General features: G+C 37.4%; 2 long non-coding RNA genes across 4 annotated transcripts; one reads left to right on the top strand and one right to left on the bottom strand.

The window, feature by feature from the left end:
• Positions 1–55,634: 55,634 nt before the first annotated feature.
• On the bottom strand, positions 55,635–104,631 carry LOC122239587. The gene is made up of 3 exons (XR_006218802.1): positions 104,563–104,631; positions 71,236–71,330; positions 55,635–56,056 (listed from the first exon to the last, which is right to left on the bottom strand). It is a non-coding gene; the product is annotated as an uncharacterized LOC122239587 (long non-coding RNA).
• Positions 104,632–104,770: 139 nt separating this feature from the next.
• On the top strand, positions 104,771–117,706 carry LOC122239256. Of its 3 annotated transcripts, XR_006218206.1 has the most exons (5): positions 104,771–104,855; positions 108,616–108,864; positions 113,304–113,402; positions 115,709–115,863; positions 117,065–117,706. It is a non-coding gene; the product is annotated as an uncharacterized LOC122239256 (long non-coding RNA). The 3 variants fall into 3 exon arrangements; XR_006218204.1 differs by lacking the exon at positions 108,616–108,864; XR_006218205.1 differs by lacking the exon at positions 108,616–108,864 and having other exon boundaries at positions 115,688–115,863.
• The last annotated feature ends 26,473 nt before the right edge of the window (positions 117,707–144,179 follow it).

The raw sequence follows: 144,179 nt of genomic DNA, 5'->3' as shown, positions 1-144,179 counted from the left end.
TTTATCGATCATTTAAACTTAATTCTTTAATCCGTCAAATGTTTACTGCTGTTAGTCCTTTCATGGCACAATTTCTATTTTAAAGCTATTTTTAACTCACATTTTGTTAGCTGGAGTTCATTTTCATGTTAACTATTCAAAAAGGATGGTATGTGTCTAGATAATTTGCTATGCAACACAACAAGGAGTCTCTAAGTTAGGGAGCTCCAGGGCTGTAGTAAGTTGGGGTCTTAAAATCACAAGGCTCTATCTTACCAAAGGGTAACAACTATCCAGTGAGGTTTTGAAGGGTATGCAAAGCAGGCAGGTTCTAAATGGTTTAAAATTTTGATTTTGGGGGCTATTTTTAAAATAAATGAATGTGTAAAAACTTAAGTTTGGTGCCAGTGGGCTTTGAGCTAACAAATCTCAGCCTGCGGTGAAGAAATAAACAACCTAAGGGCCAATGTACAGAGGCCATCATTGGCTCACTTATATAACATTTTTTAGTGATTTCCCTGAAATTTTGTAAAGTCTGAAATCTTTGTCACATGTGGCCACTGAAGTCTCTGTTCAGTTGTCTAGTGGTCAGCTAATGACTGGATAAAATTTCCTTAAGTGTCTGAAACCAATAAATCTCTAGCTTGTGCTTTATTTACATTCTCCTGCTTTTGTTGTTGTTCACTATTGTGTTTTTTCTTCTACTTCACTGTCCACTCCTTTGTCTCTTTTGGTGATTATTTTTCATGCCTCCAACCTCTAAATACCCAAAGGTGGGAGGGCTCCATCCTTGGACTTCTTCTCTATCCACACTCACTTTGTTAGTGGTATCCAGTTTTATGGCTTCCAGTAGCATCTACATGCTGCCAGCTTCCAAATTTATATCTCCAGCCTAGATATCCCCTTAATTTATCACTTGTATAGCCACTTGGTTATTTGACATGTCCATCTGGATATCTAATAAGCAATACACATTTAACATATATGCTCAAAACCAAATCCTCACCCTCACCCTCACCCATATTTGTTTTCACACAGTCTTGCTTATTGCAGTGAATGCCAACTCTATATTCTTTCAGTTACTCAGGCCAAAAATCTGAAGTTGTCCTTGACTCCTTTCTTTCTCTTGCATCATATTCAATCTGTTGGCAATCATGTTGGCTCTATCTTCAGGATTTATTCAGAATCCCGTCACTCTTCACTACCTCCATTGCACTTCCCTGGTCCAAGCCATTAGTATTTTTTGTCTTGACTTTTTTTAAAATTTTTTTTAACATTTATTTATTTTTGAGACAGAGAGAGAGAGAGCACGAATAGGGGAGGGTCAGAGAAAGAGGGAGACACAGAATCTGAAACAGGCTCCAGGCTCTGAGCTGTCAGCACAGAGCCCAAAGCAGGGCTTGAACCCACGGACCGCGAGATCATGACCTGAGCAGAAGTCGGATGCTTAACTGACTGAGCCACCCAGGAGCCCCTTGTCTTGACTATTTCAAAAGTCTTCTAACTGATTTCCCTGCCTCTACCCTTGTTTTCTCCCTCCAAAGTCTTTTCTCACTAAAACTGCCAGAGTGATCCTTTAAAAACCATAGTAAGTCACTCCTCTGTCCCAAACCCTTCAATGGTTTTTCATCCTTCTCAGTAAAAGCCAAAATTCTTTGAATGGTCTACAAGGCCTAAGTGGTCTAGTCATTCATTACACCACTAACTTCATTTCCCAAACCCCCCCCTCTTCACACTCTGCTCCAGTCACACCTGCCTCCTGCTAATTCTGGGACACACCAGGCATGCTTGAACTTGGTTCCTCTGCCTAGAATTCTTGCACCAGATATCATCATGGCTATTTCAGGTCTTAGGTTAATATCACCTTATCAGTGACATTTCCCTGGCCATCTTTTTAAAAAGTGACCTCCCTCTTCCCTTTCCAGGCTATCTCCCTTCTTTATTTGTCTTTGTTGTTCTTGACACCATCTAAAATACCACAGTTTTTCTCACATGTTTATTCTTTGTCTCCCCAGTCTAAAATGTGAGCTCCCAGAGAGCAAGGATATCTATTTTGTTTACTGCTTTAACTATACTGTAGAGAACAGTGTTGCTGTTTACTGCTTTAACTATATTGCATATAGTAGGCACTTAATAAGTATCTGTTTTAAACTGGATTTAACACATGTCTGAAGGAAATTTGTATTTTAGAAAATAAAACATCTAATCCAACCCTAACCCATGCCAGTCAGCCGTCTTCTCTCTTCAGCTTGCCGGGCAACAAAATTTTATCAGCACGTGCAAGTTAGTCCTTGATTTCAGCTAAGAGGAGATACTCAGTCTCCGTATTGCCTTGTCTCTGTGACAAGGATGCATTTAGATAGCTTTAAGATAGTACTATTTACTTTATATATATCTACACACATCATCTTCCTTTCAGTTCACTAGCACTAATTTCCTACCTTTCAAATAACACTTTAAGAAAGTCATCTTTTAAAGTAAATTAATAAACATTTATTTCAGAAAACTTTGAAAACCAAAGACAACAGGAGAAAAAAACAAGAATCACTGTTTCCCTATGCAAGTACAACCATTAGTATTTTATATTTCCTTATAGTCTTTTGTTTAGTCAAAAAAATTATATTGTTCACATAATCAGAACTATACTGATTCTTACATTTTTCATTTGAATATATCACAAGTGAATAAAGTTTTCAAGTACCCCAAGTAGCTACAATGATTTTGGGAGACTTAAGTGCTGAATTGGTAAACATTCAGCTAACCATTCTTTTGGAGGAAATCTGGATTGAACAAATTGCTTTCCCAGAGTCAGTCTCTCTAGGACAGCTGCTTAAACCAAAGAGGCTAATAATTACATTGAAACCTGTACTGGATGGTCTTGTAAAAGAGTATCTGGTTTGCCATTAAAAACTATAATTGCATTAACCTAATGCTTCCGGGACTTGAAGCACTAAGGCTGACCTTTTCACATTCCTTACTCATATCTACCTGTAACTGTGACTGTACAGGGAGGGGGCCTACTTCTTGGAGGGGAGTTAGGAGGGGACTCTCCAGCTGTCATGAGTGGAATTACCACTTTAATTTAATTACAGGTATTCTTCAATGGGCCGGATGTTTTTAAAGTGATTTTGTCTGTCATTTCTCCTGAAAGTTTGTGATCAGTTTGGTTAGTCCTTAGAATATTAATATCTTTTTCTTGATTCTAATTAAGTTACTAGTACCTAAGCAAAATAGCCATTAAGAGCTATGGAAATGTAATTGCTCCACCAACTGGTCAGCTATAACATTTTATTACAGCAATAGAAATGAAAACATTACTGTTTACCTATAGGAGAATTTATTAAAAATTAATTACATGTAAAAATAGGAACAGGCTTTTGAGAAAAGGTTAATCTTTGAAACCCATAATTGTGAAGTCAATTGCTTTTTTTCCTCCATGCTGAATATAGTTTTTTAAAGTGTTTATTTATTTTTGAGAGAGAGAAAAAGCAGGAGGGAAGAGGCAGAGAGAGAGAATGGATCCCAAGTGGGCTCTGTGCTGCTAGCGTAGAGCCCAATGCGAGGCTCAATCTCACAAACTGGGAGATCATGACCTAAGTTGAAATAAAGAGTCAGACACTTAACTGACTGAGCCAATCAGGTGCCCCATGCTAAATATACTTTTTAAAACTTATTTTCCTTTCTAAGTTATATTCCAAATTCCAATATGTTTATTAAATTCATGTCCTTGTTCCCTGTGTGAGCTAATGACTGAAGAAGACTGAAGGTGGCACATTTCCCAACAGTATTCAATATTAAAAGGGAACCCTTAGTTAACCTCAAAGCATACCAATTTAGTTAATCTAAAAAACAAAACAAAACATCACCTGTTTAGATATATGTATTCTTCACAGATATTGCTCATGGCAATTTAAAACAAAGAATTATTTCTGACAACTGGTTGTTTTAATCTTTTAATTTATTTTTACCAACCCATTAAGTCATTAAACTCTCTTGTGTGAAAAGAAAATAGTCCATTATGTTTTTGCTTCTTGGAGCTTTTCCCAATACAGACTGCTTTTAGCACTGTGACAATCCTCCATAAGGAATAAGCTGCTCAGATATAGCTGGACAGGAGGTGGGAAACTCCTTTGCCAGCAGCCTCCTGTGTGGATCTGGGAGCCCTTCTGGGCCTGAGTTTCCTTATCTATAACCTGAAGCCCTCCTATAGACCACCCTACTTCCAGCATTAAATACTCCATGACTTTATCTTGTGCATGAGTTACAATTACACTTATGAATAAAAAGGCATTCAATTCTTCATAAAATGTGGAACTTTAGAGCCATGTTGATTATAAAAGAATTTCTGTCAAATAGCACATGAGGGATATGAGGAATGGTTAGATTTATGTGTGTGTGTATGGTGGGATACACATACACACATTTACATACAGCATCCTTCTTACCCAACTCACCTCATACGATGTGAACACTGGACTGTAGTATCACTTTTTTCACTCCAAGTTCTGTGAAAGCATGTCTTTAAATGTTCAAGGCCTACCAACTAAAAGGGACTTCAGAAAATCACCTGTCTCCAGGCCTCTAGAAAGCATGGTGGTTAAACCACCTCATAAAGATTTGTGTTATCAAGTGACCATTCATTTATTCATTCATTATATATTTACTGAGCACTTAGCATCTGCCAGCTTCTGTGCAAGGAACAATATCCTTAGAAAAAAAAGAGGGAGAGAGGGGCACCTGGGTGATACGGTCAGTTAAACGTCTAACTCTTGATCTTGGTTCAGGTCATGATGTCACAGTTTGTGAGTTTGAACCCTGTATTGGTTTCTGCTCTGATGGTGTGGAGCCTACTTGAGATTCTGTGTCTCCTCTCTGTCCCTCCCCTACTTGTGCATATGCTCTCTCTCTCTCTCTCTCACAAAATAAATAAATAAACTCAAACAAAATTTTTTTGAAAGGAGGGAAAGAATGAAGAAGAGATTACTCAGGAAATGGTGACAGAATTAAGGCAAATTATTTGGGAGTTTATCCACTAAAATTCTGGTGTTTTAAAATGACTGACTTTAGGGGCACCTGGGTGGCTCAGTCAGTTGAGTGTCCAACTCTTGATTTTAGCTCAGGTCATGAACCCAGAGCTGTGGAATGGAGCCCTTGTGTTGGGCTCTGCACTGAGCATGGAGCCTGCTTATTCTCGCTCTCTCTCTCTCTCTCTCTCTCTCTCTCTCTTCTCTCTCTCTCCCTCTCCTTCTATCCCTCTCTCCCACTCATTCTCTCTCTTTCAGTCATAAAATGACTGACTTTAAATGCTCATCCTGCAAAAAAAAAAAAAAAGCATGAGAATGCCTTTTGCAAATTTTTGGTTACAAGAGGGTGTGGTGGTAAATAGGAGGTCATGATGGTGTTTCAAGGTATCAAGGACATCATATTTGTCTAGAAAATAGAAGCTGGTAAGATGTCACTTAAACATGAGGCACTAAATAAACTGCTATGTCTCAGGAATCAGATGGGAAGCAGTCACTAAAGGAGAAGAATAAATCTGGATAAACCAAAAGTCAGAATAAATGTAAGTGCACTAGCACACAGCAATTAGAGTCTGAAAAATGTTATTTCACAACAATGGAGTGTCTTAGACAGCAAGGGAGAATTCACGAAGGCTCAAGGCCCCTGATTTCCTCCTATTCTTTTGTTACCTGCCTTAGTACCCACCAACACGAATTCCGCCTCCCCCCAACCACACTATCCCTCACACCCTCTTGTATTTTCAATGTGCTGGCCGTGACTCATCCCACACCTCATCTTGCTCTCAAGCCTCCCGGCACAATACACTCTCACCACTACTTCAGGGTTCAGTTTAGCACACAAGATTCAGGCTGCTTCCATTTCCCACATTTATTTTTCACCACCTGAGGACCATCGCCTGCCTGCTCTTCTGAGGCAGCTGGATCTGGGTGAATACCAGGGTCTGGGGTGAATGATTGCTTTTTCATTCTTGATAAATTTGGGGGCATTTCTGAGGTTCCCACAGGGCTCAGCTTGCCTCCCCTCAGTGATTTTCCACAAGGCTAAATGTTAAGCAGCCACATTTAAAGAACTGCTTTTGCAGAATCAGGCACGAAGGAGGGCATGGAACTCCCTGCAAACGACCTCAGAAGCTGGTGCTTTTCAGGATCAGATGCCGCGGTAGGTGTGGTTACCACCTTTCCCTCTGAGCCCGAGCTGGTCAGTGGGGAAGTGTGCATATGCTTCCTATGCTTCTGGGTGTGACCACATTTTTTTTTCTAAGCTTCACCTTTCTAAGTAGTCACTGCAGGAGAGTATGCATGTATTCTGATGATGCTGAGCATATTTTTGAAATCCTTCTTTAGTAATCTGAAGAACAAATTTGTATCAAGAAAATTGGGATCAATTTACAGCTTCACCCTTTTCCAAAACCAGTCCCACTCCATGTGGCTGGCCGGCGCATGAATTTCTTGCTTTAGAAATCAATTCTATTTTCTCTGACAATATTCAAAAGAAAGTGCTGTATGCTTCGAATACCACTCCAAGAAGGGGCTTCCAAAAGTTTGCCGAGAATTTTAACACCTAGGTCTCCCAGGAATACCATTTTTATTTATTTGGATGGATTAAATCTGGAATATTTATTTTAAGAAAATCAACCAAACCACAGTATTTGGCTTCCTGGTAGAGGATCTCATTTCTCCAAGAAGGGTCACACATCTTGGCAAAACCTCCAAGTTTCTCATTGTCTCAGAATTCCTTACACTGAAATTTGATCACCAAGTAAAATGACAGTTTATTTTTAATCAGGTTGGTTCATTTCCAATATGTTTAGGAACTTGACCTTTGAACTTTTGTAATTTGGACTGAACATTCATCTAGTGTTTACTCTGCTAGGTACTATGGAAGATATATAAGTGAAACTGGCCATTCATTCTCCTTCCCTCTTTCTGATGCTTAGTGAACTTCTGTTTATCCTCCCAGACCCAGTTTGACATCCTCTAAGACATCTGAACTGACATCTGACACCAAAATTTTACATATTACTTCATGTATAATCTCCACATGAACTATGCAAGTAGATTGTTCAACTGAGGTGTCACTGAGAGACAATGCAGTATAATATGTTTTGACTTTTAAAATCCCTATTTTTTATATTATATTATATTATATTTAATACATATACATATATATGTATTAATATATATGTATGTACATACATTATATTATATATACATATTATATATATTATGCATCTGATTTCTAGAAAGGATTCTCTTTCTTCTTCTAAACAAGATAAACAAAATGCAAACATGAAAAGACGAAGCAAAACTACAAAATCCTATACTGTCATCTCCTTTGATTTTTCCTATTATATATATAGGAGAAAAAAATCATAGAAATCGCTTAAACAGATAAAATTAATGTATGATTAATGTATCAGGGATTATAGAAAAATATATGTCAGTATTGTGGATGATTAAATGTTGCTTCCTCCCACCTCAAAACTAGTGTTATAGTTCTCTATCAATGTAAGTACCATGGAAGAAAGGTATCATTTCCATAAAGAATTTTTTATCCAGAGGCAACACAGGGCCAGGTGCTATTTCTTAAACATAACATTTAAAATGTTTCTTAAATAAAACATTAATGAGCTGTATAGTAATGTTAGTTTTGTTCATTAGCCAGAATAACTGGAATATTCCCAAATGACAGCACTTGGCTGATGGATGATATTAAATTACCTCAACAATTTTTTCCAACATTACTAAAATTTTCAAACATAAATCAAAGTTCTAAAAGTTTTACAATTTGCACTCATTTATCCATCTAGATTTTACCACTAACATATTTCTCTACTTGCCTTACCACATACTATTACCCATTCCTCAGTCTATCTTATCTTTTTGAAGCTTTTCAAAGTAAACTGTAGTACACATTTTTCTAAATACTTCAGCATGCGTATCATTAACTGGTGTTCAATATTTATTTTTTTTCTTTTAAGTAAAATTCATACACGATGAAATGCACAAATCTTAAATGTCCATGCGCTGAGTTTTGACAAATGTAGACACCTGTGTAACCCAAACCCCTATCAAAATATAAAACATTACTTTTACTGCAGAAAGTTCCCTCCTGTTCCTTCCTAATTAATCCCTGCCCCAATCCCCACAGATTATTTTTCAACATGAAGGTTTCAAAAAAATTGATGAAATTTTAATATATTCCTCTCCTCTTCATAATAATGTACCTAAAATATTTACATCAAACATGATGGGGCATGCTTGGAATTTATAGAAGCAAGAGATTTAAGTTTTATTTTGTATTGTTGGTGATGTACAGCAAGGAAGAACAAGGTTAGCTTAGTGGTTAGTATCATTTCCTTTGCAAGATTACGAAGTACAATGTATTGTCCCCATACTGCAGCATGCCTATAATCCTATAGTAAGAACAACTGACCCTGGGTCTTTGTGGAATGGGCTGTTTGGGAAACCTCACACAGCTGCCTTCCCCATTGCTTGGGGGCTACAAAGGGGGTCACATCCATTAGCCCATTCCTCCCTCAGGTGGCCTATCTTGCCCCTGTCAGCATGAGGCTTTTTGCCTTCTTCCCTCAGTTTGGAAGGGGAGTAGAGGACAACTCAAGGAGAACTGCTTTTCAGTTGGGTTAATAAAGAGTTCTAGGAAAGGGAAGTGTTAATGTTGAGAAAGCTCCTCTAGCTGAAATGGAATGAGGAAAGGAGCCATGAGTGTGTGTTTTGGCATGGTTTGGGGCCAGTGAAACAAAAGTGAAAAAGGTGAAGTTGACAGCAAAGAAAAAGATGAACACTGAGAAAATATTTGGGGCAGATTTTCGAATTCTCTTTATAAAGTCATCTTCCAGCAGCTGGTAATGTTCAGCCCTGAGGGCTCCCGACTACTAGGCTCTGACTCCTAATACATCTCCCAGTGATCTCTGTGTTCATCCCCTTCCTGCAGGACAAACCCATCAAAGCGTAGGGACTCTGGCCACCTCTCTCAGGGGGATTGGGTGACCTGACTGCTCTGATCATAGAGCAAGACAGGATAACAAAGGAGCTGAACTTGTCTGGCAGTGCCTGGCACTCTAATACTGGAATGGTTGCCTTTATGGTTGCCAAAAAAAAAAAAAAAAATTGCTTAGAATGAGCTTAGAATGAGCAAAAAATTAGAATTTTGTTATATCCCCCTTTTCTAGATCTTAGCTTTAACACATATATTAGCTCTGAAGTACATAACCAATTTCTTTTTTAAAAATTTTATTTACTTATTTTAAGATTTCATGTTTAAGTAATCTCTATACCCAATGTGGGGTTCAAACCTTCAACCTTGCGATCAAGGGTCACATGTTCCACTGACTGAGCCAGCCAGGTGTCCCTACAGAAATTGGTCCCTACCAATTTCTGAGCTTTGAATTGTTTGCCTTTGTAACAATTCTGTATAGACAATGTTACATATATAGACTTGCATAGACAATGTCAATGCCTATATATACAATGTTATAATCATTCAAGAAATTACTTTTAATGTATGAATTGCTTGGCTTCATTGATCTGCCGATTCTTTTTTTTTTTTTTAAGTAAGCTCTATACCCAACATGAGGCTTAAACTCATGACACTGAGATCAAGAGTCACGTGCTTTACCAACTGAGTCAGCCAAGAACCCAATGTGCCAATTCTAGTATCTACTTTTTAAAAGATGAGAGAGACTCAGCAACAGAGATACTATTAGAAGTCATCAAACTCCCAAGTCAGATGAATTCAGAAAGCCACTCTCTTTGGATTTTCATTATTTAGCTTCTGCTTATTGAAAACATAATGTATCTGCCCCTCTTTAGTCAAAGCTATTGACAATGAACATTTTCTTTCATTTAATATTTGCCAAAAGGATCCGTGATAGGAAATATTACACAGATCTCAACTGAACTTCCTCAAAAGATCCTCCAAAAATAAATATTAAAAAAAAAAAAATGAAGGCGCACCTGTGTGGTTCAGTTGGGTAAGCATCCTACTTGGGCTCAGGTCATGATCTCACGGTTCGTGAGTTTGAGCCCCGCATCAGGCTCGGTGCTGACAGCTCAGAGTCTAGAGCCTGCTCCAGTTTCTGTGTGTCATTCTCTCTCTGCCCCTTCCCCACTCATGCTCTCTCTCTCTCTCAAAAATAAATAAAACATTAAAAAAAAAAAAAAGACTCCTCTTACCACACCCTCTCCAACTTAGTCCCCCATCACAAAAACACTCTGATTTTCCAGCAAGCCTCCTCCCTATCTCTTTTGGTTTCCTGTATTTCAGACCTCCCCCAAAAGTAAATGAAAGGAATTCACAACTACTCACCCATATCCAAGTCTAAAACTCTAGATTAGAGAACTCCTGGGCTGTACAGGGTTTATAAAAGCAACCAAGCCTCTCCTGAAAGCAAAAGGGTGGGCCTGAAATATATGAAGTGTCTGAAATATATGAAGTGCTTGATGAAAAATATGAAGAATGAATGAATGAATGAGGTCTAGTGGGGACTTAATAAAAGAAATAAAGACAATCCCTGGTCTCAAAGGGCCTACAGTCTGTTTGGAGAGATTGAAAACACTAACTGAATGGCTGAGGGGTACTTATTGAAATAACATTTCAACACTCATAAACTAATATTGTACCAACTTAACTTATTAAGACCAATGAACAATACCAGAGTTAGAAGAAGTCAATCATGAGGGGTGCCAGTGTAGCTCAGTCAGTTAAGTGTCTAACTTCAGCTCAAGTCATAATCTTGTGGGCCGTGAGTTCAAGCCCCGTGTCGGGCTCTGTGCTGACAGCTCAGAGCCTGGAGCCTGCATCAGATTCTGTGTCTCCCTTTCTCTCTGCCCTCCCCCACTCACACTCTGTCTCTCTCTCAAAAAATAAATAAGCATTAAAAAATTAAAAAGGAAGAAGTCAATCATGAAAGAAAGCCTAAAGGAAAGGGATTTTTGAGTTGGGTTTGAGGGTAATGAATTATAGTAATTGGTGAGCAGAAAGTGGTGTGGGAAGGAAGCAGGAGTAAAATGTGTAAAGGTTTAGGAAGAGCAGATTTGATTAGAACAAAAATTTCATTAAGAAATAATGAAAAGTCAGGTTGGTGAGATGAAGGACAGAAAGAAAAAGGGATATGTCTTGATAAATCTTGGATATGTTGGCTCTGTAAACTCGCAAATTGGGAAGAATCATGTAAAAAACATGGTTTAAAGAAAGATAAAGTTGTTACTCTGTTATTATTACAGAGGCAAGCCCAGGGCTGGAAAATCAGCCTGAGGCCTTTGGGATAAAGTTAGCACCAGGGGTGAAGTCCAGAGGAAAGAAACGGGAGATGGGAATGGAAAGAAGATTCCACTTCGACTAAGTGAATATGGACAGCACAGGCCAGGTCATATTTAAGCAAGACATGAAAATTACCTAACCTCTAACATCTATCACTTCAAAACTTTAGCTTCCAGGTATAGGATTGCATAGAGAATGAACATAATGTTATGTTTTGCTCTCTGCTTGCTAGCTTTTCTCATACCCATTAACAAAAGAACTTACCTAGACTTGTATCTGATCTTAGCCAATCTACTTTCATCCTCCATGAGAAGTGAATGAGGAATGAGGAATTTTCTTCTGGAGTCAACCTATTCAAATTATTTTTGAATTCCTCTATGTTTCTTGATTAGTTTCAAGCTTTCAGAGCACCTGGGTGGCTCAGGTGGTTAAGCATCTGACTCTTGATTTGGGGCGAGGTCCTGATCCCAGGGTCATGGGATCAAGCCTCATGTTAGTTTGGGGGTGCGGGGGAACTGCTTAAGATATTCTCTCTCTCTCTCTCTCTCTCTCTCTCTCTCTCTCTCTCTCTCTCTCTCTTTCAGGGCACCTGAGTGGCTCGGTTAAGTGTCAGACTCTTGATTTCCGCTCAGGTCATGATCTCATGATTCATGAGATTGGGCCCTACATCAGGCTCTGCACCGACAGTGTGGAGCCTGCTTGGGATTCTCTCTCCCTCTCTCTTTGCCCCTTCCCTGCTCACATTTTTTTTTCTCTCTCTCTCTCAAAATAAATAAACTTAAATTTATTTTCCAAACTTTCATTTTTAACAACCATTTAAGACTATATGAGTGGTTACTTGAACCAAACAAATGTGATCTAGAATGTTTGAATTTATCTGAAGACTGATTTATCCCAACATTTCTGGGCCTTTAGTTAAGAGTTTAGAAGAATGTTTGATTCTGGCAGTGTTACCTAGTCGTTTTGGGCCACCCAACGTGGATCTGAATCCTGGCTGCACAACTTACTGGCCATGTAACCTTATTTACCTCTCTTAGCTTCAGTTTCTTTATCAGTAAAATGGGGAATGGTAACAGCTCATAGAGCAATAGGTCTTAAAATGTGGTCCGCAGATCAGCAGCATCATACCTACATCAAACAACTTGTTAAAAATGCAAATTCTCAGGCTCCACAGGCTCCACATCAAATTTACTGAATCAGAAACTACAGGCAGGGTCCAGAAATCTGTATGTGAGCCATCCTCCAGGTGATTCTGATGCCAATTACAATTTGAGAACCAATATTACAGGGGTGCCTGGGTGGCTCAATTGGTTGAGGATCCAACTCTTGATTTCGGCTTGGGTCATGATCCCAGAGCCATGGGATGGAGCCCAGTGTCAGGCTCCATGCTGAGTGTGGAGCCTGCCTGAGATTCTCTCTCTCTCCCTCTGCCCCTCTCCCCTACTCACACTTGCTCTCTTTCTCTCTCAAGTAAAAAAAAAAAAAATAAGATAGGCATTACATACTTACAGGGATTGTAATAAGTAAACAAGACAACACACCTATATTTGGTGTAGACTTGGCACAAATTAATTGCTCCATAACTGCCAGAAATGATTATGGAGATGGTGGTCATAACCACCTTCACAAGGCAAGTTAGGAAAATCCTACAGTACTGGGCCACCAACAGGAACACTATTCTCAGAAAAGGGAAAATTCATTCAGGTACTTCACAGGTAACCAAGCAAATGTCTGTTTTCTAAAACTGCTCAAACATGAGTCTGGCTGTAATTCCCATATCAGCCTATATCTGTCAATGGCTTAGCAAAATCCCCTAAACACATGCTAATCTGAAATCCCAGAAGACAAGGTAAAAATAAATCAATTACAATAACTTGTATTGGTGATTCCAGGTTACCACTCTTTCCCTGACTTCCTCTAACATTTATTGTCAATTTGGGATGCTTATTGTGGTTACAATTTTTAAAAACCATGATTTTTCTGTTTTTATCATGGTAGATAAAAGCTTAGTTTCCTTCCCTTCCACCTCCTACCCCCTTTTCAGTAAAACTTCCACTGATCCATTACAGACATAATTCTTACAGCCAGAGTGGGAAGTAACCCATTAAGTAAGCAGCCTAGAATATCCTCCCCTTTAGTATGAACAGGACCTGATATTTGCTTCTAACCAATATAATATGGCAAAATGATGAGAAGTTTCTCGTGTCAAGTTGTAACATATATTACAGAGGAGACAGTGGAAATGAAGGGAAACAGATGAACTTGAGAAAAATCCAGAAGGTAAAACTGACAGGACTCTGTGATGGTTTAGAGATAGGGGTATGGAAGAGGGAAGTATCAAAGCTAACTCTTGGTTTCTGTCGTGGTCATTCTCTGGCATGGCAAACACTGAAAAATGGTCAGGTCTGAGAGAAGCGTCAACAACAGTGAGTTTTGTTTGGGCATGTTGAGTGTGAGGTACCCTTGAGACATACAACAGATATGTGAGGTAAGCTCTCTGGACAGAAGATATATATTTGAGGATCTTGGTAGCAACTGAAGTGTTAGTGGGTATGGGCTTTCTTGCCTAGAGAGAGATAAGAGAGAAGAAAAGGGACCTCTATTCAAATCATGTAGGACTCCTCCAATTAATGGCTGGTAGGGAAAGTAGAGGTCTAGAAATAAACCAAGAAGGAGCTGCCTGAGAAAAAGAAAATCAGCAGTGCAGTGACGCTTGCATGCCTCTCCGGGTATCTCTATTAGATAGCGCAGGTGTCTTTGACACAAGGATTACTTCATTCTCCCTCCTTGATTAGCATGGAAGCACTTGTAGTCTTTGCCTTTCATGTTTATTATAACTCACCAGTTCTGATAGTGTCCAGGGCACATAGCAGGCACTGGCTAAATATTTCTTAACTTGAATCATTTCCTTGTTCAAGAAAGGGTGGAATGAATAGATATAGAAGCCCAGTTCCTTCAAGCACATAAACAAATGAGCAGAGTACAGGATATTGTTTCATTATGCAGATGGTAAATATACAGCTATGTGACTAAAATGGTTCAAAAGCCATTTCAGTAGTTTCTGTTGCTGAAATATGTTTAATCAAATGTTTAATCTCTTAGAGATTCAGAGAACTGATAACAACACGGGACGTTTTTGGCTGTACGCTGCAATCAAAAGTTAATTATTGTTCACACCTTTGGTGTTCCTCAGGTTCTTCAAGAAGGCAAACTCCCAGTGGAAAATGTGTTAGGAACTATTTGTTTACTTACTCAAAAAATGCATAAAGAACTTATTACATCCATAATCAGTCCTTTACCAAAACCCACCAGCTAGTGTAGTGGATTTGGAGTCTTTTCCAGAATGACTTAAAACATGCTGATGTCTCATCAGATGTCAACAGATTATAACTCTGACCAACCAATTAAATCCAGGACCCTCAGAAAATGGTGCTGAGTAGTACACACTCCCAAACCATTCTGCCACCCTAGGAGCACTTATGGTCATGAATGTGAAAGAATGTGCTTGTATTTGTTTTCTTGGGCTACCAAAACAAATGACTGCAGACTGCTTGTCTTAAAACAACAAAAATTCATTTACTCAGTGATGCTGGAGACCAGAAGTCTGAAATCGAGATATATGTAGGACTGAGCTCCCTCTGAGGGAACTAGCACAGAATCCTTCCTTACCTCTTCCAATTTCTAGTGGCTCTAGGCATTTCTTGGCTTGTGACAGCAAAACTCCATCTCTGTCTCTGTCTTCATATGGCATTCTCCTCTATGTTTCCATATCCTCTCCTTTTCTGTCTTTTATAAGGACATTTATCATTGGATTAGGGCCAAGCTGGGTAATCCAGGATGATCTCATTTTGAGATCCCTACCTTAATTACATCTGCAAGTAAGGTCACATTCCAAGTAAGGTCATATTCTGAGGTTCTGGGTGGAAATAATTTTTGAGGGGTTACCATTCAACTTGCTATACCACTAAAACTTCCTAAGAGCCAATGAAGTAATAAGCAAGCTCAATTATTCCCCTACAAAAAAGAAAAAAAATAGACTTTCCAAAATGTATTTTAAAATTATCCAAAGTTAACAGAGGGCTTGACTCTGAACTTTTTGAAAAGCATGAAAAGATGATTTTCTGGATTTAGGTAAGAAGTTCCTTCGAGAGGAGGGCATTTGGTGCCTCTCAAAGTGCCTTCTGACAAAGATATCTTCAGGAACTTGGAAGCCCACCATTAGCACCATTCCTTGAGAGCCTCTTAGAAACAGGGGCAAGCTAACTAAGCAAGAGCATGTGTCAGGGAAAGATGATACATTAGTTGGCTAAAGCATTAGCAGAGATTAAGTTATCTGATTAACTTATCTCTCCAAATTGCCTAAGTTACTACCAAGAAATAAACTATATGTTTGGGAGAATCTTGTTTATCCTTTCACTAATAAATAATAATTTTTTAAAAGAGATATAAAATCTAGTCAAGACTAACTCAGTTTACAAATTCCTCATGGCTGTGAGACCCATTCACCTCTTTCTAATCTGGGGTGTTGTATTCCCAACAATTAGTTCTCACCAGAGAAAGAGACTTACAATGGCCTGAAAAGGATGAGCCTGTGCCTATGATCCCCAAGAAATCAAATCCACCAGCCTGCCACTGACCCTGTACTAGGAGACACAGCTGTCGTCCTGTGTAGACCCAAATGACAGTATGATGATCTAGTATGCGTTTTTCAAAATAACCTGTGAAGTCACAGTAGCAAATGATTGGCTTGAACTTGTTCCTCAGTTACTCCTAACCTTTATAGCAACATCACAGCCCAGTTTGGAACGAACAGTGTTCAGAGTCTATAAAACACACCTTCATGTCCCATCTAATTGTGAAGAGGTATGAGCATGTAGATCATTGCTGAAAACAACCAGTTATGAGAAAGTCGGTTGCAGCAGAGGAAAAGAGAAAATGAAACTTTCTCAAGCTATTAAGAAATGACATTGCTTATAAACTAAATATAATCAGGCATCCTGGCTCCTGCCGATTGCTCATATCAGTAAGCATTTGCACTGGGGAGAGGGGAGTAAGTCACTAGTCTGAGTCATGGTATGGAAGTTTAGATTAATTATAGGACAGCAGAGAGCGGGACCTTAACATTGGGGCAAAGGCATAATCTTTCTGATCCCTGTCCAATGAGCTTGGTCATTCTGGTCCCTAACTAGAAGGCTGAACGCAATAATGGCTTCAAAGAGCCAAAAGCTCCGTAAAAGAGGAACATAATTTGAACGGCAAAGGCATATGTTTTTTAAATTTTTTCTAATGTGTATTTATTTCTGAAGGAGAGAAAGACAGAGTGTGAGCGGGGGAGGGGCAGAGAGAGAAGGAGACACAGAATCCAAAGCAGGCTCCAGGCTCTGAGCTGTCAGCACACAGCCTGACACAGGACTCAAACTCAGGAGCAGTGAGATCATGACCTGAGCTGAAGTCAGACTCTTAACCGACTGAGCCACCCAGGTGTCCCAACACAGAGGCATATTAACTGTGGTCTGCTCAGGCCTGGTGAGAGGGCAAGGACAATGCTGCACTCCACGATCACCTTGAATTTCTGGAGGCTCCAGCTCTCATCATGTCACTCTTTGGTCTAGAAATACCAAGCTCTTCCATCTCATAAGTAAAGCCCAAAGATCTTTTCTTGATAATATCGATTGCTATTAATATCATTAATCCACAAAATTCTAAAAGCACAAAGAAAAAAGATCACTTCCAAATCCCAGCACATGGAGGAAACCAGAGTTCCACATAACATTTGGTATGTTTCTCTGGTCTTGTTGAAATGCAGAAATGTATCCATTTCAAAGGAACAAACAAATAAACAGAATGTTTAGAGTCAGTTTTCATTCACTCCACAATATTTAATAAGCACTTACTGTATTCTAAGCACCATGACAAACACTTCTAAGAAGGCAAAGATGAGGAAGATCATATCATTTCTTTGATGTATTCCCCAGTCAAAAGAGAAAGACAGACATATGGACAAAAGGTCATAATCACTCCTGTGTGAGTCTCAAGAATGAGAGACGCTAAAACTCAAGTCTTCTGAGTTCTTTTCTTGGGGCTTCTCTTCCTGGTAATACTAAATAAAGTCACAAACATACTCCTCAGCACAAAGACATTTCTCCATCTTTGCTCCTGTAGACCCCTAGTGTGAACAGCAAAATCATTACAAGTGCCCCCTTAGGTCAGAGCAAAAACTCTGACAGGCCATAAGGCAAAGCCAGCCAGGGAAGGAAGGGAACAGACCTTAATTCTATGTGAAAGCAAACAGGCCCAGAGGTCCCTCAGTGTAAGAGAAAGCCATAATGAAGATGATGATAATCATATTTTACATTTACTGAGCGTTTTATGTCCTCAACACAGTGCTAAGCTTTATACCAGAATCTCATTTAAGTCTCAGAATGAAAATATGGGATTGGTATTAGAATTCTTGTTTTACAGATAAAATCACTAAGGCTAGAGAGGTCGTCCGTCTAAAATGTGGCAAACTTTGCCTTGAGCCCTGAATCGGTGTTCTTAACCTCAGAAAATCACAAATCAGGAGACAGGAGCTAGTCAAGAGAAGCAGCAGTGTGGAGGAGGAACTGGCATGAGCTTCAGAATTATATAAATGGCTTCATATTCAGATTCCATACCTTCCTCGATGAGGTGCCTTAATTTTTTGCTAGTTTTTCCATTCCTGTGCAGGGAGCCAGATCTTATTTATCACTGGGTCCTCAACATCTACAACTAGGTCTACTGGCCTGTAGCATAGGTTCTCCAAAACTGTGTTAAATGAGTGCCAGATTAATACATGAATTCAGGCAGGACAAGAATACTTATTTCTAAAGGGCTGCAGCAAGGGTTGGCGATGGTGTGAGCAAAATGACTCACCTGGTGTCTGCATAGTGTAGACACCCCGTAAGTGTTGACCTCATTATCCTACAATGAAAACACAGTGTTCAGGGAGATGAACTGAACCAGTGGGGTGCTTCTTGCCTTAGTTTGAAACCTCACCTTAAGACATATTCCAGAATGTGTAAGGCCACTAAAGGGAAATAAAAGAGGGAGAAGCAGACAGGAGTGAAATCCATGTGGGATCCCCACACAAACTGTCATACTGTAATGAATTTCCTAGAATATAAAGTCTCTTGCCTTGATCCACATGCACACCACCACTGGTTCCCTAAAGCATTTTCAAGGGAGGGGAGGGTAGGTAATGGGTATTGAAGAGGGCACCTGTTGGGATGAGAACTGGGTGTTGTATGGAAACCAATTTGACAATAAATTTCATATTAAAAAAATAAATAAATAAAGCATTTTCAGAGCTCAATGCAATGCCAGGTTTGCATGCCTGTATTGTTCTCTTGAGGCAGAGCAAAAGTCCTTTTGATTCCTGCTTCATCCATAGGGAAAACAAAAAACAAAAAACAAAAAAAACAAAAAACATACTAGAGAAGTCCTGAGTGGAAACGGCATTGTCACCAAGCATAATAGAAACATTTTAAAGATAAATTTCTTCCGATTGCTGTGGCCTTTTATCTGGCAACTCCAAGAAGGGTGTTAAAACTGATAAGCAGATTTTCTTTGCAGTACAGTAAAATATCAGGGGCTGTGTAGAAAGAATGATCACGCTTATGTTGTCTAAAATAAGATCTGGCTTTTGTAAAGTATGGTCTACTCAAGATATCACTGTTTATCTCCTACAAAGCCCATTTAGTTGTTTTCTCACCTTTTCACAATAATCTCATAAAAAACCCTCGTTTTTATTCGAATGTGGCATGAAATCTAGCAGTAGCTCCACTGGCCTTCTTCAGGGCAGCAGGCCCACTGCAGCTGATGAGCCCCTTCCAAATATCCAGTCATCAGCTGCTTCACCTTTAAAGTAAGAAGCCCTTTGACAAAAACAAACAAACAAACAAAACCACTTTGGCCAAATTCAAGTCCTCCTGTGCTTGTGGGTTTCCAAATAAGCTGTTCTAACTCCCTTCCAGGGGATGTGGATCTCTTCTTTATGCCCAGAAGGGTTTGTTCTCTTTCTCTTTCCTCGTCTCTCCCTCATCACAGAGGGGAAAAGAATGACTCTACTTTGCTCCTGGCTCAGAATGCACATCAGCCAAAGTCCGAAGGACAAAGCCTCCTCCAGGGGGGCTGTTGAAAGCCAACTTCTTTGAAAATTCATTGGCTGCCTCCCACACACCACTTCCCAGGACGAATTCCAGCTGGAGGAGTTCAGAGACAGAAAAGGGTGGTTTCTCTTGAAGAACTAACTTGATTTTTCTGATGAGCTGAGGAGGGCTCTGTAATTCATAGAGTTCCCTTCTTTGCCTGAGTGCTGGAAAGCTCAGAGCTGGAAACTATACTCTTTTCTGGCCAGGATTCCCTGATACAAATTTTTCTTCAGCTATCACTTCATGTTTGTTTGCTGTCTTTTAGCTTCTACTAATGAGTCTCTGTTTAATTAGAACTCCATTTCTTGTGTAATTTGCTTCAATCTCTTTTTGAAAAGTAGATGAGTAAAGAAACATTTTTAAAGCAGCCATCGTCATTCTAACCATTCTGTTCTTCCTACCTGAGCAATAGGAGAATTAACCCAGGAGAAACAACCTAAAATCATCTTCCCAGTGAGTGACTTCTTTTTTTAAAAAAAAAAAAATTTTTTTTACATTTATTTATTTCTGAGAGACAGAGCATAAGTGGGGGAGGGGTAGAGAGAGGAGACACAGAATCTGAAGCAGGCTCCAGGCTCTGAATTGTCAGCACAGAGCCAGATGCGGGACTCGAACTCACAAACTGTGAGATCATGATGTGAACTGAGGTCATATGCTTAACCACTGAGCCACCCAGGCACCCCCCCACCCACCTTTGAGTGATTTCCAACTGGAAGCTTTGGTCTAACCAAAACCAAAATGAGGACAATAATTAATTCATTCATATATAAACGTTCTCATCATTAATAAACATTTGCTTATAGGCTCAAGGTAAACTCACAAAGCTGCCTCTTTTCCTTTCCTGCTGGCCATTTAAAAAAAATAGCATAAAATAAAAAAGCAGCCCATTTTAGATAGGTATACTGAGTCCCAGAAGTCAGTAAGATGAAGAAAATGTGCCAAGTTATAGAACAGGTAACAACTGAAGATGTTATGGTCTATGAAGTCTATGAAGACAGAACTGGCTCAAAACCTGCAGACTGGAGCCTTACAACCCCACCACAATGCAAATAATTTAAATGGGGAATTATAAAAGGTTAGGTCCCATTCTTCTCACCACCAATTTCTCTGGGAAAATGACAGTATTTAAACTAACTTTACTTTTTTTGAGAGAGAGAGAATTATCAGTTTCTGCTTATGACTTACTGAAATAATCCTAATTAGAATTTTTCTGCTTAGGGGAAGGGAAGACAAATTTGTGTTTGATAAATCAAAACCAGATAATGTGATTCATTAAAAATATCCACCAAATTAATTTCGCACATAGAAAGGTACAAAAAATTGCAGGAAAATTTTAATCAGAAAAATGGAGGCAGAGATCAGGGTATGCAAAATTTATTTACCACCCAACAATACATCTGCAATCAGGAAGTCATGCCAATATAAATGTCATTTAAAAGAAACAGACACATATATTATGTTAATCTCCTCAGGGATGGCAATAAATGTGTAAGAAGTAAACCAAGACAGTTGTGGAGGCAGAAGACGAGCAGGACACGTAGCTATACTCCTGCTCCCTGACCCACAAAACTGTCATGCTCCTTTAGGCTTCTTTCTCCAGACATCAGAACTGACACTGCTAAAATCATGGTGCTTGATTTTGTCAAAAGGAATCGAAATATCCCAGAAACATGTTAAGAGAAGTGAATCATGTATGTTCCTGACATGAAGGTGGGTTTAAGACAGTGTCGGCCACTAACCCAACAGCATTCTCCCTTTATTTGTGCCTACATGTTTGAAAAAAGGGTGTGTATGGGGGGAAACATACCCAAGTTTACTTTTTTAAAACTAAATAACACTGCCTTGTGGCACTCATATTGTATCTATTACACATTTCACTTCAAAACCTCATCTCCCCTAAACCCTCTTCAATGCGCTTGAAGTAGCACAGCCAAAGGAAAGGAATTTTCTATTTAACTAGAGCACTGACATTCTGTTACACAATTCGATCTTGTCTATTTACCTGCTCTCAAAAACACAAGACACTAAACACAAAATGCTGAATGCGTTGAGTCTGCAGTGCCATAGGTGTCTGAATGCATCTGCAGCTTCCCTCTCACTCATCAGTGTAATTGTTGCCATGTTATTCCATTTTTTGATTAGTCTAGTCCCTCAAGCTCAATGCTTTTTTCTGGCCTAACGTTCTTCTGCTGGTTGTCATGGTGATTGAATTGTTAGAGAGGAGAAAGGCTCTGTTGTCTGTCATTGTTCTGTTGTGGTTTAGGTAACGCAGGAGGCAACACAAGTGAAGTGGATGGACCTTTTTTGCTCTGCATCATTTCATAGTATTGAAAAATCTCACATAAAAAAGGAGCAAATAGGCCCAACCAAAGAAATAACCAAGCTCTTTCTAAAGGAAAGTGCACATTATTATAAAGAGGCAAATGGCACTAATGATGAACTGAGTAATCTATGAAAAATGCTGCTGAATATTACATTTATTACTAGAACAATTGCTGCAACTTAAACATCGCATACAATACCTACCATTTTGCAATTTAGAGTAAATATAGTTTTTAACTATACAATTGCAGCATCAACTCTTTGATTCTCGAGGCTCTGCTACTTTAACCTGATGTTCTGTTTAACCCAAAGATAGCAAGTTGAAAGTTAGGACTGAAGCAAAATTAAGACTTGGGCAAATTGTCTTTCGGTGGTAAGATGGTGGGTTAGGGTCAATTTCTACTTTGAGAAGATGGAAATGATTTTTTAAAGATTAGAGCTGACTACAAAGAACTTCTTATTCAAAAGGTCCGAAAGGTTTTTTGAAGCCAACTGAAATAAATATAATCATTCCTCAATTTAATTTTCAATTTTCCAGATTTTTTAACCAGAAAATGGAGACACAGAATAGACATACAATACATAAAGGGATATATCATAGACAAGAACCAAATGAATAGTAGTTTCTGTGAAAAACTGCTTGTAATCTTCTTCCATCATTGCATTGGTAGACATATGCCCTAATCAGCGATTAGTTTTCATTAGTATTGGTATCATTTTTGTCACTAAAAACTATTTCATTTGCTTATTTGATTTTGGAATGATTTAATTTCATTTTTTATGTTTATTTATTTATCTTGATAGAGAATCCCAACCAGGCTCTGCACTGGCAGCAGAGCCTGACGCAGGGCTCAATCTCATGAACTGTGAGATCGTGACCTGACCCGAAACCAAAAGTCAGACACTTAACCAACTGAGCCACCCAGGCACCCCTAATTTAATTTTATTTAACTGTTTCATTTAATTATTTTAATGATACAACATTTTAAGTAAGTAACATTTGGTAAAATATGATTTAAAAATTTAAAAAGATTACAAGGTTTACTTCTCATCCCCTGAAATCTATCTTGTTCTCTCTTAATCTTCCACACACAGCCATTGTTGTTAGATTTTTCTGTAGTTTTCCAGAATTTCTTTATGCAAATATTAGAAAATACTGACAGAGATTCTTATTCAACCTCCTGCATATTACAAGTGGGAGTATGCTATTCAGTGTTCTACACTTTTCACTAAACCGTATATTAGGTTGTCTTTCCATATCAGAACACAGAGATCTTCCCCCTTCTTGTTCTTTTTCTCCCTTTTTACAATTGCATAGTATTCCATTGTATGGATATACTATAACTTAATCAGCCTCTATTGATGGACAGTTAGGTTGTTCTCAATACTTTGTTTTTATAACAAATAATCTTGTATATTTGTTATTTTTTATGCGTGCAAATATATATGTAAAAGATAGAGTCCCAGAAGTGAAATTTCTAGGTGAAAGGATATATTTGCATTTGTAAATTTGATGAAAATTGTCAAAATGCATTCTGTAATAGTTCCAATCTACACTCCCTCCATAGTGTACAAAAGTACCTGTTTCTGCATGCCTTGCCAACAAAGGGTATTATTAAACTTTTGAAATTCTGCCAATCCAAAAGGTAAAAAATAGTACCATTCTACAGTTTCAATTTCAATTTCTGTTATAAGTGAGGTCAAATACTTCTTCATATATTTTAGAGCCTGTTGTATTTCCTTTCCTGTTAATCCTCTCTTCAGATGCTTTGCACATATTTCTTTTAGGGTGCTGATATTTTTCTTATTGATTTCTAGGAGCTCTTTATGTTTTTGGAAATGTGCCCTCTGCTATGTTATGAGTTGGCAGATATTTTTCCCAATTTGTCATTTGTCTTTTGACTTTGCATATGAAGTTTTTTTCCACAGAGAAATTCTGATGTTTATGCAGTCATACAAATCTTTTATGGTTGTCTTTTTTCTCCATCCCCACTCCAAGGCTATAAAGAAATCCTCCCATGCATTTTTTGTAGTACTTGTATGGTTTATTTTTATATTTTTTCCTTTCTTAAAATATTTAATATTAATATTTAAACTTTATCCTTGTGGAGGGTATAAGATACAGATTCAGCTTTCGATTTTTCCAGATGGCTACCCAGTTATCCTATCTCCAGTTCTGGAATAAGCCATCTTTTCTCCCCACTGATTTGATATACTCCCTTTACCAGATGCTAAAGTCTATGTTTTTGATCTATTTCTGGACTCCCTATCCAGTTACCTTGACCTGTGTGTTCATACATGGAGTACATCTATCGTAACAAATACAAACACAATCAATAGTGTATTATAAGAACTGTACTTAGTCTTAAATGCATTTAATCATATCTGTATTTTCATACTGCAAGTATTTTGCTGTATTTAGCCACTGCGCACTCTAACTCACCATCCAAACATATTCCCTCCTGGATTGCCCCAGGGAGTGTATCCATTGTTATGTTGAAGCAGACATTGATTGTCACTCAAGTTCTGGGAAAATGCGGCTGAGACATCACCAGTTTTTCAATTAAAACTACAAACTCAAGAATATATATGGCACAGATGTTTTCTCTTTCTGAATATGCCTTTAAGGGTACAGAGTGTGGGGTGTTCGTAAATCTCAGCGTGCTTTCATTCAGCATCTCAGAGTGGTGTACAGCCACAGAAATCTGTGAAACACACTGCTCTCCCTTCCTGAGGGCACTCCACAGTGACTTTGAAGCCTAGCCATTAAAGGCATTTGAAAGGGCACTTACTATTTAGTACCCCGTAAACATATATTTTGATTTTCTTTCATACTGTTTAATGGCATAATATTCGGCAAGGATCTGTGGAGACCAGCTAGCAATCACAACAGACACACTCCAAGAGGAGTAGCAGCACTTCCTAGATTGTGTTTCTCCCCCTTCCCCCAGCAGAAGGGCTGCAGCCCATTTCTTCACCGTGCCAAATATTCACAAGCTTGTTGTCTGTTACTGGTTTAATGTAGTACATTCACACAGATTGAAGCTGATTTTCAGTAAAGGTCTATAAATAACACTCTTCGGCTGTGATCTTGAGGCTTTTGAGATCAGTTTTCCCGCTTCCACCCCTCCTTCTTACCAAGCATTTCAACACTGGGGAGAAGATTAATGTCCTCACAACAAAAGATGACTTTTGGAGCAGAACCTACCCAATAATCAGAAGTGGCAAGTAAAAGAGAGAAGGTGGTGACCTCTCTCAGTGACAGGAACAAGAAACTGGAGGAGCCTTTCCTTTTGCTTAGAAAGTGCCCAAACCACTCATTGCAGGAAGCGTTTGGCTACCAATCACTTCTCTGAGACCCATTACAAAAGGTGAGCAAATTTGAAAGCTCGCCCCCTCCTTCCCCAATTAGTTCAGATTGCAGTCGACCTTCAAAGATATCCATTGCAAGGGTGTTTTTCTGGTGATGATGCTTTGAAAATAATTTTCTTTCTGAAGGGCTTTCTTTCTATTCTCTCCCAATGGCAACTTTTGAAAATTTGTTAAAACGCACATACACACGAGCCTCTTGGGCTATCTACAAGCTCTCTAGGTGAGTGGGAACAAACGGCAGCCTGACAAAGAAGTGCGCCCAGCACAACTTCGCAGTTCTGATCCTTTGGGGAATCTCACACAGATTCCCCTGCAGCCCCCAGTGCAGCATGGGGAATTTTTTTTAAGTACACCATGTGATAAATTAGGCTGAAACCAAGTTGTTCCTTTGCTTGTTGAAGTACAAAGTAGTTTGGTTGAACTGCTTTTCCAAACTGACAGGAGACATTTCTTACTGTACCAATATCTACATAGCAATGGAAGAAAGAAAGCTAGAGCACTTATAACTTCAGGGCATGCTGACACTAGAAACTGGTAAGAGGGAATTTGTAGAAAAGAGAGTATACCAAAGGTTTAAGGGAACCATGGGTGATTCAGAACTGTTGGCACATTCTGGCATTAATCCTAGCACCCAAGTCATGGGAAGATTCATTATTACATCAGCAGAAACCTCCTCCAAATAGATGAACATCTCATTGACTCCACATGGTGAAAAAAATCACACCTCACAGTTTTTGGTAAGTACTTGCCTCATTTCAAGCATCATAACTTTCCATGGATGTCCCTAGGGACCCTTATTTAAAAATGCTCTTTAAATCAGGTATAAAGAGAGAAGAAAGCAAAACCTACTGTACACTTCAGTGTGGTATAATTTCTAGGAGCGGGGGGGGGGTGGTGGGAAATGGCTGTTTTCTATTTTATCTTTTCTGCCTCAACACAGAGTGTCATGCCGAGAATTATGCTGGGGCTAGGATTTAATGGCCATGCCAGGAATTGGAAGCAGCACCTGTGGACCAGAATTTAAATCCCATGGACGATTTTTCCTGATGCTTTTATAGAGCATGAATGAGGATGTAATTTAAAAATAAGCCCTGCATCCTATTTAAAAAGATAAGAAGGAGCTGGATGTGTGTAAATGTTTGGATTAAACATGACCAAAGACTGCACCGTATTTAAATGGCTTGGCACTTTAAACATGATGGAATCAGGCTTCATAATGGTGCAAGCATCTACCTAATGGAACTAAATTTGCAATACAGGTGCATAGTGGAAAAGAAGGACAGACAAGTGGCACTGAGAATCTAAGTGAGACGGCATCAAAGAATGAAACATATTGAGTTTAATGATTGACCTTATTGGAGGCTTTCTGCTCTGACAATGAAGATGTGAATTATCCTATTATTATAAGCAGATGGATCATCTTATTAATGCACCCTAGCCTTTCACATTTTTATTTAACTTTAAATTAAATCGAACAATTTCAGTACCATCCCTTAAAGGAAACAGAAGACGATTCTAGAAATATTTTCTGTGGAACTTTAATATATTTTTGTCTTTCCAGAGACACACTTTCAGCTCTGCTACACTATAATGCTTTGGCTTTCATTTGGATATAGCCGAGGTGTCTTGAAAGTTTCTCTGTAAATTCCTTCAAATCCAGAAGAGCTGAAAGAGATTCTAGGAGCCTGTGCTTCTCTTAATGATTCCACATGGAACAGCATCTTTGGAATTCTGATTCTGACATCGTCAGCCACTTGATAGCCCGTGCTACAAGGAGTAGCAGATGAGCCATAATCAAATGTTTTCTGAATTCATCCTCAGTACAACTCTCCCCTGAAACCCAAATTAGGCAGCAAAGTAATATTTGTTTAGAAACACTTAACAGGCACCTACTTAATACTATAAATGCTATCCTGGCAAAATCTTCACACACAAAGGAAATATCTCACTGGAAGGCCAATATCTGCAACTACTGAAAAGAACAGAGCTGTTTCAAACTCACCGACAAAGGCTTCTGTCTTAGCCCCTATTCCACTCTCATTTTTTTTTTCTTTTTGGTTTTGTTTCCTTTCAGCATATTTTAGGAACTAATCAGCTTTATAAAAGGTACCACTGTTAATCTACTGTTTGTCTTGGTCTTCACTGAAGCTCCTTAAAAGATAGAGTGCAAACAAAGCAAGAATTAAGGTCATTCCATTTAAATCCTTCAGAGAGGAAGACAAGGGCTAAATTATTGCTGAGGGCTACAGAGAGGACTGGAGGAATCCAGGATAAAAAAAAAAAAACCCTCATTGTTTATTATTTGCCAGACTCAGAGCAGCCCCCATTCCCATATTTGTGAAGGGATTACCCTTTAATGGGAAGCCCAGACAAGTCCCTGGCCCACAGTCCACCCTGCTCCAAAGCGCATTCTACAAGAAGGTGGACCTCAGAGTGAATTCCCTGGGGGGATCCAGAGTGGGACACGGCTCACACCCTGCAGCCTGATGTGATTCTTCCTCCAGTTGCTAGAGGTACACAAGCAAACATGACTGTCAAGGGGATTCCATGCTTGCACAGAGGCAAAACCACATCTTAGCAGGTGGTAGCTACATATGTGAAAATCTTAGCACGTAGCAGATTTAAAGAGGGGAGCGGAGCAACATGAAAGCATTGCAGCGGCATGTAATACTGACCCATTTCTTCTACAATTCTAATTGCAACCCTACTGCCAATATTTTATTTGAGACAGAAGTTGGTTAAATGTACTTGAATTTCCTCATTTGTTGCTACTATAATTGTTCATTAAGCATCACTAAAATACATTAGTCTTCAATTTTGTTTTAGTGTGGCAATGGGTTAATCTGTTTAAGTGAATGATTCACTGTCTTTAAAGTTTTAAGTTTTGTCTTTAAAGAATTAAGGTCAGGAAGCAGAAAGCACTGTCTATAACCAACAGAGATGCAGATTCTTAACTCCCAGTATTTAGTAAGGCTTACACATAGTAAATGCACAGTAAGAATTTGTTACATGAAGTTGGGGTGGTTTTGACTGCTTTAATAATAATAGCTATGTTAATAATAATTGTTAATGTTCACTGAATATCTACAAGTATGTGCTAAGCGCTCAACTTATATTACGTCACTTAATTCTAATAATCAACATCAAGTGGTTATTATCCTCATTTTACATATAAAAAAAAACCAAAGCTTAGTGAAGTTAAAGTCACTTGCCCAAGGCTAATTACATAAGTAATCAATAGCAAAGCCAGTCTTCAGGGCCATAAGCTCTTGCTCAGGACCCTCTGTTCTTTTTCTTTCTTTCTTTCTTTCTTTCTTTCTTTCTTTCTTTCTTTCTTTCTTCCTTCCTTCCTTCCTTCCTTCCTTCCTTCCTTCCTTCCTTCCTTCCAGTCTTCAGGGCCATAAGCTCTTGCTCAGGACCCTCTGTTCTTTTTCTTTCTTTCTTTCTTTCTTTCTTTCTTTCTTTCTTTCTTTCTTTCTTTCTTTCTTCCTTCCTTCCTTCCTTCCTTCCTTCCTTTCTTTCTTTTTTTTAAGTTAAGTAGGTTCCACGCCCAATTGTGGGGCTTGAACTCACAAGCCTGAGATCAAGAGTCGCATGCGCTACTGACTAAGCCAGCCAGGCACCCCAGGACCCTCTGTTCTTAATGCTATACTGCTATACCTTCAAAGCAGCATTTCTTAGCTTGAATTTAGAAAATATTCATCCAATGACATTTCATTAGACAAAAATTATCCTTAGAGAGAACAAGGATTCCACCTTTAGCCAAGATATGAGAACCCGTAAGAGATGAGAAGAAATTTCCTTTATAGTGGCTTCCAATTTTGTCCTCAGGTCCCAAAAGAATTTAATTATTCACAAAATACAGGGACAATTTTGGTGCTGCTTTGTTGAATGTCATATGAACAGATCTTCTGAGAGTGGTAATACTCCTTCCTTACGAGATAACTTACCTCCCCCCAGTTACCACAGACACACACACACACACACACACACACACACACACACACACACAGTGTGTCAAGTTTTCCCAGGCAGAAGGAGATCCGTTTGCAAAACCCTTGGCATATGGTAGATCTGCCTGGCTTTCTACAGTGTTTGATTATGACTGGCCTAGCTAATTCATTTCATTGTATGTTCACCCCTCTTTGGAAACTGAACGGGATTAAAGTGCATTTTTGAAGCTTTAGCAAATCACCGTGTGATTTAAATTAGAATAAAGACAAACACTGAGATCATTTTTTTCTTGAGGAAATTCTGACAGCATTTCTGGCCCAGCAGGAATGTTTGTCCAGAGACTCTTAAAAGTCCCTCTTGGCCATTGGGATACCCAGTTAGTTCTAAGTATATTAACCACTCAGTAAAAAATGTAGAATCTATAATCAAAGACAAGCAGAATGAAAAGCCATCCATGAAATAAATGCTTCCTCTTGAAAAATCCTAAAACCCTATTTTTAACAATAGCCCTATTTATTCTCCCTCCAAACTTTATTAGCTTACAGACTAGGCCAAAGAGGACTGAGTTATATCCATGTACTTAATAACTTCTCCTCTTCCAAGAAAAGTGCTTAGAAATATGGTATTTCTAAGTCACTAATGAGAAACAAATAGTTCATGGAACTAAAAGCTGAGGGACACTTGCTATTATTTTTAAGTATATTTTACTGAGCTATTCAATAATTTCTAGCATGATTACTTACTCAGTCTCATCTGCACCATAGGTTGTAATACCATTGTCCCTCCCAATAAAATGAGTAGATAAAATAAATAGCAAAAATTAAGAATGTGTTCTCATTTGTGGAATCTCTAGCAGTTCTATTAAAAAAAAAAAGCTTTAAATTACAGGGGCCATTTAACTTTCCTAATTTTAGGACATGGTGTTTTTAAGAACCTTTGGATGCTTGTCCCATGTGGCACAATTTTTGTAGCATTTTAACATGATGAGCCTCAAGCTTTTGAGGTTGAAAAACCAGAGCCCACCGTTGAACAAGCATGTTTCGTCCCTTTTCATTTTCAAGTATAAGTCTACAGATTCTGCCATGAGTTTATGGTGATGGTGACTTGGTCCTATATTCCATAGGCAGCATGGAAGTTGATCTTCATTTTGCAGTGAAGTTTATCAGGCTAGTCATTAGATGAGCTGCCAGGGTTTTCCTGTTGGACAGGTAGTTACGCCTTAAGCTGAACTGAATATAAAATAAAATATGTTGCTATGGTAATCTAATAGCTTCCTTTAATGGACATTTCATTTTAAAGAAAACAGAAAAGATTCTACTCTCTTCTACCATCCAAAATAAAGGAAAAGAAAAGGACAAAGGAAATTGAGCTTCTGCTTATAATTCATAAGCGTCAGTGTTATCTAAACATCCCATTTAGGAAATTTTGTATTGCCAGAAAAAATCTAATTAAAAAGAAAATTTGTTTTTAAAGAAATTGTCCCTAGGTGAGACAAGCACACAGAATGCAAACAAACACCAATTTGGGGGGAAAACATTTATGAGATATATTGTACTTCAGGATATCAACATTCACTTCTTCAAAATAAGGCCTACCAAATAAATTAGGATATATCAAAGTGATGGTGTTTTTACTAGTGAAAGATTTCCAGAGTACAGAATGGTTACTTGACAATTCATCAACCCACAGCTGTATTTTGTTTGCTTTGTGAAGGACAACCAAATGGCCACATGTAAATGATTTTATAAGCATCCCTCTTAGGGAGGTGTGGACCAAGCTGGCAGACCAAACACTTGCATGTACTCCTGGCCACGACCCCTGAAAGCACAGGTATTTTAACAGCATAGATTCATGAGGATACTAAACAATAAAGGAAGTTTTCATCAGCAGACAAAAAAATTCTAAAGAATCCTAGAATACAGAAAAGCAAGATGGATGATATTGATTGAGAACAAAACCAGAGAGAAAGAAACATGGCCCAAACCAGGAGCAGGAGAGAAGTAGATTCAGGGAAGTTTTACTCTTTTTTAAAAAATGTTTAAATGTTTATTTACTTTTGAGAGAGACAGAGATAGAGAGAGAGAGACAGAGCATGAGTGGGGGAGGGGCAGAGAGAGAAAGAGACACAGAATCTGAAGCCAGCTCCAGGCTCTGAGCTGTCAGCACAGAGCCTGACAAGGGGCTCGAACTCACGAACTGCAAGAGCATGACCTGAGCTGAAGTTGGACACCAAGCCAACTAGGCACCCCTCCAGAAATTTTACTCTTAAGAGTAGGCCCTAGAGGGGTCCTGAAGGTTCACTGAAGAACTGCCCTTGGAACAACAGAGGCTAGTAGGTGTGCACTTTCCTCTTGTTTATACAGAGCTGCTGGCAGGAGCTGCTTTTAATCCCTGGCTAACCCCTCCGAACACTCTCTCAAGAAATATCGTGCCTGTGGACTTCCCGTGTGAGTGCAAGGCCCTAAAAGAGGAGGAAGGTAGAACATAAGTAACTCTATACCTTCAGAACAGACAAGGAAGGAGGTGTGCCAAGGAAACACCTCTGCCCAGGAGGGCAATGTGCTACCTACCTTAGTAACAAAATTAAGCCCTCCTTACTTTGGCGGTGGGGAAATGTGGAAAGGACTAGTCAGTAACTTGCTGTGCCAAGTGCAGGCACCACAAAAGAAGCCTCAGCTCAGTCAGTCTCAGTCAGCCCTCTTGGTCAAAGGAGAGGCTTATTTTCAGGAGAAACCAATAAATATTGCTTCAGAGGAGACCTACATTGGCTGCCTATATTAATGAACCTAGTCTTTCATCATTAATTATGTTAAATGAACAACTGAAGTTTGCCAGATATTGAAGGAAAACTAACAGCTTTTAACAACAACAGAAATAATGATGAAAAGCATCCTTGAGGATTAAAGATAATTAAAGGAATAAAAGAAGAGTGAGAAAATAAATTCTAATATCTTCAAAAAGACATGAGGCTATTGCATCCATTACACAAAAACAGAATATTATCTAGTGCAATAAGACCAAAAAAGAAAAATATTTTAAAAAGAGAGAGAGAGAGAAAGAAATGAAGAGACAGGCTGTCCTTATTTGTAGACACACAATCTCCTACCTAGATAATACAAGGGAATCAACTGAAACACTACTAAAATTAATAAGAGAGTTTAGTAAGCCAGCTGCTAGAAGATCCATAAACACAAATCAATAGCTTTACTACAAGCCAAGTGGGCAGACAGCGTGGCTTGGCTAACCTAACTCATTCTTCTCCTTTCCCCTTGCTGCCTCCCTTGCCTCTTGAAGATAGTGATGTGACACAGTTCTGGCTAGTTGAGAAGTGGGCCAGCTCTCCTGAGGAGCTTTTCTGCATTCCTGATACAGGAATCACAACTTCCTTGTCTCTTTCTCCTTCTTGTTCAAATGCCTACTTGGCGCTAGATCTGCACTGAGCATCTTTTGAAGATAAGGCCACAAGAAACAAAAGAAGAGACATTTCTCCTGCTATAACCATGCTGCTAAACCCACACCGGCAGCTGCTTACATTTGGACTTTTTTGTTGTGTGAGTAAAATAAGCTGTTTCTTTAAGCCACATTTGGGTTTTCTGTTTTTTGTGGCCAAATATATCCCTAACTGATAGATATGTAATAACCAACACAATGGGAAAATATTTCATGCACAAAGGAAGCAAACTATAACATCAGAAATAAATGCAACAAGGGGCGCCTGGGTGGCTCAGTCGGTTAAGCGGCCGACTTCAGCTCAGGTCATGATCTCGTGGTCCATGAGTTCAAGTCCCGCGTCAGGCTCTGTGCTGACAGCTCAGAGCCTGGAGCCTGTTTCAGATTCTGTGTCTCCCTCTCTCTGACCCTCCCCCATTCATGCTCTGTCTCTATCTGTCTCAAAAATAAACGTTAAAAAAAATTTCTTTAAAAAAAAAAAAAAAGAGAAATAAATGCAACAAGAAATGTGCAAGATCCATACAAAGTAAATTATAACAAAAACAGGCCTCAAGAAAATGGATGGACCAGTTTCTCATTGGGAAGACTTCCTATGATAAACATTTTAATTTAAAAGCTAATGTCCTATCAATCGAAATTCTAATAGGATCTTTAATGGAACTTGACGAGCTGATTGTAAAATTTACCTGAAAAAGAAAGTGAGCACATAAAATAAACCTATAAAAATTTTGGAAAGAAAGGAAAAATGAAGACTATTTATTCTATCAGCTATCAAACATGCTATGAAATTTCATTATTTAAAACAATGTAATCTTAGTGCAGAAATATGCAAATATACTAACGAAATAAATAGAAAATCTGAAAACGGGTGTGTGGGTGGCTCAGTGGTTGAGCATCCTACTCTTGGTTTTGGCTGAGGTCATGATCTCAAGGTTCAGTTCCTAGGTTCAAGCCCTGGGTTTGGGCTACATGCTAACAGCACTGTGGGGTAGCGAGTGCTGCTTGGGATTCTCTCTCCCTCCCTTCTCTCTCTGCCTCTCCCCGGCTTGTGTGTTCACACTCTCTCTCTCAAAATATAATTAATTAATTAGTTAATTAATTAACTTAAAAAAAGAAAATCTGAAAACAGACGCTTGAATGTGTGGAATTTTGTATATAATAAACGTGGCATTTCAAACCATCAGGAAAGAATGGATATTTAATATGGTGTTGGGAAAGTAAAGTATCCATTTCATACGAATCAAGTTTGTTCATTATGACACACACATAAATAAATTCTAGATATAATAAAGGCCCATATGTAATAAACAAAATTTAAAGCACTGGAATAAAATAAGTGAGATTTTTAATTTAATTTTATAAAGGCAAAGACTGACACGTATGATTGTCACAAAGGCACCATAAATAAAGTTAAAACACAAACTAAAGCTTGAAAGAAATGCTTTCAAATGTTTTCAACATGTACAACAGAAAAAAATATCAATATTAGTAATCATAAATAATTCTTACACATCAATAAAATGACAAATTCAATAGGAAAATGGACAAATGTTTAAACTAACAAGACAATCCTGAGAAACTTAACAGAAACCCATGGAGGAGGGGAAGGAAAAAAAAAAAAAAAGAGGTTAGAGTGGGAGAGAGCCAAAGCATAAGAGACTCTTAAAAACTGAGAACAAACTAAGGGTTGATGGGGGGTGGGAGGGAGGGGCGGGTGGGTGATGGGTATTGAGGAGGGCACCTTTTGGGATGAGCACTGGGTGTTGTATGGAAACCAATTTGACAATAAATTTCATATATTGAAAAAATAAATAAATAAACTAACAAGACAAAGGTGAATAAATACAAATAGCTAAAAATATGCAAAAAGATGATTAACCTCATTAATAAAGAGAAAATTGCAAATTAAAAAGTTCTTGTCATCAGACTAGCAAAAGTTGGAAAGTATGTTAATATACAGTTGTCAGGGGTAGAACATTGTATACTCTCATATACAACTGTAGAAATGAATAGATATAACCATTTTGGGGGAAGGCAATCAGATATCTTTACCCATGTTGAAAATGCATGTGCATTTTGACTCAGCAATACCATAAATTCTCTTTCAGCTCTGTCACTCATCTTACTATCACAGTCAATGTCCCTGAAGGAATATTCTATAGTCACTTTCTCATCTCCCAGTCACTGTGACTTTCAATAGTGTAGCTTATTACCTTTACAAGCCCCCAATTCCATTGGTGGGAGGTGGGAGTTGTAAACAATTACCTGTCATACACAATGACATCTTTTAAGTACTTGTCCTATTTGTCTTTGAAATATTTGATGCTGTAGACCATTCTTTCCTTGATATTATTTCTTCCTTTGGCTTCTAATACTCTTCACTCTTGTTTTTTTTCCCCCTGCTTCTAATTCTCAGTCTCCTTTGCTCACTCTTTCTTTGATCCTTCAAAGTGTTCCCCAAGGAACTTCTTTTTCTTACTTTACCTCCTTGGATGAGCTCAAACTATGGGTTTAATTTCTATTTACAGGTTTGAGATTCTAAAATAACCACTATCTTCAGTCCAACCCCCCTTACTGAACTATAGATCCTTATTTATACCTCCTTTCTAACATCTCCACCAGGCTATTCCACAGGTATCCCAACAATTTCAGTAAGATGTTTCTCTCTCTCTCTCTCTCTCTGTCTATATATATATATATATATATATACACACACACACACACACACACACACACACACATATATATACACACACATGCGCGCGCGCACACACACACACACACACACACACACATATTCTTTTTTTTGATTGAAGCTCTACTGTCCACCCAGTTACCATAGCTAGAATCCTGGGAGTCATCTAAGACAATTTGCCATCCCTCACTCTCATATTCAATCTGCCAAACAAGTCTTATAGCATCTAAGTTATGATTCTCATGTCCACCTGTTTCTCTTCATCCTCACTGCTACTGCATTAGTCTATTCCTTCATCATCTATTCAAGTTCTTAACCTGGAATTCATGGGCTCACATGAATCCATGAATGGGCTTCAAGATATCTGTGAGCCACTTATAGCATTATATGCCACTTTAGCATTATATGTAAAGTATGTACATATGCATATATAATTCTAAAAAGGGATCTGAGGCCCCCAAAAGGTTAAGAACAATTCGCTTAGTCTAATCATTGTTATAATCTTCTAGTTCCTCCTCCTGCTTCTAGTCTCACCCTTCGAACCTATCCTCCACCCTGCTGCTGTTATGTTTTTTCAAAATATAAATCCAACCATGGCCCTGCTATTCAAAACTGCTGCAATATCTTACCATTTTAAAATTAAAACCCAAACCCACTTGTACAGTCCTCCATGATCTGGCTTCTGTAGATTTCTAGAGACTTTTGCATCTCAATTTTCTCTCCTCCTTACATCCCAACTCCAACCTATGATAAAATTTTAATACTTAAATTGTTCCTAATGTCCTGGTTGCTCCATACCTCTTTACTTTTGCTCATATTGCTTTCTTTGCCTAGATGTCCTTCTTCACAAAGCCTTTCTTGTGTTCCCTCTGGCTCTAAGCCCATTAGACTATCCAGCCCAGGTAGAATTGACCACTTCTTCCCCTATACCCAGAGTATATTATCACAGAGATTATACAGAGCTTTAATATAATTCTTATATTCTTTCATGTCATGTGCTTACGATTACAGGTCAACTGAACTGTACACTCTCTGAAGGCAAGAACAATGTCTTGTTTTTGTCACCTATAGCAAATAACATAGGTGTGTCCTATAAGGCTACTCTATAAATATTAATGACTTTAAAGGGAGATATCAGCTTGTTTGTTTTATCACCTTCAATCCCCCTTCATATGTTAGAAAGAAAAGATGTGGAAAGAGGAATGAAGAGAGAAAAAGCATCTTAGATAATAGAATGTGAATGGAAAATGCTGCTAGGTAGAAACAGTATCCTATGAATATCAAAACTTCATTGCAAAGGCCAAGAATTCTACAACAATATGAAACAAGGAAGATTATAGAGAAATTTTCAACTTTTGCTGAAGTTAACATAGCTGTCTATTGCCTTCATTCAAATATTGACTTTATTAGATTTATTTCTCATAACCTTCAGTAATATTAAAAGAGATATTAAAAAAGAGATACAGTCCAAGGTCTGTAAGTAGAATCAAGACATAGGTGTTTTGAGTTCACCAATCAACTAAGCGAAGTTTAGAGAATAGAAAATAGGACTACAACAAGCAGCTTTTATATTTAAGGTATACAAATAAAACAACCAATTCTGATTCTAGGATTTTGACACACTGCAGGTAAGATTATAACTTTATCAAAATTCCTTTGCATATAAATCTTGAAAAATAATGTGGAGTCCTCAAGAATATATATCATATTACATTTGTGTGTGGTCAAATGTCGAAGGCTGGAAGGGAAATAGAAAGAGATGAAAGAAAATATGCTATATATGTACCTGAGGTGAAGGGGGAGAATTTCTAAAAAATACACCAAGATCTTAAAAAGGAAGTTTCCTACTTGCTTCAGTGAAATAACAATCTAACATAAAGAAGGCATTACCATTGCATCATGCAAATATTGACTGACTTGGCTAATCAGGGCTGTATATCCACAGCCTTTTTTCCCCTGGAGTCTGCAGCGACAGCTTTGTGTACTCTGCAGTCTCTTGTGCCTGAGCCAACAACTGATAGAGTATTAGATCAAAGCCTTGATACACAGATGCCAGGCAATTTGGTATTAAACAAGCGATAAGAGTACAAAAGAAGTCTCAATGTACTTTCACCACAATTTGAACAGCAAATAGTTAATTAGGTTGATAATAGATGTCAACATTTTACCTGATGTCATAGTTCTAGAAGGTATAAACTTCTTCCATCACAGATGAAAAACTAAATGAATTTTTTAAAAGAAGCAAAGATGAATAATGTTTTATTATTTATGATTTTTTCTCATCTGAAGTATTTAGTTAAACACAGTTTTAATTTTCTTCAAGGTTTTTTTCTGTAAAGGGACAATATAATTTTCACCAGCATAATTTAAGTGAGGTGTTTAAAAGGTGATATGATGAGCCAGTAAAGTTTGCATTCAATGCAAATAATTAAGGCTTGAATTCGTTATGAATTATGGAGATGCTGCTATTTCAAGGGGTATTTTTGAGGTTTCTTATGTGTGGGATTTATAAAATATCTTATTCATTCATTCCAAAAAATGATATAGGAAATAAAAAACATTTCTATCCTCCTGATACTTTTTTCTTAATTAAAATACTCAACAATCTAGTTATTTTAAACTAAATCAAACATCAGAAAATTGAATATCTTAAAAAAATTTTCTACGTGATCATCAGATAAAGAGGTCAAAAGTATAAAATGCTCTCAAGTATACATTTTTAACTAAAAAATACATGAAGGTTATTAGAAAGACCATCTATCTTCCCAAGTCTCCAATATCAAGCATGAGGTAAATAAATGCCTTTCCAATTTCAAATGAATTGCCAAACCCTTGGAGCAAAGTTCACATGTTGTATTAATTGTATGTGTCAAAAAACCCTGAAACACAGAAACAATCCAAAACCCCCATAGCCAGATCATGTTAGGGGAGATGAAAATAAACATCACAGAGATCACAGAGTTGAAAGGACTTTATCAAGTAACTGAAGTGTCACTAACTTTAGTTGGAACAACCACATAGTAAATCTTTGGAATACTACTTCCCTTTTCCAGATTTTATAATAAAATCAATGTATATTAACAGTGCCATCTACTGCTTATCAGTAACACTACAGTGCCCCAAAGCAGCCCACTGAATCCAAGATGGTTATTTTTATTTTCATCAGGGGCATCATCATTGGAACTGATCCATGGTGCTATTCTGAGGACACTATAAAATATGATAAATGTATATAGTCAGTGACTAATTGCTTTCTTTATTTTTTTAAAGCCAAATTTGCTTCCAAATAGCGATTCATGGGAACAACAATGTAGGGAAAAAGTACTGGAATACAAGTAGAAGAAGCTAGGTTCTTATACTTTTTCTTATTCCACCATTGTTTGACCTCATTTTCTCGTTAGTCTTCACAATACTTTCTAGCATAATGTTAGCAAGTTGATCTTTAGAATTTATTTCTTTCAGGAAAAAAATACATCATGTGGGCTCCAGAATGAAGGCATCTAAATCCTCTTCAAAATCCTTTCCAAATACTTTTCAGACTTAACTGAGACTTCTTTAGTTGAGAATAGGAATAGTTACTTTAAGACTCTCTAAAATGCAAATAAAATTTAGATGAAAACCAAAATATACAGGCAATCAGGTTACTTAATGTAGAAAATCCCAGTATCTGGGTAATTTAGCAAATATCTTCATTTGTTTACAGTCTTGCAGACATAGCCCAAATCCCACGAGAACGGAAAAACTTCCTCCCGTGAAATTCACATCTTAAAAATGTTTTAACTTCATGGTATCCTGTACCTCTTGCTGTGATGCACTAAGAATACAGTATTACTTAACATAATATTCCTGCCAAAATACATAACCTGAATCAAATCATGAGGAAACATCAGACATACCCAAGTTAAGAGACTTTCTACAAAAAAAAAATGGCCTATAATTTTTTCAAATGTCAAAGTCATACATGACACAGAAGACTATTCCAGATTCAAGAAGAGTAAAGAGACATGACAACTACATGGAATGTGTGATTCTGGATTGTGTCCTGGAACAGGGGGAAAAAATTAACATAGAAAATATTATTGGGAAAACTGACAAAATTTAAATATGGGCTATTTATTAGATAATATTGTTGAATCAATGGTGATTTTTTGGAATTTGATAAATAAATCATGGTTATGTGAGAAAACATCATTGTACTTAGGAAATACAATCTGAAGTACATGGAGGTAAAGGGGCACAGAGTCTGCAACCAACCCTCAAATGTTTCAAAACAATTATCATCTATGTACATATCTAATGAGAAAGCAAATGGTAAAGCAATACATACATATATATATGTATATATATATGTATATATATATACACATATATATATATACACACACACACATATATATATATAGTGGTAAAGCACATGAGGCAAAACATTAGCAATTGGTGAATATGAGTAAAGGGTAATCAGGAGTAGTTCTGTATTGTTCTTGAGACTTTTCTGTAAGTTTAAAATTATTTCAAAATAAAAAAGTAAAAGAAAATAATGGTAGATACATTGGCTTCTATTTTAAAACATAAATTTTAAAGTGGAAGAGACTGAAGAAAACCATTTAGCTCAAGCATTTTATCTAAGAGGAAATTGTAGCCTACAGTGCTGAAGAAAACTTCAGATTGCAGAAGCAATGAAAAAACTGCTATCTCCTGAGTCCCCACCCAGTATCTTTTTCTAGCAAACCACACGAATTCTATAAAAAGGTGATAGATCACAAATACCAAGGTATCATTTCACTGGCTAAGACACTGCTGCCAAAACCTCCAAAGTTCCTCGTAGTACAAACCATTCATCCTCAAACAGTCTGCGCAGCTGGCAGCTTGCTGGGCATGAGAATATAATAATGGAAGACCTGGCAACTCAGAGACAGTGGGGAAGGAGGGTCCTGGTGCATACATAACCCCAAATGTGGCCTTTGATCTTATTTTAAAGCTGAAATTACATGTAAGGGGGTCAAATCTTTGGTTAACAAAGCACTTATAGGCACTTTCTATAGATAACATTTTGTTGGTTTTTATGTTTTTTGTTACGTATTAAAGATGATAGAGTCAAAAGTGCAAATGCTAGAGTTCTTAGAATCCAACATTAACATGCCTTCCCATACTATGGGTTTTCTTATACCGTACAATCAAAGCTCATTAGAAGGAAAGATGAATGAGTCTATTTTCTAGATTAAAATGCCAGCAGTTACAGAGAAAGCAGAGAGGGGAGAAAGAAGGAAAGAGGGGGAAAAAAACACATAAAGAAATAAGGAAGAGGTAAGAATTCCCTTAAGTAATCTACATTATTTGAACTTTTTAAATTTACTGACTAAACACTGAATTGTAAATAAATTAATAAAATGCCTTTTTATGTGCAAATCAGCCATTCTTTTTGTTTGTACCATAATATATGTATTTATGTTACCTATCACAGCCTCTAGTAAGGTATCAATAACTTTTATCATTTTATCCATTTAAAAGGCAATAATTGAGTGTTCAAGGAAAATACCATTTTCAAAATGCTTAAATCTCTAAGTTGGTCAAACATCTGCCAATCAACCAAAGTTTCATCTGTATTTGCTATAGCAGCACTAACATTTGAAACCACCTAATACCAAACAATCTGAATGATAATCCCCCATCCCCAAGTAATTCTTTTTCCTCCTGAATTGGCTAAAAATTTAACCAATATATAAATCGAAGAATGTGAACTTTTAGACTAGATCAGACCCATGCTTCAGCCTGCCTGCCCTGAGACCACAACTAAGAAGCATGTGATGTGTTGTGGACATGCCTGTTGGTGCCTCTCTGGGCCCCCACATCCCAACTTTGTTTCCCATTTATTGAGGACTTTCTGAGATAGTAGTGCTAGACAGAATTCCCAGAAGCATCAAGCTATCACTTCTGGAGTATCCACAAAAAGCCAAGTACTTATGGGAGAGGCAAGATAACATGTGGTCAAAACAGTGGACTGTGGGTCAAGTCACCCACTGTTGAGTCCTAGCTGTGCTGTCTACTGTTCTCTCTATGTCTGAATTTCCTCCTCTGGAAAATGGAGTATTAAGGTAACCTAGATCATAAGTCTGGGGCACAGAATCCGGTAAATGACTGTTAGCTATTACTATACAGTTTATTAACAATATAAAATTTTCTTTTGCACATATTTTACAAGAACTTTTCATACACACCAATGTTTTTTTTAAAAAAAAAGATTTTATTTTTAAGTAATCTCTACCTCCAATGTCAGGCTCAAACTCACAACCCCAAGATCAAGAGTTGTGTGCTCCACCACTGGGCCAGGCAGGTGCCTCCCAATGCTTCTTAAAGTAAGATCCATGGGCCTTCTGCATCTGGCACCTGGATTTGTCAAAATGCAGATTCCAGGCCTTTACCCTAGACTGGATGGAATCTTGTGGGACTGGGGGGGAAGGGATACTACATTTTACATTTTACCTAGGAGTTTGAGAACCAAGATATTATTCACTTATAAACACCTATTTACTTTGCTCATTTATAATTTAAATTTTCTATCCCACAGACCACAATGCATAATGATAAGAAGACAAAATGTAAATAAATTATCCTTGTATAACATATGCATAACATACCCAAACCTAAAAATGGTGTCTTGGCTGGCAAACAGATGGAGACTGTTTAAAAGAACTTCAGTTAAATCTGTTCCCTAGGTTTCTGAGAAGCTTTGCATTGGGCTATATTTAAAAAAAAATTTTTTTTTTACATTTATTTATTTTTGAGAGACAGAGAGTGAGCAGGGGAAGAGCAGAGAGAGAGGGAGACACAGAATCTGAAGCAGGCTCCAGGCTCCGAGTTGTCAGCACAGAGCCCGACACAGGGCTCAAACCCACGAACCGTGAGATCATGACCTGAAAGTCGGACGCTTAACTGACTGAGCCACCCAGGCACCCCTGCATTGCGCTATATTAACAGCTGGTGTTTACTGGCAAATATGGCATCACTCCTCAAATTACGTGTTGCCCACAAAGTAGCAAAGCTAGTCTACAAAATGCAGGGTTGCCAGTCCTCACCAGAAAGTCATAGAGTAACATAGCTACAAAAATCCAGAAGCCTAGTCTCTGGCTCCTCTGGGGCACTTCTCACCTATCTTGCATTTTAGAGTATATTCATTCATTCATGCATTCATTCATTCAAAAAAGTGTTTCTTGAGCACCTCCTATACGCAAGGCACTGGTCTTATGGATGGTGGATGCCCTAAATTTGTTAATCCACTCTTCTGCCACCACATTTATAAATTCACCTTCAGTTCTCTAGAAGTTTGTGGGAGCAGGGGTGGGTAGAATATTTAGAAAGAAAGAATTTGCAGAACTGAAATAGCCTGACATTAAGATCTGTTGTAATAATATGTATTTTGGTGGATTTTCATCCTTTTTCCCTAACCTAGAAAAAAAGATACCTGGTGTGTACGGAGGGGTACACACTTGTAACTTTAGAAGCCATGATGGAATTTTGCTGACAGCATCCTTGGGCAGGACTGAAGAGAACTCCAATGGAAATATGCCATTATGTCTGCCTCTTCCAAATTTTGACCATATTCTCCTTCTGAATTTCCCTCATTCAGAAAAACAAGAGCTCATGAGATCATTCCTATTAGTGAGGTTGGTCTATCCAACCTCAAATTCTGACTCTGGCAGTGGCACCAAGGGATATTTGGAGGGATACCTGATGTTGACCTCAAACATGAGGAATAGACCCCCATCTAAATCTTGTTAAGGGAAATTTAAGTTGTTTTTAAAGGACAGTTTGCTCAGTATACAAGAAATAAACAATATCAAGCTTTTACTGTTTGCCTGGATTTTCCCTAGGTAAATTTGTTTGTCTGAGGTTAGAGCTCACTGTGCTTGTTCCTTGAAAAAAAGTGAAATTGTGCTGGTTTTATTGAAAGGATTATTTAGATCTCATTTACCACAAACTTTTTTCAGCTTTTTAATTTACTTTTTTCAGGTATAATTTTAGCTGTCACTGCAAATCCCCAGTATTGTCAAATACACTGACCATGCCTTGCAATAAAAAAAGAAACCACAGTCTAAAGAACTTAAGGTTCCATGAATTTCAGAAAACACTTTGGAGAAGCCCCATTTCCCTTCTATCTCAATTTCTGAAATCTTCGGACAAATTTGTTTTGGAATTAATAGCAAAATTCCAGAAGGTCATGCTGTACTATTGTTGGAAATAAAATTGTGTAAGAAAAGCCAGTGTCAGTATTTAGTTACCAAATAATTCTGCCAGGTGGTATTTGTAATACAGACTACCCATGTACTCTGAATAGTTTTGTCTTTTTTTTAGCCCTTCCAAATTCATAGATCAATCTTAATCTGACAGCAATGTTATGCTTTCTTCTGTAAAACTTGTGAGCCAGTACTTACTCCCAACAGCACATGGTGTATCCAAAAGTCATTTCTCGACATACGAAAGCTTCAGCTGTATTTGTTTCCCCTTGTTTCATTATTTTTCTTTAGGGGATATATTTCACCTCCATACCATCTCAGTTTGCTTGTTTGTTTATTAACAACTCTAAGGTATTCAGCAGGATTTTCATTCATACATCGTCAACATACTATCTGATTTCGTGGAAAGAGTACAGGGGGAAAAAAGGATTTTATTACATAAAGCCAATAAAAATTATAGAACTGCATAGCCACATTTAAAAAGTTTTTCTCTTTGGGGTGGTTGGGTGGCTCAGTCGGTTAAGCAACTGACTTTTGATTTTGGCTCAGGTCATGATCTCACGGTTCATGAGTTCAAGCCCCACATCGGGCTCTGTGCTACAGTGTGGAGCCTGCTTGGGATTCTCTTTCTTTCTCCCTCTCTTTTTGCCCCTCCCTCACTCCCGCTGTCTCTGTCTCTCTGAAAATAAATAAACTTAAAAAAAACTTTTAAAAAACATTTTTCTTTTCATATTAACATAATGAGATTTTCTAAAAATTATACTTGAAAAATAAAAGAATTTGACAATTCAATTAACTTATTAGAGATGACTAAGATCCATTTCACCAACAAACCTGGTGGGGTCTTCACATACATAACTGAGAAGACACGAAGTAGAGACTGGTTATTAGCTGATCATCGCCAGTGGAGAGGATATAATTCTTCTCCAGTATTCATTCACCAGTCAAATCACACCCACTTGTTTACAGCCCAATTCAAATCCCTCTTTTCCATGAAACCTTCTTTGATTATCCCAAGCAACATACTTTCTCTGTCCTTTGCATTCTATTATACTGGCACCTATTTGAAGACCTAAAGGAGACTAACATCAAAGAATCTGTGAGGAATCATGCCAAAAAGGACATACATAGAGGTCCCCACTGTCAGCAAAACTGTCCAAAATATGCCATCACTTTTAGTCTTAGGAGGTTAAGTCTCCACTATGGAAAAAGGAAAATTTTGGTACTGGATATGTTTACAAGGCACAAATTTCTGAACTCAAGATAACCACAGCCTGGCTATGGATCTATATAGCTTACTTGGTGTCTTTTCCTCTCCTCTATCTTGTCAAAGATAGCTCTTTTTCTAATCTATCTGGAAATCTTACTTTTTCCCTTACAATGTCCTTTTCCCAGTTCATCTCCAAGGAAGAAGACAAAGAAAGGGATACTAGTACCTGTCCTTTCTCTCCTGATCCATAGAGAGTTCAGGGTTATGTCATGTCCTCATGGAGCACTACCTGACTGAAGGAACCTGGTCTATCATAGCTTTATGTATTTCTCTGTTGGGAACCAGATACAACAGAGTGTGCCTCAGGGACTGTGAAAGAAATGGGAGGAAAATGTGAAAAGACATAATAGATACTGAGATTTCTTAACCTGGGAGATGGAATATCAGAGAGTAATTTGATAATAGATTTTAAATATTAAGGTTAGATGCAAAAGAAATAAGCTGAGAAACACTGGAGTAAGAAATGAAAGTTAGATAAAGAAGTTAATTCTCATAGATAAAAGAGTAATAAATTACCCAAGAGGGTAGAATATGCTTCATTGTTGGTGTTCAACAGGGGGGAGTTTCATCTGCTAGAAACAGTTTAAATAGAGCAATGTGCAAGACAAAATTTTAAGATTAAAATCTATGATTCTCTGATGACAGACTAATCAGAACTTTAATATCTAGTTTAACACATCATAATCACAACATGAATTCTAGAGCTAAGATTAGGAATAAAAACATAATTATTTCCTTCCCAAATGGAGTTAATCTATATACCAAGGCTATGGCTTTGATATTACTGGGAGTGTCAACTGATTCTGTCTTTAAAAAGTTGAATCCTATTACCTTCTATTATCTATTACCTGGTACATCTATTTTTTTTTATTCTTTATTCAAGACAGAAAGCAAAAGAGAATGCTTTTGAATATATTGATGTGAAATTCTTTTGGACATCAACAAAATACTCATTTTCAAGTAACAATGATATGCATGGTAGCATGCACATTTTGCACATTTTGTGAAATGCAAAGAGTAAATCAGTATAGAAAAGAAATAATGTTTGTTATAAAACTAGTTAACAAAAGTTCTAATTAATGGCTTTTGAATAAGACTAGCCAAGAATTCCATTCAACCTTTAAAAAAAATTTACATCATTATGAGTTAGTAAATAGTTTGTCTAAAAAATACCTGGCGTGTATTATTTTTATTTCCTTCTGATCACGTAAGTAATAAGGTTTATTGTTAAACTTGAAGATTAAAATAAAGTTATAACGGGGCGCCTGGGTGGCTCAGTCGGTTGAGCGTCCGACTTCAGCTCAGGTCACGATCTCACGTTCCGTGAGTTCGAGCCCGGCATCGGGCTCTGGGCTGATGGCTCAGAGCCTGGAGCCCGCTTCCGATTCTGTGTCTCCCTCTCTCTGCCCTTCCCCCGTTCATGCTCTGTCTCTCTCTGTCTCAAAAATAAACGTTAAAAAAAAAAAAACTTTAAAAAAAATTTAAAAAAAAAATTAAAAAAAAAATAAATAAAGTTATAACAAATAAAATAAAAATCATTAATATTCCTACTACCCAAAGGTAACTACTGTTAACATTTCGGAGTCAATTTCCTCCCAATCTTTGAGACCGTGTTTTATTCTATATCATTACATTTTCCTTCCTTCAAAACATTATTTGTAATGTCTGTAAGGCAGCCCATCAGAGGGATACACTACAAGATATTTAACCTTTCATTATTACTAAAGATTTTAGCCAATCCTAATGAAGAGTCAGGAGACAGAAACCTCTCTACCTATGTTAGGCAGAAAGGCATTTAATACAGAAAATTAGAACTCTATACTGTGTCAGGGAACGATTCCTAGAAAACCATGACAGAACTGATGCGTGTGGGAATCACGAGACCCCGTTGGGATTGCTGACTTCAGGAACACACTGCCATAGCTCTGATATAAGAAGCTATGATCTAAGGACGACTGCCACCACCTGCCACAGCCTATCTTGATATTTCCCAAATGAGTGATGGATACTGGTATGCTTATTCAGGAAAACCCAGCGTCCTGAACATGAACCCAGCGTTTCATGTTTGCTAACAGAAAAGAAAAAAATAAACGTCTAGGTCAATAGCAAGATGTCTGTCATCTGCTTCATTTATACTCTCTGTGTATCACATGGGTACACCTACTTGAGGGAAACCTAATTTGCAAATCCTATAGGTAAGGGATATTGGGCTGTGTAGGTATTAGCTTTCCAGTCTCTAAAGAGCAGAGGGGCTGCCAAGAACAAGGTTGGAAGGATGATGAGCCTTAACCCACTATATCTGCTACAACTCTTGCAATAAGGCTGCAAGGAAAGTACTTGACATTGATCTTTGTTTGCGTTGCTGTTTACTTCCTTCGGGTAGATTCCTGGAAGTGAAGTTACTAAGCCAAAGAAGAGAAACTGTTTAGATTCCTGACATATAAATACTGCCAAACTACTTTCCAGAAAAACTAATCACTATACACATATAAAGCAAAATGTGAAAGTGCTCATCTCACCATACACTTCCCAGTACCAAGTACTGAATCTCTTTTAAAAAATCTTCAAGATCACCATCCATGGTGGAAATCTGATTCTAACAATCTGGTTATCCTTCTATTAGTAAGAGAAACCAAGAATTCCTCTAGGATATCTAAGGGACTTATTAGATTATACACATTCCTAAAGATCCATTACAAATGAATTCCCCAACAACAACACAGCTAATCATATTATTGCCTTCGGAAAAGGCACTTCACAGCCTGTACAGGACTTCTGACATAAAAGAACCGTGGTACAGGATGTAAACAGAGACTGTGCAATAACAGCAATTTCTGAGATAAAAGGCAAAGGATGGGATACAGATGTTTGAAGCTGTTTTTCCTACTAGAAACCAATAGCAGTGTTGAGGTGTCAACTGGGGCTTCTTTCTCCACCCATTGTAATTTCCATCAGCACTTCTAAGTCACACCTATTAGACAAACAATCTAAATAAAAACAGTCCTCTTGCTAGGCAAATTGAACTTCACAGCAAGTCCTTCTGGTTGTTTCAGTTCTATTTAGACTAAAGCCCTTGAGTCCTTCCTGTATACAAATCCTGTAGCTGCACTCTTTGGACCTATATTACCACTTCTACCCCTCTCACAGTAAGAGTAGAATGTAAAAGATTCTTAAACTTTATCTCCGCCCCTGTGTAGGTTTCAATAGCTCTAACTATATACAGCACATAGCACTAACACCAGTCTCCTCAAAACTCAAAAATGACCACAATCATCATTTCTCTGTAGAGTGGGATTCTTTTCATGAAAGCCCCTCAGAGGAGTTCTCTCTCTCTCTCTCTCTTTCTCTCTCTCTCTCACTCCCCTTCTCTCTCTCTGTCTCTCTGTCTCTGTCTCTCTCTCTCTCTCACACACACACACACACACACACACACACACACACACACACTGTCTTCCTCTTTCTCAACCTTACTCTATGTTTCTAAACACATTCTCCTCTTGCTAATCACTGGCGAATCTCCTGTATCAGATGTCCACCTCTGGACCAATCAATGGCCACTACTTCCCAAAGAAATGTCTATGACTTCTTCTGAGCTGAGGACTTAGAGGGAGGCTGTTTGGTAGAACAGTTCTCAAAGTGTGGCACTGGACAAGCAGCAACACCTGGGAACTTTTTAGAAAAGCAAGGCTTTTCTCAGGCTTCACAACAAATCTACTGGATCGAAACGAGTTGGGGCCCACCTGTTTAATAAGCCATCCAGGTAGTTCTTATGTGCATTAAGTTTGGGAACTACCTGGCTAAAAGATACAGGTGTGGGTAGCACTGTGACAGATGTGCATGGTATGGTATCATAGGGGAAATAATTTGGCTTGGATTATATGATCAGGGGAGTGGACCCAGGCAAAGTCATTTTATAAAAGACAAACAACATGCAGCCAATTATACGACTCCATGTACTTCTACTCAGCACATTCTTCTCACCAAAAGAGAGAAAAAGATTTGAGGACATTACTCAGGAGCCAATGCCTATAGCAGTGCAAAAAGGGAATCAAAGTTCAGGATAAAATGTTAATGTGGAGTTCCATTTCTAAAATTTGTAAAAGATGACAGTACTGGGATTTTAGCAGTCTTTAATGCTTTAACTACTATCTGATGTGGTAGACCCCCAGACTGGAAGTCACAGGACCTGGGTTCTAGTCTTACCTCTTTTCTTCAGTTATTTTATCATAAGGATAAATCAGGATCTCAGTTTCTTCATTGTAAAATGAGTGTTAATTAAGGTCGCATTCAATTCTAAAATAACTTTATTATCTTATGAGACTCTTTGAGATGGAGTCTCAAAGTTGTGACTACAGGAAAGGATCCTAAAAGAAAGCAGGGCATGGTGGTATCAGGAAAGGAAAGAGTGGGGGTAATCTGAGTTAGTGGAAAGTATGGGCAGGGCCCAGCATAAAGAGAAAAAAGGAATTGCAGACATAAGGAATTTCAATCTAGGCTTTACAGCTTCTAGAGCTTCAACTCACTAGTAAATAAGCCTGGTTGAAGATTCCCTTGGGCAAAGTCTGGAGGCCCAACAGAAGATGGAGGGAGTAGGAAAGGAGCAACATAATTAAGGGAAAAAAACACAGAAAAAGGTCAAGCATTGGCTATTTCACTTCCAGAAAAGAGAATTGCTTTCTGCTGAGGAACTCTGAACAAATCCCAAGTTCTCAACCAGTATTTCCTCCTCTAAAAAAAAAAAACAAAAAAAAACAAAAACAAAAAAAACAGAATGTCAAGGTCAAAAGGAGACAACAGAAGTGAAGTCTGTAGCATGTTCTTGGCACAAAGGATCTCCTTTCTCTGCCTCCCATCCAACCCCACAAAAAAGTGACTTGTCCAGGCCACAAGGAAGAACCAGAACCCAATGCCAGCCTCAGGACCCATGAAACTCCTTTCCAACGGAACCAGTGTACTCCCACTTCACATTCCACCCTATTATCCACTTGGCTCAAAACATCAGCTTTGTTTGATCCCTGTTTTGGTTCAGAAACAAAACGCACACACATAAATTCAACCTTATGGGTACCATATAAAGCAGCGCTGGTTTCTACCAACAGCAACCTAAGGGGGAAGAAAGTCATACATCTATCTCATTTTCATCATTGTCCATTGTAGGAAAAAGTAAATTTTATTAGTGTTTATTTATGTCAAGGTTTTAGATGACTTTTTCAAAGACTGTATTTTCTCAGAGAAGTTTGCCTGGATTAGCAATTCTATAAAGTTGTTATGCACTATTTTAATCTCTTGCCTGACAGAATAATTTCTGCACAGATAAAAGCACAAGTGAAAAGCAGCTATTGTGTATGCACAGTAGCATATTTTTAAACCCTATCCTATTAAGAAAGGGAGAATAACAACAAAATGTGCCCTAAGAATCAAGGTCCACACTTTACATTACTGGGAGTTATGCCATTAAATCAATGCATGCTGGGTGAAAACTTTTCCCCTAATGTGTGTACAATTTCATAGGTTCTTCAACCTCAGAGCAAAATGCACAGGTACTGTGAGGCTTCTTAAGTCTATAATTCTTTAATAGCTTTTGCTTTTAGTGTTTCCCTCCCCATCTGTTCAGTAAATGGTTCATTTTATATTGAAAGTCAAAGATAATTGAGCACAAAAGTGCTGAGTTGGTATGCTTTCTTAAAGGGTCAATGACCAACAGGTAGCGAGTTAAAATTAAAGTAGGTGAGAGGAGGAAGAGGTGCTGGGCTGTACCCTAAAAACTGTTCCATTTTGAAGGAGTTTAATTGACTATATCTGGCGATTTCTGAACCAAAATCAATGCTGATATATGATGTCAGAAACCAGACCCTGACAAAGTTAGTGTAATCTCTTTAGTCTCTCTCTATCTTAAGGGGGTCATAGGGAACTGAGAGAGGTTTAATATTGAGCAACAAAGATGATTATAAGATAGAAAAAAAGGAAGGGCCCCAAATGGCTTTAGAATGAAGATGAAGATCCAATGTTCCAATTTCTACTTAAGGAGAGGAAATAGCATGGCTTATAACTAGCATGATATTTCCTAAACTTGGTTGGAAAAACTGGCTAAATTAAAAGAGTAGGGAGGTGGGGCACCTGGGTGGCTCAGTCAGTTAAGCATCCAACTCTTGATTTGGGCCCAGATCATGATCTCACAGTTCACGAGATCTGACAGCACAGAGCCTGCTTGGGATTCTCTCTCTCCTCTCTCTCTCTGACCCTCTCCCTGCTTGTGTGCTCATACAGTGCTCTCTCTCTTTCCCTCTCTCTCTCTCTCTCAAAATAAATAAAATTTTAAAATTTTTTTAAAAAGAAAGAAAAAAAAGACAAGGGAGGTATAAATTTGACACAAGAGTAGTCAAGGTAACAAAAAGTATAGAGGTAAGGTGAGAAAAAAGAGAGCTAGAGTATCCTACTGGATGTAGACGAGATATCAAGGTTTCAAATGGGAGAGAACACATTCATCTTTAAACTGCACACACTTCCTCACCTGCCAAACAGAATTTTCAGAATCATGGCAAACGTTTCTATAGGTGCCAGCAAATACAGCAAATCTGGAAAGTGATGTCTTGTCCAAACCAAACACCTAAAGGAGGTTCTCTTCTCAGAGATCTAGAGATAATTCTTCTCTGTGGAATGTCTAGTTATAACCAGTCCAGAGCTGCAGATGTCTGAGAGCTGAAGAGGCTCCAAAGAGCAAGATGAGTGCCTTAGCAAAGACAGCTGCGATGACATTCAGCCTCAGCAGCCAGGTTACCCACCAAGCCAGACAAATCCTTAAAGAGACACACACATGTTCATTGAAAGAGGAAAAGGAAGAAATCACTCAAGGCAGAAATGGGGAGTTCGAGCTTTGTGTTTAATTAAGGTATTTATCTGTAAAGTCCTGAGAACTCAAACGAGAATGCTTTTGCTTTACTCTCCTTAAATAGTATTTTTTACTCTTTAGTTAGAGCTTATTTAAAGAAAAAAGATGAATTAGATAATTCAAGAAAGGAATTCTGCCTGTCAACATGCTTCAAATGCAGACCAGTGCTACTGTTCACCTATACCCAGATGAATCTAGGAATCCCATCTATTTGTTCAACATGGTACATATTTTGCAACCCAAAATGTGTTCTGGGAATGAATGAATTTACCAAGAAGAAACTGGGAAATTGAATACACAAAAGGAAGTTACAAATTTTGGGGCCATCTTGTCTTTGGTTCTTTCTTTTATAATTCTCTTTCTATACCTCTCTAGCCCTTAATTTCTTTGCTAGAAAAAAAAATGTTTTAATTCCCTCCTCTGCCTAACTTACAGAGATGTTGTGAAGTTTAATGAATGATCACTCATGAAAGCCTTCTTTGAGCTCACCTCAAAGAGCCTTTGTACTCTCTTTGAGCACACCTTTCCTTTGGCCGAGGCCTATGTATACCATGTTATTATTGTCCTTTTAGATTAATAGCAGTTTTGTCCTTTTCTTCCCTCACTGTTAGCACCCAATACAGTAATAATAAAATTCTTGTGCATTTCCAACATTTTTCCTACCAACTGCTATTAGGCTATTTAAGGCCTATATTTCATTCAATAGATCACATACAACAGTATTAGTATAACAGAACTAGCAAATACATTAATCAACTAATGAAAATAAAACCTTACCACTCATATTCTCCATCTCTGATCCACAAGGTAATTTTTGAGAATAATATGCTGATGATAGATACCTGGAAATATGGATTTATTTTTCTTTTTAAAAAAAAGTTTAAATGTTTATTCATTTTTTGAGAGAGAGACAGAGCGCGAGCAGGGGAGGGGTAGAGAGAAAGGGAGACACAGAATCTGAAGCAGGCTTGAGGCTCTGAGCTGTCAGCACAGAGCCCAACGCAGGGCTCGAACCCACAGAGCTATGAAATCATGACCTGAGCTGAAGTTGAATGCCTACCTGACTAAGCCACCCAGGCGCCCCTTGAACAGTTTTTCAAAGCATCTTTGTTTTGAAATTTGGTTCAGATAATCTAAATAATCTCTTATTCTACACAAGACAATGTGTTCATCACTGAGCTCTCAATTCTTTAGATTAAAACTTTAGTAACCAGATCATGTTTTGTTAAACATGAAAAGTACCCAAACACTTTCACTGGAAGAAACTAAACCAATTCTAGTTGTCAGGGAGAAGTGAATACACAATGATATCAGATATATCAAATATCAGTGTTGCAACTACCAGAGGGCCAGTTTCCCTGAGCTGGTCTATGAATCACACTCACCAGAATCTCCAGAGAATTTGTTAAGAGGCAGATACCTGGGCCCCACACCAGACCTACTAAATTCAAAGCTGTGCTGGGGCTTCAGTTGTCAGATTTAACAAACAAAAATACAAATACAAAAATATACATAAAGCATGCATCAGTAGGGACCCAGAAGTCTATAGTTTAATAAGCACTCCAGATATACCTTAAGCACACCTAAGCTTGCAAACCACTGGCCCAGGCAATGTGGATTAGAAATAACAATGAAATATTACTACATACCCTCCAGAATGGCTAAAATCAAAAAAGACTCATAGCACTAAATGTTTCTTGAGGATGTAGAGGAACCGGAATCTTCATATGCTGGTTGTGATAGTATAAAATGGTACAAGCTCTTTGTAAAAAGGTCAGACAGTTTCTCATTAAACTAAATATATTCCTACTTAATAATTTAGCAATTCCACTCCTAAGTATTCACTCAATAGAAATGAAAACATTATGTTTACACAAAGACTTAGGAATGTTTACAGCAACTTTATACATAATAGCCCAAAACTGAAAATAGTCAATAGTAGAATGGACCAACAAACTGTCACATATTTATTCAATGGCAATATGACTTGGCAATAAAAGTGAATGATGTATCGATATACACACTAATAGGGATGAATCTCAAAAACATGCTAAGAGAAAGAAACTTTATACAATAGTGATACTGTAAGATTTCATTTATTTGAAGTTCTAGAACAAGGAGACCTGTTATATGGTGGAAATAAATTTGAAAGGTGGTTTCTTCTGATGGAGAAGAGGTAAGGGTTAACTAGAAAGGGGTACAAGATAACTTTCTGGAGTGATGGTAATGTTCTGTGTCTTGCTAAGCATTCGAGTTAAAATGATGTACACAGTTGTCAAAATTACCTGAATAGCACACCTAAGAATTGTACATTTCATTCTTTGTAAACATTACCTCGAAAGAAAAACTGTAAACCAATATTCAATTCTAGTTCATGAGATATATGCTGAAGTATTTAAAGAGAAGTATGCTGATGTCTGCATCTTACTTTGAAATGCATCAAAAAAATTTTTAATGAATAGAAGGTGGGTACACACACACACACACACACACACACACACACACTATAAAACAAACATTGTAAAATGTTAATGGTAGGGCCTAGATGATGGAAATATGAGTGTTTACTATAAAATCCTTTGACCTTCTGTTTGAAATTTTTCAAATTAACTACTGGAGAAAAAAATCACTGACCCAGAGGAACCACAGTTTTCTGACTGAGGATACCAATTTTAAAGAGGCTTCTACTTCCATCTTTAGGCACCTCTTCCTTCAGCACCTGGGAAGCACAGACTCACCCTCCTGGAAGAACCTGTCCTTCTTGTCACAGTCCTTCCTTCACTCCCTTCTAAACACTCACTTTGATTCTTTTTTTTCCTTATAAACTCGAATTTTCTGCACTTGCTTTTGTTTTCTGCTGAGGAACTCTTTTTTTTTTTTAACTTGTCTAAGTCATGACACAGAGAGTTGTTCTTCAAACACTTGAACCTTCACCTTTAGCATGGTGACCAACTTGCGCTTAACACACATGAATGGTGCTTGCTTCAAGAGAGAGAGCAAATAGCTCACAGTGTAGCTTTTGGCTCCCATGGCTCTTAGCTCTGGGTTCTCAAGTAGCATCAGAGTCTTGGAGGTAGCTCCATCGCTCTCTCAGATAATCACTCAAGGAATAGCTTCAGTGAATAATCCTTTGTACTGGCCACACTCTGATGAACACAGAAGATGAGAGTTTGCTTTTCAAGTTATATTTGTAATTTGTCTTACCTGGTTTCTCTCTTTCAGATCAGGCCTAATTAGCTCACAATGGCCAGCAAAGTACTGGCAATTATTAGTCTGCTACCTGCTCACTCTGTAGTAGCCACACTATGGTGATTCATTAAGCAAAGAGGGTTCCTGAATTCAAATGCTTTCTTCCTGAATCAAGACCCAGCTAGGTCTTGTTTATTTCAGGTTCTGATCAATCATTGTGGGCTAAAAGATCATTTTAGTGTGTGGGAGCCAGAAAATTATAACTGTATAACAAGAACTGCTGAAGGTCAAGCTAATGCTTTTATATCTTTGGAGGATGCGTTCCTGGTTTAAGAGAGATTTGAAGAGAGAAGAGTAGTATTATTTGAAAGCTTTCTCATTTTTTAATTGCATTTGCAACATCTATACTTTAGCTTTCTACTTAATTACAAATTTATTATATTCTCAACACAGAATATTTGGAAAACACAGAAAAGAATAAAGCAAAAATAACAAAATTTATCTATCATTTCACCACTTAAGATTAGTACTATTGTCCTTTTGATATATATCATGTTTTGTTTGTTTTGTGTCAATTGTTGTCCTCCAGTAATTACTGACTTCTACACATAAGAATTATTAACTATTTGTTTTTATTGTTTCCTATTCCAGGAAGTACTCAAGACAATCAAAGTCACCAAACTATGTGCATGATTTTTAAATTGAGTATTATTTTTTATTTATTATAAAAATAAGAAATTCTGAAAAAAATTGAAATTATTGAAAAATATACTTAGCAGAAGAGTATATCTCCCACTGCCCCATACTCTATAGCGATATCATTAGCAGATTGACAAATCTTTTCAACTATCTCTGCTGGTGAAACTATACATGTATAATTTTTATAAAAAAAGAGATTATGCTCTATATATCATTCTATAACTTATTAGTGGATATTTAGATTATTTTCAATTCCTGGCTATTACATATAATGCTGCGATGGTGATCTTTCAACAGAATTAAATTGCACGTATCAGTCTGAGTAGGGTTTTATGCTGTAATAATCAACTCAACATCTCAGCTTCTTAAGACAAAATAACTTATTGTTTGTGTAAATCACAGCCTAATATGGATTGATAAGCAATAGTGGTGATGGGCTCTGCTCCACACGGTCATTCAGGAACTCAGGCTCCTTCATCTCACAACTCCACTCTTCTTTTGGTCCTTCCCTCCTCTGCATTCTGCCCATGGCTGAGGAAATCAAGCAAGAATAGAGAATGTGCTCCACTCACAATCACCTCAGCCTAAAGGTGACCTACATCAGTTCCATTCATATTCCATTGGAATAGGTAGCCACATGTCTCTATCTTTATGGAAATTCAGACTCATGCTAGAAAGAAAAGAGCTCAGATACTGAACAACACTAACAGTTCTTATGATAGTTTACTAAACTTTCCCCACAGGACACATTCATAAACATGGGATTGCTGAATCAATTATGAATACTTTAGTTTTGATAATGTCAAACTATGCTCCATGAAAACTGAACCGATTTATATTCTGCCAATAATGTGTTGAGTGTCTCTTACCCCGTATTTTGTCAACACATTTTTCATTATTTTAAGTATTTCTCAATTTGAAAGGTAAAAAGTACTATCTTGAGAGTTTCATTTTGCACTTATTTATGTATAAGTGACGGTGCATATCTTTTCATACATTTTAGTCATTTATGTGAGCCTGTTCCTGTCCTTTTGGGGTTGTTCATCTTGTTGATTTATAGTAGATATCCATGAATTGCATTAACTTCTGTCATATATTTTGCAAATATTTCCACAGCGGTTATTATTTTATGTTAACTTTGTAAGATCATTTATCATACTGAATTTTAATAGTGTAGATATTTCTAATATGTTTTTCCATTTATGGTTTCCAACTTTAGCATTATACTTAGAAAGATCCTCCCAGAGGCACCTGGGTGGCTCAGTCAGTTGAGTGTCAGACTTCAACTCAGGTCATGATCTCACAGTTCATGAGTTCAAGCCCCACATCGGCTCGCTGCTGTCAGCCTGTCAGCGCAGAGGCCACTTTGGGTCCTCTGCCTCTCCCCTTACCCGCCCCCACTTGCACTCTCCCAAAAACAAATATTAAAAAAAAGACTTTACCGAACAACAAATTATAAAAATTCTCACTACTGTTTTCTTATAGTGCCTTTATGGCTTTATTTTCCATACTTGAACCAATGTAATAAACTTGGAAAACAAGTTAAGGACAATAGAAAAACGAAAAATCACTACCAATCCACCACCTAAAGATTACCACTATAAACGTTTGGGGTATTTCTCTTTGCCTGGTTTTACATTGATGTAAGACCACCTAGCTGAAAAGGCAATATCTATATACCATTTTACATTGTGATATATGTTCCAGAAAAGTATTAAGGCAACTAGCTACGTGTATGCTATAAATGGACCTTTAAAATATTTTAAGAGTTTTGATTGGCTTTTATAAAACCTAAAAAAATGTTTATTACATTGAAGAAATATACAGAAAAATAATTCAGCTGACAATGTGTATGAAAGTGAAGTGATAAAAAGAAAGGTTTGTTGTCAGTGATGTCAAAAGTGAGAGAAAGTAAATTCAAAACAAGAACCATGCATCTGACTTTACTGTTTTTGAGTAGCTATCCTCACTAGGGAAAAAAATCTTCCTATTCTGATTCCAAAACTCTTTACAAACCTTTTGTTAGGTACCCTTTCATAACTATTTTTAAACGAGGCAATCAATGCAAAATACATAGTTACTAAGACAACGTTGGAACGTGTGGGGAGATTACACCTAAAAGTAGTTATATATTTTTTTTTTCATTGAAGTATAATTAACATACGACATTATGGTCATACATTCTTTATATATTTGCCTTGTGTAAGCATCCTTGCAAATTTTTATAAATTTCTCAGGCAATTTATTTAATGGAATATTGCCATAGGATAAATTTCCCTTTCCCAATATTCCAAGAAATCCCTTGACAAAGTTATTTTAACTGAAGTAATAAATTTTAGCATCTAATACAATAACAATGAGGATGTAGACAGTATGCAGGCAAATCTCAGTCCACAAAACCCCTCCCCTGTACCTCTAAAACCATCATTGTTCTGAGTGGAGTCCTAAGGTGACACAGGGAGTGAGACCACCTCTGAGAGCAGCCTTTCAGCTCCCTAGGCCTCAACTGCTTTCATGGAATATGAGAAATCACCAGGAATTCTTTCTTACACTCCCTAGCCTCAACTGAACTTTCATCTCTTTGTGGACACTGGTTCCACAGTGACTTAACTTTAGATTGCTTTGTTTTTCAGGCTGTGAGAACCCTCACACAGTTTAGATACCTGTCGCTGCCTAACCTATCCTCTTTCACACATGGCTGAGGTCACTGGGAGGCAGACAGAATAATCACAACCCCTTCCCTTCTTCTACATATGACTTTTCCTGCTGCAGCCAGAACCACCTTTCTTGACAACTGGGCCCCCTATCTTTATTTATCACTTTATTAATTCTTCTGTCAAATGACTCTATTGAAAATATTATATAAACTTATTTTTAGAGAAATGATGGCTATAACTAAAAAAAAAAAAGGTTGTTTTTGTTTTGTTTTTTAAGCTGACAGCCATTTTTGTTGGTTGCTCTGGCAGAACAGTAGAATTCTTCCTGAAGAGAAAACTTCTATTTTGTTTGGGAGGCATCCAATGGGCTTTTTGAACTGAATGAGGCTAGACCCCAGGAGAGTCTGGACAGGAGAGGGTGAGCCTAAGGGAGAGCCAAATTTCTTTGCATCATAAAGTTACAGGAATTTTGGAGTGGGTTCCTCCCACCATTGCAGGGCTGAGGAGGATCAGACCATGAAAGAGGGATTGAAAACAAAAAGCTTTCTTAGAGTCTAGAGAGCAGAGAGCATGCCCCAGAAATGCATAATGAAAGGGCTGCCAAGAAGGAGCCCTTGAGGTAGAGATGTTAGATAACTTTAGCCTTAGTGCTGCTCCATACTCAGTTTTAAGTCATTCCCTGCTATATTACATACACAGAGGAATATGCTACAATTCCTCTGTGTTATGCATATAAAATAAAAATGTAATAAAACACTGCAACTCACCACAGCATTGTCATGAAGGTGAGAGTGAGTCTGTATTTTGAAGCAAAGCAGACTTGAACCGCCTGGAGCAGCCTGTAGGAGCCATGGACAGATGAAGAGAAGAAATCAAGAATAGTCAGAAGCAAGAGTTGGAACAAGAAAAATTGGGAGGACTAAGTCTCAACCGCAGAATCAGCAGAGAACTTGGAGAATACATTGGACTTCCAACAATTTATCGTATGGTTATTAAACAAAAGATGACCTTGGAAGGATAGAGTTGAGGACTTTGGATTATATGAATAACCTTTATATGGAATATTACATTTTCTCACTGCTTAAAAAACAATAGGCTTGCACATTTACTGGCAGTGACCTACACCAGAGAAATGGGCACAGAAAATGAGGAAAGGCTGTGTCCTTGCAGTTTGTCCCATTAAACTAAAACAGTGAAGCAGGAAGCCTCACATGTAATAATGATGAAAAAAAGCTCAACAGAAAGTAATTATACTTTCAGAACTTATATAATATCCAAAGACTTTACTGAATTGGTTCATGGTTCACTTTAATGCTGTCATTTGTTCCTTCATTTCTTTGCAGGGTATCTGTAGGCATAGCTACCCTACACTCTATTGCTGCATCAATCTAGAACCACCTTGCAAGTACTACTAGGCTCAGTTCCAGAAATTCCTCTGAAAAATCTATAAAGTACATTTACCTTGAAACATGAAGAAATGTTTTTTCCAGCAGAAATATCAGAGGCCAGGGAGCTAATACAAACTCTCTCTTCAAGCAGCTCAGTATCTAAGACATCTTAAATTTTTGAGGAGTGACGTATAAAATACTGGGAGGGGGGCAGGGTGAATTAGTAATGGCCCAGGAAAAAAACACAAGGACTGAATTTTTTTTTCCTCTAGAGATAAACAGGATTCATAAATGAAAGAGGCATGAAGAGGAAAAAAGTGATCTGAGACTAATGCATTTCTTTTTATCCTACTTCTACCTCGTGTGTGAGAGAAGATTGTTCTGGAAAAGTCAACTCAGAGGCACCAGGTCAAAGGCTGAATGGAATAAGTGTCAAACCCAAGATTTTGCACTGAGAAGGAATACTCAATCATGTGGATAAACACTATTTTTGTAATATGCTAGTTTTTCTTTAGATAATGACATTTCAGCTTGTGTTGTAGCTTCCTGGTCATTAGCTCATGGTTATTGCATCTTTGATGTATCACTCAAAGGTATAATTATATTGCATCAGTATACCATTTTGGTCCACTAAGACCTTAAAACTGTACTCTAGAAAAACAACAATCTAATCACTCATGACATTATGTATATGTACATATATATATATAAATACATATATATGTATTTATATCATTTTCTTAATTGAAAAGACTCCTTCTACTTCTTTGATACTACCAAACTGCTATTTGCTGCCCAGATTTTCCTCATGTCATTGGTTTTTTCCTTTCTGGATGAATTCAATATAATTATGGGAGTAAAGCTCTTTTGGAAATTAGGAAAGCCCTCCAAAGTTATCGTCCCAGTTGCCAAACTGGAAACCTGTTTAATTTTGTAACAAAACTACAACAATGATGCTTAATCGCAGGAAGTATCTTTCAGAACATACAGTCAAAGCAAGTTACAAATATAAATTTAGAACTAGATTTCCTTAGTTTTCAATGAGGTTTCTCCAGTGATTCGAAACAAAGACATGTTAAATATAGTTGTAAGCCAAAGATTGTAGAGTAAGTTGGCAGATAAGTCATAATGCTAAGGAGTGGGTTCTTCTTTCCACTTTCTTTCTAATCTATCTAGCAAACAATTTAATAATTCATAAAAACATGTTTGTGCCAGGCACTCTGCCAGATGTGGCCTATATGATTCTGAGTTTGAAATAATTTAACAGGAACTTTTACCTAAGTTTTTACAACTGGGGTGGGGATTATGTAATGACAATGCATAGAAAATGCCATGGTGCCTATGTTTCTGCCCAATGCAGAATGTGATTTCAGGTAGGACTGAAATCAAGAAATCACTCTTGAACTTCTACTGCCAACCATGATGGGGTGATTGATACTGGATGAAGCCAAAACAATTCCAAAACTGGACAAAATATGTGAGTCAGCTGATTTCGGGCATTGTCTAACAAGCAATGTAAAACTGTGATTCTTGAGAGAGGGGAAATGCATGAGGTGAGCTGCACAATTGGCTCAGCTCTTTGCCTGGAGACAACTTCCTGCCCACGGTACAGATTATCTGGAGTCTAAGCAGAGCAAGCAGGTCCTGTTGAGCTGAGGAGGAAGATATCAGAGTTCACAGTGGCTGAAATAGTTAGAACCTGTGGAAGAGGGAGCAATGCAGAGAGGGGATCCCAGAAGTCTATTAGGGTTCTCCTGAAATCCATGGCTGAGAGCTGGACTGCACATGTGCAGAGTAAGGCAATCTGGGCCTTTAGTATCAGCTGCTATGGAGTCAAAAGTAGAACCAAGATACTAGAAGTTGAGCAATGCTTGGGGAAGAGCAGTGGCAGGGGATGACAGAGTCCTGGCCCTGCCAGAGTAAAAAGGTTATTGAAAACTGCCGACATTCAGTTAATATACCACAGAGTCCACATTTAGGAATGAGACATACCTCAGAGAGAGACCTACTCTAGACCTACCCTAATAAAGTCTAAAACCAAACTTCAAAAAGACTTGTGGGGAAGACTCTGTTTGAAGAGTGAGTACTACCAAGTTAGAGAAGTTTGGGAAGTGCCTGAGGCTTTCCACAGATATACACTAACAATACAAAACACCAAGATCACACAAGTTAAAGTGATCAGCCAGTAAATGTACTGCCTTCTTAAACAAGAATCAACTTTCTTCAGAGGAAGATTACAGACTCTAGAATTTGTAGAATCGGTTATCCACAAAGTTTAATATTTAATAAAAATTCACTAGGCATACAAATAATTAAAGGAAATTATGTTAAAAGGATTCAAAGAAAAATTCTATCTTAATTGAGAGCTCAAACAGGAAATCTCAGCAGGAAATGAAGACTATAAATACAGTCAATCAAACAAAAATTCCAGACCTAAAAAGTACAATAACTGAAATAAAAACTGATGGGCTTAACAGCAGGTCAGAGTTAGCAGAGTGAAGAGTGAACTGACACAAGCCAATAGAAATTAACCCAAAGAATAGAAAGAAAAAAGATTGAAGAAAAACAAACATTAGACAATAATGAGGTATCACTATGCACCTATTATTGGAATAGCCAAAATCCAGAACATTGACAACACCAAATGCTGACAAAGATGTGGAGTAATAGGAACTTTTATTCACTGATGGTAGGAATGCAAAATGGTACAGTAACTTTGGAAGGCAGTTTGGCAGTTTCTAACAAAATGAAACATATTCTTAACCACATGATCCAGAAACTGTGCTTCTTGGTATTTATCCAAAGGAGTTGAAAACTTACATACACACAAATAGCTGTTTATATGAGTTTTTATATGAGTTTTATTCACAATTGCCAAAACTTGGAAGGAACCAAGATGTCCTTCAGTAGGTGAATGAATAGACTGTGATGCATCCAGACAATGAAATATCATCCAGCGCTAAAAAGAAATGAGCTATCAGGCCTTGAAAAGACACAGAGGTAAGAAACATAAATGCATATTACTAAGTGAAAAAAGCTAATCTGAAAAGCTTACATACACTGTATGATTCCAACTATATGACATTCTGGATAAAGCAGAACAAAAAGACAGTAAAAAGATCAGTGGCTACCAGGGATTAGGATGGAATGAGGGATGAATAAACAGAGCACAGAGGATTTGGAAGGCAGTGAAACAACTCCGTATGATACTATAAGCATGGATATGTGTTATTATAAATTTGTCCAAACCCACAGAAGGAATAACACAAGAGTGAATCATAATGTAAACTTTGGACTTTGGGTGATAATGATGTATCAATATAGGTTCATCAATTGTAACAAGTGTACCACTCTGAAGGGCAATGTTGACAATGTGAGAGTAGAGAGTATATGGGAAGTCTCTTTACCTTCTGGTTTTTGCTATGAACCTAAAACTGCTCTAAAAAAATAAAGTCTATTAAAAAAATGAAGATTAAAAAATAAATCTAAAAAACCTCAGAGACCTGTGAGAGGATCAGTCAGCCTAGCAAGAGAGTAATTGAGTGCCAGAAGAAGAGAGTAATATAGGGACAAAAATAATTTGAAGCAATAATGACTCCAAACTCCCAGGGGTCAGAAAAATACTGAATTATAGATACAAGAATTCAGTGAATCCACACAGGATATAAAGAAAACCAGACCAAGGCCCTTCATAGCCAAACATCTGATAACCAAAGATAAAGACAGAGTCTTGAAAGCAACCAGAGAGAAATAAAGGCACTTTCTCTATAGGAGAACAAGAATAAGAATTATCACTGACTTCTCATCACAGACAATGGAGGCCAGAGACAATGAAATGACTTCTTTAAAGTGCTGAAAGAAAAAAATCCCCATCAACCCAGAATTTTATATCCAACAAAAATAGCTTTTGCAAGCAAAAATTAAATAAAAACATTTGCTAGAGAATGGAAGCTGAGAGGATTTGTTTCCAGCCCAGCTGCACTCCCTGAAAGACAAACTTGGATCTACAAGAGAAAGAACAACAGAAATAGTAAATAAGATGGGGAGCTGAACTATGAAGAATTGGACAAATTTCCTCAAGACCATGGTAAAGATAGAGCTGATGATGCAACTGAAGTGCCTGCAGACTTTCAATTCCAAATTACCTCTACCTAAGAATTAACTGTCTTGGGGCACCTGGGTGGCTCATTCAGTTAAGTGTCTGACTTCAGCTCAGGTCATGATCTTGTAGTTGGTGAGTTTAAGCCCTGCCTCAGGCTGTCTGTTGTCAGCACAGAGTCTGCTTTGGATCTCTCTCCCTCTCTCTCTGCCCCTCCCCCTGCTCTCTCTCTCAAAAATAACCATTAAAAAAAACCACCTTAATATCTAGCCCTTATAATCAGAATGAGGCCAAAAGGTAGCCGGAAAGTTTTTAAAATTAAGGTATTGCTTTTCTAGTCTTGTCTGGGAAACTGCTACTTTATTTAATTTAACTTAACATTGAATATAAAAAGTTCAGACTCCAGTTTCACAGTACCCATCTACTTCCTTTGGCCAATAGAATAGAGCTATAAATCAGAGTTAAATTACTGATTGCTTCCATAAATACTTAGTAAAAGAGTGACTCATCTAATGTGTATAGAGTTTTATACTTTTATTCTCAGTACATTTTTGAAAATTCTTCTATAACCTTGAAATACTCAAGAATTATTTTAACTCACATAAAAAGAAACATAGGAACTAGCTAGTACAGAAACAGATATCCCGGTAATGTGTACTTACAGTTATATCTTTTATAAATACCTAATTTTGCTTTAAACAGAAAGCACACCATGTATCAGTCTATCTGTAGAATCTAATAAAAGGGCCTGCTATAAGAGTTTAATATTTTCATTTCATTTTTTAAAGCACCCACTATTTTTTTGTTTCCTTTATTCATCCTGGTAACTCCAGAATAATTTTTCTATTCTGGCAAAAAGATAGGTAGAATCCTAAGAACTACTTTATTAAGGATATAATCATACTCAAAGCAAATCTCAAGATTTTTTTATATTAATGAGAACCAATTATTTGATGATGAACATAGAAGTATTCTGCTACTAAGACAAAATGAGGAGGCTCTTTAGGATAGGAGAACATAAGAATTGTCTGGAATCCTAAGTTATTGGGTTAATGTGTTGGGGGTGGGGAGGAGACTGCATTAGACCAATCAGATACTGAGGTATAAAAAACCAAGCGCCAGAAATGAATGGAGTACAGATGTCATAAATAAAGAATACAGATGTCATAAATACATACTTTATGAGACATGATAAATGCAGTACTTAAAATGTAAGTGCTTAAAATGTAGTTGGAAGGCTATGGGGAGATCATTTGAAAACAAGGAACATTAAGCAAATGTTCGGAATGGCAGGGGGAGTGAAAAACCTCTTCAGATATTACCATAATTTTCTATAAATTTCTAGTGGCTCTGGTAGTTACAGAGTTATTTACATATTTTTATGCCTGGAAATTAAATGATACCATTTTTTATTTTCTTGTTAATTTAAGAAAAGAACTAATCAAAGATCATTAGAAATTTTTGAGCTAGACTCTAATACAAATTTTTTTAAATTCTAATTACTAAAGATCAAAATCAAAATCCTCTATATTTTTAGTTGTCAGAGTAGATGAGCACAATAAATAGCTTATACATTTTCATGGGTTAGTACATTAACTAAAAATACTAAAAAATATCTAACCATCTATAGTTTTAAATATATTTACATGTCCAATCCAACCCTGGAAACCCACTAAAACACAAATTCAGATTGCAATCCAGTTACAATGCAAGCCAGGCACAAAAGCCTTCTAATGATCTTTGATTAGTTCTTTATTAAATTCATCAAGGGAGCGAAGAAAATTTAATAATCTTCACCAGTTGTCATCTTTCTGATTAGAGTTTTGATTAGAACTTTCAGCTTTTATTTTTCTCCTTGCTAGCCTCTGCCAGAGCTTTGCTACTGCATCTAGTTGGAGAGGAAGAACAAGGCAGATGGAACATGTTAAATAACTCACATGTTAATATTCCCTAGGTATGCGTGTTGGGAGTTTACTGATGGAGAAAGTTCTCTTGTAGCATTCTCTGTGCATCCCCTCCCCACCACCTAGCCATCCTGATAGTGAACTTTTTGCTTTCACCAGCTCTTTGTCCAGGAATGCATTTTGCTTGCCTGATTTTTTCATATCGTTAAGTTTACAAATAAAAATCATACTGAGGTTTGGTTAGTCATATCATACACATTTCATGAGCGAAAGCAGTGGCATTATAGGAACTACCATCCATAGGTATTTGAGAAATGTCCATTAGATTGTTCATAATAAAGGACTCTGAAAGGTCACTCAGTCTGGCATAAAAGGAGTAAGATGAACAATAATGGTGTTTACATGTTTCTTCCTCATACAGCATATGGGAGAATAATGACATTCAGATTTCTATATAGCACATTTCTTCTTAGTATTCACAAATATCGCCTCAATTATTTTTCTATCATTGCTGAAAAGTAGGAAATGTGTAGCTATTATCATCTCTATTTCCTAGTATAGTCTATTTTAAAACTACTATTTTAGTACCTGTCACCTGAAAAGAAGGGCAGCTAGGTAGTGTGTTTATAATCACACTCTATCACCATTAGACCTCAGCACTGGAGAGAGATAAGAGGAAAGAAAGTAAAAAGAAATAATGAAAATGCAAACACAGGAAATCCTTAACCTATGAAAAGGTTGTATTCCCAAAGTTCATTTATTAAGCTATTGTGTGGAACTCAAAAATCTGTATTTCCATAGAAACAATACTATAACCAGTGGTTAGGTTCCTAGGCTAGCCTGTCGCAGCCTATTTACTTATGTAGTTGAAAATACAATTATTACAAAGATTATAGTACCAGAAAACTATTTGGTTGGAAATATGTGGTATTTTAACTACACAGAAGGTTAAATAAACTTTTAGAGAATAACATATTAGCCAAATGTCTCTTCATAGCCCCAACTCAGTGCTTTGGACACTGGCAACAGTCAATGATGCTGTGACAACCACTCAAGATCTAGGAAAATCACAACCACAAACACAAACTCACAACCACAGGACCCTCAGAAAGAACTGCCCGACAACCTATCAAATAGGCCATCTTCCCCTTTCTAATTCCCAAAGCCACAACACAGTGGACAACCTGGGAAAAGACAGCTGGTATCAAAATTTCAATCCAGGATCCCAAGGGAATCTCCTTCCTCTCACTTCAAATATGGTAAAGGTTTCTGATTCCAAAGGGTTTCTTTCCAGTTTATTAAACTTGGTGTTATTATCAAAATATACTAGTTACATATAATATGCCAGGCACCACATTGTGAACAGAATACTAAAAATATTAATTTTGAGACCTAACAATTTATAATTTAAAGCAAAAAAATGTTTAAAAATATAGTACATAATATTTTAGAATCAGGGTGTATTTAAAGGGTGTCAAAATTAATGTCTAGCTTCATCAACTCCAATGAGCAAATGAAAATCTAAAAGGAATTGGCTGAACCAATTGTTAGACTAATTGGTGTCTGTTCAGAATATTGAACTGAGGCTATTCTTTCCCTGTTCCCTGCTACTGAGAAATGCATTTGAATTTAAACTATTAGTCATTTAATATGTATTACACACCTTCTATTTGCAAACAACAACAAAAAGATTCACACTTATAAAATGAAATAAGCATAAATAATACCCTCCCAGCATCAGAAAATCTCTAGCATTTTCAAAACATAAACATAAACCTGAGCATCTCAAAATACATGTCCTATTGCCCAGCATACACAGTATCATTTCCAGGCATAGTTCAACATTCTAGACTTTATGGTCCTAGATTTCTAGCATACTTCTATGACAGCAGTTAATATATTATACCATAAATCTTTGTTATAAATCCAATTCATCCACTAGTCTAGGGGCTCACAAAGGGCAAGGACTGTGTTTTACTTAGTGTTGTATTTTCAGTCCTTGCATAATGCCTGGACCATGGTAGGAGGTCAATAAGTGGAGAAGTGGGGATGCTTTTCCAAGAGCTTTATGTTTCCTTCCATGGGCATAGAGCTCTGCCAACTGTAATGCTCCTGGCCACTTTTTCTCTCCCATCTGGTTCTTCTATTTTATTTATTTTGTACAGAACCTGGGAGGGCAAAGGGTGCAATTTATTGCTCTTTCAAACCCAACCAGATCTATAGGAGGAAAGATGATAGGACAAATAAATTAACCTGTTCCACATTCCTACTTCACTTTAAATTGTCATTGAATATATAATAACCAACTAGAAAAAGAGAGCAAACACTTCTAAACTTCAAAAAGCTATTCTGGTCAAAGCAGATGCCAGAAATAGACAAAAGAGTTTGTGAGATTCTGATTGTACCTGAATCCATTTGCACCTCTTTCACACAAAGGAATTTGTGTACTTACACACACACACGCACACACACAATACTCATTAGAGATCTAAGACACCATTAATAATGGTAATACATATTCATAAATGTTTTTAAACTGTATCATTTATGCAATCGACATAAATAGATCTTTGAGTACTATTTTAATCTTATACTACAATTATATATTTAGGACACATTACCCATAGATTTAAAAATTCAAAAAATATTTAAAATGTACTATGTTTGCCTCACAGCTGAGTTTTGAAATGGTGCATTCCAGATTTCGTATGTAAAATTAAAAGCTCTCTGACTGAATCAAATGACAGGTTCAGTCCCCTCTCCTACTGATCCAGTTATGTGATTTGGGACAGATTTCTTACCTCTCTGTGCCTCATGTTTCTTCATGTGTAAAATTAGGAGTCAACTAGACAGTCTCATAGGTCCCTGTTTTAGCACCGAAGTTTCATCATTCTAATACAATTATGGTACTTGTATTTTTTTCTACTATAGTCCTAAGCTGTTCGTAAAATCTTCTGTCTTTATTTTTTTTTAATCTTTGAGTTTCTGGTAATATTATTGCACCCCAGTGGACAGGGCTCTATGTATACCTGTTATGTTATGCTATCTATACCTGTTTTGGGAAACACTCTACTTCTAACATATTATTAGGGTAATAACAAAGAATTTCTGCAGCCATGTAAAACGTAGAAATTAATTAATTATCAGATCAATAGCTTAATTAAGCCAATAATAGGTTATAATGGAAGGAATGTAAGAACATGATGGTTTATTAAAGCAGGGACATCCTTTTGTAAGGGTAAGAATAACAGAAACGGAAGCAACAGGTGGTTAATTCCACTTTCCAGAATATAGACAATGTACATGAAACTGGCCTGACAAAAAAGTGGTCTAATCAACCTAAGTCATACAGAGAAAATATCATGATAGAAAATAAACCATTCAGCAGTAACAGTTCTGAGCATCGTGTAAAACAATATTATTGGCAGGAGCTTTACCTTCAAGCTACCAGCCTCACTGGAACTTCAAAATTATACAATACATTGCCTGGGAACATGCCAGCCATCAGCAGGGGAGGGAGGCGGTATCTTTTTTTGTGAGAAAGCTTGAAATTTTTTAAAGGTACATTATGAAATGGCTTGGCAGAAGCTTGGCATGTAAATACTAAGGTTAGCATATTCTTTGTTGTAGCTCTACAGAATGTTAAGCACTGTATTTTAAAAATCTTAACATTTTAGAGTGCTTAAAATGAGTACTCTTCCCATTTAATGGGAGCCTTTTTTCCCCTCTGATGGGCAGACTATGAGGTTTTATAAGTGCTTTCCCTAAGTCTTAGAATCAAAGAGGTTTGATTGGTTCTTTCTTTCACAAGCTTATTTTATTGTGTTGGATGATGACTTGGCTTTTCATGTAACCCTGGCAGAAAGGGATTTGTTTACACTCCCCTAGGTTCTGGGAGGAGATTTAGGCCCCTGAGGAAGAAGGCAGTTCTGGCTAACATTGAGAAGCTAGGATTTGGTAGTACAGTTGCATAATGAGACCACATTCTACCCAGGACTGAACACAACTGGCAGAGTTAACAAACTCCAAGCATTTGATGCAGAAGTTAAAGTTTCTTTAGTCTTCTTTGTGAATGAAATTGTATACTTTAACCTGTGGTTCTGGAGGCCAGTTAGAATAAACCATTTATAATGACACAATTAATCATGGCATCTAGAAGTTATGTATCGACATCTTTTCACCAGAGTACAAAGAAGCCAAGAGAGCTAACACAACAGAAAGAAATAGACCAGCTAGCTTCTTCCATTCTTTGTAATGTATTAGAAAATGATGAAGATTTCAATATAAAATATATTGGTGAAATCATAATAGGATTAATCATCCTGCAAAAAGGAGAAAACTATTAAAATACCTTTGCATTCAGCATTGTTGGATTTCAAATGGTCTTGGTTACTGAAGCACTTGTTCTAACATGTAAGAGTTTAACCTCTCAGCCACAAAGCTAATCAACCATGAAACTCATTATATTCCACATAGAGAATACAATATAGCCCTTGTCAATCACCTTAGAATTTATAGCCAGAAGATATGAACTGCCCATCCTACCCCGACTTGTCAGACACTATAAAGTTGAGATGGTATTTTCCCCAATGGTAACTATACCATGCAAACTGCAATTTTAACCTTCTTGTACAGGCAACAGTGTTTACATTTTTGTCTATGTTAACTCTTCAACTCTTCAGCAGAAGGGCATAAATTTAGAAAGAAAACCACCAGAAAATTGGCCATCCCTCCACAATTGCCTCACAACATTAACTATTAGACAAGATGAATATTATAGTTTCTCTTTCTGCCTGACACATGAAAGTGACTATTAAACCAATGATAAACATGCATTCCCTAGTAGCTACAGAGAGATTTTCCAGATGACTGCAATGAATTATCCGCTAGATGTATGAAGTGCAAAAAGCTGGATGCAGAACAATGCATACGAGTCTACTGACATAAAAACTATGGAAATGTATACATTTCCATTTATAAGGACACACATCAAACACTTGGGCTGGGAAACAATACTTTTGCTTTGCCAGGAATATTTGAATTGTTAACAAATTAAATGGATTAATGTATTACTTGCATTAAAATGAAAACAATTTATAACATTTAGAACTAAAACTTCAGACACAGCCAAGACTTAATAATTCACACATATTCTGCTTTGTTTTGGAAGGATTATGTTTAGTCATTACATTCTCTGTGGCATATTTTACTGAAAAGGCATCAAGAACTTAGTCTAAAGTCAAAGGAAATTTGTGAGCATGCTGTTGCTCTACAGTACCTAAAATACTTTAGCATACCACCTAGCATTAAATCAGGCATGCCACAGACACTGGATGGATACATGAACAATAGATGGAGGAACAGATAGATGGATAAAGCAATAATAATAAGACTTCTTGAATTTACCGTTCATCTTGGTTGACTGATAAGAGAAACATGCAAACCTTTTGGGATGGTAGTTCCTTTGAGCAATTTTGATTGTGCAGTAGGTTTAGAATTGCTCATTTTTACAGTGCCTCTAACTGCATTTGAAAGAGAATTTCTCATCCTGTTCACTGATAGCTTTTCAAGGTTTGATATGTTTCAGGAGTCACCAACCACTAAGCAAATTTTCAAGAGTTTTCAAAGGCAGTAAGTCCTATAAAAACTCTATTTGCCTCACCAAATGTGAAACTTCATCCCGTGAGTTCTTCTACTGCTCCAAATCACTAGTTTCATTATCTTCCGGTACCAGATATTCAAAGATTCTATTAATTTCTACAAAAATCAAAAAGGAAAAATAAATAGGAAATACTTGTCTAATTATTTCATTATACTTAAGGGACAGGTAATCAGTAAAGTACCTATAACATTTCAAGTTTTCTTTAAATAATTGTGGTAACTGTCTTTCTTTTTGACTCATTCTTAAATTTAAATAAATGCTTTTTGAGATTGGAAGCAAGGGATTGGTTTATTTATGTATGATTTTATTGTGATAAGAACACTTAACATAAGACCTACCCTCTTAAACAGATTTTTTAAGTGTTTAATACAGTATTGTAAATTATAAACACAGAACTCTAGAATTTACTCATCTTGCATGACTAAAACTTTATAACTTTTTTTTAATGTTTGTTTAGTTTTGAGGTGGTGGGAGGGGCAGAGAGAGAGGGAGGCAGAGGATCCAAAGCAAGGCTCTGTGCTGTCAGCAAAGAGCCTGATGCGGGGCTCAAACTCACGAACCATGAGATCAAGACCTGAGCAGAAGTCAGACGCTTAGCCGACTGAGCCATCCAGGCACCCCTAGAACTTTATACCTGTTGATTAGCAGTTCCCCATTTCCACCCACCTTCCCCCCAGTTCCTGGAAACCACCATTCAATTCTCTGCTTCTATGAGTTTGACTATTTTAGATGACTTACATAAGTAGAATCATGCTTACATGATTCAATCAAGTCAAGAAACACTAGTGTTCTGTGACTGGCTTATTGTACTTAGCACAATACCCTCAAGGTTCATCCAAGTTGTCATGTATTGCAGGATTTCTTTCTTTCTTTTTTATTTTTTGTTAACTCTCAATCTGTTGTAATTATGTTATGCTGGGGGTAAATAAATGAAGGTAATGGTCAAAATGGAAATAATCACATGCATTCACACACACACACACAGACACACACACACACACACACAACTGTTGAGTCACTTAAAGAGGTAGTAGAGACAGAAAGACCACAGGACTTCAGAAAAACATGTAGTTTGTTCTATATTCTAACATTGGGGCGGGACAGCTGTGCTTGATGTAGTGGGAGTGTGTACATAAAAAAGACACTACCCTTTGACTACCTTCTCCAAGCATCACATATTCTTGCTTTTTCACTGCTTCCTCCACTGTCCTTTCATCACAGTCTTAACATAGTCTTATGAACTATTCCATCTGCTCTCTACTCCCTCCACTTCCAGCCATGCTGCTTTTGACTTGGTATCCCAGAGAATATTCCTTCACTAGCTGTGTGATCTTGGAGTAGTCAGTGATCCACTGTGGCTCCTTACGTGTACAATAAGAGTATCAGCCTGGACAGATCAAGGTTACTTCCAGTTCTTTTTTTTTTCTTTTTCTTTCTTTGTGTGTGTGTGTTTTATTTATTTTTGAGAGAGAGACAGAGCATGAGTGAGAAAGGGGCAGAGAGAGAGGGAGACACAGAATCTGAAGCAGGCTCCAGGCTCTGAGCTGTCAGCACAGAGCCCGATGTGGAGTTCAAACTCACGAACCGTGAGATCATGACCTGAGCCGAAGTCAGATGCTTAACTGACTGAGCCACCCAGGTGCCCCTTTCCAGTTCTAACATTTGATATTTTCATGTCTTTTATAGAATTATTTCAGATGTAAATATCAAGGCTTATCAACCTTTAATGTCCTATCTCTTATCTTGCTGCTGTTCTCTCTTATCAATAATACTGGCAGATCTCAGACTGTTCTCACAAACCCTGTCTCAACAATTCAGATTTTCTTGAGTGTCTAGTGATGATTGAATCCAATCAGGAAAACATGCCAATGGCTCATGGTCACAAGAATTAAAAGATAACATATGTGGGCATGCTATAACAAATACTGATAAATGTTTACATTAGTAACATCAGCACTAAAATGATAATAGTAACCAAGGGTTGGTAGACATTACGTAGACTCAAGACTGGGTGAATTCATCTTTAAGATAGCTTTAATTAATAGGCCTTTAAGCCCTGTGAGTCTATGACTACCAATACATTGCTCTAGTAATAGAGTGAGATAACTGGGACTAGTCCCACATTCTGGTCAAAGTAAGATGCGATGTCACCTGAAGAAATGGCTTGTCCTATGATATCAATTTCATCAACATTAAATACCAATACTATGAAAATATCATCTTCCAGTTGTTTATATTCTGAACATATTGTCTGATGACTACTGGCAGCAATGCAGAACTGCTGAGCAATTTAGTTAAAGGAGTGGGGACATAGGGTATAATGGAGAAATGTACAGATTAAGGTAAGCAGTGTTTTTTAATTATCCATCTAGATGTGAAAACTAAGAGTCAATAAATCTACAAGTGTCCAAGTAAGGATAGTTGTTTTTAAACATACTCCTAATTTTAACCCATGTAAAGCCTTTTACTGAAATTTTCTAATTTAGCATGATGAAAAGAATGACTAGCTTTAAATTTTTTTTAATCTTTAATTTTGAGAGAGAGACAGAGACAGAGTGTGAACAGGGGAGGAACAGAGAGAGAGAGGGAGACACAGAATCCAAAGCAGGCTCCAGACTACCAGCCGTCAGCACAGAGCCCAACACAGGGCTTGAACTCATGGACTGTGAGATAGTGACCTTAGCCGAAGTCGGACATTTAACTGGCTGAGCCACCCGGGCGCCCCAAGAATGACTAGCTTTTAAAGTGCACTTGAATGGCAAATTCCCTTTATAAAATAACATATGAATGCAAGCTCAGTTTAAGACTGCAACTTTGAAATTGTCTAAAATATTTTCTACCAATGAACAATGAAATTCATTCATAACTATTTATATTCCTCTTTTCAAATAAATGCTTTAACCTTAGTATTTTTATAGCTCCTTCCTTTACATCCTCACAAATAAAATCTCTTAGTTCCAGACAGACATTTAGTAAAAATATAATTCATCTCGCCTATCTCATTCTATCTATATGGCCTCTAAGTCTTACAAGTATAGGTAGAAATTGTCCATAGAAAATTGTTCTTGTCTATAGTTTTCTGGAAATTTCCGTGTTCAATTAACCACAGTTTAAGTTAATCAGAACATCTAGGAAATGAACACTGGTAAGACTGAATGAGGCAGAAAATTTGATTGTGTTATACATGAAATTCAGCTATTCAGTGAAATTCTCCAATTGTGGTAATTCCACTGTCCTGATTACAATTATTTCATCTATGTGGTGCATATATATTTTAATCTTCTCCTGACACTGTCTGTTTTTGTAAATGAATTTGTCTTCCCAGCTATTCACAAATACATTTGCATTATTGAGGTCATGTCTGACTATAGGGCTTGGTTCCATGATTTAAATAATATTTAATCTTAGCTCCTAGGATTATTTTTGCATTAGATAATAATTGATTGGAATCCACTGGCAAATAATAAAGATATCATTTTCTGTTAATGAGTTTGACAAAGGAGGATTCATATCCTTATATTTTTAAAAGAAACATTTCTTGACCTTGAATACATTGATAAAACTCCTGATATCATTAAACATTCATAACAGAATATTAGATTTCACAGGTTTTAGTCAAAAGTCCCTCTAGGTATGGGCAGAATTCCTCTAAATCAGAGCCCAAATAGGATTTCAGCCTATGTGGCCTTATCTTTTGGAAGTTAGCCCATTCCTGTTATATTTTACGTCTAGATTTCCCTTCCCTCCTTCTATCCTTTCTTCCTGCTGCTCTCCCTGCCTTCTTTCTTTCCTCCCTTCTTCCTTCCTTTCCTAGCACCTTTTTTCCTTTGTTCTTCCTTCCTTACTTTCTACACTGGGTGTCAAAATTGCTTTTTCCACTTTTCACTGTTGAGGCTGGATTCCATAAGGAAAAGGTACCAAAAAAAAGCTGAAAATTCTAACTTGATCAGAAAAGCAAGAAATATATGGGGGCAAGTGACATATTCTATAATGTCCCCTTCTAATTCCTCCCCACTTAGGCTTATTTTTATTTTATATTTCAATCAATTTATACAACAAAACCTAAGACAAGCACTTATGCTTTAGAGGTTTTAAACTTGTTTCATTTTTCAATTCTTAAGCAGCTATTTATGTAAAGATTGTTAAATTTTTCTTCAAAAAGAAAAAATTCCATCATTCATAATTTACTGAAATTTTGCTAAGTTTAAAAACATTTCTGTCCCCTTCTAATTCCTCCCCACTTAGGTTTATTTTTATTTTATATTTCAATCAATTTATACAACAAAACCTAAGACAAGCACTTATGCTTTAGAGGTTTTAAACTTGTTTCATTTTTCAATTCTTAAGCAGCTATTTATGTAAAGATTGTTAAATTTTTCTTCAAAAAGAAAAAAATTCCATCATTCATAATTTACTGAAATTTTGCTAAGTTTAAAAACATTTCTGTTGGAGAACTGATGTGGTCTTGAATCAGTACCTAGATGTTCCCAGTACCGGTCCAAACTCCATTACTGATTGACTGACAGCATGGTCTTAGAAATGATGTAATTTCTTTATTAGCATTTTGGCTAAAGTAGGGATAGTGATAATATCCTAACAAAAAAAAAGGTGATTTGTTATAAATGGACTGTGTAGGAATACAAATTGCTTTCACTGACAGTTTGGTCATACAATTCAATAACCAAGCCCTGAATGATACTGGAGTAGCCCAGGGATTCCAAGTCTATTGTGAAGTTGTGTAGGGGACAAAGAAAGAGAGGAAGAGATTTTCAATCAAGCAAATCTAACAATAAGATCTGGCAGACTTGGGCACCTGAGTGGCTCAGTGGGTTAAGCATCGGACTTCAGCTCAGGTCATGATCTTGCAGTCCATGAGTTTGAGCCCTGCGTCAGGCTCTGTGCTGACAGACTGGAGCCTGGAGCCTGCTTCACATTCTGTGTCTCCCTCTCTCTGCCCTTCTCTGTGCCCTTCTCTGTCTCTGCTCTCTCTCTCAAAAATGAATAAACATTAAAAAAAAAAAAAAAAAGATCTGTCAGGGTCAACTGTGTAGATGGGTTGAATATGGACTTCTTTAATTATTAATATATTGTTTATTCCTGTGTCATCTAAGGACAATGGGTCTATTCAGATTGTCTCATGCTACAAATGACTGCAATTTAACGACCAATGATACATAAAAAAATAATATTAGGAGAGCCACTCATGAACTCCTGGGGAGTTGAGGTAACAACCAGATACTTATACATCTAAAGTAGTTTGTATATCATCATCTGATTAGGTTTTCTTGATAAAGGAAAGTTTTTACTGTGTAATCCCAAATTGTTATAAAGGATTCTCTCTTCTGTCTCGTATCTTTTCCGTTGATTCACACTGGGTGTATAGATAGATAAGTAGGAAAAATATTTCTTAGTCATATAATTACCTTGGAGCTCCAACAGTATAATTGTAAACTCCAGAATCTTTAATGATAAGGTAATTACATCCTTTGGTCATTTAATATTCACCTCTTACAGAGTTCTTGCAAGAATTTGTACCTTTTTTCTGAGGGGGAAATTTGTGCCATGAAAATTCACCTTAAGTGGGATAAAGCACTGGTGGAGAGCACGATATTCGTTAAGGCACTTGTTTCTGATTTATATGATATAAGAGATTCTTATGTAAAGGAAGGTGTTACAGGTAAAATGATTTCGTTTGCTGACTCACTTTATTGAGCCTTGTTGAGCTAAACAATCAAATGACAACCACAAATGTTGAAATTAGACATTTGACCTGTTTATGAGACATTTCTACCTGGGTATCCCAAAGGCGCCCAATCCCGACATGTTTCAAACTAAGCCTACATACACATACACAGTCAGCCAAACCTCCTATTCTTCTTGCACTCCTGATTTCAGCTAACTGTACCAACTTCCTCTCTAACCACACTACCTTAGTTCAGGCCCTCTTCACATCTCACCTGGCTATTGCTAATGACTCCTGATCCTTCATTCTTACCTCTTCCCAATCCAACCCGCACACTGTTCCTAAGGCAATCTTTATTTTGAGTAACATTTAATAAGATTTTCTTTTACCTGGGTATCCGCTTTGAGAAGTACCTGGTCAAGATCTTAGTCCATTTTAAAAAGTGGGCTGTCTTTTTCTTTTTGACTTGTAGGAGTTCCTCTCATAATCTGAATGTAAGTCTTGGGTACCGGAGTTCTTCATGCTGGATGTTAATCTTTGTACTGCCAAAACTATTAGTACTGTCAATACCTTTTCCTACTCTTGTATTTTCACCATCTCAAAGATGTCCACTGATGAAAAGAAGTTTTAAATTTTAATGAAGTCCAATTTATCCACCTTTTCCTTTATAATTAGTGCTTTTTTTGGACCTGTATAAGAATATCTGTCTGCCTCAAGTGATGAAGATACATTTATATGTGATTACTACAGAAGTTCCATTATTTTACTTTTCATATTTAGTTCTAAATTCTATGTAGAAGGCTTTGGGTTTTCACTCTTTGGATGTGAAAAGTTTGGAAGTCATCACTCCTGTCCTCACAGCAAGAAGAAACCTGAACAAACAAAAAATCAGTAACTCTCCTTAGATTCGTAAGAAAGTTCTGGTCACAGAGCAAACCATTTCCTCAAAAACTGGAGACAGGCAAATACAGAAATTCACCACTTATCAGGAGCAGAAGCTACTGTCTGAAGCCAGCACCCATAGGGATGCTTAAATTGTAATTGACAAATTGCTGGACACCCAGTATGAACTAGCTTGAAAGTTAAAAACATCAGAGGGCCCAGCCTTAGGGAGACTCCAATACTTTCATAAGTTTTACCTTCAAGAGACCCATCAGGTTGTCATAGTGAGTGAGAAAAATCGCCTCTTGCTTCCAGCACGGAGAGGAGGAAAAGTAATCTTTTTGAAATATACACACGGGGAAGTTATCCATTTTGAAATGTGCCTACAGCATTCTATTTCTCTTTCTAGTCTCTGTAATAAAGCCAGCTCCCAAGGGAAACTACTTTGCAAAAGCCTTATTTTACCAGGGCAAGGACAATTAGCCAATGCAACCCTCGGCTAGTCTCTCAGTCTCACATAGTGGGGGTGGGGAGCAGGGAGGAACCCCAAGAAACTGTTCTGAAAGTCACAGCCCAGGGACTCTTGCCAAAATACATAAACATATATGTATAATTTATGTAAGTGTGTGTGTGTGTGTACACACAGTTATGAGATAACAGAACATTTTCCCTTCCTAATATCTTACCATCATATCAACAGAGCTCCAGGATAAATAACAAAGGATTACAACTAAGACAGCTGCAAGACACAGACTATTTAAGAAGTTACTAGGAAAACCCAAATACACAGAGGAAACAAAAACAAGATACCAGAAGAACCTGAAGCCTCTGATACCTGTAGCCATAGTCTAACTTCTAGCCAGATAAACAAAATTTCATACTAAAGACCTATATACCACGGTTCCTCTTGCCCAGTCAATACATTCTGTCTGGCTTTCAACAAAAAATCAAAAGGCATACTAATGGGAAAAAAAAATCATAGTTTGAATAGACACAAAAAGCTTTGCAGCAGACTCAGATTTGACATGATTTTAGAATTATCAGGCTAGTATTTAAAATAACTATGATTAGTATGTTAAGAGCTCTAACAGGAAAAGTGAACAACATGCAAGAATTTACAGATAATGTAAGCAGAGAAATAGAAACTCTAAGAAAAAATAAAAAAAAAATACATGGAGACAAGTGAAAATGAAAACACAATGGTCCAAAATCTCTGGGATGAAGCAAAAGCTATTCTAGGAGGGAACATTATTGCAATATAGGTCTACCTCAAGAAGAAAGAAAAATCTCAGATAAACAACCTAACCCTTCCACCTAACAGAGCTAGAAAAAGAAGAACCAACAAAATCCAAAAAACACCAGTTATTAATATAAATTCTGGAAAATGTTCCATGTACACTTTGAAAGAATGTGTATTCCACTGCCTTTTGATGAAATGTTCTAAATATATCAGTTAGGTCTACCTGGCCCAATGTGTCATTCAAAAACAGTTTCTTTGTTAATATTCCATCTGGATGATATATCCACTGATGAAAGTGGGGTGTTAAAGTCCCCAACTATTATTGCATCACTATCAATTTCTTCCTTTATGTTTGTTAATAGTTGCTTTATGTATTTGGGTGCTTCCATGTTGGGTGAATAAACATTTACAATTGTTACATCTTCTTTTTGGACTGTTCAGCTTACAATTATATAGTGTCCTTCTATCTCCTATTATGGTCTTTGTTTTAAACTCTATTTTGTTCTATGTAAGTACTGCTACCCCAGATTTCTTTTTGCATTCATTTGCATGATAGATGTATCCCTATCCCCTCACTTTCAATCTGCAGGTGTCTTTAGGTCTAAAATGAGTCTCTTGTAGGCAGCATACAGTCGGGTCCTGCTTTTATATCCATTCAGTAGCCCTATGTCTGTCTGTCTGTCTGTCTGTCTGTCTGTTTATTTATTTATTTATTTATTTATTTATTTATTTGAGAGAGACAGGCAGAGAAAGAAAGGGAGAGAGAGAAAGGATCCTAAGCAGACTCTGCATTGTCAGTATGGAGACTGACACAAGGCTCGAACTTACAAACTGTGAGATCATGACATGAGCAGAAATCAAGAGTCAGATGCTTAACCAACAGAGCCACCCAGGTGCCCCACCTTATGTCTTTTGATTGGAGTGTTTAGTCCATTTACATTCAAAGTAATTATTGGTAGGCATTTACTTCTTATCATTTTGTTACTTGGTTTACAATTGATTTTGTAGTTCTTCTCTGTTCCTTTCTACTCCTGTTCTCTTTCATGGTTTGCTGGCTTTCTTTAGTGATATATCTGGATTTTTTTCTCTTTTTTTTTTTTTTTAATTTTTTTAACGTTTATTTATTTTTGAGATGGAGAGAGACAGAGCATGAACAGGGGAGGGGCAGAGAGAGAGGAGACACAGAATCTGAAACAGGCTCCAGGCTCTGAGCTGTCAGCACAGAGCCCAACGCGGGGCTCGAACTCACGGACCGTGAGATCATGACCTGAGCCGAAGTCGGACGCTCAACTGACCAAGCCACCCAGGCGCCCCTCTCTTTATTTTTTTATATCAATTATAGGTTTTTTATTTGTGGTTACTATGAGGTCTATATATAATCCTAAGCATATAGAAGTCTATGAATACAATCCCATTTACAGCTGCACCAAAAAGAATAAAATCCCTAAAAATAAACCTAACCAGGGAAGAGAAAGATCTGAACTATGAAAACCATAAAACACTGATGAAAGAAATTGAATATGACACAAACAGGTAGAAAGATATTCCATGTTCACAGATTAGAAAAACCAATATTATATCCATACTACCCAAAGCAATCCATATATTTAATGCAATCTCTATCAAAACACCAAAAGCATTTTTCACAGAACTAGAAAAAACAATCCTAAAATTTGTATGGAACCACAGAAGACCATAAATAGCAAAACAAACTTAAAGAACAAACCTGGAAGTATCACAATCTCAGATTTCAAGAAATATTACAAAGCTATAGTAATCAAAACAGTATGGTACTGGCACAAAAATAGACACATAAATCAATAGAGAGCCCTAAATAAACACATGACTATATGGTCAGTTAATCCACAACAAAGGAGGCGAGAGTATACAATGGGAAAAAGACAGTCTTATTAAGAAATGGTGCCAGAAAAAATGTCAGCTACATGCAAAAGAATGAAACTGGACCACTTTCTTTTTTTTTTTTTTTAATGTTTTTTTGTTTTTGTTTTTGTTTTTTTGAGAGAAAGAAAGAGAGAGACTGACCAGAGGAGGGGCAGAAAGATGGGGAGAGAGAGAAACTTAAGCAGGCTCCATGCTCATCATGGAGCCCAACACGGGTCTCAATCTCATGACCCTGAGATCATGATGTAAGCCAAAATCAAGACTCAGATGTTTAACTGGATGCTTAACCGACTGAGTCACCCAGGTGCCCCTGGACCACTTTCTTACACTATACGTAAAAATAAACTCAAAATGGATTAAGGACTTAATGTGAGACCTGAAACCATAAAATTCCTACAAGAAAACATAGGCAGTAATCTTGACATCAGTCTTAGAAACATATTTCAGGGCCTCTGGGTGGCTTAGTTCGTTGAGCATCTGACTCTTGATTTTTGGTCAGGTCATGGTCTCAAGGTTTGTGAGATCGAGCCCTGCATCGGGCTCTGTGCTGACAGCATGTACGTAGCCTTCCTGGAATTCTGTCTCTCTCCCCCTCTCTGCCCACCCCCCTGAGGTCTCTCTCACTCTCTCTCCCAAAATAGATAAACATTTTTTAAAAAAGAAAGAAATGTTTTTCTACACATGTCGCCTTTGGCAAAAGAAACAAAAGCAAAATTAAACTATTGGGAATAAATCAAAATAAAAAGCTTTTGCATAGTGAAGGGAACCATCAACAAAGAAAAAGCCCACGGAATGGAAGAAGATATTTGCAAATGATATATCCAATAAGGGGTTAATATACAAAAAATATAAAGAACTTATACAACCCAATAGCAAACACAAAATAATCCAATTTAAAAATGGGCAGAACAGACCTTTTCCCAAAGAAGACATACAGATGGTCAACAGACACATAAAAAAGATGTTCGACATCACTCATCACCAGGGAAATGCAAATCAAAACCACAATGAGATATCACCTCACACCTCTCAGAATGGCTAACATCAAAAACACAAGAGATAAAAAGTGTTGGTGAGAATGTGGAGAAGAGAGAACCTTCATGCACTGTTGGGGGGAATGCAAACTGGTGCAGCCACTGTGGAAAACAGTATGAAGGTTCTTCAAAGAATTAAAAATGGAATTACCATATGATCCAGCAATTATACCACTGGGTATTTATTCAAAGAAAATGGTAACACTGATTTGAAAAGATATATGCACCTCTATGCTTAGTGTAGCACTATTTCCAATAGATATGGAAGCAACCCAAATGTTCATTGGTAGATGAATGGACAAAGAAGATGTGGTATATGTATATGTATAACATATACACAATATTACTCAGCCATAAAAAAGAATGAAATCTTGCCATTTTCAACACCACAGGATGGATCTAGAGTGAATAATGCTGAGTGAAATAAGTCAGAGAAAGACAAATACCATATGATTTCACTGTGGAATTTAAGAAACAAAACAAATGAACAAATTAAAAACAAACAAACAAACAAAAGAGACTCCTAAGTAGAGTACAAACTGGTGGTTGCCAGAGGGGAGATGGGGCTGCGGTGATGGATGAAACAGGTGAAGGGGATTAAGGGTACACTTATTGTGATGAGCACTGAGTAATGTACAGAATTTTGAATCACTATATTGTATACCTGAAATGAATATAACATTGCATGATAATTATACTAGAATTTAAAAAATAAATAAAAATTTAAAAATAATCAGTGGTTGCCGGAGATTCATGGAATGGGATGGGAGGGATTAATAGATGAAGCACAAGGGTACTTTAGGGCAGTGAAACCAGTCTGTACGATTATGTAATGATGGATACATGACTTTATGTACAAAACTCATAGAACTGTACAGCATCAAAAGAACCCTAATGTAAACTGTGAACTTTAGTTTTAAAAAATATATCCATATTGGTTGACCAACTGTTAAAACTAGGAGAAGCTGTGAGCAGAGAAGAGGGAGTATATGAGAATTCTCTACACTGTCTATTTTTCTGTAAAATGCAGAAAACTAAAATATGAAACACTATTCTAAGATATAAAATCTGTTAATCTTTTAAAAGATCTACATAGAATTGATTTGTGCATATATTCTGAATTAGACATGATGACTATATATATATATATATCCATATATATATGAATATATGGATATATACACATATAGAATATGTACTTATATTCTATACACACATGGTATATATACATATATACGTGTATATATTCCATATACATTGATATTAAATTTACTCAGCAATGGGGTGCCTGGGTGGCTCAGTCAGTTAAGCATCTGACTTCAGCTCAGGTCATGATCTTGTGCTTCGTGGGTTTGAGCCCTGAGATGGGCTCTGTGCTGACAGCTCAGAGCCTGGAGCCTGCTTTGGATTCTGTGTCTCCCTCTCTCTGCTCCTCCCCAACTCCTCACACCCTCTGTCTCTCTTTCTCTCAAAAATAAACATTTTTTTTAAAAATTAAAAAAAAATTTACTCAGCAGTAAGAAATATTTAACATGAAACAAGTGACAAGTGTCATCTCTTTCTTATTCTGTACTCTTTATTCTATTTCATGTTTTGTTTACTCTTTAATGATTTTGGAGGTGTTGATATCAAAATAATGCTGAGGACATAAAATAATTAGAAAGAACTCTCTCACATCCTATTCTCTAGAAGAAATGCAAGATTTATCTTATTTTTTCCTTAAATATTTGGAAAAATTGACCCTCTAGGCCTGTAGGTTCTTTGTGGAAAGCTTTTCAATTTTCAATTTCCTTAGAAGTGTTTCCTAAAAGCCTTCTTTTCTTAGATGTTCAATGTTAAACAATGTTTAAATTTATTAAATAAAGAGAAATAAACAACGTTTATTTAACATTAAATTTAAATTCAATGTTTAAATGTTAAACATTCAATATTTATTCATTTCCTTTTGTAATCACTACCAACCCACACCCTCACCTCCAGGTCACCAATAACCATTGATCTTATTTCTGCTATTATTGATTATTTTTGTTCATGTTAGAATTTTCTAGAAGAGCAATCATGCAATATATACTACGTTATGTCTGGCTTTGTTCTTTCAGCATGTTTTTGGAGCTCATCCATGTTGTTTCATGTATCAGTAGTTTGGTTTTTTAAATTGTTCAGTAGGATTACATTGCCTGAATATTCCATATTTAATTTGTTCTGGGTTGTTTCCAGGTTTTGGCTATTATGCTATTATAATAAAGTGGCTATCATCGTTTGTGTACAAGTCTTTGTGAGAACATATACTCATTCCTTTTGGGTAAATACCTATAAATGGATTTGCCGAGTCGTACACTAAAAGAATGTCTAACTATATACTAAACTGCCAAACTATTTTTTAAGGTGGTTGTGTGACTTTACATTCCCAAGAGCAATGCATGAAAGTTTCATATTTACACCAAGACTTGCTCCTGCCAATCTTTTAAATTTTAGACATTCTAGTAGGTGTGTAGTGATAGTTCATTGTGATTTTAATTTGCATATCCTTAATGACTAATGGTTTTGAACATCTTTTCCTGTGTTTTTTTGGTCATTCACATACCTTCTCTTATGAACTGTCTAAAATTTTGCTTAATTTTTGGGCACCTCGGTGGCTCAGTCAGTTAAGCATCTGACTTTGGCTCAAGTCATGATCTTGAGGTTCATGAGTTTGAGCCTCGCATTGGGCTCTGTGCTGACAGCTCAGAGCCTGGAGCCTGCTTCAGATTCTGTGTCTTCTTTACTCTCTGCCCCTCCCTCGCTCATGCTCTCTCTCAAAAATAAACATTAAAATTTTTTTCTTAAATTTTTGCTTGATTTTTATTGGTTTTTTTGTTTTTATTGAGTTATGCAGTTCTTAATACATCTTGAATATAAGACCTTTGTTAGTTATATGCATAGCAAATAATTTGACAGTTGTAGTTTGCCTTTTCATTTCCTTAACAGCGTCGGTAAAAAATTTTGAAGACCAATTTATTAATTTCTTCTTGTATGTATTTTGTATTCTATCTAAGAAATCTTTGGCTACCCCAAAACATGAAGACATTCTTCCATGTTTTCTTCTCAAAGGTCTATGATTTCATATCTGATGTTTAGGTCCATTTTTAGATAATTTTGCATATGAAATGAGTTAAGGGTCAAGATTTGTTATTTCTCCACCAGGATATTCTGTTTCTAGCCCCATTTACTAGAAAAAACTGTCCTGTCCCAAATTGAATTACCTTGCCACCTTTATCAAACAGCAGTGGACCATACATGTATAAGTCAATTTCTAACTCCCTACTCTATCCTTAATCTATATTCTATCTTTACACAAATTCCATTCTGTCTTGTTTACTGCAGCTTCATAGAAAGTCTTGAAATTGGATATTGTAAGTCCTTCAACTTTGTTCTTAATTTTCAAAATCATATGGCTATTCCAGATCCTTTGCATTTCCACACACATTGTAGAATCAATCTGTCAATTTCCATGGAAAGGACTGCTGGAATTTTTATTAGAATTGTATTGGAAACATCAATCTATTTAAGAAGGACTGAGATCTTACAAATATTGATTTTTCTAATCCACGAAAATGGTGTACCTATTTAGGACTTCTTTAATTAATGTCTTTTCTGTGTACAGGTCTTTCACATATTTTGTTAAATTTATTTCCAAGTCTTTCATATTGTTTGATGCTCTTGCAAATTATTTTAAAAATATTATTTTCCACTGTGGGGTGTGTGTGTGTGTGTATGCATCACATGTATTACATATGTAAGTATTATGTATGCCTATCTACCTATTTATACACACACACATGCAGTTTTTGTAAACTGACTTTGCATTCTCTGTTTTGCTAAAGACAATCATTAGTTTTAGGTTTTTTTGTAATTCCTTATAATTTGATCCATACATAACGATGTCTATTGAGAATTCTTGTCTCTATGTTCATGAAGGTTATTGGTCTATAATTTTCTTTCCTTATGAGGTCTCTGGTTTTGGTATTAGGATGATGCTAATCTCATAAAATGAGTTAGGAAGTGTTCCCTCTTCTATTTTCTAGAAGAGATTGTGTAGAATTAGCATTACTTCCTCCGTGAAGGCTTGGTAGAATACTCTGAAGAGCTAACTGAGCCAGTCAGAATTTGAACATCTCCTAAGCCTATGTGAGCAATGGGAATTATTCAGTTTACAACATCCTGGTAGTTCTTTACCCTGCCCCGTAGAGTTTTACTTTATTCAAGCTCAGTTTAGCATTCAGCAACACACTTAAGAACCAGACATCTGGAACTATTTATTTGCACACTTCCCTTCTCCCTGATATACTCTGCCCCACCCATTCCAGCTGCCTTATTAGACTCCCTGAACTTTAATCTTGGTCTCCCAGTTGGGATCTCTGCGCTCTGTTCTGTTTGCCGTTTCCTATGCTGCAATCTGGAAAGGCTCTCCAGTCAGAGAGCAGGGTGATCATGGGGTTCACCTTGTTTGTATTTCTTCACTCCAGGATCACAGTATTGTGCTATCCGTAGTCCAATGTCTAAACAGAGCAGCATCATAAATTATACCCAATTTCCTAGTTGCTTATTTATGGCAGGAGGACAAGTCTAGCATCAGCTATTCTCTATGGCTAAACTCCTATTATTTTTTTAAATGTCTTTAGAATTTGTTGAGATATTCCTCATATTGGTATTTACTACTTTCTTTTTTCATGATGATTTTGCTAAGGATTTGTCAATTTTATTAGTGTTTTCTAAGAACTAACTTCTGGTTTTACTGATTTTCTGTAAAATGTTCCCTTACTTTCTATTCTTGTCTTTATCATCTCTTCCTTCTCTTTTCTAGGTTTAATTTGCTGTCTCTTTCTAACTTCTTGGGATGGGTACATAGATCATGGATTTTCAGATCTTCTTTTCTAATATATATATATATGCAAGTAAGACTATAAATTTCTTTTGACATGTTATTTAAGTTGCATTGGACAATTTTTCAAATGTCATGTTTTCAATATTATTAAATTAAAATGTTTTCTAACTTCTACTGTGGTTTATTCCTTATCCTATTGGATTTTAAACTTATCTTTAGGGGCACCTGATTGGCTCAGCCGGTTAAACATCCAACTTTGGTTCATGTCATGATCTCTCAGTTTGTGGGTTCAAGACCCGCGTTGGGCTCTGTGCTGACAGCTCAGAACCTGGAGCCTGTTTCAGATTCTGTGTCTCCCTCTCTCTGCCCCTCCCCCACTCATACTTAGTCTCTCTCTCAAAAAATTAAATAAACATTATAAAAATTTAGAAAAAAATAAACTTATCTTTATAGTTCTCATTTCTGACTTGATTCCACTATGTAAAAGAACATACTTTATATGATTTTAATCCTTGAAGTGTGTTGAGACTCGTTTTACAGCCACGCACAAGGTCAATTTTGCTAAGAGGAGGTTTGGGAAGATATATCCTATAGTTGCTGAATAAGTGCTTTATAGATATCCGTTAAGTCAGTTTATAATTGTTATATTCAAATTTTATTTTTTTTATTCTTCACTTTTCCTATCAGTGTGTTAAAAAATTTTTTTATGATTGTAGATTTTTCTTTTTTTCCTGTTTTTCTTTTTGGTTTTGTCAACGTGTGCTTTATATTTTTGAGGTTGTGCTGTTAACTGCATACAATTTTAGAAATATATATGTACTTTTTATCACAAGTTGCCAATGGCACTTTATTTTTTCCTTTTTCCTTTTCAACATCCTGTTTTTCAGCTTCCTTGGTCCTTTTTGCCAACGAGCTTGGCATTGGCATGAGTCATGCAAATGCTGGTGAACCATCGTAGTTCTCTGAGATGACTCTGGCCTTCTCCGTCTTGTAGACATTCTGTATGGGCATGACTGGTCCTATCAGCTGGGTGGCCAGTTTGAGTTTTTCAACAGAGCTGTCTCCCTTCTTGGGAGCTGAGGGCTTCTTGGGTCAGAGAATGATTTTGGAGTGGTACTCCTTCAGGGGCCACATGTTTGCCTGCAGAGACTCTGTGGACTTGTTCCACCTTCTTGGATCCACTGAGATCCTAATGGTCCATGCCACTTTCTTGTGAATTCCAGCCACCCTTAACTCACAAACCAAAGCCCCTGCCAGCCTTCACCTCACTATAGGCTGGATGGGCCCAGACACGAGGCACAGGGCAATGTGGCCTACCTTGGCTTGCTGGGCCTTGGGTCTTCAGATCTTCTGTGCTATCTGGTTGAGCCACAAAGCTGCTGCCAAGCTTGTGGAAGTGGGGCTCAGGATCAGGCTATTCTAGATGGGTACCATGGCTGTTGCCTATGGGCCTCTGAGGAAGAATGGCCAGCAAAAAAGATATAAATAGTATATACTATTAATTGTTTAACACTTTCATCAACATATAATGCCTCTCTTTCTTCTTTCATCAACTGGCAGGTAAGCTGGCTGGATGTTCAAGGATGGCCTCAGTTACATGACTGGTGGTTATTGGGCTGTTGGCCAGATCCTGACAGATTATTGGCTGCGGCACCTTGGGTCTCCTCAACACAGCCTCTCATACCTTCAGCATATGGGTGATCTATGAGCTTTAAGTGTAGCAACAGGGTAAACCCCCTTAAAATGTAGCAAGAGGGCAAACACCCAGCTTCAAGACAGAGTAGATACCAACTTTTGTTAGAGGATTTGAAAGGTGACATTGCAAAGGGACATGTTTACAGGAATGGGAAGAATCTGTGGTCATTTCTATAATCTACCACAACTCCTAACCCAAACATGATGACCTTGTGTATAGTCTCTAACTCCACTTCCTCCTTTCCCCACCACTTCTCCTCTCTCTCGATCAAACAGCAAATATATTGGCTTTCCATTTTGAAAGAGATAGCTTAGATAAATTATTGAATTTATATATTTTGTTTTATAAATACTACTGGATACAAACAAATAAACTGCCCTTTTATTAGAAAGATTCCTCATGTTCATACATAACCTGAATATTTCAAGAAGTCATATTTGTCAAATGCCTAAATACTTCCCACTTCATACTTTGTGCTTAGTTCTTTTATTTTTTTAAGTATTTATTTATTTTGAGAGAGAGACAGAAACAGCACAAATTGGGAAGGGGCAGAGAGAAAGGGGAAGAGAAAGAATCCCAAGCAGGCTCTGCACTGACAGCCCAGAGCCAGATGTGGGGCACGAACCCATGGAACCACGAGATCATGACCTAGCCAAAATCAAGGGTCAGATGCTCAATCGACAGAGCCACCCAGATGCCCCCTTAGTTCTTTTAAAAGAAGGAAATAAATTAGCATATATATTTCAAAGTGGGAAAAGTGAGTGGCTATTTTTAACCATATCTGTCTTTATAGCAATAAAATTAGTATTTAATAAATGTTAATGTTTAAAAAATATTTCCAGCATTATACTATAAAATTACCATTTTACAGAAGATATAAAGCATCCACTTACTAATGGAAACATTATGGCATTCTTATTTTATATCATGAGCCTCTCTATGGATTTGGTCAGAGCAGATGAGCCCTGGAAGTAAAACACTCATACATGGATTAAATAACAAAATGTAACACCCTCTTAGGGACTAAATAGATCTATAAGGAATAACTTTTTAATAATAATTCTGGGAGTCTTAAAATACAAGCCCTTTCTCTAACAATCTTGTCAAATACTTAAAAAGCATTTGGTTCTGAAGAAAGCACCAGTTTTAGATAATATTTCATAATCAAGCAGAACTAGACATAGAGCTCCTTGTGGTTAAGCAGATATTGTTAGTGTATGTACTCTCACATACAGTCCTTAACCAGAATCCAACTATCTTCTCTCCATTAAAAAAAATGTTTCTAATTTTTCATCTATGAGATCTCTAAATCTCAGTTTTTCTAATGATTCTTCTGCCATTAACTACCTCTTTTTCCTGTATGCCTAACACCCTTTTGATACATTTCTGCATAAAACATTTCAAAATTTTGCTCAAGGAAGCATTTCACAAGTTTTTCCTTAAGGGAAGATGGCAGCAGAATAGGAGGGCCCTAGGCTCACCTTGTCCCACGAATACAACTGGATAACTATCAAATCATCCTAAATATCTCAGAAATTGACCTGAAGACTGGCAGAACAAACTCCACAACTAAAGGCAGAGAAGAGGCCACACTGAAGAAGGTAGGAAGTACAGAGACATGGTGTGGGAGAGAAATGGAGAGTGCCACTGCAGTGGAGAGGGAGCCTCAGACGAACACACAGGGGAGTGTATGGGGAAAACAAATCCCCATAGATATTGTCTTGGAAAGCTAGACAGATTGAATTTTGTGAGTTCTTGTCACCAGCAGGGCTTAAAGATTGTAGTTCCTAAAGGTCAGCAGGCTTGGCTTGAGGAGAGCCCAGAGGCATTGGTGCTCCTCTTGGAGAAAAGGCAAGACAAACAGCCCCTGGATACACAACTTAGAAATAGTGATCTGAAGAACACCTGAGTGGCAAGGTTATTTGCTCATCTTGGAGTGTGTGCCAGAGAGGCAGCATTCATGGAGAGATCCCTCTGAGAGCCAAGGAACTAGCAGGCACCATTTCCCTCACCTGTCCCTCAGCATAACCACAGGGCCACCTACAAGAACCAGCACAGCACTCACACTTACTACTTCACTTGCTTACACTAAGCCCAAACACCCCCATGCTCTTTTGGAACCTTCCTTTGAAACCAGTCACACTTGCCTCAGTCCCAACACAGTGGGACCCTCCCCCAGAAGACAGGCCCTACCAACACTGTGTCTCCCATCCTGAGAGTTTTGTGGAACCTCAGTTTCCACAGCATGGCAACAGGTCTCATTTTATAAGCAGACAAGAGCACACCTAGTTAAAATGCACCACAGTCAGGCCAGGAACCCATCACTGCTCACAGCAGGTAAGGAGAACCTCTGCAAATGACCAGCCCAAAGGATAAAGCAGCTAGGACACAAAAGCAGAGCACATGCAGTACACATTGGAGACATTCCCGGAAGTGCCAAGCCCTAGGGAATAAGGGACAATACATAGCAAGACACTACAGGACCTCTTCTTCATGAGGCCGTTACTCTCAAGAACAGGCAATATAGTTGACTCTCCTAACACAGAGAAACAGGCACAGAGATTTAGACAAAATGAGAACATAGAGAAATTTATCCTAAATGAAAGAAAAGGACAAGCATAGCCAGAGATCCAAGTGAAACAGATATAAGTAACATGCCTGATGGAGTACCTAAAGCAATAATCATAAAGATACTCAATAGACTTGAGAAAAGAGTGGGAGACATCAGTGAGGTAAAAAAGAACCAGAGATGAAGAGTGCAGTAAAAACATGCTTAATGCAATGAACAGCAGGCTGGAAGAAGCAGAGGAACAAATTAATGACCTAGAAAACAGAGTAATGGAAAGCAATCAAGCTGAACAAAAGAGAGAAAAAATAATCATGCAAAATGAGAACAGACTTAGGGAACTTAGTGACTCCATCAAACATAATAACATTCATATTATAGGAGTCCCAGAAGAAGAAAAGAGAAAAGGGAGAAGAAAATTTATTTGAAGAAATCATAGCAAGAAACCTCCTTAATCTGGGAAAAAAACAGATATCCAGATCCAGAAGGAACAGAGAACCTCCAACAAAATCAACAAAAGCAGATCCACACCAAGACATATTTTAATTAAAATGGGAAAATATAGTGATAAAGAAAAAAAACTTTTTAAGCAGCAAGACAAAAGAAGACAGTAACATACAAGGATAATCCCATAACTTTATCAGGGGATTTTTCAGCAGCAACTTTCCAAGCCAGAAGAGACTGGCGTGATACATTAAAAGTGTTGAAAAATGAAAAAAAAATCTGTAGCCTATAATACTCTATCCAGCAAAGCTATCATTCAGAATAGGAGAGATCAAGAGTTTCCCAGACAAACAAAACTAAAGGAGTTCATGACTACTAAACCAGCCCTACAAGAAACATTTAAAAGGACACTTTGAGTGGAAAGGAAAGCTCAAAAGTGACAGTATGAAGGTAGGAAACACAAATACAGTAGAAATAAATATTTCTTTAAAAAATGAGTCAACGAACTCACAGAATAAAAAGGTGTAATATGACACCTTATATACCTAAAATGTGGGAAGGAAAAGAGTAAAGAATTGGCTCAAACTTAAATGACCATCAACTTACTACAAACTGCTATATATAGATGTTATATAACCACAAATAAAAAACCACCAATAAATATGCAAAGAATAAAGAGAAAGAAATTCAAATATATCATTAAAGAAATCCAGCAAACCATGAAAGAGAGAAAGATAGGAAATGATCCGTGAAAAATCCTCAGAAACAACCACAAAATGAGTAATCAAATGTTAATAAATACATATCTATGAATAATTACTATGAATGAATGCAAATAGACTAAATATTCCAATTAAAAGACCTAGGGTGACAAAATGGATTAAAAACAAAAAGACCCATCAATATGCGGCCTACAAGAGACTCATTTTAGACCTAAATATACCTGCAGATTAAAAGTGAGGGGATAGAAATACATCATGCAAGTGGATGTCAAAAGAGAGCTGGAGTAGCAATACTTATACCTGACAAACTAGACTTTAAAACAAAGACTATAACAAGAGACAAAGAAGGACACTACATAATAATAAAGGGCATAATCCAACAAGAAGATTTAACAATTGTAAATATTTATGCACCCAAAATGGAGTATCCAAATACATAAACTATTAACAAACAAAAGGAACTAGAAATGATAATACAATAATAATAGAAGACTTTAATACTCCACTTACATGAATGAACAGATCATCTAAATGAAAAATCAACTGGGAAACAATGGCTTTGAATGACACACTGGACCAAATGGATTTAACAGATATATTCAGAACATTCCACCCTAAAAGAGTAGAATACACATTCTTTTCAAGTGCACATATTAGGTCATTAAAATTACAAATCACATATTAGGTCATTAAAAAAAAGCCTCAACAAATTAAAGAAGATAAAAGTCATGCCATGCATCTTTTCTGACCACAATGCTATGAAACTCAACCACAAGTCAACCACAAGAAAAAATCTGGAAAGACCACACATATATAGAGATTAAATAACATGCTACTAAACAATGAATGGGTCAACCAGGAAATAAAAGAAGAAATGAAAAAGCACATGGAAACTAATGAAAATGAAAACACAATGATGCAAAACCTTCGGGATGCAGCAAAAGCAGGTCTAAGAGGAGAATTTATAGCAATACAGGTCTACATGAAGAAGCAAGAATAATATCAAATAAACAACTTAATCTTATACATAAAGGAGTTAGAAAAAATACAACAACAAACAAAACCTAAAATCAGCAGAAGTAAGCAAATAATAAAGATTAGAGCAGAAATAAATGATACAGAAACTAAAAAATAATAGAACAGATCAATGAAATCAGGAACTGGTTCTTTGAAAAAAACAATAAAATTGATAAACCTTTAGCCAGACTTTTAAAGAAAAGGACCCAAATAAATAAAATCAGAAATGAAAGAGGGGAAATAACAATCAACACAACAAATATACAAAGGATTATGAGAGAATATATGAAAAACTATATGCCAAAAAATTGGACAACTTAGAAGAAATGGGTAAATTCCTAGAAACATATAACCTCTCAAAACTGAAACAGGAAGAAATAGAAATTTTAAAGAGACAAAGAAATTGAATCAGTTATCAATAAACTTCCCACAAACAAAGTCCAGGACCACATGGCTTCACAGGCAAATTCAACCAAACATTTAAAGAAGATTTAATACCTATTCTCAAACTATTCCAAAAAATAAAAGAGGAAGAAAATATTCCAGATGCATTTTATGAGGCCAGCATCATCCTGAGACCAAAACCAGATAAAGACACCACAAAATAAAAGAACTATAGGCCAATATCTCTGATGAATATCAATGCAAGAATCCTCAATAAAACACTAGAAGAACAAATCCAACAATACATTAAAAAAATCATTCACAATCAAGTGGGATTTACCCCTGGGATGCAAATGTAGCTCACAAATCAATATGATACATCATATCAATAAGAGAAAGAATAAGGACTACACGATCACTTCAATAGACACAGAAAAAGCATTTGGCAAGTACAACATCCATTCATGATAAAAAGCCCTCAACAAAGTAGGACACAGCTAACATCATCCTTAATGAGGAAACACTGAGAGCCTTTCCCCAAAGGTCAGGAATAAGACCAGGATGTCCACTCTCACCACGTTTATTCAACATAATACTAGAAGTCCTAGCCACAGCAATTAGACAACAAAAAGAAATGTAAGACATCCAAACTGGTAAGGAAGAAGTAAAACTTTCACTATTTACAGATGACATGATACTATATATAGAAAACCTGAAAGACTGTACCAAAAAAATGCTAGAACTGATTGATGAATTCAGTAAAGTAGCATAGAAAATCAATCAACAGAAATCTGTTGCATTTCTATACACCAATAATGAAACAGCAAAAAAAAAAAAAAAAAAGAGAGAGAGAGAGAGAAATTAAGAAAACAATCTAATTTACAAGTGCACCAAAAGGAACAAGATACCTAGGAATAAACCTACCCAAAGAGCTGAAAGACTTGTACTCTGAAAACTATAAAACACTGATGAAAGATACTGAAGATGACACAAAGAAATGCAAAGACATCCATGTTCATGGATTGGAAGAATAAATATTGTTAAAATGCTTATTACCCAAAGCAATCTATACATTTAATGCAATCTCTATCAAAATACCAACAGCATTTTTCAGAGTCAGGATACACAATCCTAAAATTTGTATGGAACCACAAAAGACCCTGAATAGCCAAAGTAATCTTCAAAAAGAAAAGAAAAGCTGGGGCATCACAATTCCAGACTCCAAGTTATATTACAAAGCTGTAGTAATCAAAATAGTATAGTTCTGACTGGGACAAAAACAGACATATAGATTACTCTTCAACAAAGCAAGAAAGAATACCCAATGGGAAAAAGATATATAGTCTCTTCAACAAATGGTATAGGGAAAACTGGACAGCTACATGCAAAAGAATGAAACTGGACCACTTTCTTATACCATACACAAAAATAAACTCAAATTGGATTAAAGACCATCATTTTTCTGCTCAAAAGACATCTTCTTAATAAAGCCATTTCTATATATACCCTATATAAAATAGTACCTCCCCCACTACACCTGCTCTTTTCTGTAGCCTTTACCATATCAACTGTTCCATGTTTTTTAAGATTACTTATCAACCTTACAGTTGCTCCATGTCAGAAATTTTGGAGTCATCCTTGACTCTTCTCTTTTTCTCACATCTTATACCCAATTCAAAATCAAATCCCCTGGGTTCTAATTTTACAATACATCAAATTCCAAGTATTTCCATTATGTTTGCTATTACCACTCAGATCTGAGCCACCATCACTCTTCAATTGGATTACCTTGATAATCTACTAACAAGTCTCCCTGCTTCCATCATTACTTGCGCCCTCTCCAATGAACACATAATCTGTTCTTTACCCATCAGTATAATCATATTTCTCTACTTAAATCGAGTGATTTCTCACCTTGCTTAAAGTAAAATCCAAAGTTCTTATATAGGCTACAAGACCCTCCATAATATGGCCCCTCAACATCTCTGATTTCATATTCTAATGCTTTTCTTCATGCTTGTTTTATTGCAGCCACACTAGCCTTCTTTTTTTTAATGTTCATTTTTGAGAGAGAGAGAGAGAGAGAGTGAGTGGAGGAGAGACAGAGAGAGAGGGAGACACAGAATCCAAAGCAGGCTCCAGGCTCTGAGATGACAGCACAGAGCCCAACATGGGGCTTGAACTCACAAATCATGAGATCATGACCTAAGCCAAAGTCAGATGCTTAACTGACTGAGCCACCCAGGTGCCCCACCACACAAGCCTTCTTGATGTATAAAAGATCCTGAATAGTCAAAGCAATGTTGAAAAAGAAAACCAAAGCAAGAGGCATCACAATCCCAGACTTTAGCCTCTACTACAAAGCTGTAAGCATCAAGACAATATGGTATTGGCACAGTAACAGACACACAGACCAATGAAATAGAATAGGGAATCTAGAATTGGACCCACAAATGTATGGCCAACTAATCTTTGACAAAGCAGGAAAGACTATCCAATGGAAAAAAGACAGTCTCTTTAGCAAATGGTGCTGGGCGAACTGGAGAGCAACATGCAGAAGACTGAAACTAGACCACTTTCTTACATCATACACAAAAATAAACTCAAAATGGATAAAAGACCTAAATGTGAGACAGGAAGCCATCAGATCCCTAGAGGAGAAAACAGGCAACAACCTCTTTGACCTCTTTGCAGCAATTTCTTGCTTGACACATCTCCAAAGCCAAGGGAATTAAAAAGCAAAAATGAACTTTTGGGACCTCATCAAGATAAAAAGCTTCTGCACTGCAAAGGAAACAATCAGTCAAACTAAAAGGTAACTGACAGTATGGGAAAAGATATTTGCAAATGACATATCAGATAAAGGATTAGTATCCAAAATCTATAAAGAACTTACCAAACTCAACACCTGAAAAACAAATAGTCCAGTGAAGAAATGGACAGAAGACATGAATAGACACTTTTCCAAAGAAGACATCCAGATGGCCAACAGACACATCAAATGATGCTCAAAGTCACTCATCATCAGGGAAATACAAATCAAAACCACACTGAGATAGCACCTCATACACACCAATCAGAGTGGCTAAAATTAACAACTCAGGAAACAACAGATGTTGGCGAGGATGTGGAGACACAGAAATCCTCTTGCACTGTTGGTGGGAATGCAAACTGGAGCAGTCACTCTGGAAAACAGTATGGAGGTTCCTCAAAAAATTAAAAATAGAACTACCCTACAGCCCAGCAATAGCACTACTAGGAATTTATCCAAAGGATACAGGAGTGCTGATTCACAGGGGTACATGTACCCCAATGTTTATAGCAGCACTTTCAACAATAGCCAAATTATGGAAAGAGTCTAAATTTCCATCAACTGATGAATGGATAAAGATGTGGTTTATATATACAGTGGAATACTACTTGGCAATGAGAATGAAATTATGCCATTTGGAGCAGCGCGGATAGAACTGGAGAGTATTATGCTAAATGAAATAAGTCAGTCAGAGAAAGACAGATATCATGTTTTCACTCATATGTGGAACTTCAGAAACTTAACAGAAGACCATGGGGGGGGAAAAGTAGTTACAGAAGACCAGGGGGAAAAAGTAGTTACAAACAGAAAGAGAGGGAGGCAAACCATAAGAGACTCTTAAATACAGAAAACAAACTGAGGGTTGATGGGGGGAGGGGAAAATGGGTGATGGGCATTGAGGAGGGCACTTATTGGGATGACCACTGGGTGTTTGTTGTATGTAAGCAATGAATCATGGGAATCTACCCCCAAAACCAAGAGCACACTGTACATACACTGTATGTATGTTACAGTAACATACTGTACACACTGTATGTTAGCCAACTTGACAATAAATTATATTTTAAAAAATAAAAATAAAACATATCAAGCATGCTCCCACTTCTGGGTCTTCGTGCTTGTTCTGCCTGCAGTGCTCACACCCCAGATATCCACATGTCTTGCACCCTCTTCCATCATGTTTCTGCTCAGAAGACATCTTCTTAATAAAGCCATTTCTGTATATACCCTATATAAAATAGTACCACCCATTACTTTGAACTCTTGTTATTCTGCTTTATTTTTCTTTGTAACACTTATGAAGAAAAAAGAAACACCGTATGCTAAATTTCTGTCTTTTCCTTCCAGAATGAAGGCTCCTCAAGAGCAAGGGCTTTGTGTTGCTTGATTCTGTATCCCCAGCAGCAAGAAGAAATCCTGCCACAATATAGGTATTCACTAAATATTTGCTATAAATGAAAAACTTCTACCCGTCCTTCAAGACCTCTTTTCCAGAGACTTCCCTGATCTTCTCAATAACAAAGAACTTTCTTATCTCTCCAGACTCCCAAAGAATTGTTTTGCATCTCTTCCATAAACCTATTATCTCTTTTCACTGTTTGATGGTATCCTATTTGCATTTGACTCCCTGCCACCTAGCGTAACATCATTTAACAAATATTCAATGAATTAATGAATGGATGACTTGATAAAAGGCCTGTATTATAAATACACATTTTGGGTAAATAGAATAAATCCTCCCCTCTCTCCCATCCTCATACTTCTGCTCTCATTTTTTTTCCAACCATGCCAACCTGAACCCTGAAACTTACTATTACCCTCTCCTTTGCCCATGCCTTCCTACAATCACATTTTCTTACTCTTACCTCTAAGTAATCCCAGATTAGTGATCTCAGAAACTTAAAGGACAAATAGAAAACTTCTAAAGCACAAATAGAAAATTTAAAGCAGCACTGAAGTTAAAGATCTAACAGTAACCTTTACCCCATGCTTTCTCTAGGGAGACAATATTCAAAAGGAAATATATCACCAATATATCATCAATAAAACAAAAGACAGTGGGTATCATGGGTGGTTATGCTCCCAGTAGTAGTATTTCTTAAGACATTCTTAGAAGGCTTGATAATAAAAGAGATTTAAAACACAACAAACGTTCAATTTCATGCACTTTCAACTGCATTATCAGCACTACCTTCATCACCAAAAATTATTAAAACCCAGGACACATCACGAGCAGCAGACAGAAAATCATGAGGCCAGTGCCTCTGAGGATCAGAGTTGCAGGGACAAACATCACAGTTGTCAAGCAGTTATCCACAAATGAGACATTTGTCAAGTGGGAATTGATCACCCCTTTTTTTAATACAAAGAGAGATTACAGAACTGTGGAATATTAAAGCAAGCAGCCCAAGAGACAAACTGACTTGCCTAAGGTCACTCAACAAATGGCCAAACCAGAATTTGATTCATACTTGAACTCAATTTCTAATTCCTCATAATGCATGTTTTCTACTAACCAAAGTCTCTGTAGGGAAGATTACCCATGCACATGCACACATGCAAATTCTATTCATATTAAGGTGTGTTTCCTTTTTTCCTTATGGTAATAACAAGAATTAAAGGCTCTTTGATTATAAAGTAAACTTCAATTTTTCCTTCTTGATAGGTTTTCAGGTTTTCCTCTAAAAGTATTTAAAAGTACTCCTCAAGTTGTTCTTAGTTGTCTAGAGTGGTTTATGCTGCCATTAGCTTCTATAGCACCATCATTAGAAAAATGGGCTGTACTTCTTCTTAAATCTCCACATGCAGCCGAAATTGGGTTGCTTTAAAGGGCAAGATGTCAAAAGCAGATAAAGCCTTTGTACTGTAATGAGCATAATGATGAATAATGGTACTTATGTGCAATAAATGATGCCCTGCCCATAAACAGCCTTTCCACCCAGATACTCTATTTAATTCAATAATATATTCCAGGTAATTTGTGGAACTAGATGAGAAATTACCTCAACCAAGAAGACTAACTGTGGAATTTACTAAAACATACCATGTTGAAAATAATTAACGGAAGCAGAGTTTGCAGAAGTAAAATAATGGCATTAAAAAACCCCATTACATGAATTCTTCTTCCAAGTGGCCTGCCTCATAGCAGCTGTAGAAATAAGGGCATTGTGGCAATAAAATGATGTTGGTAATAAAAGACATGCTAATAATATCCATGTGCCATAGTATTCAGTGCTTTTGTGTTTGTTTCAGGAAAAGAGACGATAATCAATATAGTAGCCTATCTGGACTACTTCAAAATCCAGCTGATTCCCTTACTAACTATATTCCATAGAACAAACAGACAAATGTAAATCCTATCACATCATTCCTCTTATCAAACTATGTTATGGTTTCCCACCAAAATCTGAATAATCCAAAATCCTTACCATGCCCTATAAGACTGTAATAGGACCTATCTTAGGCCTACCTCTCTGACATTGTCTCCTACTACTCTCCCCACTCTACTATACCATGTTAGTTATACTTGCTATATTGACAGTTCTCAGATACTCTAAACTATCCCTGCTCAGAACTTCTGTTCTTTCCACAGAACTAATTTTTGCATAGATTGCTTCTTTACCACATTCAAGTATCTACATATATATCACCTCCAACTTCTGTTTCCAGCAATGCAGCAAACTAGGTATCTTGAAAAAACGCCTCCCCAGTAGAGCTAAAAATGCTAGATAATATATTTTAAATATTTTAATGCACATTATTTCAATGTATTATTTTTATATTATGTATTAATTTGTAACGATAGATACTATATTTATAATAGTTAACTGATAGTAAATTACCTCACCAGAATGCTAGATAATATATTTTTAAATATTTTTAATGCATAGTTTAATGGAAAAGTTTTTTCAATCCCAGAAACCAAAATGTTAAGCAAAAACATTAATCTCAAGAGGTAAGAGAACATTGGAAACAGTATTTTGTAATTAATGTTTTTGCTTAAACATTTTGGTTTCTGGTGTTGAAAAAAACTTCTCCCATGGGGAGTTCTATAGTATGAAAGCACCATATGGTTATCCCATGAGAGGCAAAATGTTCTGACTTTTTTTAAAGACCAAGCTTGTATTTATTAATTCTTTACATCAAGTATCTTCCTCATCAACAAATTTTTAACTGGAGTTTTACAGCCATGTTAACACAAATAATTTAGGCATAATTTAAAGCTTTATTATTTTCATTGTTCATTTTAATTTTTTCTATATATTTTTAACATGTGCTGTTTTTTAATGTTTTATTATTATTTATGCCAAATAGAAAACTATAGGAAATGTACCAGATATTGATATGCTCACTACTGAGATTAAATCTCTATTAATATATTGCTTCTATTTAATATCCTCTTTAGATTATCTTTATTTTCAAAGAAACAAAACACTACAAATACAACTACAGTCCCACTTTCCACCCCTATCTACCCAGAAATAACACCCCACTTAAAATGAGTATTAACAAACTTATACATATTTTGTTCTTCTTTTGAGTAAACTTGCTAAATGTTTGGTACCATATCTATACTCAACCTTTTTTTTTTTTTTTAACCTACAAGTTTTTGAGATTTGTACACATTGACACATTCAAATCTAGTTCATTCATTTCATTCTTATGCTTCCCACTGGACCAAACTACAACGTATTTTTTCATGTACAAATATCTTTGTACATGCCTCCTTGAACAAGAGTTTCTCCCTGATAAGCAAGCCCCAGTAGCAGAAACGTTGAGTTACAGAGAACATGCATTATCAATTTTATTTGCTAGTTCTAAATTGCCTTCCAAAATTATACCCATTGCCCTCCCTCCAGTCCTGCATTACTGTTCTTATTTCTCCACATTATCACTAACAGTTGATATTAGCAAAATTAATAAATATGAAAACATAAAATGTTATATCTTTGTTTTAATTAACATTTTCTAATTCCTAAAGAGGCTGGACATCTTTACATATATTTATTGGACATCTTTCTTCCTCTCTGAATTTACTATTACATCTTTTGGCAATATTTCTTTTGATATTTTCAATTTCTAAAAGCATTTTATATATTCTGGACATATATATTTCATTGGTAATATGAGTTGCAGCTGTTTTCTCTGTGACTTGTGTGTTCATTTTTTTTTTTACGTTTTATCATGCAGAAGTTTTTTGTCTTAATGTAGGAAAATGTATAAATATTTTCCTGTTTGCGCTTTGCATTTAAGAATTATCTACTAATGGCATAAAGAATACCTCCCATTTTTTTATTAAAAGTTTTAGAGCTTCTTTTGGTATTTATTTAAAAAAAAATTTTTTAATGTTTGTTTATTTATTTTTGAGAGACAGAGTGTGAGCAGGGGAGGTGCAAAGAGAGAGAAAGACACAGAATCTGAAGAGGCTTCAGGCTCTGAGCTGTCAGCACAGAGCCCGACGCGGGGCTTGAACTCACAAGCTGTGAGAGCATGACCTGAGCCAAAGTCAGATGCTTAACCAACTGAGCCACCCAGGCGTCCCTGGTATTTAGATTTTTAACCTCACTGGAATGTATTTTTGTGAATGATGTGGTATGGAAATCTAAATTTATCTTGTACTCTTACATAGCCAGTATCTTCAGAAGTATTTGTTAAATAGTTCATCCTTTCCTATGGATTTTATCAGCTCTCAAATATAAAGCTCCCAAATATACATTGGTCTGATTTCAGTCTCTCTATTCTCTAGCAGTCTATTTGTCTATCTGCCCAAGTACCTCACGGTTTTAAACAATACATTTTCATATTACTGCCTAGGATCTGATAAAATGACTCATTGACCTTTTGTTGTTTTTTTCCTAGTCACTAAGGCTAATAGACTTTTGTACCCTGCCCCTTACATCAGTCAAAGGCTTCAGGCTGCCCCCTGGATGAGAGGGCAAAACTTCCAGGGCATTTCTGGGTAAGGTGGCTCCGTGAGCCTAAAGGCAATTCTCTGAAGTGTGTAGTCATAAGCCATTAGCAGCAAATACTTACAGCAGTGGAAAGATGGGTGAATAGTAGAAGGGATCTGGGTAGGTTTCTGGTACTGGGTCTCAAAAGTAAATAGACGGCACATTCAAATTGGGATATTTTATTTTTTTTTTTATTTTTTTTTAACGTTTATTTATTTTTGAGACAGAGAGAGAGCATGAATGGGGGAGGCTCAGAGAGAGGGAGACACAGAATCTGAAACAGGCTCCAGGCTCTGAGCTGTCAGCACAGAGCCGGACGCAGGGCTCGAACTCACAGACCACAAGATCATGACCTGAGCCGAAGTCGGCCGCTTAACCGACTGAGCCACCCAGGCGCCCCTCAAATTGGGATAATTTAAAGACAGCGTATTTGCAAAGAGACTATAAATGTGTGTTTAGGGTTAGGAAAACTACAAGGGATAGAGGTGTTACTATTTCAAAAACTGGGTGGGGGTGAGGGGGGGCAGAGGGTAATGGCATAGAGCAGTTACTGGAACCATGAAAGTTTCATGAAGAGAAAGTTGCTTTGAGAGAAGTAATGACCTTCATCAGCCCAGAGTGACTACTGGTGGGGAAGGGAGGGAGGTTTAGGAAAATAAATACCCCAATTTCATTCTCTTTCCTCCCTCTGACCTCCTGCTGGACTCTCCATTTGCTAAGCTCAATGGGAAGCCAGAGGAAGTTTTTAATACACTGCATATAGAACAACCCCCTGGAGGAGAGCTCAATGGGAAGGATGGAAATGAATGCGGACATTGTTTTCCATAAAGGCAAATAAAAGATGTTTCAGACAAACAAATGTCACCTTCTCTGAGCAATCTTTTCAACCATGCTATCTAAAATAATGTGCCTCTGGGGTGCCTGGTTGGCTTGGTTAGGTTTCCAACTCTTGATTTAGGCTCAGGTCATGATCTCACAGTTCGTGGGGATGCTGGGCTCTGTGCTGAAAGCATGGAGCCTGCTTGGGATTCTCTGTCTCTCTCTCTCTCTGCCCCTCCCCTGCTCACCTGCATGTGCTCTCTCTCTCTCTCTCTCTCTCAAAGTAAACTAGAAACTAAATTAATTAATTAATTAATTAATTAAGGTGCCTCCAATCTCTGTCCTTTGTCACTACCCCAACCCCCTACTCAGCTATCTCCCTTCAAAGCACTTATATTTACATGAAATTATATTAAAAATTTCCACAATAATGAAAAAGCAAACCCAAGATAGCTGGGCAAAGTACAAAAATAAATAATTCACTAAACAAAAGTATAAATGTTTAACCACATTAATAATCAAATAAACAAAACGCATTTTAAAATACATAATTTTTTACCTATCAAATTGACATATATTTTTTTTTAATTTTATGATGTTTATTTTTTGAGAGAGAGAGAAAGTGCAAATCCGGGAAGAGCAGAGAGAGGGAGACACAGAATCTGAAGCAGGCACCAGGCTCTGAGCTGTCAGCAAACAGCCTGAGGCGGGGCTTGAACTCACAAACCATGAGATCGTGACCTGAGCTGAAGCCCGGCGCTTAACCGACTGAGCCACCCAGGTGCCCGGACAAATATTTAATACGGCAATTTCCAATGATATGGTTTGAGGAAAATACCTAAGGCCGGAGTATAAAATTGGTGAAATATTTCTTAAGAGTAATTTGAGAATTTCTAGTAAAAAATTTTAAGATGTTGTTTTACCCAGGCATTCCTCTCTTAGGGATGTACTGTGGGAAATAATTCAAGATGTTCCCAAAGATGACAGTTATTTACAATGGCTAAAAACTGCCAACAATCTATCTGTCCAATAACAGGAAATAGTTTATCGATGTTTCCCAAAATGTGTTCCTTAGAGCACTAGTGTCATAAGATTCTGCTTGAGAAAGAGTTCCACAGTAATTGTGGGAATTCCCTTGGAATGAAAGGAAAAATTTACAAGCCAGGCTCACGTGACATAAAAGCTAAGCGACTACGTGGGTTCATAGTGAGTTCAAAATTCTAAATTTCGTCTTATTAGCCCTGAGTGCCAACCATCAGAACGAACAGAAGCAGGTCCACTATGAAGGCGTTTAGCCCTCCACAAAAGTACCTTGTGGTCAGGTGGAGGGGTGACCCCCCCGCTACAGCCACAGCGACCTCCGACTTCTGCGCTTTTGGCTCTCCCGACTAGAGCCTAGCCAGCCAAAGGACACCACACCACGCAGGCGCAGGAGCAGGCGCAGGCGCAGCGAGCAGCCAGTAGCGAGGCCAAGCCACGCCCCCTGCCCTGCAGCGCAGTTACGCCTGGGCGGGGATTTGACAGCAACTTTCAGTCATCGCACTACAGACGGTAGTGTGCCCTTTCGGGTCTTCAGCCCAGCACGCACACTGAAAGTCTGACTGGTGAGTTCTGATGTCTGCAATACGGGGCAAAGTTAACTAATTGGTTCACTAATTAAACGGACTGATTATCATTTTAACTGAAATTCATTTTTATGTTTTACATGAGATAATTCATTATGTCGTTTGTTACCCATTTAGAATTTTAAAAGAACGAACATTTATTATTTCACAGTTTCTGTGGGTCAGGAATCTGGGCACAGCTTAGCTGGATGGCTCGGACTCAGTCAGTCATGAAATTGCAGGCAGGCTGTCAGCTAGGTCTGGGTTCACTTGACCCGGGAAGGTTCAGTTTGGAAGCTTACTCCTGTCATTGGCATGATGCAGTTCTTCACCAGCTGTTGGCTGAAGGCCTCCTTCTGTTCCTATCCATAGGACATACCCAATATGGCAGGCAGCTTCTCTCAGAGTAAGCCAGAAAGAGTGCAAGAGCCTAAGAAAGAAGCCACAATCTTTTTGTAACCTAATCTCAGAAGTGACATCTCATCACTTTTGCCATATTCTGTTAGAATCCAGACACTAGGTGCAGCTCACACTCAAGGAGAGGGGTTACACACAGGCAGAACACCAGGAGGTGGGGATCACTGGGGCCCTTTAGCTGCTGCCTGTTACAGTCATTAACATGAAAGCCCTTGAAATTCTTAAGCAACTAAGACTTGCTAAGTAGCCCCTTCTCTAATCACAACGGAGATCTGACAGAAGAGTGGAGGAAGGGGCCACAAAGAGATACTGAATTTGTGAAATAGATGGGTAGATACCTAACATAGGGTTTTTTTTCCAATTTAGTTTGGTGAAGATTTTCACTGACTGGAGGAGGTTCTTGGGGCCCCGGGGAAGGAAAATGGGAGTGGATGGGTACTGACAGGAAAGGCAAAGGGTGGAGAAAAGAGAGAAAAGGTCTCAGAAACAATTTTCCCAAGGGCTAATTCAGCTTTATCACAGCAGTGTCACTTTAACCCATTCTGGGCTCATTTCTGGTGCAAATAATCTAGGCCTCTTGTGACTCATCTGCTTCCTCCTGCTTTTATGTACATTTTTTGTCATGTCTTGCTCCTTTGTACCTTAACAAAATTCAGAAAGGAAAGAAAAGCTGGTAATATTCAAAGCAATCCAGTATTTTATTGCACTTAATCTCCAGAGTGAAAGAATAACGTTCTCCACTCTTGTTTCCAATGCCTATGTAGTTACACAGATAATTGGATAAGTTAACGGGGAAACTCTAAATAATTGCACAAGTCAGCACAATCAATTGAGGAATTAAAAAAAAATTGTTTTGACCTTAAATCCCTCAAATGTGGGACCTCAGTCAATTTATTTGTCAATAAATTGGTACCCCTCTTTCTCAACATTTGTGGGAATACTGTTTTTCCTCCTGAATTGACACAAACGATCTCATCCTTCCACCTACAATTTACTCAGTGAGACATATGAAAGTGGGGTCTATTTTTGGCTCCCTAGCAAAGCTGCTAAAGGGTATAATCTTTTTCTCTGCCCTGCCTGGGATGGACTAGGTGCCATAGGAGGTCTTTTCTATTTCTAATTTTTACAACACCTTTCAGCAAACAGCAGGTAAACAATTTTAATACAAGGCCATTTTCATTATGTGTCTGCTAGAGAATATGTCCCTGCATTAAAATAAACAGTAATAATATAAAAAAAGTTTGCTCATACAATAATAGCAACCTTCCTAAATTACAGTGATTGTGCCACCCAGCAGTATAATACAAAATGTGGTTTTTATCCCAAAAGACACAGAATTTATTATTTTCCACCTACCTGGCATTTTAGAGCACTTGGAACCAGGTTTCTGAAAGAACAATTCAGTACATTAGCTCTCAAATACAAAAAATATATTTTCAGCATTGAAATGACTCATTTAAAGCAGCACTTCAACAAAATGCTGTCCACCCTGCCCTGGTAATTATGTCACGTCTGGTGTATACTAATTTACACAGTGTATTGTTTTCCTGCGTAATTAAGGCTATTAAGCCGAATTCTGAGGCTGTGGTTAATTAATTAAACAAGCACGCAGAGAAGTTACTGACAGAGTCAGAGCCTTGTTTCCACTCTCCTGGTGGGCAAGATGCTAAAGAAATGGCTGTCACCTGGGACTCTCCCTCAGTCACAATTTTCTATTCACAGGGAAAAGTACAAAAGTCATTTCCCAAAAAGTAGACATTTCAATTCATTGCCCCACAATCTCTCACCACGGAATCACCAAGCATGACATAGTATTTAGAAATAAAAGCATATAATGAAACTGATTACCACTTCTCCATACTTTCATCAAAGTGAAGGGTGTTCCAATATACTTGCTTTGGGTTACCTTCAGATACTATCTCTTCATGGATTATAAACTAGATTAAGTCAGGGGGAGGTGCTTTGTACAGACTTTTCATTCTTTTCAAGGTGCTTTCTCCAGACTTTTCATTCTTTTCAAATTCATCCAGAATAGTAGATCTAAGCATTCTTTGTGTCAGCCACGAACACATATGAGAAAATCCTAACTGGCTTGGGTTTCACAATCCTTAAACAATTGTAACATTTCTAATTTTTTTTACACCACACCAATGCTGTGCTTTCCACCCAGTGCACTAGCCCAGGACACTGCCCCCAAAGCACTGGAGAAAAGTGGGATACCCAGAAGCAATGATCTTCAGTATCTCTTTTTCACAGTTATGTAGCCTTTTCAAACATGTCCTTAAAAACTAATCTTTAGACATCTCTTTCAAATGTTCTGGTTTTTTTTTAACTTTTTATAAATGTAAATTTGTATTACAAAATAAATATTTGTATTTCACAATGACTCCATATTTGGAAAATGTTAACTTCTCTCTTTCAACTATTCATAGTGATTATTTGATTATTACTAATCATTGCAGGAGTAGTTATCGAATCTTACTACTGTTACTGTGTCCAAGAACCCAGATCTTCAGGAGAAGTGGGGAACCCACTGTATGAAGAAATGCTATAAATCAGATAAATGCCAGTGTATGGTACTATTCTGTGTATGTTCTGGCAACATAATTAGGAGATCAAGTATAAGACAATTCAGAATTCTTTAATGCACTTAAAATCACTGTCATGAAGCAATGGATGGCAAATTTGCATGTGAAAGGAGTGTGAACAGCATGTAGGAAGAATTGTGAAATTACTATAGTATTTATTATTATAACTTGGTGTCATGCTAGTCTCATTTTAGAATGAACTATAAGAATGGATTAAATTAGTGCCATTTTCTTTCCTTGTTAACATCTTTGTCACAAGAGCAAGCTGTCAGAATTTTATCTAAAATAGGCCATGGATTATTCCTCATGATAGTTGGCCATTTCTAAACTGTGGCTTTGATTGGTTGTTCTTACCCCTGTCCATGCAGACATGTAGGTTGAACACAGGGAAATAATAATCTTTTAAGAAACTAATCAGGTTGCAGACACCCTGATAAAGGTAGGAAGGACAGTATTATGTTACGATTTCAAAACAGCCTTTGCTCATAAAACATTATCTTCCGAGAAAATGCTTTTGACTATTGCTAAAAAAAATACTCTTTGACACATGACTTTAGAATAAGGACTACTCAGAGATGTGTAATCTTACTAGTATTTCTCCAAGTTTTTTAACTGTCAGAAGATAATGTACAATGAACATTTCTCTCAGGGGTCAGGAGCACCATGGTCTAGTCAACTTTAAGATAAATGGTGATCAGAATTTGATGATTTGTTACTTTCTTCCTGTGTCTTTATCTCACTCATTGGTCCCCTAGGCCTCAGTTTCTACATATAATGTGGAAGCTCTATTAGTACAGCTTTTTCAGAGAAACAGAACCAGTGGGATATAAAAGGAGATTTATTCTGAAGAATTGACTCACCCAATTACGGAAGCTGAGAAGTGCCATGACCTGCCTTCTGTGAGCCGAAGACTCAGGAAACCCAGCGGTGTAATTCAGTTCAAGTACAAAGGCCTAGGAAACAGGGCAGCTGATGTAAATCTCAGTTGAAGGGCAAGAAAAAAGGTGATAAGCCCACCCACTTTCGGGAAGGTTAATCTACTTCACTGAGTCCACTGATTCAAATGCTAATCTCATTCAGCAACATCCTCACCGACACATCTAGAAATAATGTTTAACCAGATATATGGGCATCCACTGATTCAGTCAAGCCAACACATAAAACTATCACAGATGCCCCTTTCCACTATGATTTTCCTCCCTGCCAATTCCTCATAACAGGGGTTACTACAGGTCTTGGTTTGCCTGGGACTGTCCCACTTTATGCCTGTTGTCTTAGTTAAACTATTAGAAGCATTTTCTTTCACTCTCAAAAGTACCCCAGCTTGAACAATACATTATATGATCATACAATCATAATACTTTCTAAGAGCCTCTCTGAGACTCATCACTGTTTATATTTTACTACATAGATATGTCTTTATATTTTACTACATAGATAGCTCCCTTACTAGACTGATTTGAGGACAGAATCTAGCTTCACTCATCATTTTGGTTATCACAGGGCCTTGTACAGAGTATATACCTAATAAATATTTTTTTAATTAATGAAAATATAGAGTGCTAAATCACTACAGTGCCCAAAACTATAGTCATTAACAGTTTTGAAAAACTAGTATCTAGAAGAAGATAGCCTTATTTTATACTGAGTAGATCAAACCCCACTTGAAACATCTGTGTAGTAGGTGACAAGGCTTCTGGGTAGAATTTTCATGTGTACCTTAGATGAGAGCACCCAGCTAAGGAAGCGAGTGCAGCTAGCATTCAGCCTTACTCCATTTGTCATTAATATATGTTCTATTTGGTCTAGTGGAGACCTGCTACCTAGTTTCCAGAGGTCAACACAGGTTTTATAGGACCTGAAACTTATACAGTTTGGTGTGGGGGTGGGGGGGCGGGAGCACTTTTAGAATAAACAAAAAAACTTATGAATACAAAACTAGGTATGAAGGTCAATACTTATTTAGAATAAGAAGTCAAATTTGGAAAAGTTATCAAAGTATCACAAAATTCATAGGAATAATGCAATACTTTTGTTATTTATCTGTTTGGCATACCTCTATAATACTGTTTCTCCTGCTTTTTGGCTACAGAAACTTTTTCTTAAAGACTATTATATTATTTCTTTTTTAAGTAATCTCTACCCCCAACATGGAGCTCAAACCCACGACTCCCAACATCAAGCATCTCATGCTCTACCAACTTAGCCAACCAGGCACCACTGGCTACAGAATACTTAAGTGATTTTTTGGCATGTGGTACCCCTTTCCCCAGTGCCATCTGTTGAAGAGACTGTTCTTTTCTCATAGAATGGCCTTGGAGCCCTTGTTGAAAATCAACTGACCATATACATAAAAATTTATTTCTGGGCTCTCAATTCTATTCGATCAGTCCATATGTGTATCCTTATGCCAGTAACACACTGTTTGGATTACTATATCTTTGTAGTAAGTTTTGAAATCAAGAAATATGAGTCTTCCACTTTGTTCTTCTTTTTCACAATTATTTTGATTATTCAAGGTGCTCTGAAATCCTATATATTTCATTTCAATTTTCAAATCAGGACTAAAGCAGCTAGAGTAATTTAACTGTATACAGAAGTGATTGCAAACATATAAATGGATCCCACTGAATCCAAATAGTATGCATTCCAAATCAACTTTCACTTAGTTGTATCCAAGAACTGCTACGGGCTGCTAATGCACTACCCTACCTATGATGGACGGGAAGTTGAAATGGAAAGGCATAGACAGCAATGGATAAAATATCTTCTTTTGGCAAGTTTTGCTAAGACATATGCCCATATGAACTCATTTCTAGGGCCCCATGTGTGTGAGGTACCCTGAAATTTTTGCTTCACTGTAAATTTGGCTCCTAGGCTTTATGAGCCCATGAGAACAACCCGCAAATACCTAAATGACATCATATAGAAGTTGGAATTAGGATTTGACTGAGACTACTCTGAAGGTACTGAATGTACTGACTTTAATCTCTGAGAATGATTGATTTAATAATCTGTATTTTGGGGTCTACACCGCACCAAAGCAGCTTTGTGGAAAGTAAGAAATAAATCCAGTCAATCATGTGAATTTATCAACTACACAATCCCAGATAACCTGATGTATAAACAAAGCTTCTCAGTTTAGAACATTATCAGTGAGAAATCTATCTTTTTACATCTGTTTCTGTGTGTCTCCCTTCATTGATCTTAAGTTTAAGAACAGAAATTCTCCATCTTTAAATCCCCAACATCTAGCTCAGCATCTAGCCTATTCTGGTTGCATACAAGAGGTACAAATATGTTTTTTTAATCAGTGGAGGAATTAATAAAGGTTTAGATTATTAACCCACAATTTTTATTTAGTGCTTATTGTACACAAAGTATTATGTGGGAAAACTTTTCTTTTGTCCCTCAGGAATCACATGACATTTTAAGAAAATAAGAATTATAGGGGTGCCTCGGTGGCTCAGTTGGTTAAGCATCCAGGTCAGGATCTCACAGTTTGTGAGTTCAAGCCCTGTGTCAGGCTCTGTGCTGACTGAGCAGAGCTTGGAGCCTGCTTCAAATTCTGTGTCTTCCTCTCTGTCTGCCCCTCCCCTACTCACACTTTCTCTCTCTCTGTCTTCCAGAAATGAATAAACAATAAAAAAAAATTTTATTAAAGAACGGTAGGGAGACTATCACAGTTAATTCAAAGGAATTGAATGGCTCTGAGTGAAATAATAGACAAGTAGAAATAAATAGACCAGTTTCCGGTCAATGTCACATTTACTCAAGTTTGTTTAAAGCCTTCGGAGTGCAGACGCCCCAGGGCTCTTTTTGCTAAAGAAGAATCATTCCTTCAGTGACAACTTGTGCTGTTCCCTTAGGAATACACTAAGACTGACATATTCTGTCCATGTGGAGCTAATAGTCCTACAGAACTAGATACACACAATCACAATCCCCAGATGATGATGAGATTCAACTACAGCAGCTTTCATTCTTTCATTATTAAGGGTCTTTTGACCCCAGTTTCTAACGTGCAAGGGTGGAGGGGGACATGTTTTCCCAACAACAACAGCAACTGGTGTCTACTTAAGATAGCATCATATTCCACAGGTAAAGGGGGTCACTCCTAAAAGACAGCCCTTACCCCCCCTACACACACACACACACACACACACACACACACACACACACACACTCACACATACACTTCAGATGCCAGTGGAGAGTTCAAGTTGTCACCGGGGCTTTAGATGAAATTGCTAAAGGTCAGAGATTCCAACCACCCACTCCTTGGGTCTGATTAATTTGCTAGAGCAGCTCACAGAACTCAGAGAAACATTTTACTCACTAGATTACTGAATTTATTATGAAAGGACATAACTCAGTAACAGCCAGATGGATGAGATGCCCAGGGCAAGGTATGCTGGAAAGGGCTCCAGGCTTCCCATACCTTCTCCAGGGTGCCAGTCTTCCAGCACCTCCATGTATTCACCAGTCCAGAAGCTCTCTGAACTTTGGGTTTTTATGGAGGCTTCATTAAAAAGGCATGATCGGGGCACCATGGGAGGCTCAGTCTGTTAAGTAGCTAACTTCAGCTTAGGTCATGATCTCACGGTCCATGGGTTCAAGCCCCGCATCAGGCTCTGTGCTGACAGTTCAGAACCTGGAGCCTGCTTCAGATTCTGTGTGTCCCTCTCTCTCTGCCCCTCCCCTGTTTCTCTCTCTCTCAAAAATAAACAAACATTAAAAAATTTTTTAAAAATAAAGGCACAATTAAGGAAATCATTGATCATTTGTGATTGAACTCAACCTCCAGTTCCTCTCCCCTGCCCAGAGGTCAAGGGGTGAGACTGAAAGTGCTGACCCTCCAATCACATGGTTGGCTCCACTGGCAACTAGCCTCCATCCTTAGATGCAGTCCAAAAGTCACCTCAGTAACATAAGAAGACACCTGTATAGCTGTCATCAGTTAGGAAATTCCAAGGGATTTAGAAGTTCTGTGCCAGATATGGGGATGAATACCAAATACATATTTCTTATTATAAATCACAATATCACAATTGTTAAGTTGCTCAGGTCTCTGTCTCATGCAGTTAGCAGGTGGCAGTAGCTGACCCAGTGAGGTAATCAAGATCCCATCCAGGAATGAGCTACAGATAGCAGTCAGTACTGCCAGTGTGTTCTGTAGCACTTAGACATCAAAGCAGAGAGAAATTGAGAATTGTAACAAAAGGTTTTTTAGTTGAATTGTTATTATGGACTGAATGTTGTGTCTTCCCAGAATTCATATGGTGAAACCCTAATCTCTGTGTGATAGTATTTGCAGGTAGGGCCTTTGGTAGGTAATCAGATCAAAAAGGTAGAACCCTCATAAATGAGATTAGTGTCCTTATAAGAAAAAAACAAAGCAAAACAAAACAAGAACTAACTAGCTCTTTTTCCACCTTGTGAGGACACAATGAAAAGGCAGCCACTGCCAACTATGAAGAAAGCCCTTATCAGAAAGTGACCATGCCAGCACCCTGATCTTGGACTTCCAGCCTCCAGAACTGTGAGAAATAAATTTATGTTGCAGATAAACCATCCAGTTGATGGTATTTTTGTTATAGCCACCCAAATTGCCTAAGACAACTGTTCTTAAATTTCTTTCATTTTACCTTTTTTGTGTGTGACAAATTTTGCCCTTCAAATATTAACCATGCCTAGTCAGTAGACATGCTGTTTATGAGTGAGGACAAATAAAACATTAAAAACCAAAGCTTATCTGCCAAAAGCAAAACCAGCCTAAATCTCAGATATACTATGTGTGGAACTAAGAAAGGTAGATGAGAGGAGAATAAAGAATGTCCATAAAAATGGACATTGCTCATTTGGATAAGGCAGAAAAGAAACAGTAATGTTTTATTCTCTACAGTAAATTTGATGATTCAGGAAACAGAAGCTTAAGTGCTTTAGTATTACAAATTTCAATATTTTAAAGAGAAAATTTTAACCTGTAGCATCAAAAACATTGATGTTTGTTAAGTTTAGGAGAAGCGAGAACAGGACCTTGTTGTGGTAGTCTGGAACAAAAGGACCTGCAGGGAGAGGCAGAGTGCTGAGAGGATGGGTGCCGGCCTTGGTAACATGTGGCCTGGGCTGGAATCCTAGCTCTGCCTCTTTCTCACTCTTCGACTTTGGACATGTAATTCTACATCTCTGTGCCTCAGTTTCCTCATCTGCTTTGTGGGGAGGAAGATATTAATATTTGTATTCTAGATTACTATGCATAATCTTCTATACCTACTTTAATTATACTAACGTAGTGTTATGAGGAGATAACTTAGTTAAATCATTTCCTCTGCCTTGCTCAGTACCTGGTACTTCATAAACACTCAGTGAACTCTCAGAAGAAAATCTTTCAGGGGCACCTAGATGGCTCAGTTGGTTAAGGGTCCGACTTCGGCTCAGGTCGTGATCTCATAGTTCATGGGTTCAAGCCCCACGTCAGGCTCTGTGCTGACAGCTCAGAACCTGGAGCCTGTTTTGGATTCTATATCTCCCCCTCTCAGCCCCTCCCCTGCTCACTCACTCTCTCTCTCTCTCTCTGAAAGATAAATAAACATTAAGAAAGAAAGAAAGAAAGAAAGAAAGAAAGAAAGAAAGAAAGAAAGAAAGAAAGAAAGAAAGAAAGAAAACCTTTCAAATTTTACTGACTTTTTTGCCTGGTTCTATATACTCAGTATTTGACTTTTATTAAAATGAGTTTTAAAAGACTGCTATTATTGCCATAACTATTGAGTGCCTATTACTACATCATGAAATGGGTGAGCATATATGACAACTATCAGCATTTAATCCAAAAGGGCAATCCTGGACCCTCTGGCAATTTTTTCCATATACTAATTTGTTATTAGGTTCATCTGGAGGTGCCATTTATGAGACCCCACACAAACCAAACCATTAATCAGAATTAATCACAGGAGTAAGATAAAAGCCTATGGCCAGCCCTGGGCCAGAGCAGCCTCTTACGCAGTCAGAATGCATTAAAACTGTGGACACCGCAGTTTTTTGCAAAGGATGTGGGAGGGGAGAGGAAACAAGCAAACAGGTTTCAGAGATTAAAGACAATATGATCTTCAAATGAACCTGACTTAATGCCGCTTACAAGGGTCAGATCAATGGTGAAGAAATGAGAATTGGCCAAACACTAGAGCAATTTCCAGCTATATAAAAAGCCACATATTCTTTTCTTCACCTACAACAGAAAATACACTGAGAGACAAGGAGGGTTGATCGTGGATGCCAAAAATGTACTTTCCATTCTTTGAGGCTTCTAAAGTCTCTTCCTTTATCCATTTTCTATTTTTCCTCATATTGCCATTCTCTGTTTTTGTCAATGACCTTTCTTCAATACAACTCAGCCTCTGTCTAATGGCCTGAAGAGGACTTCTTCACATGATGGAAAGCTTTAGATTTAAGATCCACCCCCCCCCCCACTTCATTAGAGGGAAAAGTGAACAGCCTCTATGTGCTGGGTGTTAATGAATGTGAAGAAAGATTTTTTTTGTATGTGTTTTACACATTATGTTCTTGACTCCTAGAGGTGCTACAATAAATTGCCGCGCTTCATTTACAAGGAGCCATAACAGAAGCAAAATGAGAATCTGGCGACAAATTGCTTCTCAGTCACCCTGGGTCAGGCTGTTGGGGCTAATGAGAAGAGGGGCTCTAATTTTAAACTCCTCCTCAACCAAGCTATTCCTGCATTAATGTTCACTGTTGTAAATTGTAAAGTCAAATGAAGGAGCGCTGTTGAAAATTAACCAGTATTTTTATCCTTTGAGTACCCAATAGAGCATATTTTGGCTTCTGTAGCTTGTGGTTATCGAAGGCGGCTCAGCTTACACCAGGAGTGCCAGCCTTCTCCATGGACTCCCCCCCTCATCGATATCACACCACTCTCCTAATTCCTCTGGCTTTTACACCCAAGCCTTCCTTCCACCTTCACAAAGAAAAATCTACTGGCAAAAGTAAGTAGTATAGGTTTTCAACAAGATTATAATGTGGCCTACAGGAACAGTGTTTGAAACCAGCCTTTTTGTGGGTCCATTGAGCAAGATCCCATACACAAGCATTCAAAGTCAGAGAATTGTACTCTCCATTTAGTCCTGCTGTAAGTTTAATGCTCTGTAATTGTGCACATGGAGGAAGAGCCTAAGTAAATCACTGACCCTGTGAGGGCTGGAAGCACTTTGTCTTTGGAAGCCTAAAGCAGGATTTGAACAAATAATGAGAAACCAATGCAGTACCTGCCTTCCACAAAATACTTTCCTAATCCCACATTTTGCCAGTTCATAAAAGTAAACAGCAGGCAAAAAGAGATGCAGGAGAAAGGAAGATGTTTTATCAGACTATGTAGGATTTTGATCCCACGTGGATGAACAGGCAACAACTCAAAATTCAAGGTTTGTATTTTGGGTTTTTTTGGTCATGTGTTTTAAGCGAGTATTAATGAAATGAAGTTCCTCTTCTGTGTAATGTGTCTGTCCGGGTGCATTCTTCCATGGAATCACTACATAAAATACAAATTAACCACACTACCCTAGTCTAATCATTGTAATCAGTTATGTTTTCATGTGTACATTACTGATATATAAGGCTGTTGTAGTTCTTGTGTGTGGTTTAATTGCTTGTTTTTGCATATCTTGTGTGATTGATGATGTTCTAGAAATCTTTTCCCCTAAAGGAGACTTTGTAAATTACTTTGTTTAGATGCTAATGATTGTATTTCATTAGTGGCCCTCTCATCCAGAATCATCTTTAAATGAATGAATATGCCATAATTAAAAATCTGAATTATGAATTACTTTGAAAGGAGACAACATTGTCCCGATTTCCCACTGCGACACAGTGTTATTTCAATTATGTAAATATGTTTAATCATTCCCCTTTTGTTTTTCTAATTATTTAATATTAATGTTGCTTTACCCCTTTATTGCTACAAGAAGGGATATGGCATCTTAAATGAGAGTACTTAGACAAGTGATACACAGATGACTAGATTAAAGCAGACATTTATCAGAATGCATAACCCATTTCAAAAACAAACATGCTATTAACATTCATACTAATATAGCAACACTGGCTATAATTGCACTTCATGAATGTTTTGTCTGTACAAATCTAATGTATTCACAATGAACAATTTCCAATTATTGTTTTTTCTTATAGAAAGTCCAAAACCCCTGGTGAAAGTTTCAATTATCTAGAGGTGTACATCTGAACCAACCAGAAGATCCCCATTTTTTCTACGGTAGGAAATACGCAGCTGCTCGAGTACTACTAGACATGACATATTCGACTTTCACCCACCCACCTTTGAACCTTCAAAAAACGTTTGCTAAAAAGAATGTGTTTTTAAGTCCCCCCCCTTTTTGCACTCACTCCCTGAAGTAGGAGAAATATTAGGAAATTTACTCTTCCACTCAACAGCTCTCACATGAGCCTTCAAGAAGCTACGCTTATGAGAGAAGCATGAACCCAGCGGAGGAGAGCTCCGGAAGGGTCACCGTGTATGACAGTCAACTTTATATATTCACACTTCAGGCATCTTATTCAAACCAACTGCAGAAGCCTGATTTGTTCTTTCGAAAACATTACGCTGACTTCAATTTAGACATTTCTATTTTGGTGCAGCTAGACTACACAGGAGTGTGTTCCTCTACCATTTAGTAATTTAGATACTTTCAATATTATTGCTAACTGACTCTTGAGGTATAAGAGCCTTAATTATGTTGGTTTAATATTTTGTGCTTAAATATTGTTATTTGTAAACTAACAGTGGGAAACACTACAACTTCCCCACGTTCCTTTCTTATTTCACTGTTACAATAAAATATGCTATTGTTGATTGACTGTTGAGTTTTATTAATAATATTAAGATCATGATGAAAATATTTGTACTTTCATTACATATTAAAAGAGTGAGAAATCTTTAAAGACCTCCTTTCTCAACCACATTTTTTTTTTTTTACTAATTTGAACCTTTAACTTTAGTAACCACAGGGACAAGAATTGGTGTTTAATATTGTATCTGGGTATAACTTGCACACAAACATACAAATTACTTCACTATATCTACAGAACCCTCGATGACATCACAGTATCTGTACGTAAGCAAAATATTTATTTACAAGTTATAAAGAAAATTGTGGAAACTGTTTTCCACTTAATATAATACATTTTATTTCTCGTGGTTTTTTTTCTCAATGAGAGAAAAAACATTTCTCATTGAGAAAACATTCTCATACCCAAGGAACTACTGATCTTCCCCTAACTAAGGGAAACCTTTGATTGAAATGTTTCATGATTGGGGTGCCTGGTTGGCTTAGTTGGTTAATCATCAAGTCTTGATTTCAACTCAGGTCAGGATCTCACAGTCGTGAGATGGAGCCCTACATTGAGCTCGGCATTAGGCTCTGCACTAGGCGTGGAACCTGCTTAAGATTCTGTTTCTCTTTTTCCCTCTGTCTCCCCCCTCCCAACCTCCCTTCCTCCCTCTCTCTCTCTCAAAAAAAAAAAAAAAAAAAAAAAAAAATTCCATGATTAACAGGATAAAGTCACAAGTTGTCAAGACCAAAGGAAGAAAGTCCCAAAGTTTTGTGTAGATGAGAAATGAAAAGTCTTTTTATTGGCAACACATTGATTTTAACAATTTTTCAAAGAATAATCCTTGTTGAATTTTTCAGGTAGAAATAATTTTCTAATTATTTTAAATTAAAAGCTAAAGTTTAATTACTTGTTTACACACATCTAACTAGAAATTTTGAAAACTCATAACACCAATACAGAGAAAATCCCAGGAATCCTTTGAAACTATTGTTTGACATCTAAAGACATATTTTGCTTTTGATCAGCTCAATATTGTTTAAATGAGTTTAGAATCAACAGGAGAGAAATTCATGAGAAGAGAGTGAGAAATGGGAATTCATAGAAATCTGCAGTTCAGTTTTTAAATCATGATGCTACTAGATTTTGAAGAAGCCAGTGATTTGAATTTGGTTTAAATATGCATTATCTGGAAGGAAGATGAGAGAAGTATTGGGAAATCCATACCTACATCACCATCTAAATGACTTGGATATTTCGGGGTGACTGGGTGGCTCAGTCTGTGACGCATCCAACTCCTGATTTCAGCTCAGGTCATGATCTCATAGTCATGAAATTGAGCCCCACATGGGGCTCCGTACTGGCTGGGGGAGTCTGCTTAAGATTCTCATTCTCTCAGGGGCACCTGGGTGGCTCAGTCGGTTGGGCATCCAAATTTGTTTCAGGTCATGATCTCACAGTCTGTGAGTTCCAGCCCCACATCCAGCTCTGTGCTGACAGCTCAGAGCCTGGAGCCTGCTTCAGATTCTGTGTCTCCCTCTCTTGTTCTGTTCCTCCCCCGTTCATGCTATCTGTCTCTCTCTCAAGAATAAATAAAACATTTAAAAAAATTAGAAGAGTCTCATTCTCTCTCTCCCTCTGTCCCCCCACCATAAGTAAAAAATAAATATTTAAATAAAATGGATATTTTATTTCGGGCACCAGTAAAGACTAAAGAAGGATCTGGCAAACATACTCTCTGGGAAGCCAGGGCAAACCAGAAGACAGGATTGACCAGGCCATAGAATTATGTGAGGGTGACTTGTTGGGGAAATCAGTCATGGCAGGCAAATGACGTCCCACCTAAAAGCATCCTGCATTTCCAACACAGGAGAAAAACCATACTGTTTTCCAATGTTTGAGGAAGTCTTAGATATGCAAATGCTTTTCCCACTCAAATCCTCCTCAGACCAAGTACCCTAGCAGCTTGATTTCTGTAGCTGGATGGAGAGAGACAGTTAAACACAGAAGTACACTTGGATTTATCCAAGCCTGGCAGTTCAGGAAGATGAGACTCGCTCATATGATCTTACCAAACACGCACCGAATATAAAACAGAGCTAAAGAAAGGGTCCTACCTCACCTCCCTAGGAAATTCTTCCATTAGGAGTGCTAATGCCAGGGAAAATGATTTAGGAAGATCCAAGTTCAAGCACCACCCTATCCATCCAACCTGTACTCAAAAAGGTCAGTATGAGACACACACTAATTAATCACCACAATTATGGGAAAGCGAGGTAGAGAGAAATCATTTTTCTTCCCTGAATTTTCCCTCATTCATTCAACAAATACTAAGTGTATCCAACATGCAAAACTCTTTTCCAGGGACTTCAGAAGCTACATTAAAAACAAAAAAACAAAAGACACCTCTCTTATTCCACTTACCCAACTTGGTTAGAGCCTGATTCTGAGCTCTTAGAAATGCTCCCTTGTCCATTTTTCTCCATGTCTTGCCTAACTTCCACTTGGGCTAAATACATTCTGCAACTTCATCAGATGGGTTTGAACACATCAGCATATCAATGCTAGAAAGTAAATAGTAGTATGTACATTCTTAATTGTATCAACTAATCTGAAATATGACTTTGAAAAAGGAAAGAAACCTTTATTCTGATAAAGTATTTATGTTAACAATTCAGAGGAAGAGGCATAGTGGAGTTGGAAAAAAGGATCCTGCATAGAAGGAAACCCTTAAAATGAGCCCAGGTCCTTTTATTTTAAGTGTGTGTGTCTGTGTGTGTGTGTGTGTATGTTTGAGTGTGTGTGTCTTCAAAAGAAGAAATGCATTTGGCTCAAAAACAGTTTTGAGCCTAGAGTTTTAGGTCACCATTGAAAGCACGTAATTTGTTGAAACAAACATTTAAGTCTTCATCTTGAAATCCAGCATGTAAATACTTCTGCTTGAAAAGGATTTTATGGTAAAAAGTTCTCCAATGTTTCGGTTCAGCTTCATGAAGAGTATTCATATATTTTACTTTTTTCTTTTCTAAATGTATGAAACTATTCCAGGTATGAGCATAAAATACATGTTATATCCATTTATTTTCATTTCTTGCTCCTCATTTATTTCAATTAGTATTGGAATAAATGCTTTGTATTCTTTGAATCATTTTTCTTATATTTCACATCTTTGGTACTGTTTATTATTTGCCACATCGTATTAGCGATGCTAATTAGCAATGCATTTAGCATTAGCTAAATGCTAGTGAATGACTGACTTGGTTTCGCAAAATCTATCCCAAATGCGAAAACAAAGTAATAAGTAGCAGTTATGGAAATGGTGCCTATTATATTCTCTTCTTTCACTGTCTTTATGCACAAACTAGACATTTAAGTTCTTCATTTCTTCCTCTATGAGTACAGTTTTGACTTTCCATGCTACAATCAGGCAAAGCCACATATACTGAAAAAACAAAAGAAACAGATTCTATGAACTTTGAATTCTCCTCTACACTGACTAACTGCTTTGCCATACAGGAGGGAATGTTGATTTGTCTGGTTATTATTCTCTTATATCAGGGACTTGGGAACAGTGAAGAAGGGTATTGATAAAGACGGTAAAGGAAAAGGCCAATGACATTTTTGCAACCAGCTGAAGTTTTCCTGGGTTTTTAAAAAAACTCATGAACAAGTTGCTTATTAATATTCATCAGCTGACCAAGCTTCTAACAATTTTCTGAATCAATTTATTAATCCACCCAACAACCAAAACGTAGTTTTTTGTGCTAATGAAAAATAAAACTAATAAAACTATCTATACAAGTGTGTGGGTAAAAATGGAAAAAACAATACTTTCATCTGAGAAAAGTATTCCTGTAGTCAAGGTTTTAGTCCCATGGTGGAAATAGTATGACTTTATTCTCTATTGATATTAAAAAATAGTCACATCTGGAATAGATGATAATCGTATCTTATTTTGTGCAGCATTTAATACATTTTCTAGTATTTTCACATATCCTCAAAATAATCTTGTGAGGTCAGAAAGAAGACTTTTTCTAGAATATGGAAATCTAAGGCTTAGAGAGGCTAAGCAGCATGCCCAGTAACAGATCTTCCAAAGAAGTTCCTGAGCTCTATTTGGTGTTCTTTTCCCCACACCTTGCTACAGTCAACATTATTCTTCTACTATAAATGCCAGCCTTTATTTGTAAGTAAATTCTGGGATATAAGTGTGGAAATAAGCTAATTTGCACTTCATTAACTCTACAGTACTGCTTACATTCTCTTTTTAAGGTAGATTTTCATTTGTTTTCAAAGTAAGTATATTCAAAATGATCGCTTATGGCTCATTTATTTTCTTTGTGTGAAAAATCAACATGTTAGACTATTTTCAGAAACTGAAACTCCCTCTCATTTTCCAGCCTGTACACTTGATCATGGTGTTGGACCAGACAGGTAGATGCTATAAACCTCAGTTTTCTCACCTGCAAAACCAGGGTAATACTAATAATGCCACTTACAGAGCTGCCTTGACATTTAAATATGACACGATTGTTAGGCACTCAGCCCAGTGCTTGGTAGGAAGCAGTACTACCAGGATTTGACCTGAGATTTTCTTGCTCTCAACCACGTCTTTGATCTGTACACTATAGAAGGCTCATTGGGACATATTGAGAAAAAAGAACAGAAAAGTAAATTGTAGTCAGATTGGGAAGAATAGAGCATACTAAGGTAAAGTATTCAGACTTTAAATTGTAGGCAATTGGAGCTATTGCAGATTTTTGAGTAGAAACTAAAATGTTAAAATAAGGAACCTAGGAAAATTATTTTGGAGATACACATAGATAGAATGGATTGAAGAGATAGTATAAGAAATCAGGTTTAATTAGAAAGACACTTTTTCACTTTTCTTAGTTACTAATAATGTAATCAAATTGATAATTACATTAACAAATACACATTTTTCATAGCATAACAATATTTTCCTGATTTTGTAAGAAGTCAAATTAATTTATAATCTCCCTTAACTGTCATTTCTTGCCTTTAGTAAATCATCTATGAGTACTCTCTATACCACAAAGAAGCTAAGGAGAGAATGAATGAACAAACAACCAGAAAGATATCCCACAAAAAGAAAAATCAAACACAATTTGGAAATGGTCTTGATTTAAGAAACCAATTTTCATGAGCAATGTAAGAATACAATATAAAACTAGGACATTGGTACTTAACAGATCATTTCTGTTTCAATAACATCTTAAAAACAGGTTCATAATAGAGTTAGAAAATTTAGCTCTCTTTAATCTAGATGTTTTCACCATTTAGAGATGAGGGACATTTTTTTTTTAATTAAGAGGTGAAAATACTTTTAGTATCTGCTAATTGAAGAAATACATAATTATAAACTTACTGTGGATTTGTTAATACTTTTAAATACACTGTATTATTTGTAACAGTATCTACATGTCTCTTTTAAATAGTAGCCTACATATGTGAAGGTATGTCACTTAATCAATCTACATACCATGCCCAATATTTTTTATAAATTCAAGCATCCTTTGTAATCAATTCAAGGTCACTCAGAAGATTGAAAACCCCAAGTTTTCTTATAGAATAATATTATCTTCAAAAAATAATAAGAGTACCTCTCACTGCAGAACTATGAAAAGAATAAACAAAATTCTCCTTTCAACACAATGAAACTGTTAAGAATACAAGAAAGTGATGCGGTTCTCATATTTCTTTTCAAACAGCAATATTCTTCACCTATTTTCCTGCTTTCATCCCATCTTCCACCAATATTTATTCTAAGGACCAATTTAAACCTAAGGGTCATTTATTTTATTCATTCTCTTAACAAACATTTACTGTGAACTTTATATGTGCCAGGCAGAGATAATGAGCTAACCATCCTTAGTCCTTGCCTCACAGTGATTACATTCTAGAAAAGACAGACAGTACTCCAAATCTAATACAAATAAATGTTTCTGATAGTGCTATGATAGAAAAGTACAAGATGCTAGGAGTGTGGAGAGCAGGGGAATTGGCAGAATGTCAGATTGGGAGTTGGTAGGGAAAGAAACCCCCAGTAAGTGACTTTTGAACTGAGATTTTTTTTTAATATATGAAATTTATTGTCCAATTGGTTTCCATACAACACCAGTGCTCATCCCAACAGGTGCCTTCCTCAATGCCCATCACACACCCCCCTCCCTCCTACCCCCCCCCCCATCAACCCTCAGTTTGTTCTCAGTTTTCAAGAGTCTTTTATGCTTTGGCTCCCTCCCACTCTAACCTCATTTTTTTTTCTTCCCCTCCCCCATGGGTTTCTGTCAAGTTTCTCAGGATCCACATAAGAGTGAAAACATATGATATCTGTCTTTCTCTGTATGGCTTATTTCACTTAGCATCACACTATCAAGTTCCATCCACGTTGCAACAAAGAGCCATATTTCATTCTTTCTCATTGCCACGTAGTACTCCATTGTGTATATAAACCACAATTTCTTTATCCATTCATCAGTGGATGGACATTTAGGCTCTTTCCATAATTTGGCTATTGTTGAGAGTGCTGCTATCAACATTGGGGTACAAGTGCCCCTATGCATCAGTACTCCTGTATCCCTTGGGTAAATTCCCAGCAGTGCTACTGCTGGGTCATAGGGTAGGTCTATTTTTAATTTTTTGAGGAACCTCCACACTGTTTTCCAGAGTGGCTGCACCAGTTTGCATTCCCACCAACAGTGCAAGAGGGTTCCCGTTTCTCCACATCCTTTCCAGCATCTATAGTCTCCTGATTTGTTCATTTTGGCCACTCTGGTGTGAGGTGATATCTGAGTGTGGTTTTGATTTGTATTTCCCTGATAAGGAGCGATGTTGAGCAACTTTTCATGTGCCTGTTGGCCATCTGGATGTCTTCTTTAGAGAAGTGTCTATTCATGTTTTCTGCCCATTTCTTCACTGGATTATTTGTTTTTCGGGTGTGGAGTTTGGTGAGCTCTTTATAGATTTTGGATACTAGCCCTTTGTCCGATATGTCATTTGCAAATATCTTTTCCCATTCCATTGGTTGCCTTTTAGTTTTGTTGATTGATTCCTTTGCTGTGCAGAAGCTTTTTATCTTCATGATAAAAAGCTTTTTATTGCTTTTAATTCCCTTGCCTTTGCTTTTAATTCCCTTGCCTTTGGGATGTGTCAAGTAAGAAATTGCTGCGGCTGAGGTCAGAGAGGTGTTTCCTGCTTTCTCCTCTAGTGTTTTGATGGTTTCCTGTCTCACATTCAGATCCTTTATCCATTTTGAGTTTATTTTTGTGAATGGTGTGAGAAAGTGGTCTAGTTTCATTCTTCTGCATGTTGCTGTCCAGTTCTCCCAGCACCATTTGTTAAAGACATTGTCTTTTTTCCATTGGATATTCTTTCCTGCTTTGTCAAAGATGAGTTGGCCATACTTTTGTGGGTCTAGTTCTGGGGTTTCTATTCTATCCCATTGGTCTATGTGTCTGTTTTTGTGCCAATACCATGCTGTCTTGATGATGACAGCTTTGTAGTAGAGGCTAAAGTCTGGGATTGTGATGCCTCCTGCTTTGGTCTCCTTCTTCAAAATTACTTTGGCTATTCGGGGCCTTTTGTGGTTGCATATGAATTTTAGGATTGCTTGTTCTAGCATCAAAAAGAATGCTGGTGCAATTTTGATTGGGATTGCATTGAATGTGTAGATAGCTTTGGGTAGTATTGACATTTTAACAATATTTATTCTTCCAACCCATGAGCACAGAATGTTTTTCCATTTCTTTATATCTTCTTCAATTTCCTTCATAAGCTTTCTATAGTTTTCAGCATACAGATCTTTTACAACTTTGGTTAGATTTATTCCTAGGTATTTTATGCTTCTTGGTGCAATTGTGAATGGGATCAGTTTCTTTATTTGTCTTTCTGTTGCTTCATGATTAGTGTATAAGAATGCAACTGATTTCTGTACATTAATGTTGTATCCTGCAACTTTGCTGAATTCACGTATCAGTTCTAGCAGACTTTTGGTGGAGTCTATCGGATTTTCCATGTATAATATCATGTCATCTGCAAAGAGCGAAAGCTTGACTTCATCTTTGCGAATTTTGATGCCTTTGATTTCCTTTTGTTGTCTGATTGCTGATGCTAGAACTTCCAACACTATGTTAAACAACAGCGGTGAGAGTGGGCATCCCTGTCGTGTTCCTGATCTCAGGGAAAAAGCTCTCAGTTTTTCCCCATTGAGGATGATGTTAGCTGTGGGCTTTTCATAAATGGCTTTTATGATGTTTAAGTATGTTCCTTCTATCCTGACTTTCTCGAGTGTTTTTATTAAGAAAGGATGCTGAATTTTTTCAAATGCTTTTTCTGCATCGATAGACAGGATCATATGGTTCTTATCTTTTCTTTTATTAATGTGATGTATCACGTTGATTGATTTGCAAATGTTGAACCAGCCCTGCATCCCAGGAATGAATCCCACTTGATCATGGTGAATAATTCTTTTTATATGCCATTGAATTCGATTTGCTAGTATCTTGTTGAGAATTTTTGCATCCATACTCATCAGGGATATTGGTCTGTACTTCTCTTTTTTTTACTGGGTCTCTGTCTGGTTTAGGAATCAAAGTAATACTGGCTTCATAGAATGAGTCTGGAAGTTTTCCTTCCCTTTCTATTTTTTGGAATAGCTTGAGAAGCATAGGTATTATCTCTGCTTTAAATGTCTGGTAAAATTCCCCAGGGAAGCCATCTGGTCCTGGACTCTTATTTGTTGGGAGATTTTTGATAACTGATTCAATTTCTTCACTGGTGATGGGTCTGTTCAAGCTTTCTATTTCCTCCTGTTTGAGTTTTGGAAGTGTGTGGGTGTTTAGGAATTTATCCATTTCTTCCAGGTTGTCCAATTTGTTGGCATATAATTTTTCATAGTATATCCTGATAATTGCTTGTATTTCTGAGGGGTTGGTTGTAATAATTCCATTTTCATTCATGATTTTATCTATTTGGGTCATCTCCCTTTTCTTTTTGAGAAGCCTGGCTAGAGGTTGATCAATATTGTTTATTTTTTCAAAAAACCAACTCTTGGTTTCATTGATCTGCTCTACAGGTTTTTTAGATTCTATATTGTTTATTTCTGCTCTGATCTTTATTATTTCTCTTCTTCTGCTGGGTTTAGGCTGCCTTTGCTGTTCTGCTTCTATTTCCTTTAGGTGTGCTGTTAGATTTTGTATTTGGGATTTTTCTTGTTCCTTGAGATAGGCCTGGATTGCAATGTATTTTCCTCTCAGGACTGCCTTCGCTGCATCCCAAAGCGTTTGGATTGTTGTCTTTTCATTTTCGTTTGTTTCCACATGTTTTTTAATTTCTTCTCTAATTGTCTGGTTGACCCACTCATTCTTTAGTAAGGTGTTCTTTAACCTCCATGCTTTTGGAGGTTTTCCAGACTTTTTCCTGTGGTTGATTTCAAGCTTCATAGCATTGTGGTCTGAAAGTATGCATGGTATAATTTCAATTCTTGTGAACTTATGAAGGGCTGTTTTGTGACCCAGTATATAATCTATCTTGGAGAATGTTCCATGTGCACTCGAGAAGAAAGTATATTCTGTTGCTTTGGGATGCAGAGTTCTAAATATATCTGTCAAGTCCATCTGATCCAATGTCTCATTCAGGGCCCTTGTTTCTTTATTGACCGTGTGTCTAGATGATCTATCCATTGTTGTAAGTGGGGTATTAAAGTCCCCTGCAATTACCACATTCTTGTCAATAAGGTTGCTTATGTTTGTGAGTAATTGTTTTATATATTTGGGGGCTCCTGTATTCAGTGCATAGACATTTATAATTGTTAGTTCTTCCTGATGGATAGACCCTGTAATTATTATATAACGCCCTTCTTCATCTCTGGTTACAGCCTTTAATTTAAAGTCTAGTTTGTCTGATATAAGTATGGCTACTCCAGCTCTCTTTTGACTTCAAGTAGCATGATAAATAGTTCTCCATCCCTTCACTTTCAATATGAAAGTGTCCTCAGGTCTAAAATGAGTCTCTTGTAGACAGCAAATAGATGGGTCTTGTTTTTTTATCCATTCTGATACCCTATGTCTTTTGGTTGGTGCATTTAGTCCATTTACATTCAGTGTTATTATTGAAAGATATGGGTTAGAGTCATTGTGATGTCTGTAGGTTTCACGCTTGTAGCGATGTCTCTGGTACTTTGTCTCACAGGATCCCCCTTAGGATCTCTTGTAGGGCTGGTTTAGTGGTGATGAATTCCTTCAGTTTTTGTTTGTTTGGGAAGACCTTTATCTCTCCTTCTATTCTAAATGACAGATTTGCTGGATAGAGGATTCTCGGCTGCATATTTTTTCTGTTCATCACATTGAAGATTTCCTGCTATTCCTTTCTGTCCTGCCAAGTTTCAGTAGAGAGATCCGTGACGAGTCTTATCGGTCTCCCTTTATATGTTAGAGCACGTTTATCCCTAAGTGCTTTCAGAATTTTCTCTTTATCCTTGTATTTTGCCAGTTTCACTATGATATGTTGTGCAGAAGATCAATTCAAGTTATGTCTGAAGGGAGTTCTCTGTGCCTCTTGGATTTCAATACCTTTTTCCTTCCCCAGATCAGGGAAGTTCTCAGCTATTATTTCTTCAAGTACACCTTCAGCACCTTTCCATCTCTCTTCCTCCTCTGGAATACCAATTATGCGTAGATTATTTCTCTTTAGTGCATCACTTAGTTCTCTAATTTCCCCTCATACTCCTGGATTTTTTTTATCTCTTTTTCTCAGCTTCTTCCTTCTCCATAATTTGATCTTCTAGTTCACCTATTCTCTCCTCTGCCTCTTCAATCCGAGCTGTGGTCATCTCCATTTTATTTTGCAGCTCATTAATAGCATTTTAGCTCCTCCTGGCTGTTCCTTAGCCCTTTGATCTCTGTAGCAATAGATTCTCTGCTGTCCTTTATACTGTTTTCAAGCCCAGTGATTAATTTTATGACTATTATTCTAAATTCAATTTCTGTTATATTGTTTAAATCGTTTTTGATCAGTTCATTAGCTGTCATTATTTCCTGGAGGTTTTTTTGAGGGGAATTCTTCTGTTTCATCATTTTGGATAGTCCCTGGAGTGGTGTGGAATTGCAGGGCACTTCCCCTGTGCTGTCTTGAACAACTTGCGATGGTGGATGGGGCCGCAGTCAGACTTGATGTCTGCCCCCAGCCCACCGCTGGGGCCACAGTCCGACTGTGTGTACCTTCTCTTCCCCTCTCCTAGGGGCGGGATTCACTGTGGGGTGGTGGCCCATATGGGCTACTTGCACACTGCCAGGCTTGTGGTGCTGGGGATCTGGCATATTAGCTGGGGTGGATCGGCAAGGTGCACAGGGGCGGGAGGGGCAGGCTCAGCTCACTTTTCCTTTGGTGATCTGTGATCCACTTTGGGAGGGGCCCTGCAGCACCGGGAGTGAGTCAGACCCTCCAGAGGGATGGATCCACAGAAGCACAGCGTTGGGTGTTTGCGTGGTGCAAGCAACTTCCCTGACAGGAACTGGTTCCCTTTGGGATTTTGGCTGGGGTTGGGCGAGGGAGATGGCACTGGCGAGCACCTTTGTTCCCCGCCAAGCTGAGCTCTGTCGTCCGGGGCTCAACAACTCTCCCTCCTGTTGTCCTCCAGCCCTCCTGCTCTCCGAGCAGATCCGTTAACTTATAACCTTCCAGATGTTAAGTCCCGCTTGCTGTCAGAACACACTCCGTCCGGCCCTTCCATTTTTTGCAAGCCAGACTCAGGGGCTCTGCTTGGCTGGCGGGCTGCCCCTCTGCCCCAGCTCCCTCCCGCCAGTCCATGTAGCGCGCACCGCCTCTCTGCCCTTCCTACCCTCTTCTGTGGGCCTCTCATCTACGCTTGGCTCCAGAGAATCCGTTCTGCTAGTCTTCTGGCGATTTTCTGGGTTATTTAGGCAGGTGTGGGTGGAATCTAATTGATCTGCAGGACGCAGTGAGCCCAGCGTCCTCCTACACCGCCATCTTCCCAGCTGAGCTGAGATTTGAAGGATGAGTAAATGAGACTAGTTTAAAAATAAACAAATAAAAGAAAAAGTTTATAAACAAGAACCAGTTCATATAGGATTTTTTAAGGCACATCAAGACATTTGGTCTTGATCTTAAAAGCAATGGGAAACGGCTGTGTGTCTTTTGTCTACTACCTGTGGAATCAGGACAATTTATTTACCCTCTCTGTGCCCCAGTTTTTATTAAATAAAAAATAATAAAAGGAGCTATCTCACATGGATAGATTAAATGAGATGACATGGGTCTAGCCTTTGACACGATGACAGACACGTATTAAACACCACTTAATGTTAATAATTTTTATAACAACATTATATTTTTTCCCATTTTCCTTGCTTTTGAGGTAGTTGTATAGCTTTTTCACCAATGAGATCTTTTCCTTCCATTTCACCATCACCCTGTTGGATATCATGCTATGTGGTTCACAAAACTCCAGGAACTTTATGCGGAAGGAGAGAGGAAGAGAAAGAGTCAACTGTTTAAGCTCTGTAGTAACCAATCAAAGTCTTGAAATACAGATGAGTTTCAAGCCCAGTCAATAGGGGATTTACTAGCTACTGAAGAAAGAAAGACCTTTCTATATGCCAGTAACACCAATGGTAAACATAGCTCTCAGTGATGGTAAGGTAGAGGCTGGGGTGATTCTGAACACAGGCTTTCCTGCTCTTCACATGATATCTTCATGTCCAATCCTCTTCTTACAAGCCCACCAACCCTTCCCTCTTATCCCCTCTCCCATCCCTTATCCCTTCCTCAGTCTAGTAAATCTCTTACAGGTATTGGGAGGCATAGTAGTCAGAATGATTCATGCTGGCTGCTGCAACAACTGTAAAAATCTCAGTGGCTTACCACAATCAAGGTTTATTTCTCATTCACAGCACAGTCCAATATGGGTCATGTGACTCTCTTGGGCAACTATCCTCCAAGCTCAGGGACCCAGTTGTTTTCGTCTTGTAGCTACACAATCTGGAGTTATGTGATTTCCAAGGCCACCAAAAAATAACAGGAGAAGACCAGCAGTTGATGCAGAAGGTTTTTAAAGATGAAGTCTGGAAAGAGTGTACCTTATTTTGACCAATATTCCATTTTCCAAAATTCAGATCTATCTGAATGATAGATGGCCCCAGATCTATCTACAAGAGAGGCTAGAAAATTTAACCTTTTTGTGTGGTTAAAAAAAAAAGACAATGTAAAAAATACAGAGCATTGTCTCAGCTAGTGGGTAATGGAGTCTTGTTCTTTCTCAAGATATTTTGGATCTGCCCTGAGTCTTTATTTCCAGAAAAACACACTGTTAGAATCACTAAACATTCAAACTTACAGCTCACTCATACCATCTTTGGCCAACAAAAAGTGTTTTATCTCCATTTTAAAAGTGGGAAAAATGAAGATTCAAAGAGCAACATGGAATCACTGGCATGTTCTGAAGTACCTCAAGCCCTGAGAAGAGAAAGAACCCTAGGCTTCCCCAAGAACAGTCATTATTATTTTTAGAGATCTTATTACATTAGAATCTGAATGTCAACTTGATATGTTCATTTAATTCATCTATTTATGATGTTCCAAGTCTCTTCAAAACCTCTATCAGCAACTACAGTTACACAATGATGAAACATATATAGACCCTGCCCTTAAAGAATTTATAGTCTAATAATAGGGTCAACATTTAAACAACTAAATGTAACATTTTATCATTATTTAACTTAGATACCTATTTACTTATATGTTATAATCAGCCAAAAGTAAAGAGAGTGACCTTCATGTCCTAGTCAAATTATTGAATATTCTTCAGGGAATTTGGTAAAAACCCAATGATGAAGAAATATCTTGAAAAAAAAGAGTACATTTTTTTTAAACACCCATCTTCAATTGATATCTAGAATGGAAAGTGTGATTCCTCCTGACTAGAGACACAGGGAACACTCTAGATCCCTATTAGGCAACCACAGAAGAGATCTGAGGGTCACAGGGATGAGCACCAGCTGAGATCTCAGCATTTCTTCCTTTAAAAACAGAGAGCTCAAAAATCGCCAACTCATTGCCAAAGTTGCAAATTTCATTATAACTTAAATCATGCTAAGTAAAGTCAACTTTTGAGTTCCACACCCAATAGAATCATACAACTGAAACCAAAGAAACTAAAATGCAAATGTATATAGATGCTTGCTGTCCAAATGTGGGATGTGTTCCATGATATCAGCAGCACCTGAGAGATTGTCAGAAATGCATAATCTTGGGCCCTGCCCAAGACTTATTGATTTAGAATTGCATTTTAACAAGATCCCCAGGTGATTTGTATGCACATTAAATTTGGAGAAGCACTGGTATTTAAAAAGTCTATGTAAATTCAGCATAATAGTTCCAAGAACCTATGGAGATTTATAAGCCTCAAACACATATATTTTGCTTCAGTACAGCATTTTGCTTTTGATGTTTCCTCTCTATGATGAAACAAATGAGAATTTCCTACACCAATGAGCAATCTGATTCAATTAACATTGTCTGAATTTTATCATTTCTACAAACAGATAGCAAAATATTTTAGTTCATGCAAATGAGATGAAACAAAAGCAAGAATATAAACACTGGTGAAAAGGGGAGATAGGGCTTCTAAGTACATCCAGAGGTTTATGATCTCAAATACTGTGTATATTGCAATAAATATTATTTTTTCCTGTTAGTCTTCATTCAGTATTAAGGGCACAGAATTTACAAATGCACAAATTAATAAATCTTAAGTGTTCAGAATTTTATAGGAATTTGTGGGTGATCACTAAAACAGTCACAAGTTGATAAAATATTGTCTGAAACCATCTCTCCCTATCACAGCCAAATAGGTAAGAGGGTGGAAAGGAAAATGGAGGAGAAATTTTTCCAAGGTCTCTATTCTTGGGAGAGGAGAGTGAAAGGAGTACGGAATTGCCAGTAGGTGTTAGAGATCCCTGGTTATCAATTTCCAATCCCTTTATTCACAACTCAAAACAGCAAATTACAAATCAGTAGAACAGATGTTTATATGGGGCTTTTTACAACTTGTTCCCACCGTCACATTACCAATTGAGCTACTCTTGCTAACATGACACATTTTTTTTAATTAGAGCAATTTGTTTCAGAGAATGAATGATACCTTTCTTAAGATCCCATTCCTGCTGTCTCTGAGCCTCTTCGCTTTGAGGACCCTTCTGCACCCAGTGAGCCTAAAGCAAGTCTTGCTTCAAAAAGAAGCAGAGTGCTGCATTTCAATATTACAGACTACTTCAAAATTATGTTTTCATTTCCCAGAAAGAGTTTTTTTTAAATGTACTACACTTCAGCGGCTGTATCCTGCCTGAGCCCAGCACCAAGGAGCATCTCAACAAGCTCCGGAAGGAACTCACTTTCCTCCTTTTGTTGAAAGATAAAGGTGGGTCAAGAGGTGGGTCCAAGTGCTCTCTTGGAGAACGCACCGAGTGAGCCACATCTTGTAGCTTGTGTCTAATTCTTTCCTGGGTCCACACCCTGGCTCAGGGTTAACTGCAGGAAAAGGCTAACCACCACCCTGATTTTCACAGCCAAAGAGAGCAGAGATGGTTGCCTTGAGAACCCCCTACGCACAACTTCTGAAAGAAACCCCAAAATGTGAGCTCTTGTCCCCACTGCCTTCACCTCTGCCCCATGCATTAAAATTTTTACCTCAGAGAATGGGCTTCACAAGGAATAAGGCATTACACTTAGGCTTCCATCCTAAAGAGTCCATAGTGACTTCATATCTGCTTTTTCAATCGCCCATAGAGATGTTTTCATTTAACATTGGCGGCAGGCATCCCCTGAAAGAATGAAGTGCTAAGTGGACAGATCTACATTTGAAATTGAGGAAGGGATGACTTCAGTCCCCCAGGCTGTTATGCTTGTTCTGTAGCCTTTTATTTTAGAGTCATGCTTCTTTATTACTTTAGGGAGAGAGAAATTTACAAAGCACACAGTGGGCAAGGAATCATCAATGGACAAAGACTTTTCATGGGTTGCTTTAAATAAAAAGTTTCTGTAGCAAATACAAACTTTGTTTTGGTTTACAAAATTAGTACAAAATTGACAGAGTATGTAATCTCCCAGCACTAGCAACATCTAAATTAAATTAAATCTAACACAAAATTATAAAGAGGTATTTTTTACATTGAGGTATTTGACTAATGAACAACTATTAAGCACTAACTATATGCCAGTGTTGGATGCAGGAGAAACAAAATCTAGTAAGATAGGCTTCCTGCCTTTGCCTTTGAAGCCAAATTCACAGGACCGTGCAGATTTCTAGCATTATAGGCCACTGGGTATGAGTTCTAAGAGTGATAGTTTGGAGTTTTGTCTCATCACCAGTATTGTGTCTGTTACAGGTGGTTTTGGGGGAACAGCCAGACACAACAGCTCCCTCTCCTGAACCCTCTTTAGCCCTTAGGCCTCCACTGTCAAAACCACAATTAACCAGTTGGGACACCAGGAAAATACCCAAATGTCTTTCACAAGAGGAAATTAATCATTGTGGTGCCAATTTTCTCCACCTATGATCCCAGTTGTCTACCATTGGTTTACTTTATTAGGAAGTTAAATAAGAGAAAAGAAAAAGGAAAACACCAAGATTTATTCATTGGCATCTATTGTAACAAATCTGAAGGTGGATGTCATTACTAGCCCTTAACAGAGAGTTAGAAAGTTAGGTTATCTGTTTGCGGTTTTTTTCTTTCATTTAGTCATGATAATGCACCCTGTTATCACCATGTACAACTGAGAACCCACTTTGAAGACCACAAAACACTGGAAGAGCTGCTTTTAAAAATGGGAGAATCTACAGTGTTCAAAATGGTGAAACTAGACACCAAGAACCTGTGTATTTTACTAAAAACAAACAAAACTAACCACTTTACGCTTTCAAATTAATAATATGTAATGTTTGTTGAACACTTATTATGTGCCAAACATTAGGCTAAGTACTTCATATAGCTTTTAGTATTCACAAGAACCCTGTGAGGTAGGTAATATTAATATCTCTATTTTATGAGAAAATCCAGGCACAAAAAGTTAACTAACTCACCCAAGGGTACACAGTTAGAGATTGGTAGAGCTAGGAAATTTTAGCTCAATCACTAAGCTAGACTTCCATATCATGAAAGAATATTTCTATGACACCCCAGTGAGTGGGAGATTTGGAATTATCAGCAGAAGAGAATATCTCAGCAAATAGGAAAAGCAGACTATTCTAACATTGATTATTTCTCATATTCTAGGCACTTCATGTGCATTATCTCATTTAATTCTCACAACCCTAGTAAGCAGGTACCATTATTATTCTAATACCCATTTAGGGGGTGCCTGGGTGGCTCAATAAGTTAAGTATCCAACTCTTGATTTTGGTTCAGGTCAAGATCTCATAGTCATGAGATTGAGTCCTGCATCACGTTCCACACTGAGCAAGGAGCATGCTTAAGATTCTCTCTCTCTCTCTCTCTCTCTCTCTCTCTCTCTCCCTTCCCCCCCCCTCAAAAACTATAATTTTAAAAATATCTAATACCCATTCAGCCAGTGAAGAAACTGAGGTATGGAGAAAGAAGATCGTATGGAGGCCCAAGATGACCAAATAGATTTGAACTCAACTCTGACTGAGTCCAAAGCCAGAGGTTTTACCACTTTGCTAAATAAGGCTTTAGAATTAATATTTTATGGGTGTCTGGCTGTCTCAGTCAGTAGAGCATGCGGCTCTTGAACTTAAGGTCGTGAGTTCAAGTCCCATGTTGGGCATAGAGTCTACTTAAAAAAAATAAGTAGAATTAATATTTTAAAGCATGCATGGATACTGATAGTGTTGAGCTTGAGGATATCTCAAACATTTAGAGTTTAGGATTCAAAGTACTTATATTTTCTTATTTTAAAACTACTGATACTTATAAGCAATATAATCCATTCATTTTTCTTTCCCTTACCATTCAAATCACCAGATTTTTGCCTTTGGTGAGGTCTTCTGTACTTTATTGTCTTATTTTTTTAATTGTCTTTTTTTGCCTTTGTTGTTGACATATTTAAAGGTATGTCTTTAAAACAAGAAAGTTGCCTAACCCAAAGCTCTAACTCTAACAAAAGTTCACACTGATTTGCAGTCCTAACACTTGCATGTCTGGTCAACACACAGATTCAGGAGCACTGGATCATTTCCGAGACAGAGACTCCAGAAACTTAAGGTACAAAGCAAGGCAGTCTGAGAAGAATGTCACATTATTAGGCAATGTCCTTTCTTTATATGAATTTAATAAAGACAACACAATCCTTACTTTTCAAATAATATTTAAACATGATAAAATTCTCACGGAAGCATCAAAACATTGAGTGGGTAGAACAGACTCTTATTTCCCTGGAGTGGCTAGAACAGTCTCTCATGTGAGTGTCTAAACACCTATTTAGATCATTCAAATGCCATACACGTCAAAGCACTCCAACTTAACACTTCCTTTGAAGTCACGACAATCAGTTTTTTATTAGTGTCATTATTTAGCATTTCTATAGCACTTCACTTTTGACAGGTGCTTTATAATTATTTCTACTCTTATTTAACTCCTATCACTTATTAGCATGCAGTTACTTTACCAATAAAATATATAGAGATTCCTTGACAAAACTGAATCTACATAAAACCAAGAAGTTCCAACTTATATCAGAATCTGAGGCAAATAGATAAATAGATAGGGTGACATATAAGAAACTAATTCCAGGGGTGCCTGAGTGATCCAGTTGGTTAAGCATCTGACTCTTGATTTCGGCTCAGGTCACTATCTCATGGTTCGTCAGTTCAAGCCCCACATCAGGCTCCACACTAACAGCTTGGGATTCTCTCTCTCCCTCTCTCTCTGTCACTACTCCACTCATGCTATCTCTCTCTCTCTCTCTCTCTCTCTCTCTCTCTCACTCTTTCACTCTGTCTCTCTCTCTCTCTGTCAAGATAAATAAGGAATCTTTAAAAAAATCAAAAAAAAAAAAGAAAAGAAAAATTAATTCCAAGGACCAGTAACATTCTTGTATTCTTGTCCTAGTTCAACTGCAGCTTTCAGGGACTACCAGTCATATCCCTATGCTACCAGTGAAAGCAGGAATAAAAGAGAGACCAGTGGTCACAGATGAATTAAAATTGATGGAAGAATAAATGAATATGGCAGCGACTGCTAGTTATTGGCCAGTGTGCTTTCTCTCTTTCTTTCTTTAAATAATAGCATCTCAGGGGTCCCTGGCTGGCTCAGTCAGAAGAGCATATGACTCTTGATCTCAGGGTCATGATTTTGAGCCCCATGTTGGGTGTAGAGATTACTAAACAAAAACAAAAACAAAAAATAAATAATAGAATCTCCTGCCACCCATCTAGACAGTACATTTCCCAACCTCCCTTACAGCTAGAAGTAGCAACATAACTAAGTTCAGGCCAGTGAGATGTGAGAAGTGATCTATGCAGCCTCTGATTCACCTCCTTAATGATAAAGCTGCCTACCATGGACCTCCTCTGTCCCCTTGCCCCTAACTGAGAAATGACACTAATTGAGGCAGTTACCTTGGATGCTTAACATGGAAGCCACATGTTCCATATGACAGAGCTGACTCACAGCTCAAATCTTTGAATGACCTCATGGGACAAAGTACTGGATTTCTGGGTCTCTTTGTTATAGAAACTTAGCCTGCATCATAACTAATACAGCAACCAAATAAGGAGAAGAGGCACGCGCGTGCCCGCGCACCCGCGCCCACACACACAAACACACACACACACACACACACACACACACACACACACTATGAGATTAACTTGACTAGCTCTTGATAAGAGTATAGGTAATAATTAAGGGGGATTTTAATGGGAAATGGCTGGGAAAATCACAGAAATGACTCTAACTACTAACCCTCAATTCAAATAAAAAGTTCTGTAAAACTATATTTTTTAACTACTACAGATTCCAAACAGAGTTCAAAAAATTTCAAATAAATTAACAATTTTCTACCGAAATTGAGAAGCTCATAGAGCATAGAACTAATGTTTCAGTATCAAAGTTTTCTTATGCTGATAATAGACCTAAGCTCTCAGAAGGTAGGGATATGCCTTACCTATTTTTGTATCCTTTCCTTTATTCCTATTTTAACCCTAATATGTAGGTAAATACTAATATCTTGAAAACATGTAAGGATTGAAAATAAATGCCTACTGCAGAACTTATTGCTAATATCTTTTTACCACAATGTACCTCAATTTCTGCTTTTTGTTGATTTTAAGAAATGCAAGCCTATTTTTAATCTTTGGAACAACTGTACAACCTGTGAAAACTGAGAGCTACAGACATTAATTTTTATAATTAACAAAGATTTATTCAGCATCCAGTCTATGCCTGGATCTCTTCATTAATTCCATGCAATAGTACCCATTTAAAATAGTCATCATCACCTCCATTTAAAAGAGGAGGAAGGGTGCCTGTGTGGCTCAGTCAGTTGAATAGCCAACTCTTGATTTCAGCTCAGGTCATGAACTCGCAGTTCATGAGTTGGAGTCCTGCACTGGGCTCCACAACTGACTGCGCGGAGCCTGCTTGAGATTCTGTCTCTCCCTCTATCTGCCCCTTCCTTGCTCTCGCTCTCTCTCTCTCTGTCTCTCTCTCTCTCAAAAATAACTAAATAAAAAGTTTAAAAGAGGAGGAAACTAAGACATAAGTGATCTGCCCATAGAGCTGATGAGTAACAAAGCTTGGACTGGGGTCCAGGCTTCCTGACTCACAGTCTAGCTCTACTCTGTTGCTTCATCACTTCCTGATGTATTTCTCGTTTCAAACTTCAGGGAAAAGAAATCCTACTAGTATAGTAATGACTGCCAGGTATTGATGGACAGGAAAATGAAAAGGTAATCTTAGCCAGAATATAAGGATCAGGAAGTACCATGGGTAAACATATCAGAACAATTCTTCTCTGAATAAAAACTGGAAAACTTTCCTAGATGAAAGTGAGCAACTGGACGCACCCATTAACATAAACATTTTTGTTCACTTTTGAAAGCTGTCACCTAATTCAATATAATTCGTCACCACAGGTCTAAGAATCCAAATAGATAAACATTTTTATCACTTTTTGGATTCAAAAGTACCAATGAGAATTGATATTTCAATGTCAGGAATTGTCCAGCCAACTAGGACTCTAGGTGATTGAAATAATTGTTCATCCTCCCGTAAAACTTGACACCTACCTGAGGAGATGTTCTATATGCTCAGTTTCCGACACCTTGATCAAAAGAGGACCAGGGGTAGGAAAAAGCAATACATTTTGAATCTCTAGTCTCATATCGTCTGGTTTGTTATCATTTGTTATTTGCATTGTTTCTAATTAAAACTAAAGAAGAAATGGGACTGAAAGAATTGGTAAAATGAGTTATCTATGCAATTCTTGACACTGATAACGGGGACATATCAGTATCTAAGAATGTCAGGTGCCAAGTAAATATCAACTTGATCTCACATCTTTGATATTAAATTTCCCATTTCCCAGACAGGGAAATTTGGTGTGAGACCTCAGGCAAGTAAGAGGAAATTCGAGTTGGAGATGGATATGTTAAAATCCATGATTTTAATTTTAAATAGCATAGCATAATTTTAAATAGCATAGTTTATGGCAATGACTGTCACCCTTTCCTAGTGAAAAGCATGACTCTCATCAAGAATTAACCCCAACATTTTTGCCCACTGCTAGGCTACCGGCAATTTCACCTTTCACAAAAGAGGGCTTTCAGAGTTTTAAACAAACATGTAAGAGTTCTAAGCAGTGATTTAAAAAATGCTAGATTACAGACCTCCCTCTAACTGAGTACTGAATAAAGGTGGGGCTAGAAGGTAAATGTCGGGAACCTACTGGATTGCATGGAAAGACCAGGATTGCATGGAAAGGAGCTTTGTTTGATGGACCCATTGAGCACAGTCCCCTCCCATTCAGGGTGTCTAGAGCACACCCTTGATTCTCAGTGCTTTTGATGAAGTTTCCACTTCTATGGGACAGCGGCTTTCTATCAAGCAGTGTCACAATATCCTATCAAAGAGTGTCATAACACAGAACCCTTCTAATTGGTGTGGAGAGCTCTGCAAGAGCATATTAGTTGTAAGCTATAGCATCACCTCTCTTTAGGGAGAGGAAACGAAATTTAAATACACAGGGAGACAGAGAGATAATTAATTGCCTTCTTGGCAACCCACCACTCTACTGCCAATGGGATCACTGTGACAAGTTATGAAATTCAAGTCAAAATATTTAACTCAGCCACTTACTCAAGTGGTAGACCCAATTTTAGGCACCCCACAGTTAGGGTGCTGAAAGAAAAAAGTCTTCTCTTCATTTTCTGCAGTAGCACATTTGACTGTTGGCATCTTTGAGTGTTCTGTTTCCTCTGTGAAGGATATATCTGTCTCTAAAGTGTACACACGTGCTTCTATCAATGTAAGGAATAAATGATGAATACAGAGAATTATAATAATCTAGATAGTTCCAGAAAAACATAGCAACTAGATTAAGATACTACTGGAAGTCTTTCAAAATAACCTGATAGAAAGTGGGCCTGTATCAATAGGGTGTAAAAGGGTGAATCAGCCAATATTCCCAAAGGAAATGCTCATTATAACAACTTGATCCATAGCTCCAGGAAGACGAGATCTCTGGGTCACCCTAATGAAGCCCAATGATGTAATTGTACAAACTAAGGAAGAAAATTTTGTGACCAAAGATCCAAAGATCAAGGTGGAGGACAGAGTAAGCCTTGAGGTTACTTGGAGCTGGAAGTGGGAAAAGGGAGGAGAGAAGTAAAAAGGTAGATGTGCCTCTATATTGATGACACAAGGCTTGACAGAGCCTGTGGTTAAAAGTTTTTATGAGAGGTAGGGGCTCCTCATGGGAATATACTAAAAGTATTTCCTGCTGGTTTTTATAATTCCATCTATAAAATGCACCCATTTTAAATATACAATTTGGGGGCATCTGGGTGGCTCAGTTGGCCGAGCATCCAGCTCTTGATCTTGGCTCAGGTCATGGTCTCATGATTTGTGGGATCAAGCTCCACATCAGGCTTTGTGCTGTCAGCACAGAGCCTGTTTGGGATTCTCTCCTTCCCTCTCTCTCTGCTTCTGCCCTGCTCATGTTATCTCTCTGTCTCTCTCTCAAAATAAATAAGTAAATAACCATTTAAATAAATAAACAAATGGTTTTATGAGTTTAGACAAGTGTAATCATCACCACAATCAAGATATAGAAATTTCCATCATCCCCCAAATTTTCCTCGAGGCTTTTATAGTCTCATCCCAAGTCCCAGGCAACCACTGATCTCCTTTCTGTCAATGTGGATTATTGTCTGTTCTTATATTTCATATAAGTGGAATCCCACATTATATACTCTTTTCATCTGGCTTCTTTTATTGATTGATGTTTTGTTTACTAAATAAATGTTTTTCATATTCCTCCACGCTTGTTTGTAGCAGTAGTTCATTCTTCTGTACCTCTGAGTACAGTTTCACCATATGGATACACCACAATTTGTCTACCCATTCGCCTGTTGATGGATATTTGGATTGTTTTCAGGTTTTGGCTGTTATGAATAAAGCTGCCATGAACATGTGTGTACAAGTCTTTGTGTGAGCATATGCTTTCAGTTTTCTTGGGTAAATGTTTAAGAGTGGATTTCTGAATCATACAGTAAAGTGAAAATATAAGAAATTGCCAAATAATTTTCCAAAGTGGCTGTACCATTTTGCAATCCCATCAGTACCATATGAGAGTTCCAGTTACTTCACATCCTTACCAGCACTCAATATTGTCTATATTTAATCTTAGCCATTCTACTGTGTATATAATGATACCTCACTGTGATTTTAATTTTCATTTTCCTGACTAATGATGCTGAACATCTATTTATGTGCTTATTGCCCATTCATCTATGTTCTTTTATGAAATGTCATTCAAATCCTTTGCTCATTTTTCAATTGGGTTGATTCTTATGTTGACTTCAACTCTCTACTAAAGGTGACAGCACTTCTGATCCATTTGATTTAGAGCTAGTAATTTGAGGCTTTCTAATGGCACTGCTAGGCTCAAAATTACTAGCCAGGGTTCAAGTGAAAAGGACAAAAATACACAGAATGCATAAATCAGATCATATCACTCTCCTTCTTAAAACCTGCCAATGGCTTCCCTTGACAATTACAATAAAATCCAAACGCTTGGATTTGGCCTCCAAAGCCCATATGATATGGCCTCTATATCCCTCTCCAACCTCATCTCTTGCCATTTTCCCTGACCCACTGTGCTTCTGATACTTTGATCTTCTTTTCTTTTTTTTAATAAAAAAAGTTTAGTTATTTTAAGAGAGAGAGAGAGCGCACATGTGTGGGAGAGAGGCAGAGAGAGAGAGAATCCCAAACAGGCTCCATGCTCAGGCAAGAGCCTGACTCAGGGCTTAATGTCACAACCATGAGATCATGACCTGTGCCAAAATCAAAAGTCAGACGCTGAACCGACTGAGCCACCCAGATGCCCCTTGATCTTCGTTTCATCCCTCAAACACACCATATTCTTGACTGTCTCCTCAGCCTGGAATCATAGTCCCATAGAATTTAGTATGCTGCTTACTTCTAATTATTCAGGTTTCAACTTTAATGTGAGGACTTCCCAGCCTAATCCCGATAAAGAGCACCCCTCAGGCCCCCTCTATCTGGCCTCTTGTCACTATTGATGCATCTCTGGCACCTATAAACAGTGATGGGAACAGAGTACCAGCTCATTAATTATTTTTTGGAAGGAAGGGATGAAGACAGGGAAGAATAGAGGGAATGAGAAGAAAGGAAAAGAAAGCAGATTTTCACAAAAATAAAAGATAAGACCCCTCCCATTCAGACTCTCACTGTATATGGAAAGTGCTTAGTTCAGGGATTGGCACAAAGGCTGCTTCTCTTCCCTTAATTATTTGTCCCTACAAAAGTCCCAACCTCTAGAATCTGAATGACCTTTGTCAGAGCCATGGAGAGCCATCACTGGAGAATACACCAAATGTATTCAATCTGAAAGCGTCACCACTCTCCAGGCCCTCCTGTCTTAAGCAAGCGTGGTTTGCTTCATGAGATGAGGTAGGTAGGAGAAAGGGGTTAGCTTTGGAGCATAGTGTTTGGCCAGGAGAGGGAAAAAGGACACTTAGAGATTCTTTCACAGACAATCAGTCTCTTTTTGGATGGCCTCAAGTTTCTGGGGAATTAATTATCTCTTCCTCATCATTGCCGAAAGCTTTCAGTTTTTACTATGTTTTGATCTTTTCCTCCAAAGCTCTTTTAAGGTCAAACAGCGTCAACTTGCTTTCCCAGCCAGATTCCTGACTGCCACTTCTAAACCTTACTTTTATTCCTTCTAGTTTTGTAATCTGGTCACTTTGATCCTTTATAAACTCAGTTTTTTATTCAAATTGGAAATTCAGTCTAACAAGTGGTCTTTTTCTCTTGTCCCTCTGATTTTTTTTCATTTTTTGCTTCTGGTCACTTAAAAAATGATGATAGATAAATAGATAGATAATATTATCCACATTTTATTTGTGTTGTGGTTTCAGAACATCTTTCAATGAGTCCTTGGCTGGTGACTACACAGAACCATTTCCATATTTGCTATGTGTCTATTTCCAGTACAAGTTTTCAAAGCACCTATTCTCTGCCCGCATCTCAACCAATAAACAGTCTCCCCTTTTTCAGATTATTATTTTATAGAGGCATAAACTTTCTCTTAATCTGTTTAGTGACAAATCAAAAGAAATTTAAATGAAAACTACTCCCAAGGTTTGCATAAACTTTATATGTATATAACTTCCTGAATTAAATGAAGGCCTTTTCCCTTCAGATTCCCTCTATAGCATTCATTTGTGATTCAATCATTCATTTCGTAAGTAGTTAGTAAAGCCTATCATGTGGTAGGTAGATGCTAGATATAGGTAGGAGTGGGGGATTGACACATATAAGAAAAACTTAAAAGTATACAGTTCCCACCTTTAAAGGCTAATGTCCTTAATGAAGCACTAACTAATTAATTGCATGTTGTATTAGTCAGGGTTCTCCAGAGAAAGAGAACCAATAGAATGTGTAAACATAGAGAGACTTTTATTTTAAGGAATTGGCTCATATGATTGTAGAGGCTGGCAAATCCAAATTCTGCAGGATGGGCCTTGTAGCTGGAGACCCAGGGAAGAGTTGCAATTTGATTCCAAAGGCCATCTGTTGGCAGAGTTCCCTCTTCTCTGGTAGAGGAGATCAACCTTTTTAAAATTAAAAACCGATTGGATGAGGCCTTCTACATTGTGGAGGGAATCTACTTTAATCAGGCTATTGATTTTAAATGTTAATCTCATCTT

Source organism: Panthera tigris, chromosome B3 (genome assembly GCF_018350195.1).
Source record: "Panthera tigris isolate Pti1 chromosome B3, P.tigris_Pti1_mat1.1, whole genome shotgun sequence".
Taxonomy (NCBI): Eukaryota; Metazoa; Chordata; class Mammalia; order Carnivora; family Felidae; genus Panthera; species Panthera tigris.
The sequence above is the reverse complement of the archived record's forward strand: the minus strand, read 5'-3'. Positions and strand labels throughout refer to the sequence as shown.